Source organism: Nelumbo nucifera, chromosome 1 (genome assembly GCF_055504915.1).
Source record: "Nelumbo nucifera cultivar China Antique chromosome 1, China Antique-T2T, whole genome shotgun sequence".
Taxonomy (NCBI): Eukaryota; Viridiplantae; Streptophyta; class Magnoliopsida; order Proteales; family Nelumbonaceae; genus Nelumbo; species Nelumbo nucifera.
Window position 1 is genome coordinate 181,823,363 of NC_142649.1, and position 143,786 is coordinate 181,967,148.

At 40.5% G+C, this 143,786-nt stretch overlaps 8 protein-coding genes and 1 pseudogene across 9 annotated transcripts; 3 read left to right on the top strand and 6 right to left on the bottom strand.

Moving 5' to 3' along the window:
- Positions 1-613: 613 nt before the first annotated feature.
- LOC104600239 (serine/threonine-protein phosphatase PP1) lies at positions 614-12,527 on the top strand. The gene is made up of 4 exons (XM_010263093.3): positions 614-1,462; positions 9,743-10,302; positions 11,245-11,451; positions 12,225-12,527. The coding sequence occupies exons 1-4, from the start codon at positions 1,279-1,281 to the stop codon at positions 12,234-12,236; spliced, it is 963 nt and encodes a 320-aa protein (XP_010261395.1). The 5' UTR covers positions 614-1,278; the 3' UTR covers positions 12,237-12,527.
- Positions 12,528-14,614: 2,087 nt separating this feature from the next.
- On the bottom strand, positions 14,615-15,432 carry LEA14 (Late embryogenesis abundant protein). Its single transcript, XM_010263091.3, has 2 exons — positions 15,090-15,432; positions 14,615-15,001 (listed from the first exon to the last, which is right to left on the bottom strand). The coding sequence occupies exons 1-2, from the start codon at positions 15,293-15,295 to the stop codon at positions 14,752-14,754; spliced, it is 456 nt and encodes a 151-aa protein (XP_010261393.1). The 5' UTR covers positions 15,296-15,432; the 3' UTR covers positions 14,615-14,751.
- A 3,399-nt stretch (positions 15,433-18,831) lies between these two features.
- Positions 18,832-36,079, bottom strand: LOC104600236 (protein SGT1 homolog). The gene is made up of 10 exons (XM_010263089.3): positions 35,693-36,079; positions 34,639-34,708; positions 34,117-34,241; positions 21,424-21,562; positions 21,013-21,109; positions 20,812-20,877; positions 20,263-20,401; positions 19,849-19,928; positions 19,604-19,708; positions 18,832-19,169 (listed from the first exon to the last, which is right to left on the bottom strand). Exons 1-10 carry the CDS (start codon positions 35,850-35,852, stop codon positions 19,062-19,064), a joined length of 1,089 nt encoding a protein of 362 aa, XP_010261391.1. The 5' UTR covers positions 35,853-36,079; the 3' UTR covers positions 18,832-19,061.
- Positions 36,080-55,331: 19,252 nt separating this feature from the next.
- LOC104600235 (putative WRKY transcription factor 43) lies at positions 55,332-61,823 on the bottom strand. The gene is made up of 2 exons (XM_010263088.3): positions 61,165-61,823; positions 55,332-55,640 (listed from the first exon to the last, which is right to left on the bottom strand). The coding sequence occupies exons 1-2, from the start codon at positions 61,581-61,583 to the stop codon at positions 55,463-55,465; spliced, it is 597 nt and encodes a 198-aa protein (XP_010261390.1). The 5' UTR covers positions 61,584-61,823; the 3' UTR covers positions 55,332-55,462.
- A 23,953-nt stretch (positions 61,824-85,776) lies between these two features.
- Positions 85,777-90,383, bottom strand: LOC104600234 (pentatricopeptide repeat-containing protein At2g27610-like). Its single transcript, XM_010263087.3, has 3 exons — positions 90,244-90,383; positions 88,736-88,902; positions 85,777-88,542 (listed from the first exon to the last, which is right to left on the bottom strand). The coding sequence occupies exons 2-3, from the start codon at positions 88,817-88,819 to the stop codon at positions 86,317-86,319; spliced, it is 2,310 nt and encodes a 769-aa protein (XP_010261389.1). The 5' UTR covers positions 88,820-88,902; positions 90,244-90,383; the 3' UTR covers positions 85,777-86,316.
- Positions 90,001-102,841, bottom strand: LOC104600232 (alpha/beta-Hydrolases superfamily protein). Of its 2 annotated transcripts, XM_088895497.1 has the most exons (12): positions 102,371-102,726; positions 101,945-102,194; positions 101,741-101,825; positions 98,846-98,982; positions 98,576-98,749; positions 97,975-98,211; positions 97,792-97,892; positions 97,606-97,678; positions 96,416-96,490; positions 96,165-96,272; positions 90,633-90,758; positions 90,001-90,488 (listed from the first exon to the last, which is right to left on the bottom strand). In XM_088895497.1, the coding sequence occupies exons 3-12, from the start codon at positions 101,790-101,792 to the stop codon at positions 90,294-90,296; spliced, it is 1,278 nt and encodes a 425-aa protein (XP_088751623.1). In that variant the 5' UTR covers positions 101,793-101,825; positions 101,945-102,194; positions 102,371-102,726; the 3' UTR covers positions 90,001-90,293. The 2 variants fall into 2 exon arrangements, with proteins under 2 accessions (XP_088751623.1, XP_010261387.1); XM_010263085.3 differs by lacking the exons at positions 101,741-101,825; positions 101,945-102,194 and having other exon boundaries at positions 90,095-90,488; positions 102,371-102,841.
- A 10,227-nt stretch (positions 102,842-113,068) lies between these two features.
- Positions 113,069-135,715, top strand: LOC104600231 (3-methyl-2-oxobutanoate hydroxymethyltransferase 1, mitochondrial). The gene is made up of 5 exons (XM_010263084.3): positions 113,069-113,852; positions 114,004-114,210; positions 114,295-114,441; positions 135,279-135,332; positions 135,423-135,715. The coding sequence occupies exons 1-5, from the start codon at positions 113,421-113,423 to the stop codon at positions 135,681-135,683; spliced, it is 1,101 nt and encodes a 366-aa protein (XP_010261386.1). The 5' UTR covers positions 113,069-113,420; the 3' UTR covers positions 135,684-135,715.
- LOC148804221 (putative serine/threonine-protein phosphatase 2A regulatory subunit B'' subunit TON2 pseudogene) lies at positions 128,531-129,379 on the bottom strand (annotated as a pseudogene).
- Positions 135,716-140,460: 4,745 nt separating the features above from the next.
- LOC104600230 (Pentatricopeptide repeat (PPR) superfamily protein) lies at positions 140,461-143,268 on the top strand. Its single transcript, XM_010263083.3, has one exon. The coding sequence runs from the start codon at positions 140,695-140,697 to the stop codon at positions 143,092-143,094; it is 2,400 nt and encodes a 799-aa protein (XP_010261385.1). The 5' UTR covers positions 140,461-140,694; the 3' UTR covers positions 143,095-143,268.
- Positions 143,269-143,786: the final 518 nt, after the last annotated feature.

Sequence of the window (143,786 nt, forward strand, 5' to 3'; positions counted from 1 at the left end):
TGTTCACCAGAGCTGTTGTCCGCCTCTGGCAACATTGCCGGAGGTGGCGGCGGCAGGCGGCAGCGGACGGCGGTGGCGGGTAGTGGTGAGCGACGGTGAACGGCGACTCTAGTGAACAAATAGCAAGAAAGAAGAAAATGATGAACAATGTTTTTGCTATATTATTTTTAAAAAGTTAAGTTAGTTTTAAAATTTTTTTAAATATATTACTTTTATTGATATTAAACCCGTTTTGTTGCCCTTGTATGCTATTAGCGCTAAGTTTTTCCGGCATCATAGTCAACCCATTCTACTTAGACTTGGATCCCACACGTCTTAATGCTAACCAGTAGTCTACATGTTTAGGGTTCTACGTTTTGCACACGTCTAATTTGCGGTAGCATATACTAAGTGAAAAAATCCATTAGATTGGAATGATATATTTAGTTAAGAGAAGACTTGATGCTCAGACTTCACGCAAATAGCATGCGATTGGAATCTTTCATGCATCACATCACACTCGACAGACGATTCTACCAATGAGAAGCATTTTAGCGATTGCGTAACCTGCGTTCACGGACAGATAGGGTTGGACTTAAGTTTTACTGGTCGTTCACCCAAAAAACCAAAAGTTCTACTGGTCTAGGGCTCTCTCCACTGCCTCGTCGTCCCGTCGTCCATCTGATCTCTATCCCTAATAAAAAGAAAAAGAGGTCCCCACAAGAAAGAAGAAAGGTGCTCCATCCCCCCTCCGCTCATTTTAGAGAGGGAGAATGCCAGAGTGACACGGGAAGGCGGCCACATACCCCCAAAAAGCATCATTGACCTAATACTGGAACTGTGAGTTGATTCTTACAACGCAGAGGCAGAGCGAGGGAGAGACTCAGAGAAGAGTGAGTGACGGAATCCTCTTGAGTCTTACCAGGTCTTTGTGAAATCCTGTCAAAGTACATACACTACTATCTGACGGAATCTATCACATTAGACCAGAGAAGAAAAGGGATAAAAGGATTAGAGAGTCGGAGATAGAGAAAGAAGGGAGATGAGGGAGGTTCTTTCTTCCTCTGTTGGCTGAAATATTTGTCATTTTCTTTTCATTTTGAAGCTTTTTCTGAAGTCTACTTCTCCACCCGTATCGATGCTCTCCGTCTTTTAACTTCCCAAGGATACGATATAAGTATTTCCCTCCTTTTTATCTTTGTCTGGTTTCTGAAAACCATTTTGATTTGGCTTCAAGGAGATAACAACAGCAACTGAAGAAGAAACTAGGTTTTTTTTCTTAATCTTTGAATTTATGCGATGCCAATAGACGAGAATTTGTTGGACGATATCATTAGGCGTCTTCTCGACGCAAAGACTGCCCGGGCGTCGAAGCAGGTCCAACTCACCGAGGCCGAAATCCGGCAGCTTTGCACCTCGTCCAAGGAGATTTTTGTCAACCAACCCAATCTCCTCGAGCTCGAAGCCCCCATAAAGATATGTGGTAATGTAACATGAGAAATGATTATTGTTTTGTCTCACTATCTGCTGTGTTTGGTTTCTGTCTGAAGTTCAACGATTGATGGCTGCTCTTGCCTCTCTTGATTAAGCTCTGATTTTCTTTGCTAATGTTTGGTAATTGATCGTTCTTTGATGTATTTAAAGTTGTACTATGTGTAATTCTCTTTTTCTTCGACCAATATAGAGATTTTTATTGTGTGGAAGAGCAGAGCCGATTGCGTATACTCGTTCAGGTATGTAAAGTAAGGACTGTCACCAACTGTTCCTGAGGAATGGTAAAACATGATGTCAAATGTTGGTTATAACGTACATGGTTTAACAAAAAAAAAAAAAAAGGGATCTTCATAGTACCGTTGGAAGAGGTAACAAGCTGTTTCATTCATTAAGATATATGTTCATAATTAATTGGAGCATGCAACGAATCCTCCCTTTTGTAATATTGATCAAAGACTCAAAATTGCTTGAAGGGATTAACGATTCACATAAAAAGGTCCTATATGTATAGTCTTTCATTGTGTTGGAGCCACTTCTAATTGTATGGTCTTTCACATAAAAAGTTTATTCTTTTTTCCTCCTCTAATGACCGGAAATGACTCCATTTTAGATGAGGCATTGTGTTTGTTCAAATGCTATTCAAAACTAAAGTGAAATGGTCATTTTATGTAGCAATAATTAAAGAATTTTGTTGAGACCAAGAAAGTGCAAAGAGTTCAATACATAGAGAAATAGTAAGAAACAAAAGATAAACTTACAACAAATCCCTAACTTAGTCAAAGATAATGGAACTCCAACCATTAAATAATGAATTGGATCGGTCAAATCCTTTCAGAATGAAAGTGCCTTTGGTTGAGATGTTGATCTTGAGATGGATGAATGGCAAGCAAGACTAGAAATATCTAACTTTTTTCATAAAAAAAGACTAGAGAAATACAATATTTGAAATGAGCGCAGTGGTGGAAATCTATGAGTAAGATTTTATTATTTTTTTTGAGAGGAGGACAAAATAAGGAAAGGTATACCATGTGGTTTGTGGGGCCTTTGGCCATACAACACCACTGAGGATTGATTTGATTATAGTTCACGGCTCTTGAAGAAGTAGGCGAAGGATGAAAATGACACTATTAAAGTTGTGAGAAGTGATTAAAGGAGACAACAGTTGGACAGGGGACATGGCTTTTTATGGAGTAGAACGGTGAAAGAGGACTTTGCAGCCAACTCAATATGGCAATGAGGCTTTGTTGAGTTCACTTTTTAGAGGATATGGCCTTTTTTATGTATAACTGTTTTTTATTGGTAGCTCTAATTTTTATGTCTAACCATTTGTATTCATTTCTTTTAGATTTTATCAATTAGGATCAGAAAATTATATTGGTTGGCCCAATGGTAAAATCTCTAACTTACACTTTCTGCAAAAAAAAAGTCAAAGATCAGGTTCATATTCAGCCCAGCCCTCTCAAGATTTGGATATCTGGGAACAACATTAGGTAATGACCCTTTTTAGAGAGAAACCTCTATTATAAGAATATTAAAAGTAGTAGGAGAACAAACATGTACATTGTGTGCAGAACAACAATACAATGGTCATAAACATGAAAAATCTGTATGAAAAACTCAATCCTATTACTCTATCTGTGACCTTTTGCCCCATGCAAGTTCTGCTCTTTTTACCTCTCTCCTAGCCAGTGAATGAATATTCTAAGGCACTAGCTGATCTAGAATCCACTTATCCACTTGAAAAAAAAACCTTAGCCTCTTTGAGAATCAACCTGAGGAGCTGAGAACCCTCTTGTACATTAAACATCTAATCAGTTAAGCATGCCTGAAAGTTTTCTTCCACCAACAGTTCCTTCCAGCCAGATGAGAAGGCTAATTTAAGGCCTTTTAGGAGACCCACAAACTCTTCTCTTAGAAAGTTTCTGTAGTGAGAATGGGCCGAATGGGCTTTAGTGTTCTTTATTTCTTTTAAGTAGTGTTTAAAAGTTATGTTTGTTAGTTAGGTCCTTTTCTTTTCTTTAATTATTTCTTTAGTGTTGGCCACCCCATTAAGGGCATCCAAGTAATTGTACTTAGTCTTAGAATTAAGTTAATAAAAGTGATAAAAGGGGGTTAGAGAGAGGTTTGAATTCTTCTTTTCTCACTTCCCTTCTTTTTTTCTTCCACAATCTATTGCTGAAACTTCTTTTTTCTTCTTCCTCTTCCTCTCTTTCTTATTTTCTTGCATTATCTGAATTACTGCATGTGTAATTTTCAACTTGGTATCAAAGCGGATTCTCACTTCCGACCTTTTTCTCCTTTCTTTGCCCATACATAGTGTGTATGGAGGACCGGTTGATCAATCAGCTACTTATGCAGCCCAATAAAGAAGGCTTTTGGAGAGTTTTGTGGAGGTTTTTCATCCTTAGTTGAAGCCCAAGGCGGGCTCTTGGAAAATTTTCCCGGAAACCCTCGATAACCAGAGAAATCTATGGTCCTACCTATGAAAGGTGGATGCAGGAAAACTACACAGTGTGACCCTTTTTCCTTCATTTTGTGTGTTTTAGGACATGAAATCTCAGAAGGTGATTGGGAGTGGCCATGAGGCGAATGGGATCTATCTGTTAGACATGCTTGAGCAAAGCCAAGTACAACCTAAGAGAATTGCATTTGTTTCAGAGTCCACTAGTCGTATTATGTTATGTCATAGTTGTTTGCGCCATTTGTCTTTTTTTTCTCATTGAGTCGGTTGTTTCTAGAATTATTTAAAGGAATTAGTCTATTGAGTCTTCATTTGAGTCTTGTGTGTTCTCAAAGCATTGTAAGAATACTTATCCTTAAAGTAATAAAATATCAACTATTCCTTTTAATATTGTTCACTCTAATGTGTGGGGGCCTTACCATTTACCATGTATGGGTGGCTATAGATATTTCGTCTTATTTATTGATGATTTTTCACGATATACTTGGATTTACCTTATGCGTTCTTGGGTTGAAGTGCCTAAACTTGTGCAACGGTTCCGTGAACACATACTCAGTTTAATACCCACATCAAAATATTCCGGTCAGACAATGCTAAGGAATATTTTGAGGACATTTCCTCTTATCTTGACAGGTTTGGGGTTGTTCATCAGAGTTCTTGTGCTCGCACTCCACAACAAAATGGAGTAGTGAAATTTATCAAAAAAAAAAAACAAAATGGAGTGGTGAAGAGGAAAAACAAACACATTGTGGAAGTTGCAAGGAGCATTCTTTTTGCTACCCATGTTCCTGTGAAGTTTTGGGGTGATGCAATTTTAACAACTACCTTCCTTATTAACCGCATGCCTTATCGAGTCTTGCAGTCAAAATCTCCTTTTGGAGTCCTCTTTCTTGGTGTTGAGATTTTCTCTATTCCTTTGCGGGTTTTTGGTTGCACTTGTTATGTCCACATTCCTGGTTCCAAAAGACAAAAGATTGATCCCAACGCTCATTAAGTGTATCTTCCTTGGTTATGTCTTCACACAAAAAGGGTATTGTTGTTTTGATTCCATTAGTGGCACCCAGTTTGTTTCCATGGATTCACCTTTGCATAGTCAGTTCCTTTTGATAGTCGTCCTTCTGAGGGTGAGAGATATCTTGAATTGTTTTCTTCATCCCTTTGCCAATTCTAGTTGAGTCTTGTGTCAAGCTCTCCACAGTTACCCCCATTCCCGTGGAGGGATCTTCTCCTTTGAGGTCTTCCATTCTTGTTCCTCCCCCTCTTCCTACTAGTCTTCCAATTGTTTCCACTCATCCTATTCTTCAGAGGTGGTACCAACGGCAAAGGCTAAGGCAAACGCAGGTTGATCCCACACCTCCAGTTGAGTCTCAAGCGCTTCCAATTACTAAAGAGAGGACATGTCCATCACCTTTTCCACCAGCACCCTCGTTTCCAAACCTTGACCTACCCATTGCTTTGAGAAAAAAATGTAAGAGGAAATGCACAACTCATTGTATTTCCAAACACCTTTCCTATAGCTTTTTGTCCCCATCCCACTATGTCTTTCTAGCCTCAATTTCCTTTCAATCCATCCCACAGTCTATCTCAGAAGCCTTAGCCACACCAGAATGGAGGGATGCTATGAGTACTGAAATAGAAGCCCTTCATAAAAACAATACCTAGGATATTGTTGACTTGCTAGTTGGGAAGGGACCTGTTGGGCGCAAGTGAGTTTCACTATCAAGTATTGTGCAGATGGGTCAATTGAGAGGTATAAGGTTCGTCTTGTTGCCAAGGGATATACTCATGTATATGGGATAGGTTACACTAAGACCTTTTCCTCAGTTGCTAAGATGACTTCGGTTTGAATTCTTTTATCCTTAGCAGTGAGCTATGATTGGCCTCTATATCAGTTTGATGTTAAGAATGCATTCCTGAATGGTGATCTCACTGAAGAGGTTTATATGTCCCTTCTTCTTGGTATATATGGCAAGGAAATGCAGGGTAAGGTGTATAGATTGAAGAAATCACTTTACTGAAACAATCTCCATGTGCTTGGTTTGACATGTTTAGGGCTGCTCTTGTTTAGTTCGGCTACTCTCAGACTCAATCAGATCATACCCTCTTTGTTAAGAGAAAAGACACTCTGGTGACATTTTTTATAGTTTATGTGAATGATATTGTGGTTACTGGTAGTGATATAGAAGAAGTTAGTGCTCTCAAGAAGTTTCTCAGTTCTGAATTTGAAATTAAAGATTTAGGGGAGTTGCGGCATTTTCTTGGTATTGAGGTTGCTAGGTCCAAGGAAGGTATCTTTATTTCTCAGTAGAAGTATGTGCTAGATCTTCTTACTTACATTGGAAAATTTGGTGCTAAACTTTCCTCTACCCCTATTGATGTGAATCATAAACTCTCAACTAATGATGGTGAACTTTTAGCTAACAAGGGAGTGTTTTAGATATTACTAGGGAAACTTCTTTATATATACGACTCGTCTAGACATTTCATATGCTATCAGTGCCATTAGCCAGTTCATGCATTCTCCCAGAGACACACATATGGATGCTATAGAAAGGGTGTTATGCTATCTTAAGGGAACCCCTAGGAAGGGTATATTATTTGCTAAACATGAACACATGAAGGTAGAAGCATATACATATGCTAATTGGGCAAGAAATGTTGATGATAGGAGGTCCACATCAGGATATTGTGCTATGGTAGCCAAAAATATTGTTTCCTAGAGAAACAAAAAGTAGTCAGTGGTTGCTAGATCTTCAGTTGAGGTAGAGTATAGAGCTATGGCCCATGGTGTTTCTGAGTTGTTATGGCTTAGATCTCTCCTTGATGAGATGGGTGTTTCATGTGACGAGCCACTGATGTTTATTGTGATAACCAAGCTGCTATTCACATTGCTCACAACTCGGTTCAGCATGGTAGAACTAAGCACGTTGAGGTAGATAGACACTTCATACAGGAGATAGTGGCTTCAGGAGAGGTGCGTCTACCTTTCATTGCATCAAAAGAGTAGCTAGTAGGTTTTCTAACTAAGGGAGTCCCAAAGGCAAAGCTTCAGCATTATGTAAGCAAGCTGGACATGTTTGACATCTATGCTCAGCTTGAGGGGGAGTGTAGTGAGAATGGGCCCGAATGGGCTTTAGTTGTTCTTTATTTCTTTCAAGTAGTGTTTAAAAGTTATGTTTGTTAGTTATGGGCCTTAGTCATGGGCCTTCTTTTATTTTCTTTAATTATTTCTTTAGTGTTGGCCGTCCCCTTAAGGGCATCCAAGTAATTGTACTTAGTCTTAGAATTAAGTTAATAAGAGTGATGAAAGGGGGCTAGAGAGAAAAGTTCGAATTCTTCTTTTCTTCTTCCACAACCTATTGCTGAAACTTCTTTCTTCTTTCTCTTCCTCTTTTTCTTCTTTTCTTGCATTATCTGAATTACTGCAGGTGTCACTTTCAAGTGTTACTTTTCTCTACAAGACTTGGGAAGCTTAGCAATATAGTGTCATCATGATGTCAAAAAACCCATTAATGCTTGAAGTCCTTGCATTACCTAGATCACATTCATCAAAATTGAATTTGTTTAATTCACTATCTAGTGGAATCTAATCCTGCAACAGTGCCCTTGTTATACATGACTTGTAGCTGCCTACCAATTCCAGAGGATAGATTCCATAGTGAAACCTTTTTACTAATCTCTTGTAGTAATCCAGTGGGCAACCTTGTTAGCAATAACATCAGTGATGATGTCGATCTCTTGGTTATTGTTGCCGAAGATTCTATCATTTCTTTTATTCCATAAACTCCGAAGCAGTGCCACCCTTGTATGTAGAACAAATTTGGATGATCATTCATTCAATATTTTATACTTGCATGTAAGGTTTAAGATGTCAGTCTTGATTGAAGTGTCAACCACTTAAAAAGAAATATGTCAGAAATGCTGAAATTTTCAGTAGGTTTACCACAAAAATTTTATAACATTCTAAATGTTAATCTATGAAAGTACTTGTTAGTATTTTTTAAAATTATAAAAGGACATATTCTTTTAAACAATTACTTTTCTGTAAAGTGATAATGATGCTTTTAAAATGATTACATTGTTTAAGGATGACCTTTTCCACTTAGAATAAATTTTTGGTTTTAGAATTTATTATATATTACCTGTCTGATAATTATTTTTGTTTAATATAGAAGTTATGATTTTACAATGTGTTTGAAGAGAAGAATCATATTAAAACAATTTTGGATGATTTCTAGTTACATGTAAATTGAAAATCTTGCTTTGATATAATTATCAAAATAAAACTTTTTTGATCATTGTTAACAAAGTAAAATTTAATAAGATCAATACAGAAGATTTTAACTCACTGGTGAATATGTCAAGATATATTCTGGTGATATTTCTTGTTGGTACTCATGGCAATGGAGATATTTCATTTTGAAAACCCCCAGAGGTAGGTTTCCTGAAATTAAATTTCGATGGAAGTAATTTTGGGAACCCAGGGCCCTCTGGAATTGGAGGGGTTCTAAGGAATGAAAGCGGAGTGATTTTGGAAATGTACTCAGGTCCCATTGGGGTGTGTGACTCTGTAACAGCAGAATTGAAGGCAGTACTTTATGGGATGCAGAAATCTTTGGAAATGGGGTTCCGGAAGCTAATAGTTGAAGGCGACTCCAAAATAGTAATAAGTTGGTTTAAGCAGAACGAGATGATTCCTTGGTTTTTCAGAAACAATTTCAAACAGTTCAAGAGGTTCTCAAGGGATATGCAGCTGATATTTCAATGGGCTCCTAGGTCAGCAAATGGCTTAGCTGACCATCTAGCAAAGTAAGGGGCAAACAGAGCAGAGTGCTTCTGGGCTCAATTGTGAGACATCATCAATTTGTCTATGTTTTCTATTGTTGGTAGCCGAGGCTGCCCATGTTTCTGTATTATCTTTTTTCTCTAAGTAATGAAATCTTTGATTACTGATAAAAAAAAAGAATTATTTTGGACCTTTTAAACCATGCTTTACATGAACAAATTATTTTACGTTGAAACAATGCACTGTATTTGTTATTTGGTTCAGCTCTTGTTCCTTGGGTGGTTTACATTGGTTTTTCTCCCTTGTTTTAGGGAGTACAAACAACCCCACCCCTCCTCTTATGTACTGACAAAAATGATTAAGAAAACTATGGGCATCATGAGTTATCCAGTTTATTGGAGTTGGTTGGTATGTATACTATTGAAACATATTTTGTGTGTTAAGTAGCACAGATGCGCATATTACTAGCATCTGTTATTGAAAAATTACAGGAATAATATGTTTAAGTTGGGTTGATATTTTCAGTTTTTCCTCTCTTTAGCAGTGAACATATGGAGTTTGAAAAATTACAGGAATAATATAATGTCAGGAATAGCAAATTCTTAACTTATTGAACATATGGAATTGAAAATAGAAATTCAAAATGTTGCATTTAGAATAGTATCTTCTTGAGGGGGGAAGCTTGATAGAAGACAGTAGGTTGTTTAAGGGGGAAACATGGGGTTTTATTTTGAGGTCCATGGTTTCCATTGGTAAGGCTATTCTAATCATAGAATCTTGTGGCACGTTAGTGGAGAATAACTAAAATACTTCAACAAAAACACTTACAGTAGTGTTTTGAATGCTCTTTAATCACATAATACAGATGTTACAAAAAGAAGAGCCCCCTCTGTTATGCCAGTGTCCACGCGTCTAACATGGAAACCCCCTCAATAAGATAGCTGCTTCCATCAAGTCACAAAATTTTCTCTTTTCTTTGATAACAATATCACTGTTACTGAACTGCATTGTTCTTTTGGCAGGAGATATTCATGGCCAGTATTCTGATCTCCTCAGGCTTTTCGAGTATGGTGGGAGCCCACCAGCTGCAAACTATTTGTTCCTGGGAGACTATGTTGACCGTGGTAAGCAGAGCATAGAGACCATTTGCCTTCTCCTTGCATACAAAATCAAATATCCAGAGAACTTTTTTCTTCTTCGGGGCAACCATGAATGTGCTTCCATCAACCGTATTTATGGGTTCTATGATGAATGCAAGAGAAGGTATAATGTCCGCCTCTGGAAGACTTTTACAGATTGCTTCAACTGCCTGCCAGTGGCTGCTCTTATTGATGAGAAGATCCTGTGCATGCATGGAGGATTATCTCCTGATTTGAAAAACTTGGATCATATCAGGAATATTGCTCGCCCTGCTGATGTGCCTGATCAGGGACTTCTCTGTGATTTGCTATGGTCTGATCCTGATAAGGATATCCAAGGATGGGGTGAAAATGATAGAGGTGTATCTTATACGTTTGGACCTGATAAGGTCAGCGAATTCCTTCAAAAACATGACCTTGATCTCATTTGCCGTGCCCATCAGGTAAATGCAATTTGAATCCATATTATGATTCTTGTGCCTTGCTTCATTAGCTTTGTATTATTTTTGAATACCTGCATATGTTGAATAGATGTTTATATAGGGTTAGGGATGGCAATGGGTCGTATCAGGTTGTTTTTTTTAATCATGGTTCAGGCTGGTTTTGGCTAGGGCTGCAAGCAGATGTGAATCGAATTGAATATGGGTAGATCAAAATTTGATTCATTTATATTTGAATTCAAATCAGATCTTATCCATTGGATATATCATATTCAAATTTGGATTGATTGAATAGTAAATAATATTAAAAAATTAAACTAAAGATGATCAAGATATTACATATTATTTAATAAAATGAACTAAAATTAACTTTGATATTGTATTTTATGAACAAAATAAATTGAAAATTATTCGCATGAAACTTGAACCCATGACCATTTAATAAAATACACACATTCAAACCAACTTTATTGATAGATGCAATATAAATTTTAAGCTTATTTAAATCGAACTAAATTAGATTTTATCAGATTGGATAGGAGTGGATCCATATTTGATCCAATTATGAACAGGATCGAAATCAAATCACCCTTAATGGCATTGAATTCAAATTTGAACAAATGGATACTGTTTGCAGTGCTAGTTTTGGCATGAAGACACTGTATATTTCCTGCTTTTTTTGTGTATGACATGCCAAGTATATCTGATTTCTGATGTAGCACCAGAATATTTTTTTATTTCTATTGATGGAGGGACGATCACCAACTTTTGTGGTCTTTGTAAGTTTTGGTAAATGCTGGTCGAACAATTTGACCTTTGACCGCATGGTTCAAACACCATAGCTCAATGAATCACGATATTCCAACCTATTTGATCATGTTATGCAGTGGTTTGTTTTGATTAATGTTTTTTAATATTTTGATCGTCTTTATAATATGCCATCAGGTTGTAGAAGATGGTTATGAGTTCTTTGCAAGAAGACAATTGGTGACAATATTCTCAGCTCCAAACTATTGTGGGGAGTTTGATAATGCCGGTGCCATGATGAGTGTGGATGACTCATTGACATGTTCTTTTCAGATACTTAAACCCGCTGATAAGAAAGGAAAATTTGGCAGCAACATGTTGAGACCTGGAACACCACTACACAAGGTACCGGAGCATTCATTACCTTCGTTTCGAAATAAATATTATTGGTGATTTTTTAACCTAGTTGCTGTCATTACGTTCGGTTGGATGTTTTATTATCTGAAATTCTGTATGTCTGAATTATATTTATAAAAATCTATACATATTAAAAAATAATTAAAATTAACAAGATATAAATCTTAAGAAATAACACCCAACTTGGAACACTATCGTAAAAACAATATTTTATTTTTTGATAATAGTAAAAACAATATTTTATTGGACACCTATAACCGGATACGTTTCTGGGATTTTAGAAAATAGACTCGTAAATTCATCTTGTGTCTGTTAGTATCTTTTGTTTGTTTTTGTTTTTGGTAAAAGGTATCTGTATCGTGTGAAAGCATTTACAAAAGCTTTCTTGTTACTGTTTTTCTGAATGAACCATTTGAAAACATTGTGTGCTTGAACCAATAAATGATTTGTGCCCGATTGCACGGGCCAGTAGATCAAGGGTATTCTACCAAGTTTTGGCGACCGCCTGGTCCAGTACGAGAAAAATATTAAAAATGAATGGTTAGTCTTTCATTGGGCAAATGACCAAATGTTTCATATAATTGTTTGAAAAGTGGAAGCATCGATACTCAGGCTGACTGAGTTGGACGATAGGGTGCTACGCTGTAACTGCAGATTCTTGATAAGTTTGATGCTTATGATTGTCGATGGATACTGCTGGAATGTTTTCTTTTTCTTTTTATTTGTTTATCTAATCTTTATTTTTCTCGTTGCGCTCTCAGGGTAAGGGTTGATTGATCAGTTGTACTGTTGAGGCACGATACTTGTCGGAGCGCGTACACAATAATGCTTCGCTGTTTACCATATTCCCTTACTTTGTTTTTCCGCTAAGCACAGAGTTAATCTGTTTATCATTTCTCCCATTAATGGAAGAACAAGATGGATAGGTGTGTACAAGGCTGATGAGCATCATATCGTGTTATTTTTCTTTCCTTGTTGGTTTCCCGTATGTATGTTAGAATTTAATATGACACTTTATTAACACAGTAATTGGGAAAGTGCACTGTGCACCATCTTACATAAAACTGCTCCAAGCTTCTTTTTAAGTTTTAATGAAAACATGAATACTAATCGGCATCCAAAATCCTATTATATAATTCATATTGAGCTTTCCGACATCCTTCTACCACTCTGCACCTTTCATGATGGTCCCTGCTTACTTTGTCAACGAAATAACCTGTTCCTGCTGCTTTGGTTCTACAACTTGATCGTTGTCGTTCTTTGTGTGTGAAGGGTAACTAGTTATCGCAGTTATGTCTGTTAGACTGTTACTATTAATTATTCTCTATCAGCCAAAGCTGTTTTGTTTTTTCGCTGCGTTTGTCTCCGTAAAATAGACGTGAATTTTTTTCCACCTGAATATTTACTGATTATTATCTTTGCCTCTTTAGATTGTCTTTGCAAAGCTTTTTTTTTATTATAAAAATAGCAAAAATATTTTTCAGATAGTTTGTCCTAAAATATTTTCGGCCCTTTTTGCGATCAAACAAGATCGATTGAAAAAACCTTCACTCAGTCAAATTTATTAATGGATGGAGAGTTGTCTTTCATGCTCTATGTGAGGGTTTTTCTTTCACATCTATGGATGAATTTTTTCTCACTCTGCGTGAGAGTTTTTCTCTCACATTTATAGACGCTAGTTTTCATTTATTTCTCTTATTATTGGTGTTTGTTGGAGAGGTTCATTTGTCCAGACCTATGGAGAAGGTTTCTGATATATGGTTCTAATCATTCTAATGTTTGTTTATTTTTTAATATTTTTCTTATTTCTGTTGGGCCTTGGTTGAATTTGTATGTGGTGTTGTGGGATTTCATTTGTTTTCCCTTTAAACATGCAAGATGTCGAATTGGGAGAGGATTAATACTTTTTAATTGGTTTTGCTACGAATGCGTTTCCATATGATTCTCGTTGCTGGTGCCAGTGCCAATTCAAACCTGCTTTGGCTCGTTAGGCGATGCTCTAACTGTTTCGATTTCTATAATGATATGAATGAATGGTTTTTTTACACATTTTATAGTTATAACTAGAGATACAAATGAATTGAATCAGATTCTAATCATGTCGGATCAGTTCCGATTTAAAAATCCAATCAAATTTGGTAATATTCGATTTGAATTCGAATTCTATCAATAAATCAAATCTCATATATACATATTTTTAATAATTAATAAATTATTAAAAAAATAAAATATATTAATTTAAATAAAATAAAAACAAAAAACACAACTATTTTTTAATTACATGAGCATTTATGAACGGACATGCCTTTAGGCGTAAAAAAAAGGATCGATTGAAAAGAGCAAATGTTTACCCAACGGCAAGATCGATGGCCACTTCCTCATGCAATGCATTTCAGCTACGAGGGTGTTTTCTTTTCCTCAACAGTCTATAGTAATTAGGGTATCCATGCACCTGGGGGCTGATGTCCCTGGTCTGCGAGTGATGTCGAGTGACCACTGACCAAAAACCCTAGAGCCCTTGGTCAGTGAAAAAAAAAACCCTAAAACCTAAAATATATTTGTACTTGTGCTCAGGCTCTTAGAATGCTATAGAGTGCAAACCCTCAAAAATCTAAATTACAGCCCCTCATAACCCCTTTATCCCCTTGTAAATACTGTGGATTGAGTCCACTGAATCCATTAGGGGTAGATTGAACGGTTTTCTAGGGTAAGACTGAACGGTTAAAACCCTAAACCCATTTGGGCAACTTTCACTGCGTTTGTATTGAAAACGTCTCCGTTCTAATTTATGAGATTAAAAAAAAAAAAAAGGGTAGTTGCAGATTAATATCCAGTAATTTTAGGGATAATCTTACTTTAATATCCGAACTTAAACTTTAAAACGTGTCTGTAGTGTTAATGTAAAACTCACTTTGGGCTCCGTCCAATGTTATAGGAATACCTAAAGCTGTCACTTTAGGCTCCGTCATTAGCAGTCCGTATTATCTTACACGTGTGTGATTTAAAACTTTCAAAATCTTAAAGACACCAAGCAAATTGTCGACAACCTAGACTAATTGGTAAAAAAAAGGGCTATTTGTTTGACATTAACGATATTTGTCCAAATATTACCAACACACAATTAATATTATCCAAATTAAGTACAAGATACTAATTTAAAATTGACCCCTTTTAGTTATATTTATTACACTCCTGTATCTTTAAAAACATGGGTAGGGAAAGGGAAACACTGACAGATAAAAGATAATTAACAAACAAGTAGAAAGTGCACAAGTGGTGTTGTATAACTTAGAAGACGTCAGCGAGGGTAGGGAGCTTGACCTCTCCCTTGCGAGGCAGTGGCAACGTAAAGTTTCCAACGATGGGCAAGTCGACGGTGAAACCCAACTCCAATACATAATCGATGTCCCAGTCCGATCCTATGTCCCTTGCCAAACTCACCAATATGCTGTATGGCACCTTCACCGGCACATCTACCTTTGTCGTCTCGTTTGCAGTTAGCGACCCCGGATCCGGAATGGTTCCCGACGCTATCACTCTGCTTCATTCATTCATTCAGATGATAGATAATATAATTATATAGCAAAAAGCCAAAAAGGAAAATTAATTAGAAAGATACAACTTGCCTATTAGCGCTCTTGAGGGTGTAGGAGATCTCGCAGATGGGGATAGCGTGTCCATAGGGATTGGTAACAGAGACCTGAGCGTTGAAGGTGGCAGAATCACGACTGACCTTCTTAAAATCGACGTCGGTGATGTTGGCTTCCGGTTTCTTTACGTTGGCAACCTTTTCTGCTATGAAGTTCTTCGTCTTATCCACCAGCTGAGACATATCTTGCTCTATGCTCGCTGCTCAGGTTTAATTTGCAGACTCTTTGCACTGCAACTGCACTGTGAATTATATTGAATTATCAGAGTGGAGAGCAACGGATTGACTAATTACATGAGATTAATAACCGACAGCCGTAAGCGTGATAATGCTGTTGTTTATGTAGGGGTTGCAAGTTTTGACACCAATCATCCTCCATACCGTCCACTGCGACACGTGGAGACTGACGTGTTTACGTTGCATACCTTGCATTTGTTTGTTTGTATTTAGGGAAAGGGAAAACTTAAACTTGTTTGTCTCGCTCTCTCTCTGATAGAGATAGTGGGTTTTTTCTTGGTAGCTTGCAAGTTGCAACACATCTGGGCATCGAGTAGGTTCCGTTCTTGTTTTTGAAATTTTATTTTTATACGAAGTCCCGATTAAGATGGGCAGTGAGTGATGATTGCCGTCCATACTCCATATTAATATCTACCTCATCGATCGTCATCTGATGCATATCAAATGAGCCAATGTGCCGAGTATGGACTCGACTGGAGTGCCACAGACTTTGTCAGAAATAATTATTACTAAACAAGTAAACCGGACTCTTAATACTTACTAAATAGTGCTGAAAACAGGAGTTGAAAACCGAATGCTATTATGGTTTCAGATTCAAAATAAAACTACAAATTGGCAAATTGCATCATGTAACGCATGGACTGCTCTGCCCATGTGATTTGATTCATTTTTTTTTTTCTGTCTGTGTCAGAAGAGGTCCTATTCAATCCTATTCAATTGCGATTATTTCTAGCTCGGCCCGGCCCATAAATTTCTGAGGCTGGGCCTGGATTTGTGTTCAGGCTCTTCAGGGCCTTCGCATATTTCTGGGCTGGAGTGTTGGGACCAGTCCCCTGTGCGTGTAATATCATGTAAGCTTAGATGGTCTGATCTAGACCTGTTCATGGGCCGGGCCGGGTTTTTACTCTGTATTAAAAGGTTTTTTTAAGGCCCGAACCCGAGCTTGGCCCAACCATCGGGCCTACAATTTGGGCCCAAGCCCGAAATTTAGCCAATGTTACTACTACTGAAGCGGCTGAATAGAGAGAGAGTGAGAAATTATAAAGAAAAAAATAAAAAAAATGTATATATTAAATTATAAATATATATATATATATATATATTTCAATAAATATTATATTATTTATATATTTTATATAATATATAAAATACATATTATGTATTTTATAAAATATATAATGCTGAGTCGGGCCAGGCCGGGCTTTTTTGACAAATCCCGAGCCCGGCCCGTAACACAGTCAAGCTTACTGTGTTAGGCCCGAGGTCAGGCCCGCGGGCCGGGCCGGGCATGAACAGGTCTAGTCTGATCCAGGAACTCCCAAATGAGAGAGCTTTCATAGGAAAAGATGTGAATGAGCATGTAGGAAATGAGTGGGGTATGATAGGTGCATAATAGTAGGGGTGTTGGGATTTGGTCCAATCCAATCCAGTCCAAACGTGAGTCCATTATAAATGGACTAGGTCCAATCCAATCCAATGAATGTTTTGGACTAATTTGGACCGGTCCAATTCAATGTCTGGACCGTCAATCTGTTTAAATTCATTTTGATTTAGATTGGTTTCAACCCAAACCCGATCTATTGATACATATATTCTTATCTTATATCAATGGACCAGATATTGGCTTAATCCAACTTAATACAATATACATTTGTTATGGACGGACCAAGTCCAATCCAATCTAATAAATATTTTGGACCGATTGGTCCAATCTAATGTCTTGTTGATCCATCCAATCCATCCAAATTGATTTTGGACCAACCAAAACCAGTCCATTGACACCCTTACATAATAGGGGGTTTGGATTTGGAGAGAGAGAGAGAAAGAGTACTGCATGGTGGTTGGTTGACCATCTTTGTGGACGTTTAAAATCTGACTGGTATTATAATGCCTTTATTATTTCTTCCCTCAACAGAAGGAAAATCCTTGACTCCCGCATTCAACTCAACCCAACCCACCCATTTGCAACTCCTATTACCCATTAACTCTCATTAATTATGCACTTATTCACCTTTTATGCCCCCATTAATTATAAGTTTGGTTATTTTATTATTGGGTGGAAAGTTTTAGTTGATTATAAGAACATCCACCTGTAACTCCACGTAGACCAGACCCTATGGAAGAGCCTGCTAAATCGAAGGTAAATGGATTGAAGCTCTCCTCTTACAATGGGCACCATTACAAGAAACAAACAGAAAAATGTGACCCGTCGTTGAATCGAAAACAGACAATTAGACAAACATTTAAAATGCATTAGTTTCAACATTGAAATGAGACAAACATTTAAACTTCAGTAGTGTACATCATAGTGTTGTAGAAATCTAGAGTTGCAGCTGTAAAACACTACTCTCTGTTAGTTAAACCTTTTGCGTTCTCTGAAAATGGTGGAGATGAAGGAGAGAGATAAGTGGATAATATCCAAATCCTAACCTAATGGATACCGTCAAGGGTCAACCCAACCCATCCTAACCCTACTTATGCCACCCAAATAGATACCGTCAAGACATCGATGCTTATATTGCAAGCAAAGAAAAAAAAAAGGAACGATTTAACTCGCCAATACACCAGATACAGGCATTAATATCCTTCCTAGGCTTATCTGGTTCATATCTTGAATTCTGAAAATGATTCCATATACAAGTATACTATCACACCTTTGAATTGTGGATATGGCATATTGCGTGTATCATCAATACTTTGAACCCATGCCACGTATCGATCCTTTTGAAACAGATGACACATCCTATGGACATATGGTTTTGATACTTGTCGAAACATATTTATCGCACTTCAGTTTAAATCGAAAAAACATAGGAAGTCACATAGGCAGTCGAGATGAAATAATTCAATATAGAGCTATTAATGACTGCTCGACAAAGAAAGAGATCTGATTCGAAATCGCCCAAGCATTGACTCTTCATTAGTTTGCTGAAAATTATGGATGAGTAGGAGGTGATACAGTTCCATAAACTTACAGATCAAATGAGTGATGAGATATAAATATAGAATGTCCAAAAGGCTCTTTAAACAAAACAGAAAACATAAAGAAAGTGTCAAAGGGGCTAAGGCCTATGATGTACATTTCAATTTTCAAAATATGCCGACTGAAACTTTGCTTCCAAAATTCCCGAGATCTTGGCCTAAACATGGCTGCAGCATTCAATTTAATGTTTTTGTGGTGCTTACCTAAAGACAAACAGGGAAAGACTATATTCTGCCGCAAACTCCTGCGGATTTCAGATGAACAAAACCAGACTGCATCCTCTTCACAACCCCAAGAAGAAAATATAAAAGGGCAAAGGAGCTCTAGAGACTTTAAGAAAACAGAATCGAAGGCTTGGAATTTGCCAGCTACTGAATTTCAATTCAATCATTTCTTCCATTACGTCACCTAACCCTCAAACAAAGTCGGGACTCAGGACGGGAGACGATTCATGGACAAGAGTGACAACCAACTTGAAAAGTTCCAAGACTCATGTCTATGAACAATTTAAGATTCTACATTTTTTTTGAAAGAAAATGTTAAGTACTACATGGGATTGCTAAATCATGACCAACATCAATCCATATTGTACTGTTCAAAAAACTGAAACAGTGACCATGGCAAAGCAGTCAAAGCAATAGCACCAAAAGAATGACCTTGAGAAACGAAAATACCACCCAAGAAAAATCACAAAAGTAGAATTACAGTATTAGCAAATCAGAGCACACACTACAATTCCCATTTCCTCAGCTCCATACCATCTGGAGGGGTGCTCTCTACTTTCTTAGAACCCACTTCTTTCCAGTTTGTAGATAGCACGGTCCCATTTGATTCCACCTGCAAAACACCATACCGAAGAAAGAATTAATAGTGGTGCAATTCATATAATTACCAGTTTGAGCACCCATAATCACAACAAATGATAAAATGACAGTTTACGAGAGGTATATGCTAGAACTGGAGCTACTGTCCCCCCGGTTATAATCAGAAAAAACAAGATGAACATTCCGGTAGAAGTTTTGATGTTCCAGAGAGCAGAAAGTAATTTTTCTGTTCTCGGTTCACCAAGGGCATTCCACTGGAATGTCAACGAACGCCAAAGTAGGATCCATGGATGCTGGGATATAGCTTTGTACTAGTAAAATCCTCGTTTTCAAATCCACCAGGGACTACCAAAAGAAGATATAACAAAGCAAAAAAAAAAAAAAAATGGATGCTATGCACTAATAATTGCATATTCTAGTAGTCTCTAATGAAGCAGAAAGCCTTACAAAAGATTTTTTCATGGCCCTCCTTGTGTCCTCGTCAGCATCTTGGTATATGTCCCTGAATAGTTTGTTCAAAGCTGCATCTCCATCAAGCTTTTCCTCTTTTTCCTAATAGTCAAAACACGTTAAAATAACATCTCAAATTAGTCTACTGTTCAAGATTCAATTGCAAACCCATCACTCCTGGGAAATAGACTAAAAGATCATCAAAACATCTCAACATAGAAATAACATGACTGCTAACAAACCTCCTTCTTCACTTGGGCTTCCAACTTATCCCAGTCAACAGCTCTTGATTTTGATGATGGGTATGTAGGTCTTGCCATACCTACAAATTTAAAACAGAAATGGAACTTACAATCCAAATAGATAATACAGACTCATATGAAAGATGAATTGTATTTTCTATAAATGCAGTTAAAACTGTCACATCTCAGCAATAAGGTTATGTTTGATTCTTAAATTTATAAAGTAATGATAGCTCATCCATGTTCTATATCTTCGAAAATTGAAAAGAAAAATGGCAGGGAGAAACAAGCAGATCCATTCATTTCCAATAAAATGGCAAACATTAAAGTGCAAAAACGAAAACGTAGATAAGCCTCCACAATACCGCCATCATCACACTAATCACTATCACATATAAAAGTCACAGGGTCTACCTGATGACACATTGATCTTTTGTGGAACTTTATTTTCCCTAGTAAACTCCAACGATGCCCAGTTTATTGTCTCAGCTTTTGCAAGACGGATTTCAACTTTTGCAGACATAACTACATATCTGCACTTCTCGGGTAATATCTGTTTATTCCAGACAACAAAACACCAAAACACAATAATTCAGCAATGAAACTACAACCAAGATAAACTAGAGTACAATAAGTTAGCACTTAGCAGGTAGTGTTGACAAGATGAGATTAAAGAAAGTTGACAATAAAAATTACACATTACACGATACACTCCAATTTGGGATTGATAGGATATGACACTGAAGATGGGATATAATAGTAATGATGGCTTTGAATATAACTAAGCCAATACTACTACAGGTCATTTGAAGACAATGAGCTAGAAATGTCAGAGAATAAAGTAGAGAAAACCATGACTTGTAGGTAATTTCAATTTAAGAGTTATATTCAAGTGTCCATCAGCATTTGAGAACATAAGAATTGGAGAAAGAATTATACTAAAAAAAGACCCAAAAGAATTACCTTTCCAAATAAGCGGGGTTGAAAATGAAATGGATCTTCCCTAGGGATAGAAATGGTAACACTCAACTGCATGAGAACAGAACAAATTTTCAGCCACAATTTTTTTTCTTAATAGATTAGGGGCCAAGCTTTGAAATAAACAAGTGCAGAAAAGAAACAAAATAGCAGTAGAGCAAGGCAAGCAGTGACAGAGAAACATACTATCTGTTCACCAAACTCAACAGCCACGTTTTCAGCTGGTATGCCCTTTGCAAATATGGTCACAACTACTTCGTCCGGCTTCTGGTAGTATTCATGCCTGTACAACCTTTTGCTTTTAGATAAACCAAATAGCTGAAACACTAATATAAGTAATATAGCCAACATTCAATTCTCTCTTTTAAGATAAAGGGTAATGTGCTTCATGGCGGTGGCTTGGTGCTAATACACCACGGCCATTAAAATATAATGGCTAAAACAAACCAATATCAGCAACTAAATAACCATGCAAGACATCATATACTTCTAAGTCTGTCTTGGGAGGGGTATAGACTGGAAACGGTCCTAATCTTTGGCATGAAATACATATATATGCTACAGATAAAGAAAGTAAGCATGAAATCTGAAAAATACCTGTATTTTGGTTTAACCAATGGCATCACTGCTGGTTCATGGGAATTATCTTGCATTGGCACATCTTTTGCTGTTCCCAGAGATGCATCAGGAGATAAAGAACTTTGTGCTGGTTGTTTTGGTAGAAGACCAGTTTCCTCTGAAAAAAGTGTATAAAACATTCATCATGATAGGAGAAATAACACTCACAAACATGTCAGCATGAAAGTTTTTAACAAAGAATTCATTTTTCCTTAAATACTTCAGTTTCCCTTAATGATTTCCTACCATGAAGTAGAAACCAAAACATACAAGGATTCTAATGGAGAAGAGTAAAGATGTTCAGGATTCCTTCTTTTTTTTTTGTGAAAAGACTAAGTAAAGTTGTATTAATAAAAGATATAAAGATGTACAAGTATACCAGGCACACTGTACAAAAAGATTCTGTAACGTGAACACTCTAAGGACCCCCAAAATTTCAACCGCCAATAAAAAGAAGACATAAAGGTGTAGGACTTCTTTGATCAAAATTTTTCTTACCATGCAACAGTAAAAGATGTTTTATTACTGAAAAGGGAAATATGCATCCTATCCAGAATTTTTGATAGCCAGATAAAACAGAAAATGCGCTGATCACCCCTTTTTAGAAACTAAGATTTTATAACTTAGTTTTAAGTGTCCAAGCCCCGTCTTTAACCAGTTTATGACTACAGAAAATCTATATTGTCTGGATCCAGCAATAACAAGGCTGAGTATGGTATTGTATACAAAGTTTACACTAAAAGTTGGAAGTACCCAACAGATATCTTGGTATCATCGCTGACAATCCCCTTCAACAAGTAGATCCATGCATTCAGTTGATAAAACATTTTCTTTTAGGCTTTGTTTGGTAAAAGTACAAATGCAGAACCAGAGAACTTGCACTCCAGTTCAGTTTTGCACTCAAAGTTGGTCAATGTAAACAGCCTTGAGATTCGTATTTGGACCCATTACAACCAAACAAAACACTGTAAATTTATGAGTGCAAAACTGAACTGGGTTTGCATCCTTCTATTTGAACAAATTTGCATTCACACCAGTGCATTCACTTTTTGCACTCTTTACCAAATGCAGCCTTAAGGAGTTTTAAGACCAGAAAGCCTGAAAAGCTTGATAGGATGTTTTCCTTGCTAACTCTAAGACTAACAACTCCCCTGATGCCTGAATCTTTAGAGCTGCCTAAAGTGCACTGTCAAAGTTCAACCATTTTCTGCCTACCTCTGATCTTCTTGATCCTATATTTCTTTGCTGTCTCCTATTGGAAAAGCTTGCTACAAGTCTGCCACCCTCTCAAAAGGTCATCAGTAGTGATCCCTTTGAATTCACAACAGGTCAAGACCCAAATAATGATTCGTGCCATAACGAGTATGTTTTGCTCCTTGCTGTCAACAATTGAGAGTTTTTGGACTATGTGCTTGAGAGAATGAATTCCAGGGTTAGGTGGAGAAATTGGGTCAAAGGTGTGCATTCCTGCTCCTTATTGCATTCTTTTAATGGCACTCCTTATGGAAGATTGAAGAGCTCTAACAGAATCCATCAAGCTGACCATTCTCACCTTTTCTTTTTTTCTTTTTTCTTTTTTTTTTTTGGTATGGCTGAAGTTTTGAGTAAGCTTACAGAGAAGAAGGGGGTTTATAAGGGTTTCCAATTCCAGGTAGAGATGGGAGAAGAGGATATTGCTCTCTTGCAGTTTGCAGATATACTGCTTTTGTGTGATACTTCCAGTAAACAATAGGGGTTATCTTAGCTTTACCCTTTGGTGGTTTGAGGTGATTCCAGGGCTGAGAATTAACTTGCAAAGGAGTGAGGTTTTGGCTGTGGAAAATGTGCCTGAGATAGGTACCCTGGGTGAGATTCTTGGTTTTGGAATTGGGAAGCTGTTTCCCAAATATTTGAGACTTCCTCTAGGCTAGATGCCCATCCAACAGTTTATGGAACCCTATAATTCTCCCCAAGGACAGAATTATTAGCCTTAATGCAAGCCCTTAAACTGATATTGCAGCAAGGATTAAGAAATATAGTAGTTAAGAGGGATTGTCAAACAATCATATCATGGATGAAACCTCAGGACTGGATTCCTTGGCAGTTCAGGCATGTGGCGAGATTGGCTCACTTCTTAGGTACCAGTTTGAACATCTCATTCATCTGAGTGCCTAGGAGTGCTAATATGCCAACTGACTCATTGGCAAGAAATGGGAATGGAAAGAACACTGCAAGCCCAAGCCGGGCTTGTGAGCTTTCCGGGCCTAACGAGTAATGACTTTAGGCCCATGACATCAAATAATAAAATTTAATTATTTACAATTTTAAATTAAATAATATGTAAATGTAATACATACAAAAAAATTACACAAGCCAAAGTTAAATTGGGCCTGGCTAGGCTTTAGGCCTATGGCACAAAAAACAAGGCATGAGCATCATTTAATTGTTAGACTTGATTTGGCTTGGATTACCTATTCTTTATAGATGAAGGCAAGGCCTTCATTCCCATTCTTGAGCAATGTAGGATTTGGAACAATACAAAATAATTAATGCAACCATTATTGTTTTTCCAAGTCCCACATTGCTTTGGGGATGAGAGTAAATGCTTTGCCTTCATCTATATAAGGCCTTGCTTAGGACAATTCTCATACTTGAATTGGCTCAGGTGTTGACACATTTCAACTTTCAATTCATAAATACTTATTTATATGTTAAAAAACTTACAACTTTTATATTTAATATAAAATAATAGACATGTAAGAGCTTTCTATTTTATTTTTTCGTTGTCCTCTGTGGAGAAACTGTTGTATTTGCAGGCCAGCTGCTTTTGTTATGAACAGTGTGGCATTATTTTTTAATGAAAGAATTCCTGTTGCTTATAAAAAAATGATTGAAAGGCTACAACTTACCAGAAATTGACCTCATGGGAGTCTAGTATTTGACCACAGAGGGTAAGTTGAAACTTTGGGCTTGCCTTGAGGGGTGTGGCACGGGGTCCATGGGCTCCTGCCTAGGGGTGGCAATTTTTCACCCAACCTGCTGAACACACCCAACCCGGCCATTTACTTGGCGGGTTGGAAATGGGTTGATCATCCTTTGGGTCAATTTAAATGGGTTAGGTTGTGGATAACCATTGGGTTAACCACTACAGATATAAATATACATTTCTTAGACATTTTTTTAAGTTTTCTTCATTTGAATAAAATAATTTATAATTAGTGCATTAATTTTCTATTAATTATTGACTAAAATTAGTTTTGTCTCGAATCAACCCACTTCACCCAAATCAACTTGACTTGAGTCCGGACCAGCTCAACTTGGTCTAAATATGAACAAACCCGATCACCTCGGTTTGGTTCGTTTTGGTCGGTCAACCCAACCGACCCAAGACAGACCGATTCGTATCAACCCAAATCCGGAACGAATACGGGTGAGATGAATCTGTCTTGCTTGCTTTGTCCTATTTGGATTGTACAGTCTGTATCCGCACAACTCGACCAGAATCCGAACTGATCCAATTTACTTCTCTTGACCCGCTTCGGGTCATTTGGTTCGGTCCCAAACCCATGCACAAACCTAATATGGGCCGGTCCAAGTCAATCCGCCATTGATTGAACCGGTCTGGTCTGGTCCGACTGGACTGATCCAGATCTAAATAGTTCAACCACCCTTGATGTGATTAGCTCGAAGACAATCCAATTGGATAGTTCAAGTTGGTATGACTGGTTTGAACCTAAGTGGTTCGATCAAACCCGAAACTTGAACATAGTCAAATGGCTTCGCTGCTTGTGTAAAAATAACATGCATGTAATGTGATTTGAACCTTCACCACTTGTGTAAATAGCAACTACTATTACAATCAAGCTATGACCAACTTATTTGTCAAGAGAGTTTTATTGTTTTAAGTACATAAATATAAGATTAACGGGTTTGGGCGGGTTGGATTGGGTTAAAGCGAGTTTGGGTTGAACCCAACCCATTTAATTTTATATAACTGGGTCATTAATGGGTTGGCGGGTTAGATGGGTTGGGTTGAAGCTCAACCAAACCAAACCAAACCCAACCTGCCCAATTGCCACCACTACTCCTGCCCTCGGACCAGCCACTAGACACAAAAAAAGTGCCAAAGTTTCAAAAGGCGCATGCCTAGGTTGAGGCGCAAGGCGCACCAGGCACACACCTAGGCACACTAGGCGTGCGCCTTTTGAAAGGGCTGCGCCAAGGACCTGGGTAAGGCGCCTTGCCTATGCGCCTAGGCGTGCTTGAGGCGCACCTTTTAAATCACTACTTCGAGAACCCCCTATTTGGTAATGTTGTTCATTCATTCATCCTAATAAAATGTCTTCTTAAAAAGCAATAAAAACTATAAAATCATTATTTTTTGTGTGGGAACTAAGAATTTAAGACCTAAGGTGGACTTGTTTGGGCTTGCCTCGAGGGGCGTGGTACAAAGGTGGCTCCTAGAATCAGGAATGTAATATGTTTTACATCACATTAGCTACTTGAAGTAATCAAATTGAGAAGAAAAGAGCTTATGGGTTTTATATGCTTGAAAATGTTTTATATATTTGATTTTATTTTTAAATTCTCATTTGAATATGCTTTACATGTAATATTTATGTATTTTAATATTAGACAATAGGCTTTTTATAACATTCATTTTAAAATTAAAGTTTATATTTCTATTAATATTTATGTTTAATAATTTTTTGATTTTTTGAATTTTTTGGCATTTTTATTTTTTTAATTTTTTTTTACTTTTAGCCTTTTTTTTTTAATTTTTTGCGCCTTGCACCTCAGGTGCAAATTGACCCCTGCGCATGTTTTGCGCTATGCGCTTTTAAAACACTGATCAAGAGTGTGCTAGCCTCCCCAATCTATTATTTGTCGTTCTTTCCCTTCCTACATGTGTGACCATTCAACTAGAGGAAGATAGGAGACTTTTTATGGAGGGGTTAGAGAGAAGATTTTAAATTTCATATTTTCAATGGGTTAAGTTAAACGGTAAACTTAGCTTGGCCAAGATTGAGTTTGGGAAGCTATTTATGGGTATAGGATTGATTTAGGGTCTTGGTGTCTCAACCTGAGTCGAGTTCGGGTCGGTCGGTATTGGGTTTCATTGGTCCAACCTGTCAAGTCATGATGCCCTTACAAATAGAGGGTATACTGCTAATTTGATATAGGTTTTAAAACTAACCGCAACCCTAAAGATGGGATGAGTGGGACGAGAAAGACAAGAGGGTTCTCAAATCTAGTAAGTTTTCTTCTCCGCCTCCTCCTAAACTATTTGTAGCAATCTTAAACAACAAAAAATAATGAAATTGATCAAAAAAGAAATAACAACAATGAAGGACCTTTAAAAGGATGCCATTATTGCAGTCATTGTGAAGAACCCTTCCAATGCTTCTTTTGGTACAGAGATCTTGTGTCTTTTTTTTTACAAATGGTTTCAAATAGTTGAGTTTCTTGGCATAAAAAAGGCCACCAAATCTGGTCTCCACATGCTTGATATTTAGATAGTCATCAAACAAAGTGACAAGTATGATGCAACCAAATCTAAGGCCCACAAGGTTCTTTCTGGTTCTTCTACAGTTATACCTAGTGTTTTAAAAGCGCAAGGGCCAATTTGCGCTTGAGGCGCAAGGCGAGGCACGCACCTTTTTAAGAAAGGTGCAAAATTACAAAAAAAAGGGTAAAAAAAAAAGTCGGAAATTCCAAAAAAATTTAAAAAAAATGCAAAAAAATTAAAAAATATTAAACATAATGTTAATAAAAATATAAACTTAAATTTTAAAATAAATGATTTAAAAAACCTATTATCTAAAATTAAAATACATAAACATAACATGTAAAGTGTATTTAAATGAAAATTTAAAAATAAAAGCAAACATATAAAGCATTTTCAAGCATGTAAAACCCACAATCTCTTATTTTCCTTAATTGCATTGCTTCAAGTAGTTAATGTGATGTAAAACATATTGCATTCTTGATTCTGAGTCACCTTTGTAGCACGCCCCTTGAGGCAAGCCCGAACAAGTCTATGTTAAGTTCTGAAATTCTTATTTCGCAAAAAAAAAAAGCAAAAAGCGCAAAATTTTAAAAAGGTGCATGCCTGGGCTGAGGCGCAAGGCGCATCAGGCGCACCAAGCGCACACCTTTTGAAAGAGGTGCGCCTAGGACCCGGGCGAGGTGCATAACCCCAAAATGTGCCTTGCCTGTGCGCCTAGGCATGCCTTTTAAAACACTGGTTAAACCTACTCTCTCCATCTCTTTCTTTGACCAGCCTTGTGTCCATTGGTTCTATTCATCAAAAGATTGAAGGTGACCTTTGACTCTGTTTTTACAAGAAACTGTAAATGCTTGCTTATTTTATTTCTTTTATGGGTTAGTCACCCTCTTCTTTTACCTCCTAAAAGGGATCTTTTAGATGTAATTTCACTATTAGATGAATAGAGACCAAATGGATATTGTTGATCTATGGTGATGAATAGACCTGCCCATAGACCAGGCTTAGGCTGGGCTTGGGCTCAGGCCTGGACAACTTCTGTTAATAAGTGGCAAAGTATAATTATATTAATGAAAAGGTCCTTTGGACAATGAGAAGCTGTACAAAAAGCCAGCAGGACCTCAAAAGAAGGTCATTCTCAAAAAATTACAGTCAGAAGTAACCTCTTTAAAGTCAGCAAGAATAGACAACCAATTTCTAACAAAGCCTAAAGCCGAATTGATGACTTCTTCTTCCGAAGAGGATTTGAGTTCAAAAACCCTGCTATTCCTTTCTGTCCAAACCACCCACAAAATTGCTAGGGGAATAACAGACCAGCACCTCTTTCCTTTTTTTGTCATCCCTTGGGTCTGCCACCCCTCCAGGCATGCTTTAACTGAGGCCGGCATACACCAACTTAACCCCAAACTTCTTAAGAAGTGGTTCCAGATATTACCTAATATCTATTACGAATATATATTTTTATTATTTATAATATTATCGGGCATGGGCTTACTTAAAAAGTCTAAGACTGGCCCAAAAAAAAATTGAGCCTAATACTTACAACCTGAGTCCGAACCTGTGGGCCCCAAAGTGGGCCTAAAATGGGTTGGGAAGGGCAAGCCTGCTGGGCTACCCAGCACATGAACAGGTCTAATGATGAATGGTTACTTATAGAGTAATAATTGATAGTATGCGTGTTTAGTTAATTTTGGTTTTTTTTTAACTTACCAAACCTGACCTGTTGACATCCCTAGATTGAGCCCAAGTATGGCAGATCAGCAATGGAATGGGATCCAGGTAATAACATTCAGACATTGTATGGTATTTGGAAAGGGATTGACAAGGTGCATAGAGAATTCTAGCTAAATATGGTATGGAGAAGGATAATTCTAGCTAAATATGGTGCGGGTGATTCAAACTGGGAGCCAGCAGAGACAATGTCTAATGGGTGTGCCGTGTGGAGAGGAATTCAAAAAACTCTTGTGGAATTCAGAAAAGGAATCAGGTACAGTGGGAGATCAGAGAAGGTACAAGAATCAAACTCTGGACAGATGCTTGGTGTGGAGATCATCCTCTTAATCAGAGCTATCCAACCTCTCGCTCATATCAAAGACTGCTTGGTTGCTGAGGCTTTCTCTTGGGTAGGAGATACAGCAGTTTGGTGTCTGGTGTTTAGAAGGAATCTAAATGACTGGGAGGTTGGACAGTGGATGGAGCTGATGCAGCAGTTATCTGGCATAACTCCTGGCATCATGAGTAGGGATAAGAGATTTTGGAAGTGGGATAAAGCAGGAATTTTCTCAGTGAGATCTTTCTATAATAAACTCATGGAGGATTTCCCAGAAGCTATAGTGTGGAATACTGCAGCCCCTCCAAAAGATGCTTTTTTTTTTTTTATTATGGGTGACAGTATTGGGTAAATGTTTGACAGTGGATGTTTTGGCTAGGAGAGGGCTGAGTGTCCTGCCTAGCAAGTGCATATTGTGCGAGGAAGCTTCTGAAGATTCAGACCACCTATTGATCCACCGTAGAGTTGCTCGAAACCTATGGGCAAAGTTTTTGGGACTCTTTGAAGCTCAGTTCTGTTTCCCAGAAAATCTACTAGCAGTACTACAGAGTTGGCAGCTGAAAGGTCTCTCTAAAGAAGGCAAGGTTATTTGGGGTGTAGGTCCAGCTTTAGTGGTTTGGACAATATGTGAAAGAAACAAAAGACTATTTGAAAATAAGCTTGTTACAAAGGAAAATTTATGTAAAGGATTTTGGGGTAGGATGTACTCATGGGTAGGAACACATAGACTATTCAGGAATAGATCATATAGCTCTTTTTGTATCTATGCACACAGAGCATACACTTTAGAAGATGTACAGTTTTTGGTTGGGCACTGTACAGCTCCTTGTTGTGCAGATCTGGATTGATTTTTGTCTAATATAATACATTACCTTTCTCTCAGAAAAAAAGGCGCATAGAGAATTCTTAATGGGCAGTTGTTATAAGGTTGGTAAAGGTAAACATATCAGATTTTGATTTAGGGTTGATAATTGATGCGGGGATAATCCATTAATGGAAACTTTTCGCTCTCTATTTATGGTGACTTAAAAACAAGGGAGCCTTTGTTAGAGATTACCATGAAACCACCCATGGTAATGTCATTTGGAATCCATGTTTCAGAAAGAACCTGGATGATCAGGAGGGAGGTGGAGTTCTTGGTGGATTTGCTGCAAAGATTCCTCACAGGCCTCAGGAGGGGCTAGCCAATTGCAGAAGATGGTTATGCAGTTGGGATGGTATTTTCTCTATTAAGTATTTCATCAGGAGACTTGAGCATTCCCCTTGGCTTGAGTTCCCTTGTTTAAGCATTTAGCAATCTATGACATCTTCCAAGGTCAAGTTCTTAGCATCGACAGCAGCAGTGGAGAAGTGTCTCCCATATGATAAGCTCCTGAGCTGGGGGTATGGTAATGGATAATATGTGCTGTTGTCTATGTTCTAGTGCTAAGGAGACTACAAATCATATTTTTCTCCAATATCCTTTCTTTTGTTGGACAAAAAGAGAGAGTAACATAATTGTCAAGACAACACTTAGGCGACAAGGAACCCATGAAGGGTTGCCTTGCTTTTATATATTTTTATTTTCTCAATTTTTTGAGATTATAATAATAGAATAGATATTATTAAACTAAATCATTCATTTTGTGAGTTAAAACACTAGTTTCTTTCTATTAATTTATTATTTGTTAGGGTTAAGGTTCGGACTGTATCCAGTCTACCCCTCCCAACCTTAGATAGCTTAGACTAACATCTGTAATGGCCTTTTTTTTTATTTGTTAGGGTTCAATGCTTTTTTTTTGATAAATAATATCACACTTCATTAAGATCAAGAGGAAGATACAGTCCCTTGGAGAGGCATGAGATGCTGCCTCTCCAACAAAGGAAACCCAAAAGCAAAACTATAACAAGGAGCACATGAGTGCTACTACAAGATTACAATGTAGCCCAGAACAGTGTTTCCCTAATTGTCCCTTGTTTAAACAAAGTATCAACAAGGGCGTTTGCTGATCTTCCCACCCACTGTACTGAAACAGACGTTTTTTGTTGGCCATTTATACTTCTTTAACTCATTCTTGTAAATCCTTGCAACCTTCTCTGAATTATTTAACCACCCCACTACTATCTTAGAGTCCCCCTCAATCAGCACCTGCTCCACTCCCAATTCTTTTGCGAGGACACCTTGTATGGCGGCTAACAATTCTGGGCTAACAGAATTCCCAACTTCCAAAGGGCCAGAGTAGAGAAGGATAACCTCTCTAGCCTCATTTTTCAAAACTCCTCCCATCCCAGAGGGCCCTGGGTTGCCCTGGCTGCTCCCATCAAAATTCAGTTTCAGAAAACATTGTGGAGGGGGGCCCAGTTTGTAGAAACCCTGTCCTTTATGGAAGAGCAGCTTGCTACTGCTGTCCAGTTCCTCCATGGGTCATTAAAGGAGAAGGGATGAAACAGTTCGAAAGATTTAACCAACATATTTCCCTATTTAAGATGCAATCCTTCAATGCCTGGTTGCTCCTTTCCTTCTCTTGGAATAATCTTGAATTCCTTTCTTCCCAAACTGTCTAGATCAAAGCTGCCCTTGCACACCTCCACATGCTTCTTCCTCTTTTATGGGGCCATGAAAAAGTAGATGAATTGAACAACAAACTTAAATCTATTGGCACCTCCCACCTACACCCAAATAAAGATAAAAGCCAACCCCAAAGCTCTATAGTGACACCACAGGATAGAAATAAATGATAACAGTCCTCGTCATGAGATCTGCAAAGGGTACACCAGTTAGGAGAGATACAAAGAAAGGGTCTTCTCTTTTGTAGGTTATCCGTGGTGTTGACTTTCCCATGGCACACTTCCCAAGAAAAGTCATTACCTTAGGGGGGACCGGCCTACACCATACTTCTTTGGAAGTGACTTAAAAAAGGAACCACAGGAAAATAACCCTTAACCCTTGATGAAAACTAAAATCCAAAGACAAGACCGATGGATTTAATGCCGAAGGAACTTTGAAATCACCTCATTTTTAAACCAAGAAACATGAGACAAGGAAGGAAAAAGATCTTTAAGAGGGAGATCCCTAGCCCAAGTGTCTTCCCAAAAACGAACAAAAGTCCCAGAACAAGTTTCATACCTGACACAGTTGAGAAACTTTAGGAGAATTTTGTGGATTGCCTTCCAAGGTGTTGCCATGTTAGCCCTTCTTGATCCACTAGCATCCTTTCCATTCTTTGAGCATCCATGAATACTCTTCACCACTTCATACCAAAGCCTCTCTCGCTCCAAAGGCCATATCCATAACTACTTCCTTAGTAGATCCAAATTCCTTTTGATCAAATTTCCTAAACCTAATCCACCTTCCTCTTTGCTTCTACCCACAACCTCCCATCTGATCAAATGATCTTTTTTCCCCTCTCCTGGTTCCCAAAGGAAGTCTTTCATCAATTTTTCTAATTTCTTCGCCTCCCTAGGCGGTATCCTAAAGACAAAGAGGTAATAAGTAGGTAGGTTTGTAAGGGTAGCTCTTATCAATGTGATCCTTACACCCAACGAGATGTAATTTTTCTTCCACACTGCTAACCTCTTCTCAAACTTCTCTATGATTGGAGTCCAAAACCTACTCTCCCTAGGATTTGCCCCTAAAGGAAGCCCTAAGTAAGACATAGGCCAAGAGGAAGTAGAGCATTCAAGGCAATGTGCAATAGCCTCAATCTCCTCATTCTCCAAATTAATCCCTACTATGCAACTCTTTTCTAAGTTGATTTTCAAATTGGAAATTTCTTCAAAGGCCTTAATCAACTCCTTTAAGTTTCCCACCTTCTCACTAAAGCTTCCATCACAAAATATCATTAAATCATCTGCAAACTGAAGATGGGTAACTGGAACTTGGTTTCTGCCTATTCTCCAACCATTTATGACCTCTTCCCTATCAGCCCTAGTGATAATTCGACTAAAAGCATCAACTACCAAGGTAAAGAGAAAAGGTGGTATATGCTGTCTTAAACCTTCAAAGACTTCAAAACCTAAACTGGTAAAACAAGGAAGAACTTAAAACTTTGTCCAACCAACAACTTTTCCTAGGACAAAAACAGGGGCTCAGTCTATCTATTTTCTGAATTTTCTTTTCTTTTTTCTTTTCCAACCCGTGAATATGTTGATTTTCTATGTTTTCATATTAAGTTTATACTGTCTGTGTGAAGATAATAGATAATTACTAGTGAAAGATGGTTTATGGTTGCTATGGAACCAAGAGAACTAGCCTAGGATTCATGTTTTCTATTAAAAACAAACCTCAGTCTCTGAAGCTAAAGTCCAGGCCCTTCTTGCAGGTCTCAGATTTTCCAAATTGATCTAAGTTGTTTTTGATAGTGGAGGATGATTCTGGGAATGTGGTTGGCTGGGCAAAAAGATATGGGGCTGCTCCTCGGAGGCTATCTCATCTTCTTCACAAAATTCTTGAGTTATCTGCTTCCCTTGGCTGCAGTTACAGATGGATTCCAAGAGAGATAACAAAATGGTTTATTCTTCAACTAAATCTGGATCATAGAGGATGTTTCTGTATAGTACAAATATTTTACCTCATTCTTCTGCCTAGGAGCATCTCAAAAGTGTTGATAATCTAACTTCTTCAATTAAAATTTAGATTCCCTTGGCTGCAGTTACAGATGGATTCCAGGAGAGATAACAAAATGACTTATTCTTTAGCTAAATCTGGATCATAGAGGACGTTTTTGTATGGTACAAATATTTTACCTCATTCTTCTGCCTAGGAGCATCTCAAAAGTGTTGATAATCTAACTTCTTCGATTAAAATTTAGATAGCAAGTAAAAATAGAACTAAATTTCATTTTAGAAAAGCAGAGATAACTAGTTTGATTCTCTATAGTTTGGTCCAAATAACTTTTGATAACTCAGGAAAATACTCAGTTACTCACCTATTATTAATTATATTACATATGGAAATTATAGTATTATTAATTTTTAAATATTACTTGTAAACTCAGTTGAATCACCAATAGCTCGGCCAAGATGCAATCTAGATCAGATCATCAACTTGGTGAGTTCTCCGGGTTTGATGGTTTTAAAACACCAACTGAGATTTATATTTGATACTCAATCTAACTAAAGACAGGCAATATAAATTATGCCAGAAGTGTGTACACACCTGCAATGAGATCATCACATTCCTTGATCAAATTGATGAATCTTGAATCTCCTGGTGACAAAGCAGCACCTGCCTCAAGTGCTGCCTTTGCAGTCTGGAATTCCTCGAGCTTAATACATGCAGTACTACATACAAGAAAAGCCATAAAATTAACAACACTTAATGGATTTGATAGTATGAAATGAGTGTAATAGTAAGCACCAGACGATGACAATTGACAACTACCATATATGAAGGCAAGCAACACAATAAAAAATAGAGTCCATTCCTCATGTACAATTAATTAATGTCCCTTCTATCCAATATGTTGAAAAGATCATCGTAGTGAACCACTTAAAGGCATTATGAAGTGTCACACTTTTTTTTAAGAAAAGAAAGAAAAAACAGAAAAACAAATAAGAAAAAATATCAACTGCAACACTTATATAGTAAACATGTTTGGTCGCATGGAGAATAAATGGAATCCAACAATTTTTTTATCCATAACAAAACTCATCAATTTCAAAAGCATGATCCACTCACCCTTTACGCAAGTATGCCTTGGTCATGGAAGGATCCAACTCAATTGCTTTGTTTGCATCAGCAATAGCCTCTGCTCACAAAATGTGTTTGGATAAGAACCACTTTTTCAACTAAAGCTACAATTACTATTATAATAATACATTGCAATAAAGGAGTTCCATTCGACATCCCAAGTATATCATAGTTAACAACATCCAAAAAAAGGAATTCCAGGATATCTATGAAAATCAATCATGAAACAAAAAACAAAAAAAAAAGTGAATAAAAGAAACAATATAGAAGAACACTGGATTTGAATTTCCTATATTTCCTATACTTGTTTACTTTATTCAACTTTTGCTTTTTTTTCTTTCTATTATAATTGTTTGATTCCACAAGTAAGAAACACATTACATTTTAATTTCCAGAGTGTGGATTTGAATTTATTTCAACCTCTATCTGATGTCATTTCAACCTAAACAGTAATGCTGTTAATTAGTCAATACCAATAAAAATGCTATTAATTAGTCAATAAAGGTAGGACGCCGTAAGCAAATGCCACTCACCAATAACTTAAAATCACCTTCCCAAATCAAGAAGCTAATTATCGATGGATTGACAAATGCAAAAGATAGAAAGCAATGTGAAACATAAATTAGGCCTATTATGAATTTTCAACCGAGTTCCTTTCATACAACTTGGCTTGTGAACTAAGCTTACTTGCCTACGTCCAACTTCTAGATAAGAAAATTTCTTTAAAGAGACACTGAAATAACATATTCAACCAAAAGAACACATTCTGGCCCATTAATTCCAATTACACACGCATAATCTTCAGATTTTGTTGCAGAGTACAACAAGAATAACCACACTATGATTTTTAATCCAGTGAGCATGGAGCTCTACCTCATATTAAAGGAAAAACAAATCCGACGACATACAAATCAACAAGTTAAATAGACATAATCATCCAGAGAGACATTAGGAAAACAACAAACAACTCAAAACAAACTAAAGTTTATGAAAGTAAAACGAAAAACCTTCATATCTCAAAAACTTCAAAGTAGATGAATACCAGTGTAGCTCTTGAGCTTGATATTGGCCTGTGCGCGGTCGGCGTAGAGATCTGCGTTGTTAGGGTCCATATCTATAGCCTGAGTGTAAAGATCAACAGCTAATTCGAAGTTATCGTCGACGAATGCCTCCTTCGCCTTCTTTTCAAGATCAGTCGCCATTAGAGAGCTTTGGGGAGGAGAGCGAACGATTGATTGCGAGATGCAGATGACAATGGAATGAGCTTCACTTGCTACTGATTTTGCATTAAAAACAGCGGGGTGGACTCGGAGAAGACTCAAAGAATTGAGAAGATTCCACCTTCTGGAGAATTCTAAAGTCTAAGCGACAGCCGACAGCTACGCTATGACCCGGTGAAGTCGTCGGGAGAATCTGGTGACCCCAGTACAATACATCTATTTGTATTTTATAGTTCTCTCTTTTTTCTATTAATTTAATGGTAAAATTGTTAATAATTTGCGTTCCAACCGTATTCAATTGATCCCGCCTTCTCGTGCAAATCGGAGCGGCTTTTTGTTTTTTATGAAAAAATAATACAATGAGCTAAACAAGACTGGCGTATCTCTTCCATGGTTTTTAAAACCGACCCGGAGACCGAACCGGTTAGGTCTGATTACCTACCGAGTTGACAAAAAATAAAAAATTAAAAAATAAAAAAAAAGATCAAAACCGTTCTAACGATTAACCGCCCGGATCAATGATTTATTGACCAAAATCAAAGATTTTGGAGAAAATCTAGTTTTGAGGAAAAATGAAACAAGTCCTGACTGGTTCTTGGTTTTCCAATCCGATCATCCGGTCCGTGTTTGAAAACCATGATTTCTTCCCTGCGAATCAGCAAATAGCCCTAAGATTACTAGGGATGAAAAAAACATGACCATTTAATGCATTACGAGCCAACTAATCCATTGCCTGATTAGCTTCTTGATAAGGTCGATCCAGTTAGATCGATTGAGGTCAACCCTAATTCAACCTGAGTTGTTGAACTCCCAACCTTCACTCAACTTTATATCTCAGCCTGCATTGAAAACATTTTCTGTATTTGTTATTAGAAGATATTTTAAACATACAATTGATATGTGCTTTGGGGTATCAATGATATTAAACCCACGTCCTCCCCCTAATGTCACCAAATTATGGTCATCATGTTCATATCTGTCCCTATAGATCACGCCTAAAAAATGTCACAGAGCACATCCTAACGGAACATCTCACAATGATAAATATGAGAGATGTTCTCAATACACGCTGAGATAAGGTATATGTTTGGCATTGATGATGCGGATATGATAGATGTTCTTAGAAAATAGTGCTGCTGATGTGTGGATTGGAAGCATCATTTTTTGAGAAAAAGCAGTGTTTTTTTTATTTAAAGACGTTGCTGCCAGGTATGACGTTTTTTGGAGCAATAGTAGCACTTTCTATTTGGTACCAGTGCTCCATATCTGTTTTCAGCACTGGTACCTGATGTAGCGCGATCCGGACACTCCTAGCTGACTGTTGATTAGCTCCTTGTTGGCAACGAACGGCACCTGAGAAGATGAAAGGAAGAATTCCCGGGGGTTTACCCGATGGGAATACTCCGAAACTTAAGTTAGTATTGTGTCTAGGAAATAAAGAGAAAACGAAGGCTAAGAGTGGAGGTCACGCTTATCACTATATTCGAGCGAGTAGAGGTTTTTTTCCAGAAGACCTTCCTCCTCTGCCCTGAGGGCTTTTATAGAGGCGCTTTGTGAGATCGGGCATAACCGCCACTGGGCCCCTGCCAGGGTTGCGCAGGTGGCCGTTGTGACGTGCTCCTTGCCCGGGTAAGTGACACGTCCCCAAAGTGACAGGCATGCCTCCGCCTGCTGAGAGACGTGAGTGCAGACTGCCGAAAGGACAGGGACTGCGCCGTCAGTAAGGGACTTGGCGCAGTCTGATTGGTACGGCCTGTTGGATAGAAGCTTCCTGAGGAATGCTCGTGTGGCTCATTCGTGAGCTACTCTTCAGCGAGCTCGGAGTACTTCAGGAGTGCCCTTAGTAGAACTGATCCTCGGGATGACTTGTCTGCTTGGGAGCTCGGGTGAGTTGGTTTCCTTAGCTTGCGAGCTAAGGTTGCCTCGGAATATCCCTTTGGAGGCAGCTTGGGGAACTCGGAGCTCACGTCGTGGTGAGCTCCTCTTTTTGCGTGCTACGATGTAGCGAGTTGCTTTATGGGCCCATTACTTAGCCGTACTGGACCGCAATGCTGAGTTGTTGCCTACGTCGAGTCAGTGTCCACGTGTCGCCGTTTCATAGATCGGGTCAAATCATCCTTCATCAATTTCCCCCCACTCCTCAGGCTAAGAGTATCGCCTTAGCCTGGGGAGTTTATGAAGCGCGATGGACTGATTTGACCGAAATTCAAACTTGATTGACTACCCCCATTAAATGCATTTGCGGGAATCAAGAGATCTTCTGACTTCCTTGACTTTTTGGATTCTGAAAACGTGCTGAGGTGGCCTTTAATTTCGAACGTCGTGCGGCTGCGACTACCTTAATTGTGGAAGATGTGCCGCCAACCGCCTTCGGTTTTCAGAAGGCGTGCGGTTAGGGTGTCTGCGGACCGTTGGATCTGCTTTGATTCGGGCCGTCAGTTTGAAAGGACGAGGGCTATGAATAGGGGGGCCCCTCGGGCCCTATCTTCTTCCATGCCATCTTTTGGATTCTGAGGTCGTGTACTTCGCCTAGCCTACTCGAGTTCCTCAGTCTGCTCCGTTTCGTTTACTCTGGTGAGTCCTAATCGCCGTCAGCCATGTTTGGGTACCCACGCCATACCTATCACAGGGGTGATAGCCAGGATGATGATGCTCCCTCGAGCTCGGGAGGAGCCTGGGAGCATGTTCCGGAGGCTCGGGAGGCCTCTGGCGACATGGCGTCTACTTCTAGGGGGAGGGAGACTGATACCTTTGGCCCTTCCTTAATGACAACGGAGAGACTCAGGTCCCTGATCCGCTACTTTCGCCTCCCTGGGGACTTGGTTTACAGCCTCCCTACTGGCAACTTCCCTTGGGAGCATAGTCCTAATGATATAGTAATCTTTCAAGAACAGCTCGAGGCTGGCTTGCGCCTCCCCCTGCACCCCTTGATAGTGGAGGTGCTGAATCACTTCAACGTCACTATTGACCAGCTTCATCCCAACGCTGTTCGAAATATGGTTGGGACCATATCCCAGTGTCACGAGTACTGTCGTCCTTTGGACCTTGACATTTTCGTCTCTATCCTTTGTATAAAGAACACTACTCCTGGGGTTCCTCCGAAGAGGCACTTTTATTACCTCTCTCCCCGCCGCGGCTATAAGCTCTTGTATGAGTTGCCGAATAAGATTCCCGCCTGGAAGCGTGACTACTTTGTGATCCGTAACCCCGAGGGGTGGCCCTTTCCCACTGCTTGGAGGGGCACCATCCAGGACCCCGGGGCCGAGCTGGACCCTGATATTCGGAAAATGATGCTGTCCTGGGCATCGGTAGGCTTCCTTTGCTCGGACTACTTGGCCGAGGAGAAGCTCGTGCAGGCAGGCTTGAGCCCGGGTAGGTTGGTTTCTTAGGTCGTGTAGTGCCTTGTGACTATTGCGTATGCGTATTTTGTTTCTTGTTGGACTAATACCTTGTGGTCTTGTGGCAGCCATCATTTCTAGTGTCGATTTGCGCCGCCTTCTCTCGGGCAGCCAGAGACGCCAGGTAAAGAAGACGCGCCCCGGCCGGACCCCTCCTTCAGGAAGCACTGAGTTCGGGTCTGCCGAGCCGGTCCTGCCCTCTCCTCCCCCTGAGGTTTCGACGCCCCCTCCTGAGGGGACTAGTGGGATTAACCCTGGGGGAAGCGATCTCCCTCGGCCGGGGGAGGTACCCTGTAACCCCCTTTAGCCCCATCCTTACCCCCGATTCCCAGTGGGAAACTGGGAAGGGGTAAATGATTATCTGGTAGCTCGCCAGAGGAGTCAGAAGGCAATCAACAACGATGAGATCGCTCAGTGGGGAAACATGGAGCCCGAGGATCTCTCCGTGTTCGCCTCTGCCCACTGCATGGCGGTAAGTGGCCTTTTTCCCTTTTTCTCTCTTGTTCTGCCCTTTTCTACTGTCTTCTGATCTTCTTTTTCGCCGGTAGGTAAATTCCACCATCCATGCCATGGCTCTCCAGATGTGCATCCATCGCATCGACTTCCTCGACTAGTAGGCTGCCAACTAGAAGCTCCAGGTTGAGCTCGACCGGATCCGAGGCAAGCTCCATCACACCCGCAAGGGGAGCGAGTCTAAGGAGCTGCTCGTCCATGACCAGGAAGCTCAAATCGCTCGACTTACTGAAGAGAGCGCCCGTTATAGGGAGGAATCGTCGAGGATGGCGGGGGAGAGGGAGCTCCTTAGGCAGCAGGTGTGGGATTTGGAGTCCACTCTTCTGAATCAGACCTAAAACTTTGATCAGATGGTGGAGGCTGAGCAAGAGAAAGCGGTCTGGGATTTCAAAGACTCCCAGGAATTTCATGACCTCCAAGCGGAGTATAGTTCGGGTTCGTACCGCTCAGGGTTTAAGCTCTACCGGTGGCTGGTTCGGAAGAAGTTCTCCGGGTTCAACCTTGATGGCATTACTATGAAGGGTCTGTCCCCTGAGACAGCAGACCAAGCGGATGAAGAGGAGCCTGACTCTCCGGAGGATGAGGAGGCGGATCCTTGAGGTGGCGTTTCTCTGGGCTTCTGTGGCTTCCGGGTGCCGTAAACCCGGTCTTTCACAAGTTTTCGGTTGGGCGGTTGTGCCCTATGATGATCAAACCTTTCCTGAGTTGTTTAGCTCGGTTACTGCACTTGTTATTTTATTTATTGTTTTTTCTTCACCATTTTTTTTTGACAATAAAAGTCTCTTCCTTCTGAGTATGATGAACATCCTTTATTTTTGCTAAAGCGACCTCATCATTTGAGCCATTAAAGTTACATACCCGAAGTAGGGCTCTTCGATAGGCGTTATCTCGATTTGTCACGTTTAATACTTGTGGTATACTGCAAAGTGACTACTACGTATGTCCGAACTAAGCATTGATTGGTTATTCCTCAGTTCGACCAATGTATCGAGACGAGCTATGCTTCGTAGGGTTTGAACCCGAGCTGCTTACGCCTTTGATATTCCATACCTTGCCTTCGCCACTGAAGTGGCTGTCTTTCTTCATGCCGAGGTCTTTGTTAACTCGGTGTTTTGGCCCATTGGGCTAAAGGAGTGGCTCGTGGCCCACTTGCAGAGTTTGTCCATGCCATAGAGGCGGCTGGGTCCTATTGTGCCGAGGTCATATTAGCTCGGTATTCTGGCCCTTAGGCTTTGGGAGGGACCCATAGTCCGCTCCTGGATTTCTCCCAGGCCGAAGTGGCAACTGGGGCCTTCTTATGCCGAGGTCATGTTAGCTCGGTCTTCTGCCCCTTAGGCTTTGGGAGGGACCCGTAGTCCGCTCGATTTTTATAGATAATATTCCATGCTCGAGGTACTTGTTTCCCTTCGAGGGTCTCGAGCTCGTATGTTCCTTCCCCGAGCACTCGTTTCACTCGGTAAGGACCTTCCCAATTGGACCCGAGCTTGCCAACGCCGGGCTCAGGCACCATAACTTTACGAAGGGCCAGGTCGCTAACACGGAGGTTTCGCCTCTTGACCCTGGCGTTATAGTATCGAGCTACTCTCTGCTGGTAGGCTGCAGTCCTAATGTACGCGAGGTCCCTTACTTCGTCGAGTAGGTCGAGGTTGGTACGTAGCTCATCTTCATTTGTTTGATCACTGTATGCTTCTAGGCGCAACGTAGGTACTTCGATCTCTGCGGGGATCACTGTTTCGGTGCCATAGGTGAGATTGAAGGGTGTTTCTCCCGTGGCGGTCTTCTCCGTGGTTCGGTAGGCCCATAGAACACTGGGTAGTTCATCTGCCCACAATCCTTTAGCTCGGTCCAGCCGTGCCTTTAGTCCGTGAAGGATGGCTTTGTTCATGACTTCTGCCTGACCGTTTGCTTGAGGGTGCGCGACTGAAGTAAAGTTCTGTTGGATCCCCATGTCTCCGCACCAATCTTGAAATTTGATGTCCTTGAATTGTTTGCCGTTGTCGGAAATCAATACCCGAGGTAGTCCGAAGCGGCATACGATGTTCTTCCAAAAGAAGTTTTGGACATTTCGGGCTGTGATCGTCACGAGGGGCTCGACTTCTACCCACTTGGTGAAATAGTCCACCGCCACTACTAAGAACTTTCTTCCACCCGTTGCTGGCGGGAATGGCCCGAGTAGATCGATGCCCCACTGCGCAAAGGGCCACGGGCTGGTGAGATACTTGAGGTCGGCAGCGGGTTGGTGGTAAATATTGGCATGTCTCTGACATTTGTCACATTTTCTAATGAGTTCAATGGCGTCTGCCTTCATTGTTGGCCAATAATACCCTTGTTGAAGCGCTTTCTGGGCAAGGGTCTTGCCCCCCAAGTGTCCGCCGCATAGACCCTCATTAGTGTCGCGGAGTACAAGCTCGGCTTTGGTCGGTCGCAAGCAACGTAGGTAGGGGAGCGTGTAGGATCTCCTGTATAGCCGCTCGTCTATCATGACGTATTTAGCTGCCTGGCGTTGCACCCTTCTGGCTGCATTGTGATCTGCGGGGAGGGTCCCGTGTAACAAGAAGCTCATGAGTGGGTCAATCCAGCTTGGCTCTGCTCGAACGACGGAAGCGACCTCCTCTGCCCCCCCGAGAATGCTCGGCCGAGACGGGTCTTCTATGTATAGGGTTCTCATGGTAATGTCGCTAGTGCTAGCTAACTTGGACAGGGCATCGGCCTCAGTGTTCTCCGACCTAGGAATCTTTCTGATGAAGTGTGACTGGAAGTTGAGCAGGGCCTCTCTGACCTTGGCTAAGTAGGCGACCATGGTTGGCTCGCGAGCTTCATATTCGCCCGTGACCTGGTTGACCACGAGCTGGGAGTTGCTGCAGATAACGATGTGCTTGGCTTTTACTTCTCTGGCTAAGGCTAGTCCGGCTATCAACGAGGTATTCTGCTTCATTGTTAGATGCCTCGAACTTGAAGCGTAGCGCGTACTCCAGTTTCAGGCCGCTTCGGCCGTGCAGAACTATTCCGGCACCGCTGCCCTATTGGTTCGAGGAGCCATCTACGCTAGTAAGGTATTCTTTGAGCTCGTTGAACGCGTGCTGGCAATCTTGGGTCCATTCAAACTCTTTGCTCTTTATTGCCTTAAAGAAAGGCAGACAGCGGTCCGCCGATTTAGACATGAAACGGCTTAGGGCGGCTATGCGGCCGTTTAGCCTTTGAACCTCCTTCAGCTTCCGGGGTGGTCTCGTGTCTAAGATGGCCTTAACCTTGTCCGGGTTGGCTTCAATGCCGCGCCAGTTAACGATGTATCCCAGGAACTTACCCAAGGTTACACCGAACACACACTTGTATTAATTAATGTTAGAATTGGGTTTTGACGACCATGTCGTCCACATAGCATTCTACTTTTCTGCCGATTAACGGCGCAAACAACTTATTTACAAGCCTCTGAAAGGTTGCCCCTGCGTTTTTCAATCCGAAGGGCATAGCCTTGTAACAGTATAGGGCAAACTCCGTGATGAAGGTAGTCTTTTCTTCGTCTGCCGGGTTCATCTTGATCTGGTTATAGCCCGAATAGGCGTCCAAGAAACTTAGCAACTCATGCCCTGAGGTCGCGTCCACCAGGTGATCGATTCGAGGTAGCGGGAAGCAGTCTTTCGAGCAAGCCCGGTTCAGGTCGGTGTAGTCGACGCACATGCGCCACTTGCCGTTGGCCTTCTTTACCAGGACGGGGTTGGCTACCCAGCTCGGGTATTGGACTTCTCTTATGAAGTCCGCTACGAGGAGCTTCTCGACTTCCTCGTCGACCGCTTTCCACCGTTCCGGGCTAGGTTGCGTTTCTTCTGTCTAATGGGCCTAACTACAGGATCAGTGTTCAACTTGTGAGTTATGAGTCTGGGGTCTATATCGGGTATTTCTGCCGCGGACCATGCAAAAATATCTAAACTTTGAAGTAAAAAACTTACCATTTCGGATCGTAGGGGCTCCTGGACGGAAGCGCCGATCTGAAGCGTCCGAGCTGGGTCTGCTGTCGAGGTCGGGACCGTGACTATTTCTTTCGTGGGCGCGGCTCGCTCTTCGCCTTGCTCCGTGGGTCGTTCCAGTTCAAGGTCATCGGCCACCTTGGTTTTCCCCTTTAGGGCGGCAACGTAGCACTTGCGGGACTCAAGCTGGTCACCCTGCGCTACTCCCACACCGAAGTCTGTTGGGAACTTCATAGCCAAGTGGTAAGTGAAGACCACCGCCCGTAGGACATGGGTGATCGGTTGGCCTACTATGGCATTGTAGGGAGAGGAGGTCGCTACCACCAGGAAGTTGTGTTCGAATCTGACCACACAAGGCCACGTGCCGATCTCTACAGGTACTGTTATTTTCCCAAGGGCCGGACTTCTTCTCCGCTGAAGCCTACCAAAGAAGTGTCTGCGGGCTTCAGGTCGCTTCTCTACAACTGGAGCTGGTCAAACGCAGCTTTGAAGAGTATGTCGGCCGAGCTGCCTGAGTCGACGAGTATGCGCCTGATCTCGAAGTCGTTGATTCTCAGCTTTATTACGAGCGTGTCGTCGTGGGGGTAATGGACCCCTCACGCATCGTCTTCTGTGAAGAAAATTGGCTCTTTCGTTCTCGGCCGCTTTGGGGGGTTCTGCTCCTCCCGGGTGACCTCACGAACCGACGTTCGAGCTGCCGCTGAAGTGCAACCCACAATGATTGAACCTCCCACTATCATGTGGATGGTCCCCCGAACTGGCCTCTCCTTTGGAGGCTGCCTCTGCGGTTGTTCGGCCGGCCTACCGCTGGACTCGGGGGCGTCTTTACCGTGCTCCCCTTGCCGACCTGTTCTATTATTATTATTATTATTATTATTATTATTATTATTATTATTATTATTATTTTGTACAAAGTTTCTCAAATATCTGCGACGGATGAGCTCGTCTATCTCGTCGCGGGGGTTTTTACAACTCTCGGTACTGTGATCGTGGTCTTTGCGAAAGCTGCAATACAGACTCTTATTTCTCTCATTAGGATTTCCCCTCAGACGGGGTGGCCACTTCACGTACGGGGCATCCTTGATCGCCATCAGAATTTCGGCCCGCTTCGCGTTTAGTGGAGTGTAATCAGCTTGGTCCGGAGCAGGAGCTCGGAACAACTGACCCGGCTTTGCACCCCGAGCTGTTTCCTTTTTTCTTTGGGTGTCCTCTTGACTGGAAGGCTCTCCTTCTCTCTTTCTTTTTTCGGGTGCGCCCTCGCCCTTCTGGTTGATCTCCTTTTCGGTGGCTATGAACTTATCCGCAAGTTTCATAAACTTGGTTATGGTCGCGGGTTGGTTGACGACCATGTGCCACTTGAACTCTTTGTGCTTCACGCCCTTCTTGGCTATTGCAGGGTGTACGGCGGGATCCAGGCGTGGTATCTGCATACAAGCGTCGTTGAACCGCTTGATATAGCTCCTGATGGACTCTTCCTCTCTTTGTGCTATGTTGAAGATGCTTTCTTCAGTTCGCGGGCACCGCTTGCTGGTGACAAAGTGGGACGTGAAGGCTTGTGCGAATTACGCCCAACTTCTTATCGACCCGGGTGCCAAGTTCCGGTACCATGTGCGGGCTGCTCCCCTGAACGTAGTGGAGAAGGCCACGCACATACACGACTCACTGGCTTGCACCAGGTGCATCTGTGACTGAAAGACACCTACATGATCATTTGGGTCGAATGACCCGTCATACTTGTCAAGAGGGAGGAGCTTGAAATCCTTGGGCATCGAGACCACCAGGAGTTTGGAAGATAGGGGGGACGGAACCGAGAGGAGGGGAGCTTTGGCTACGGCCGAGCCTACCTCTTCTTTGCCCACGAGCTCGGGCAAATCACAGGTGACAGATCGGCGAGCTCGGCGGCGGTGTCTCTACTTCTTGACGGGCTTGACGTTTGTGCTACTCACCTCCGCGCTATCTAGAACGGTTTGCGCCGGGGGTAGCCCGGTCTGCTGGTGATGGCTGCGGACAGAAGGGGCCTGCTTGGAGTCTGTTGCCAGGATCTCGAACCGGTTCTCAAGGATCGGGGTTCCAAACTTTGACTGTCGAGGCAACGTTGACCTGCCGAGCCGGGGTCCTCCCAACCTGTCCGCCCGCGGTGAGATCGGGGTAGCCGGTCTCTCCCGTCTGCCGTGGGGGGAGGCTTGGTTTTTTGGGAGATTTTGGGGGGCCTCTCCTCGGTCGGAGTGTTCGCTCTGGCGGTGAAACTTGGCTTGTTGCGAGGCCAGGTACTGAGGCTGGAGCCGAGGCTGTTGAAGCTGAGGTTGGGGCAGTTGGGGGAACTGCTGTTGATACTGGTACTGGGAAACCTGGTGCAGCATGTGCTGTTGATAGAGCTGAAGTTGTTGGAACTGTTGCATGTGGGCCTGCATGGCTCTCATGCACTGCATCAGGTCCTCCAGCTAGTTCGAGCTGGCCACTAGGGGCATGATTGAAGGTTCGGTGAACGTCCTTCCGACCGTAGTAGGGAGTGGGGCGATGACAGGTGCCATTGTGAGAGGCACGTTCAAGCTGGGGATTCCGTCCGCTGAGAGGGGGACGGTGAACTGTTCGATACAGACAGTAGGAAGCTGGGGTTGTTCCCTGGAGTTATCCATTTTCGCGCTTCGTCCGACGTTGCTAGAGGAAGCCATGAGCGTTGGACTGTTTCAAGGAAGAAGAAGGAACTGGAAGAGTTTAGGGAGAAAGGCCTTTTTAAGCGTTTTCCCACAGACGGTGCCAAATGATGTAGCGCGATCCGGACACTCATAGCTGACTGCTGACTGGCTCCTTGTTGGCAACGAACGACACCTGAGAAGATGAAAGGAAGAATTCCCGGGGGTTTACCTGGTGGGAATACTCCGAAGCTTAAGTTAGTTTTGTGTCTGGGAAGTAAAGAGAAAACGAAGGATAAGAGTGGAGGTCACGTTTATCACTATATTCGAGGGAGTAGAGGTTTTTTTTTCCAGAAGACCTTCCTCCTCTGCCCTGAGGGCTTTTATAGAGGCGCTTTGTGAGATCGGGCATAACCGCCACTGGGCCCCTGCCACAATCGTTACCTGCCAGGGCTGCGCAGGTGGCCGTTGTGATGTGCTCCTTGCTCGGGTAAGTGACACGTCCCCAAAGTGACAGGCACGCCTCCGCCTGCTACGAAAGGACAGGGACTGCACCGTCAGTAAGGGACTTGGTGCAGTCTAATTGGTACGACTTGTTGGATAGAAGCTTCCTGAGGAATGCTCGTGTGGCTCATTCGTGAGCTACTCTTCAACGAGCTCGGAGTACTTCAGGAGCTCGGGCGAGCTGGTTTCCTTAGCTTGCGAGCTAAGGTTGCCTCGGAATATCCCTTTGGAGGCAGCTCGGAGAACCCGGAGCTCGCATCGTGGTAGGCTCCTCTTTTTGCATGCTACGATGTAGCGAGTTGCTTTATGGGCCCGTTACTTAGCCGTACTGGACCGCAATGCTGAGCTGTTGCCTACGTCGAGTCAGTGTCCACGTGTCGTCGTTTCATAGATTGGGTCAAATCATCCATCATCAATACCCATTATAGGAAGTCCATGTCACTGCCACATCATGTTCTCGTTGGCAACAATGAGCTCCAATCTGAGAAAACGTCAAATTTGACATTGCTCCAAACCACACCTTCTCGATTTTCAAGATATGGCTTAAAACACCATTTTTTTGAAAGAACAGTTCCAAACATATTGACATTTCTTGGAGCACCGTTTTTTTCCGACATAATACTAATGTATCACTATTTTCTAGAGCAACGACATCGATACGAAAGAGATGCATAGATGTGAAGCGTTTTTGGGGCACGTTCTGTGTAGGGCAGATGTGAACTCTGATAAAGCATTCATATATATGCAAAAATACATGTGTAACACATGCATACATAAAAATTTAGATTTTGGCATCTTAATGCCTTTGAATCATATTTAGGTACAACAGTTGCCATGTATGGATCCTTTTTAAGGTTATTGAGTGGGACCCGTTCATTTAATAATGACCTTTTAAATATAAAAAGTCACATTATACAGGCCACAAAACTCGCTTGCAGGTTGAAGTAAAGAATGAATGGTCCATCAAAATGAAGGGTAAAGAATGACGAATAAATCAATATTCTGCTTTTGCATGCATCTATTCCCTTATGTGAACAGATGAGATTATGTTTCTCCAAATTATTATTTTAATTTAGAAATCTTTAGCCTTTTGTTTTTCCAAATTTAAATTTCTAGTTCTAACTTTTCTATTCGTATGAAATAAATAAGTGGGAATTTTGAAAAAAAAATGAAAAACTAACAAATTTCAAAATTACAAAATATAATGGATTTTATTTTAATTACCTAAATGACTTGAAACCAAAATGAATTATGAACTTGGTTTCTTTTTGTAATGTTTATGAAAAATTATCATGCCAACAAACCATCTTTACAAAAAAATTGAATGAATAGCTATTCTAAACTTTCATTCTTTTTTGCTTCATTACTATTTTATATTTATTTCAACCAATGAAAAAGAAATCCATTAATTATTGTTATTTCAAAATAAATAATAAAACAATCTAACCTAGTTAGATATAACAACGTTTCTAATATTGGACGAAGATAAGAAGACTCGCGAGAGTCTCAGCTTGAAAGTCTTTATCCAAATTTGTACCTATATTAATCTGTATAGAAAGTCTCTTTTCTTTTTGGATTAGGAACTTTGTTTTAGAAAGTCTTGGGGAGCAAGGAACTCCTTCAGAGCCAGGTTGCTTCGGGAAGAAAAAGAGGAGGGTCTGTCGTTGTTCCTCTGTTGTGTCGGCAAGCGGAAACGGTGCAGTAGCCAACGTAACTTTGTGACAGCCTGCTGCACCCGGAGCTGTCGTGGCACTGCACCCGTAACTTTGCACTGCACTCCTCCTGGGCGAAGCAAACCCACATCGGACGTAGTCTTTATGGCCTTGATAGTTAATTAGTTCGGTCTCTGAAGCGACTTCCCAGTACTTGACGAGAGCATTGTCGCCACCTGAGAACAGGTAGAGTTTATCCAGTCCTGGGTACTGAACGAGTCGAACCGAGCGAGAGTGGCCGCGCAGCTAACGCAGGGGAATCCGTTTCTTGAGATCGAAGACTTGGACGAGTCCAGACTCGCCTCCCGCGGCCAGGAGCTTTCCGTCATAACGATAAGTAGTAGAGTAAGCGGCACTGGTGAAATCGGAGATTTTCGCTTTCGGTTTGAAGGTTTGGGAATCATAGATGGTTACGGAGGAAGAATAGGTAGCGGCGAAGTCGTGTGGGGGTTCCGGGGAGAAATCGATGGAGGTGATAGCCGAGATGAGGCCGAAAATTTGCCGAGTCTTGAATGATCTCCAGTATTTGGATTCAGGAGATGACGAGGGATTTTTTTTGAGTAGATTTCAGCCGTGGTTTTACAGGGAAAGCCTTCCTACCTGGACCTGCTCCTCCGGGGTCGATTGGGCTGACGGTGTACTTGGCTGGCGGTCAAGGGAAAGTGGTGGGTGGCAGCGTGGTTGGCACACTTATGGCAGCGGGGCCGGTCATGGTGATTGCGACAACATTTGCCACCGCAACATTCGAGCGGCTGCCACTTAACGAAGAGGAAGAAGCAGGTAGCGGAGGTCAGGGGCAGCTCCCCTGAAAAATTTCGGGTACTTGGAAATCCTAGTGACCAAGTAGTGACCGTAGGGACGATCTTGGGTGCCCTCGTCGAAGGATCGGATGATGACGACTTTCCTTCCGGTGTAACACCCCTGCAAGATTATTAGCAGGGACTTTACCCTTCTTTTCTCGGTCCTTCCGCTTCGCCTAGTTCTCGTTCGGCGTTGCGGGATCGGAGGAAACCAGGCAGGAGCTCGAGTTTGACTCAGAATCGGCGGGCTCGCTTGTTCTGATTTCTTCATGAGCCTCGTCCATCTTCCTCTTAGAATCAAACTCGACGTGTTTTAATCAGCTCAGACGAATCTTGCTGATCGGTCATCATGGCTGTCAACAATGACAAGAACGGTAAGAGCTCGAATAAGTCTATTGGACCCTCTGACGAACGTGGCCAAGGTACGACAAAGGTTCATACTGCTCAGTCATCAGCGGGGCATGAGGTGGCTGCTAATGCAGTTGTGGCTGACGAAGACAGGGTCGAACTGAACGGGCTTAATGACGAGCAATGGCAAACTTTTGTAAGCATGCTTAATGCTTACAAAACTAGGACTAATGAAAAACTCCCTGGCAAGAATTACTCCACTAAATGGATTGTTGACTCTAGGGCGTCACATCACATGACAAGGAATTTGAATGTGCTCGTCAACACCTATGATGTTGCACTTTGTCCTGTTAGCTTACCCAATGGTGCGCACACTGAGGCCGTGAAAGAAGGCACTATTGAACTTGGAAATAATTTTAAATTGCTGCACGTATTATATGTCCCAAAACTCAATTGTAATTTATTGTCAGTAGGCCGGTTACTTCATGAAACAGATTGTATTGTGACATTTACTAATAAGTTGTGTGTGATACAGGACCGCATCTCAAGGACTCTGATTGGTGCAAGTGAACAACTTGATGGGGTCTATGTCTTCAAGGGTGTGGCGCCGGTTCGTGCTTACAAGACAGATGGAATTGGATCATGTGATTTGTGATCGGAGATTGGGACACCCTTTTTATCAAACAATTAGTTTGCTTCTTAATATCAGTAATAGTAAGAACAAAACTTGTGATGTTTGTTTGAAGGCGAAGCAAACTAGAGATGTTTTTATTCAAAGCGGCAATAAAGTAACTGATTGTTTTGCATTGATTCATTGTGACTTATGGGGTGCTTATAGAGTACTTGCATCTTGCGGTGTTGTATATTTTTTGACAATTGTTGATGATTATTCTCGAGCGGTTTGGATTTATTTGCTGGCTGAAAAAAGTGAAGTTGGTAGAACACTCAAAAATTTCTATGTCATGATTGAATGACAATTTAATAAGAAGGTTAAGGTGGTAAGAAGTGATAATGGAATAGAGTTTAAATCCTTGAAGCCATATTTTGACGAGCAAGGAATTTTATTTCAAACTTCCTGCGTTGGGACATCACAACAAAATGGTCGTGTGGAGAGAAAGCATCGTCACATTTTGAATGTAGGTAGAGCACTCAAGTTTCAAGCACATCTTCCGATCGATTTCTGGGGTGAATGTGTTTTGACCGCAGGATACTTGATTAACCGGACACCTTCGACCCTTCTTGGTGGTAAAACACTTTACGAGATGCTATTTGGACAAAGTCCTTCTTATAAACATCTCAGAGTTTTTGGTTGCTTATGTTTCTCGCATACTAGGGACCGTGACAAGTTTGCCACTAGGTGTAGGAAATGTGTCTTTGTTGGGTACCCTTTTGGGAAAAAGGGGTGGAAATTGTACGACCTTGAGTCTGGTGATTACTTCGTCTCACGAGACGTGGTATTTAGTGAGGCTGAATTTCCCTTTGCCACTCTAGAACATCAACCATCTGTAACCAATCCTCCCGTAGTCAAAGAAAATATTGGGTTGCCTTGGGCCACTCCTCTTGACAAGGTATCTAAGTCACCTCATATAGAAGTCAGGGGGAGCGACATGATCAACGAAGAAGGACATCCGAACATGGGCAATGATGAGGAGGTAGGTCCCCTTGATGAGATAGGGAGCCATACATATTACAGAGATAATGAAACTCCAGATGCTCCTCAGCCCACCACGGAGTTATTAGGCCACGAACATCGAGAAAAGCGGCCCCCAGCTATTTACAAGACTTTGTCACACACTCTGCTCGTCGTTTAGACCCCTCCACTGTTTCTCCTACATCATCCTAGTCCTCAGGTACTCCTTATCCCATAACTAATTATGTGATGTATGATAATTTTTTTGTGAAACACAAATATTTCTTGGTAGTTGTTACTGTAGGGCGATAACCTACTCGTTTCTCTGAAGCAATGACTGATGCTCAGTGGCGCGAGGCTATGCACTAAGAGATACAGGCTTTGGAAGACAATGGGACATGGACCTTGGAAGACCTCCTACTTGGAAAAAAGGCAATCGGGTGTAAATGGGTCTACAAAATCAAGTACAACTCTGATGGATCCATTGAAAGATTTAAAGCACGGTTGGTAGTCCTGGGCAATACTTAAGTTGAAGGTCTTGATTACAACGAGACCTTTGCCCCTGTGGCTAAAATGGTCGCAGATCGAACCTTCCTAGCAGTTACTGCAGCCCAACATTGGGAATTGCATCAGATGGATGTCCACAATGCTTTTCTGCACGATGATCTCCATGAGGAGGTCTATATGAAACCTCCTCTAGGTTTTTTGGCCTCCGGGACTGGAAATGTATGCAAACTCCGGAAATCTTTGTATGGTTTGCGGCAAGCCCCCCGAAATTAGTTCTCTAAGTTAGGTGCTGCTTTGAAAACTTTTGGGTTTGAACAGTCCTGTTCCGATTATTCCTTATCTACATATCGCAAGAATGGGCTTGTCTTGCACGTCTTGTTTTATGTTGATGACTTAATCATTGGTGGGAATGACCTGGCATTCATCCACAAATTTAATCAATATATGAACCGGTGCTTTTACATGAAGGACTTGGGTGCTCTTAAATATTTCCTGGCATTCATCCACAAATTTAATCAATATATGAACCGGTGCTTTTACATGAAGGACTTGGGTGCTCTTAAATACTTTCTGGATTAGGAACTTTGTTTTAAAAAGTCTTGGGAAGCAAGGAACTCCTCCACCCTATGTATATAAATACCATAAGGATCAATGCAACGGGCATCGTTTTTTTGGGGCTTCCGAAATTTTTCATCTAATTCTAATCACCTCTGCTCGATGTGATTAGGTATCCCAATGTCTTCAACCTCTTCTTGACAAAAATAGTCAAATCATTCAAACTATCACCTAGTCCAATTTTTCTTAAAACCTACTAATCGACCAAAAATCTAATTTGGACCATCCAACTTAGGCATTTAAATCATTATCCTGCTTGACTAGGTATATAGATGTATTGAAAGCTTTTGGAGAATATAATTTTGTGCTTGGTTATTCAATTGGGGTGATCTTTCTTTTTTCAATTTTTAGTAGCTTTACAAGATGTATGCATTGACACTTGACCAGCTATTTTTGCCCAAGAAAAAGACTTTTTTGGCCTCCAATTTCAATTTTATCTATTTTTTTTTTTACTTTTAAAAATAAAATATAAATTAGACCTAATATAAATCATATATACATATATTACATGTAGAATGCAATTATATGCATTTCAATTGATATAATACATGTTAGCATGCCACGGTCTAACCTATCCAACCCAGATGATGAAACCACTAACCTGCAACATAGAGGCAAAAATGGTTTAGCCTCTAGGTCAGTTTTTAAAACATTGAAGCGTTCATGATTTCTTGAAATATCAATTTTGATTATTCTTTTCTTATTTTTTTATAAAATATGAGGATGTAGCTACAAAAAACCTCATGAAAGCATTATAGTTGCACACAAGAACGATATTACACGAGCCTAAGAGAGCTCCATGTGGTTTGATTAACTACAGAGTTAGCAATAGATATGAACACTCGACTTCTATTTAGAGGGTGTTGTTCGTCGATTGTTTTTCATGTAAGTTCCAAAACGAAACTAAAATCATCTGTTTTGAAAACAAATTGATTCTCGAAACAAAAATATTTCATATTGCACACCAGCCCCTTGGTGGTCTTTTCAACATTGATACAAGATAGGTTTAGCTTAACACAGTTGCAATTCGGTGGGTTGTGAAACCAATACTAATGCTCCACACCAGTCATAAAAAGCACATAAAACTCACCAACATCCAATCCCTCACCATGGGCCTATGTATTTTATTATTGGCATGGAGCATAATCATTGGTTCCATAGCCTGCTACACCTAAAGCATTCATCTAATCGAACTGTTGATACTATCTAAAGTTCTAAACAGTTGTCAATGGATCGGGGGTTGGTTCAGGACAGGTTCACTAGTCTCGAAGAACCTACGAGTCTATAACTAGAATCAATTATTAATAGGGATAATTGTGGTCTTTGAACCTAATTATACTTGACATCTACAGTTACCTATGATCATAACAACTTAAAACTTTATATTTTATAATATAACCTTAATAAAAATGGTTGTGAAATGGTAAATTATTTATATGTCGTTAAAACAAGTATTTTTAACCAAAATTATCATATATACTATCTATAAATTTTATCCTTTTAGACATCAAATATAACAAAAATTATAAGAATATCAATAGGCTTTTATATTAATAACAATATAACCGGTTTGGTGTGTTCGATTCTATAGGGTAGATCCGGCCCATTGGCAGCTTTGATATAGATGTAACATTAATGGAGGGTTAATCCCAGTATGCTTAGCCGACCTCTGACAATTCTCGACAGGGGTTTGCATGCAAATAGAACGAAGATGGTTAATAAGCTAACGAGTAAAAGATTTAAAAGTTAAAACACCCTAAGTTTTCATAAATTGACTTAAACGTACCATATTTTTTTTTTCCAAAAGACTTAAATATACCTCATGGGCTGACCCACTGGACTTAAAAAAACCCTCCATCAATGAAACATCACATGTGAATTTATTTAAAATTCCTAAAATCTAATTTTGCCCTTCTAAGAAGAAGAAGAAGAAGAAGATGATGAAAAAAGATGAGAGGAGAAAAGATAAAAAAGGAATATTAAACACTGGTGAAAAAATAGGAGAGAGAGGGGGAGGAGGGAGGGAAATTGAAAAGTGAATTATTCGATCCAGTTGATATTCTGGATTTGATGGGTTGAAAGAGAGAAGGGATTGTTTCAACTTTCAAGTTCCGTCCCTCTTGCCCCAAAGAAATGTGTTTTATAATGTAATAGATTAACACTAGCACATTTCTTCTACCCCCCCACCCCCCTCTGTTCAATATAAACTCTGGAGTTGGAGATAGGATGGGATCATAGAAATGAACAAAATTTCAGCCAGCATTTCCACATTTCTTTCTTTATTTCTGTGTTTTTTTCATCCTATTATTGGGGGTTGGAGACCTATTATTCTTTGGTGTTTTCTATTGATACGCCCACCACTTGAGTTTGAAAAATTCAGAATATATTTTGAAAACTTGAAAGAAAGTGAAGGATAAAAAAGTCACAAGGTATATTTAAGCCTTTTTGAAAAACATAGGCCATGCCTAAGTCAATTTATGAAAACTCATCTTATGCTTAGTGTTTTACGTACCCTAAGCTAATTAATATGTAAAAAGGACTATCACATTAATATTTTTTCTTTTACGTACCCTAAAAGGGTTTAGGGGCGGAGATAGGATTTTTTATTGAGGGGGTCAAAAGCTAGCAAGCATGGATTTGGGGGGTGGGGGAAGCTAGTAAACATAGGTAGGGGGCCAAAATCTAAATGGGTATTATGGGAATTTTCAAGGCATAAAGGGGTCATGGCTCCCCTCTACCACCCCTAATTCCACCCCTGAAAAGGTCCAGATCTCCTAACACCAAATTTATCTGTTAACATGAGAAATAAAGAAGGAATTGAAAGTTTGAAGGAATCCCCAACATCAACATTGATATTTCAAATACAGATTTTTCTGTTTCATGTATAATTTATACATGATTTCATAATTCACACGTGAAGATGGTTTTAGTTGCATATGTTAAGGCCATAAAATGGAAGGTGTAGGCTTAAAACCTAGAGAGGAACTGTATTTGCTTCAGAAGAGGACTCAAACTCTCCATTAGTTTCTCACATGGATGGTTGTGTATGCCTTCATATGTTGTCACGACGATGCTTGTGTCCTTTGACAGTCGTTGAACCTGCTTCTTCACATTGCATGTATGATGCGTGCAGCGATAATAACTCCTTCGTTTGTATTAGAGAATGAAAAGATGATAAGAAGGCAATCGTTTGAAATAAAGAGCATGCAAATACAATGAAATAGAATACATCAATACATCATCCAATACGTAAACACAACATTAATTGTCTAAAGTTGGCTCCTTTAGTTATAGTCAAACATATTCAGAGAATCTGAGTTCTTATAGAGAATTGGACTTATGAGATCATTGCCACTTGGTTTTTAAACTCCATGTTTGAGTTTCTTAACCCTTTGATCTAGTTCTACAAATTAATTAAAAACTTCAATAGCAAGTTCATAAAACTTAACTGATTCTCACCGTTTTTGAGATCCTTTTTGTTAGGTTGTATTTGTCTCAAAGAACTGTTTAACTTAAGGTTATGTTTGGTTTGAAGGAAAATGAAGGAAAAGGAAAGGAAAAGTAAGAAGACCTTTACAAATCTTGTATTGGTTTCCCTGTTTTTTCCTTGCTTTCCCTACCTTTTCCTTCAAACCAAATATACCTAAAAGCTTAAGCTATTAAGTGAGGTGAAGTATTTATTCTCTAACATGCCCCTTTACATGAAAGTAGCTCATTGGGATTAAAGCATGGGCAAACATAGGCTCCACCTGGCCACCCATACCTTATGTTGAAATTAAATTAATTATAATGTAGACGACGAGGAGTGAACACTAGGCTACTTGGTTAGGCTCTGATAACACCTCAAAGAACTGATCAACGTAAAAGCTTAAGCTATTAGATGGGGCATTTGAAATAAGTATATATAATCTAAAAGTTTGATACCATTCCATCTGAAGCCTTTTGAGTTGTTCAATACAAATTGGTGAGAGATGTGTATTATCACATCATATATGAAAATAAGCTCAGTTAGAATGATTTTTTTTTTTTTTGAACCAAGCGAAAATTTTATGGCTGTTAATGGGTTAGATCCAACCTGACGGATCCTATGGACTTGAACTGGTTGGGTTAGTTATGATTTAAAAAATCGGAACCGATGGATTGGTTCAAACCTAAATTACAGACCCAATTGGGTCGGGTCTAATTCGACTCCGAATTCTTAACATTTAATTCCTGTCAGATAGGCTTCAATTCCACCTGGACTCAGCTCAGACCCGACCCATTTTTTAGGGTATAAGTAGCCTGAAGTCTTAGCACAGTCTTCCTGAAGATCAGAGACTATGAAATTAGGTGCGCCCACTGCTGAGATGGAGAGGCCCATGTTTAGAGTATAAATAGATACTTCGTGGGCAGGTATGTTCCCCGATTTAGAAACATAAATCATGGTTTTTAAAAACGATCCAGTGAGCAAATCGGTTAGGGGTCTAGTTATCGGTTCGAATAGTCTGATCATTCGATCTGAACGATCAACTCGTTCTAACAAAAAAATAAAAAAACCGTTAAAACCGTTTGAATGATTAACTGGCCGGTTTAGCAATTTACTGACTAAAATCAACGATTTAAAAAAAAAAACAGAACTGGTCAAGCTCGATTTTCTGGTCCGATCTGGTTTTGAAAACCATGACATGAACAATGCTGATCTTATGTAACTAAGACAACCTTCCAGGCATGCAATTTTATAGGTATGCCTATTTTCAACTATAAACGGCATCCACCTAACTTTTCTCCTAGCTTAAAGTGGATATTCTTCTAATGGTTTTAAAGATCTCAATTGTATTAAATGATTTGCTTAAAGTGGATATTCTTCCAATACAGATGTGGCCCAAGGGGGGGGGGGGCTGTGTGTCATTGTTATGTATTGCAGTATTATACTGTATCATGTCTCTTAATGAAATCTGACTTTTCCGCCCATCTAATATCCAAAGAGTGTGTTGTAACAAATATATTTTTTAATCCAAAAGCGTTATTGTGCCCAAATGCTCTTTGCAATAAAACTCTTTCCTTTTTCTTCCTTTAGGGAAAATGACCAATCAGCTCAGATTAGAATTTTATAACCCTATAATGTATTCTGACTGTAAATTAATACCAAATTTACGAGTAGGATGTAATTTATAGAAGGAGAAAGTTAGTAGTAGGGGAGGCTGGAATTCAGAATTCTATGTTTCCGTACTTCTCCGTTTTTTTATCCATTTCAAAAACATGATTTATTCTCATGATTTGATGTTTTAATTAGTTCATCTTTCTTGCTAAAAAAAAGTTCATCTTTCATATTTTATTTGTATTAGGAAATTGTGAAACGCCCTAGGGTATCTGACAATCTTATATACTTCCCTTGACTTTTTGAAAAAAAACAAGTGCATTAATTTTCTAAGTGGGAAACAGAGACTAATGCAATAGTTTTTCTTTTTTTTTTTTTAAATACCATATTTATCCTTGGCCAATTTTGTTTAAATGTACAACTACCAAAATACCCTAAAAGAATAATATTCCAATGTAAAAAACCCAATAAGAGAGATGTTCCAAAGCTTCTAAATATCATCAACAACAATAAGATGAGAATCGAACTAGATGACATGATCGACACAGGGCTTGAATATATCAGCTTTCTATTCTCCTCCTGTGATGCCTTAATGGTAATAAGGGCATTTTTATAACTTTAACACCTTTATTAATGAAAGGCTAACGGAAGTGAGATATTTGGGCTTTTTTTTTCTTTTTTTTTTTTCGAAATGCTAGGAAAGGTTTTTGTTAAGGTCAAAACATACGAGAGGTTTATAGGATTGTCAAAAAACCTAGGGGAGGTTTATTTAATTTTCCCTTATTTTTCTTTACTGTGTACACAATCCATTTAAATTCATAACTGCATTTAAAGTATGCTGAGTCTAATTTAGTAATAACTTGTTTTCTATTATTGTCTTCATGAATCTATTCATGGAGCAAATGGAACCTCCCCTGAACTTTATGATATAGTTGCAAGTAGACCCTTTTGGGTAGAATTTTTTAAAAGGGTAAATTGCTGAAACCTCCTCTAAAGTTTGGTAATTAAAATCACCTCCTATAAACTTTCTCACATAGTTACAGGTAGGCCTCTTCAGTTAGAATCTTCTAAAGGTAATTGAATTATGAACAACAAAAACAAAGAGAATTCAATATGCAGTTTTACCTTTGAGTGATTGATATGAAGGGCAAATTTAAAAATCAAATAAATTTCAGAAAAGAGATTGGAAGGGGGGTAGTGATTCACATGACTAGAGAATTTGAAAAGCAAACATTTTTGTTAAAAATAACTGCATGGGTATTTTGGACACTTTCATGCCTCTTTTTAGAAGACTATTAGAGCAGATCTAATTGCATCTATGTCAAAAAGTTTAGAGGAGGTGATAGCATTTACTAAAATTCAGGGGAGGTTTCAACAATCAAAAACTTCAGTTTCAACAATTTACCCTTTTTATATATACAAGCTTTTAAAAAAATTGTATATATACCTTCTAAACTAAAAAGATTATTATTTTTTCAATGGTTAATGCTTTAGAAGAGAAAAAGTTGTAAGAGAGAAGAGGTAGGGCATAGGAATGACATATGGGCAATAGCAAAGATCACAATAGCCACTTAGAGGGTCCCCCATTTGATAGCTGCTTTGTACTATTATCACCAATAATCCCTTTGCATGGCAGAAATAAGTGGTTTGAACTGTCTACAATTCTATTAGGGATTGCAACGAGGCATGTTTTGTAAATTTTAGACTTTATCCAAAACCCATAGTGAGTTGGATTTTATGAATCCAAACCCTCCTCGACCCTACCCTCTCCGCATTTAAGGGTAGGGTGGGTTGGGTTTATAATAATCTAATTTCTCATTATTTCTTGTTATATATAAGTAATAAATAAATAAACAAATAATAAGTTTTTTAATTACAAAAAACACATAAAGTACCAATTATCATTCACATAAAACTCAAAATATTATTAAATTCAACACCTAATACATAAAGTTAATTTATATGCTTTCTAACCATATGCCGATTTAAGAGGGTCGGATTTAGCTTAATGCATACCCTATCTGTACCTGTAGGGATTGTAGAATCCCAAAACCTGCCCCCGCTCTTCAAGCAAAGAAAAAAAAAACACTCCATTCGGGGCAGGTAGGTAGGGTAGAAATGATCTCCCTAAATTCTACATTGATAGTGGGCTAATCAATGTGATACAATCACGTATAACTGTAAAAGATTTGGAGTCGAAACAAGTAAGGTTGTCCGGGAATGAGTGTAAGTGACCTGATCATGGTTGTAAAACTCAATGAGTCAGTTGAAAACTCGTCCGACTATTGACTCAGATGGCTAGGAACCGTAGCTTGAGTCAAATATTCCGTTGGGAGACTTCAGCAGTTCAGCTTTGGATTTAGCTCTTACCCACTTTTGAATAAGTTACTAGAACCCAACTTTATCAGAAAGTCAATTTATTGGTTGAGTGCCTTTTGGCTTTGGGAGAGCTTTTACGCAGAAGCTTCCAACGTTGCAAGATAAAGCTCCACAGGGAAAAACATGAAACCATATCTAAATAAAAACCCAAAAGTTTGCATAAATTGAAAATTTGACTTTCTGTAAAGTTATGTTTGGTAACTTTTCCGAATCAGATCAGTCAAGGCAGCTCAATTCGACACTCCCAAATTTTACCTTCCACGTATTGCTAGGTTCCACCTTAACGTTACTCATCCAAGACTAAAAGTCTAAAACCAACATGGCATAGCGGATTCTTCTTCGAACTTCTGCTGTTTCTAATTATTTTTCTGAATTTATGATCTGGTTGGACTAGATGGTCGGACCTCAAACCGGAATTACAACTTCAATTCTAAGAAATGTTGATTTGGTTAAATTTATCCCGGTTATGTGTTAATAAGTGTCGTATCCTTTTATATATTCATTGTTTCCGACTTATTTTGATACAATAGGTTTAAGAAGATAATTTAGGACCTTTTTTTTATATTTTATATGGGTTTTGTGGATTTATTTTGCGATCCATATCAAACAAATGGTAATGTTTATGGGGGAATTCTAAGGCGATGTGTAAATGATTAGTAGGGATGGCAAGGAGACTGTTTTAGCCAGGGATGAGGATTAATCAGATGCCTAATCAAGGACAGAGACAAGGACAGGGAGTGAAAAACAAACACACCACCGTTTGCAATTAATTCAATACATTATCAGTTGATTTATTTCAAACGGTGGCGTGTTTACAATTCACTGGGAGTCGTTGAATTGTTCTGCGAGACTTCGACCAGGTAAAGGTTTATTCACCCTAGCATGAGCATTGATTTCCCAGTTCAGGGCATTTTAACACACGGAAGGAATTCCACACAGAGCAGAGCAGGGTTCCTGAAGAAACCTCTCTAGAATGCATGGTTCCTGAAGAAACAGCTTTTATTCCACCAACAAGCTAATGAATCGAAGAATATATTAATGTAATGAGGAGATGAGTTACCTCCTCATGTTTAGAGACTGATCAGAATTATATCTTAAGGCATGATTTAATATGTTGCATTCATAGAGAGGATGATGGTGCAACAGAAGCCAGCAGTAGTAGGTCGTAAGAAACTAGCTAGAGGCATATATGCATGATATCATATGGACACACCTGGGAAAGTTGCTGTTCTTCACAGCTTTCTGCCCGTATTTCCTCCAGCGGTAACCATCATCGAGAATATCTTCTGTGCTCCGCGTCTGGAACGCAAACCTCGGCCGACTTGCCTTCTTCATCCTGCTCGATTTTACCTTATCTTTACCACTCTTTTCATCTTCGGCTTTATTTCCAGTTCTAGTTGTCACATCTGCATTCGACAAGAGTGGCTTCTGCAGATCGCCAAATCCAAATGGCGAAGAGAGGAGGCTAACCCAGTCGATGTCTGGTAGGATATTGGAACCTTGCAGCAGGTTATAAGGTTGATAAAGAAGAGGAGGGTGCAATGACGTGGATGCAAGTGAGGGTGTCAAGATGTAAGATGGGTTATTGTGGGACGACAATGGTGGCAGTAGTGGTGGGGCTTCTCCTTCCATGGGCAGGGCTCCACCGTGAAAAGATGCACAAAGAGTTCTGGTCGTGAAGAAGTACTAAAGGATCCCTTTAAGCTCTGAATTGGTGAAGGTTAGAGGAGGTTGGACAGACCCTAAAGAGACGAGTCGAGAGAGAGAGAGAAATTCTGTCATCTCTCTTATCACAACACCCCTAGCCAACTAAATACTACCTACTGTACGTTTATTTTTTCTGTTCAACTGTCTCAGACCGATGAACCAAATTGTTGTAGGACTACAGTTATAAAAATAAGAACTTAGCACTCCACCGCTCCATTCCATGCCTTCGAGTGACTTCTCTCGTGCACTCGTGCCCAAAGGCCAAAACGAATGTTCTAGGTATAAAAATTTGGTTGACCAACCCGTTGGGTCACCATCTTTTGACTAGTCACTGCTGGTCGATGCATGGTTTTCTTTCCTTTCGTTTCCTTTTCTTCTGGTTAAACACAAAATACTATCAGCTATACCTCTTCCCTCAATCTCTACGTTTCCCGGCGATCCGGCAACAGCATGACGGCCCGGCAATCGAATTTTCATCTTCTTTTTAAACCTAAATTGTGTCATTATAATCACTCAAAAGTCGAGAGATTTTTCGGGCCGATTATGCTACCTCTGCAGTTCTCCGGCGGTACTCTCGTCAGAGTATTGAAATGAATGATGGGGATTTTCGTAGCTCGCATGGATTACGAAACATGATGTTTTTTCCTCTGTTTTTTAGGGTTAGCGAGCATTTTTAATGCTTACAAGTTTAAGGATGGAAGGGGAAACGCTGCGCGCAGGAAAATCAATGGAAATTAATGAGAGAGAGAGAGAGAGAGAGAGGATATCAGTCTCATCTGATTCGATTGTTGCTTTGCCTTAATTACTTGCTGCAAAGCAGAATGGACATGAGTGGAGATGGACCATCCCCTGGTTTCCAGTTTGATGGATTAGAATGAATAAAATTAATAATTAAATATTTAAATGCAACGTACTCAACCGACTTCAGTTTCAGACTTTCAACCACGGGTATTAGGCAATCGTCTAGCTAGTGAGCCCTAAATATTTATTATCTATTTGCAGCTGTTGGGGAGGGTGACCTACCTACAAGGAGACCGGATCTGCTCCTCGCACCAACCTCAACCTCACGCGCGCACGACTTGAAATGTGATATAAGGTTGGTGTAAAAAGTTCTAAGACTCAGATTGGAAAGAATATAAATGCAAATATGTATAATACAAATATATAAAATAATACAAAATGTAAGATTTTGCACTCCGCATATTTGTATATTTGAATATCTGTTATACGATCAAGGTTTACCCAAACGATTTAGCTGTTCAGCAAGAATCAATGATAAGGTTTAATGCCAGTACTAAATATATAGGGCTTGCATTATTTTTTACGGTGAGCCCATGAATTTATTACTTGCGTGGAACCTCATCATTGGTTCCACAACACGTGGAACAGGTAATCTGAATTCTTGTTAGATGTTTATAATAGGATATATAACTGATGAAGGGTGATTTGGTCCGACCTCGTAGCCCAGGGACACGTGTATATGACCTGGCCTAGTGAACAGCTCAGCCTGACAGCATGACCGCAACTCGATGGGTGAGACACGCCGAGTCCAACGCTGGTCACAAGGCGAGTTAAGCAACTCGTCGGGGACCAACGCCTGGTCAATTTTGACTCCCACCAAGTGTGGAAGGTCCCAAACTATCCCAGAGGCCCGAGCTCCCCCTAAGGGGTCCGAAGCTCTCCCTTCTCAAGGAGGAAGCACCCCGGCTCTTGGCTAAGTGTCCTGAGCACCTCGGGGCAGCACCGTCCCCCCCCCCCCCCAGTGCAGGCACCTCGGCACCTCGGCACCTCGGTACCGGGACAAACCTACCCCAGGCAGTCTGGTGTGCGGTATCTCGGTAGACTATGGGGAGCCCTGTCTGACATCTGTACCTATCGGACCTGGTGGCAGGGCTCTGATCCCTCGCCAGGCGGCGTTCCGTTTGCCTCCTCTAGAAAGCATGACATCTGTACCTGCCACACCTGCCCTGGCAGTAACGGCAAGGGCGGTGGCGGTTATGCCAGGTATGACCAAGCTCCAACATAAAAGAACTCCAACTCTCACAAAGAAAATGTATTGAAGCTTAAGCACTTTGAGCACTCTTACCCTTTACTCTCTCTTTGAGATTTTCTCAAGTTCTAACTTAGCCATCAAAGTGTTCCCACCAGGATAACTCCCTAGGAATCCTTCACTTCCTCCTTCCTCTCAAGTGTCGTTCGTTCCAGTCAGAAGATGGGTCACAGCCAGCTAGGAGTGCCTAGATCGTGCAGCATCATTTGGCATCGTCTGTGGGAAACGCTTCGAAAAACCTCCCTTTAATCTCTACGAAACTTCCCTCTTTTACTCACCAGCACCATTGACACCCATGGCTTCTTCTAGCAACTCCGAACGCCGGAGCACCCCAGAGGAGCAACTCCAATTACCCTCCGTTTGCATCGGGCAGTTCACCGTCCCCCTCTTTGCGGATGGGATTCGTAGCCTGAACGTGCCCGTAACGGTGGCACCCGTAACTGTCCTGCTGCCCCCTGCAGTCGGGACGACCTCCGCTGAACCCACCGTTCTCCCTCCGATGGCCGGCCTAGGCCAGCTTGAAGACTTGATACAGTGCATGCAAGCCATGCAGGCCCAGATGCAGCAGTTTCAACAACTCCAGTTTCACCAGTAGCAAGTGTTGCACCAAGTATCTCAGTACCAATACCAACAACAGTTCCCTTCACTCCCTCCCCGACATCCGACGACGCAGCCAGCCAAGCCTTAGCGCCGCAGTCAACTCCCTTCCCGCTGGGGAGAGACTTCGGCATCATCTCACGGAAGGAAGGGAAGACTCCCTACCCCCGCCACGCGGCCCACGGTCAGGTCGGGGGCTTCCTAGTCGGTTAGGCCAGCGTCACCCCAACACTCGCAGTTCGAGCCTCTGCTCGCGGAGAACAGGTTCGAGGTGCTAGCCGACGACCTGGAATAAGGTCCTTCTGTCTACAGCTACCGGCAGCCATCCCTACCTCCCCCTGGGCCCATCGAGCTCAGCAATATAGAAGCCAGCAGCACCAACGTCGAGCCGGCCAAGAAGCAGCAAAGACGTTGCTGGGCTTGCCGAACTACCACCGTCCACAACCTGTCTGAGCTCAAGGGAAAAATAGAAATAAGCTCGGGAGAGGTAAGAGCTGCACCACTTCTCTCTGTCCCCTCTCCTCTGTCCCCGGAGCTCCTTGCGATCCCCATGTCCAAGGACTTCAAGCTCCCACTGTTGGACAAATACGATGGGTCCTTTGACCCCAACGACCACGTTGATGCCTTCTAGTCTCATATGCATCTGGCCAAGGCGAGTGAATCTTGCATGTGCGTGGCCTTCTCCACTACGTTCAAAGGAGTGGCCCGCACCTGGTACCAAAACCTCTCGCCGGGCTCAATAAGGAGCTGGGTGCAGTTCGTGAAGGTCTTCACCTCCCACTTCGTCACTAGCAAGAGATGCTCGAGGACCCAAGAAAGCCTCCTCAGCATAGTCCAGAGAGATGGGGAGTCCATCCAAAACTATATCCAGAGGTTTAATGACGCTTGCCTACAGATACTCGACCTGGACCCTGCAATTCAGCTTACAACGGCCAAATGAGGTATCACCCACAAAGAATTCAGATGGCATGTGGTCGTCAACCAGCCCAAAACCGTGACCGAGTTCCTCGAGCTCGCAGATCGGTTCATAGGAACAAAGGAGGAGATCAACTAGAAGGGCGAGCACGCCCCCGAAAAAATAAAGAGGGAACCGGAACCCCCGGCTCCTAATGACTACAAGAAGAAGAAGGATCAAGCTCGAGGGGGAGACCCAGTTCAGCCTTTCCGAGCTCCAGCTGCAGAAAGGGTGTTTACACCCCTCAACACGAAGCGGGCCGAGATCCTCATGGCGATCAAGGATGCCCCGTATGTAAAGTGGCCACCTCGACTCAAGGCCGATCCTAATGTTAGTAACAAGAACTTGTATTGTAGTTGTTGGACAGTTTTGTATGCCCTTAGCTTCAATCAGAATTATGTACTTTATGAGTTTATTATAAATGAATAAAAGTGCATATTTGATTCATGTTCCCTTGGTATGTTTCTGTGTAATACCCTTAAACTGGACACTTAATGAGACTCGTGTTAGTTTAAAATGTTCACAGCCAGTGGGTTGGTCTGGGGAGGCCTATCCTGATAAGGCTGACACTGTTGTGCCACCAAGTCGGTTGGGGTGGCCTGTCTTAGCTGCCAGGGTGAGACCCTAGGCACATACAGTGTAGGATTAATTGAATCTTTGAACTGGACCAGATTTCAAGTATTGCCCTGGACCTTGGAGATTGATGGGCAAAACTGTAAAGTTACACCCGACCCCTATACTCGATTATGATACTGCACTAGGTGTCGGATTGGGCTGTCTTTGATGTACCAATCAGTGAGATCCTTAGCGGGGGTCAAAACCTGGGTATGTTGGGACAGTCTGAGAATTCATCTGAGTGGGTGATCATAGTGACATAATCAGCCCCTTTTTCGGACAAAGGTAATGATCGGGGATGCACTCTCATTGATGGAAACCAAGACTGCCGGCAGCCATTTTCAATCGTTGAGATTTGTTTTGCAAAGTATATTTTATATGAGATGTAAAAGTATATATATTATGGTTTCTAAAACGTTTGCAAAAAGGTTTTAATTCCCGAGATCCATATAAGTAGAGAGTGCAACACTGTTCCTTGCAGCCGAGGGAGAGGTCCTCTCTTGTCGGGCAGTGTATGATCATTATAGGCTGAGAGGTTAAGTGTAAGACCATTGAGGATAATACCTGATGGGCTAATCTTGCATTTGCCCACAGTCCCTGGGTGTTACAAGGTGGCTTGGCCCAGGGACCAGTTAGGGTAACACTGTTCCTTGCAGCCGAGGGAGAGGTCCTCTCTTGTCGGGCAGTGTATGATCATTATAGGCTGAGAGATTAAGTGTAAGACCATTGAGGATAATACCTGATGGGCTAATCTTGCATTTGCCCACAGTCCCTGGGTGTTACAAGGTGGCTTGGCCCAGGGACCAGTTAGGGTAAGTGTTGGGCCCATAGAGCCCATTTGATGGGTTTTAGGGGGTGCACTGTCCATAACAGTGTATTCGGCCAGGCCTTGTAACAAAGACTGGGCCGAACCCATGTGGCTGATGTGTAGATCAATGCTTGGGTCCCATGCCATACAAGGAAGCCCAACTGGGCAACAGTTAGGAAGGTTAAGTGAGCACATAAGCTTAATGGGCCTAAAGCCCATTTTGAATTGGACTTATTTAATAAGTTAAATATGGGCGAATTCTGAGATGGATCAGCAGATAGGATAGAGTCTTAACCCTATCCACTCAGAGAGTCCAGATCTGAATATGATTCAGATCTAGAAACCTCCTAATGAGATTAGGAGAAGGCTGATCTAATCTGCAGATAAGATAAGGGTTTATCCTTATCACCTAAAGAGAGGTCTGATCCAAATATGATTTGGATCAGCAGCTCCTAATTGGATTAGGAGCTGATCTTTTAGGGTTACAAAAGCAGGAGGGGGTGGCAGCCTTTAGTAGAATCACATAATCAGATCCTCTTCAGAGTTGAAATCACAGAAGAAAGATTTCTGCAATTCTTGCAAAGATCTTTCTTGCCGCCTCCTTCCTGCAACCGCCAGACATCCAGTTCGATCTCCAGTTGTGGGAGAAGTCAAGATTCGATCTTGACATCAGTTCTTTGAGAAAGAATTGATAGGAAGTTGTGCTCACGTGCCATCCTGCTGTTTCTTGCGAAGGACAGAATTCTTGGAGAAGAATACTGCTGATTCTGCTCCATCCTGCACTGCGCCATCTTTAGTGGGAGCTCTTTGGATCCTTCCTTGGGCTTGAACACCTTCGTTGGGAGATACTTTTTCTCCGTATCAGGATTGATCCTTGAAAATATGATTTTCTAAATAGGGAATGCGATTCCCAGTTGAAAGGGAGAGAAAAATTTTTGAAATTCGCCCCTTTATTCCGCAAGATTTGGGCATCTATACGATGGATCTCTCATCCCTTCAGTAGTTTCCATAGAGATCACGGTCATAGCACCGAAAATTGTAATAACCTCCGCGATGAGATAGAAGAGCTCATTCATCGCGGATATTTGAGAAATTTTGTACATCATGGCAATAATAACAATAAAGCAGGTCGGCACGGGGAACAAAAAAAAGAAACCCCCGAGTCCAGCAGACAGGCGGAGCAACCGCAGAGACAACCTCCAGACGAGAGACCAGTCTGAGGGACCATCCACGTAATCGTTGGAGGATCGATTGTCGCGGACTGCACCTCGGCAGTAGCTCAGTCATCAGCTCGCGAAGCCGCCAGAGAAGAGCTAAACTCCCTGAAGCGGCTAAGGGTGGAGGAGCCGATCTTCTTCACTGAAGACGATGCGCGAGGAGTCCACCACCCCCACGACGATGCACTCGTCATCAAGATCAAGATCAACGACTTCGAAATCAAGCGTGTCCTGGTATATTCGGGCTGTTCGACAGATATCCTTTTCAAGGCAGCCTTCGATCAGCTTCATATCCCAGAGGATGACCTGAAGCCCGCAAGCACTCCATTGGTGGGGTTCAGCGGCGAGGAGGTCAGGCCTTTGGGAAAGGTCACTATGCTGGTGGAGGTCGGTACCTGGCCCAGTGTGGTAAGGCTCAGTCATGAGTTCCTGGTGGTCGCGACCCCCTCTCCATACAACGCGATAGTAGTCCGGCCCATCACCCACATCCTGCGAGCAGTAGTCTCCACCTACCACCTAGCGATGAAGTTCCCTATAGACTTCGGAGTCAGAGTGGCGCGAGGCGATCAGCTCGAGTCCCGCAAATGCTACGTAGCCGCCCTCAAAGGAAAAGCCAAGGAGGCTGACGGCCTTGAGCTGGGACGACTCGTAGATCAGTTCGCAAAGTGGGCCACACCTACTGAGGAGACCATCCCTGTCCCGACCTCGGCGGGCAACCCAGCGCGGGTACTTCTGATCGACGCTTCTATTGAGGAGCCCCTGCGGTCTCAACTGGTAAGCTTCTTACTTGAAAATTTAAACGCTTTTGCATGGTTGGCGGTAGAAATGCCCGGCATAGACCCCAATAGTATCACTCACAGACTTAATATTGATCCTTCAATTAGGCCCGTTAGACAAAAGAAGCACAACCTAGCCTCGGAACGATGGAGGGCAGTCGACGAGTAGGTCGGGAAACTCCTTGCAGCCGATTTTATTAGGGAAGTTCATTACCCGAGCCGGGTAGCCAACCCTGTTCTGGTAAAAAAGGCAAATGGAATGTGGTGCATGTGCGTCGACTACACCGACCTGAACCGGGCTTGCCCAAAGGACTGCTTCCCACTTCCCAGGATCGACCACCTAGTGGACGCGACCTCGGGGCACGAGTTGCTGAGCTTCTTGGACGCCTATTTTGGCTATAACCAAATAAAAATGGACCTAGCTGACGAGGAGAAGACCGCCTTCATAACCGAATTTGGCCTGTACTGCTACAAGGCCATGCCCTTTGGGCTGAAGAATGCTGGGGCTACTTTTCAAAGACTTGTAAATAAGCTGTTTGAGCCACTTGTTGGCACAAAAGTAGAGTGTTATGTAAACGACATGGTCGTCAAAACCCAATTTTCACATGAATTAGTACAAAATTTACACTCAGTCTTTGAAATCTTGCGTAGATTTAATATGAAGTTAAATCCGAATAAGTGCGTCATCGGTGTCACCTCGGGTAAATTCCTGGGGTTCATCGTCAACCGGAAAGGCATTGAGGCCAATCTGGACAAAATCAAGGCCATCCTAGAAATGAGACCACCTCGAAAGTTAAAAGAGGTCCAGAAGATGAGTTGGCCGCCCTAAGTTGGTTTTTGTCCAAGTCCGTAGATCGATGTCTGCCTTTCTTTAAAGCCATAAAAGGCAAAGGCTTTGAATGGACTGAAGAGTGCCAGCTTGCGTTCGATGAGCTTAAAAGGCACCTCGCCAGCATCCCAGTCTTGACCCGACCCAAAGTGGGTGATGTTTTAGAGCTATACCTCTCGGCGAGTGACGAGGTGGTCAGCTTGGTACTAATAAGAGAAGTAGATCGGGTCCAACGACCCGTCTATTATGTTAGTAAAATGTTGTAGGGAGCAGAGACGAGGTACCCAGAGATAGAAAAATTAGCCTATGCGCTTGTTATAACAGCCCAAAAGCTCCGCCCATACTTCCAAGCTCACACCATCGTTGTCCTTACCAATAAACCTCTGAGGCAAGTTTTACTCAAGCCCGAGGTCTCGGGAAGGTTGACAAAGTGGGCCATTGAGCTCAGCGAGTACGAGCTTCAGTACAAACCGCGAACCACTATCAAGGCCTAAGCCTTGGCAGATTTCGTCGCAGAATGCACCTTTAGCTCCGAAGTCCCCAGGCCGGTAGAACACGAGGCCCCCAGTACGGGAGAGCTCAGAGTTCCTGGACTGGTTGAACTCGAGCACCGTGAAGTAGCAACCAGTGCGGCATCTCTCTTGGTTAGGCCAAGCCCGAACTGGAATGATGAACCTTGGATCCTTCACATAGATGGCTCATCAAATCGGCAGGGCAGTAGAGCTGGGATCGTTCTGTACGAACCAAGCGGTGTGAAATTGGAGTACGCGCTACGCTTTGAGTTCGTGGCATCCAATAACGAAGCAGAATACGAGGCATTGCTAGCGGGGCTGGACCTTGCACAAGAAGTGAAAGCCAAACACATCGTCGTCTGCAATGACTCCCAGCTCATGGTGAATCAAGTCCTGGGTGAGTACGAAGTTTGCGAACCAACTATGGTAGCATACTTAGCCAAAGTGAGAGAGACTCTGCTCAACTTCTGGTCACACTTCATCCGGCGAATCCCGAGATCAGAGAACGCTGAGGCCGATGCCCTGTCACAGTTAGCCAGCACGAGAGACAACACTGTGAGGACTGTGTTTATAGAAAACTTACCTCGGCCTAGCATTCTCAGGGGGGCAGAGGAGGCCGCTCCCGTCGTTCAAGCAGAGCCGAGCTGGATTGATCCACTCACGAGATTTCTGCTACACGGGGCCCTCCCCACAGACCGTAATGCCGCCAAGAGGGTAGAGCGCCAGATAGCCAAATACATCATGATAGACGGACGGCTGTACCGAGGGTCCTACATGCTCTCCTACCTGCGCTGCCTGCAACCCTTGGAAGCCGAGCTCGTCCTCCACGACACTCATGAAGGCCTGTGCGGTGGACACTTGGGGGGCAGGGCCCTCGCTCAGAAAGCACTACGACAGGGGTACTACAGGCCAACCATGAAGACAGATGCGACCGAGCTTGTCAAAAAATACGACAAGTGCTAGAAGCACGATAACATCCACCACCGTCCTACCGCCGACCTAAAATACTTCACTAGCCCATGGCCATTTGCATAATGGGGAATTGACCTACTCGGGCCATTCTCGCCTTCAACAGGGCAAAGAAGGTTCCTAGTGGTGGCAGTGGACTATTTCACAAAGTGGGTCGAAGGCGAACCTCTCACGACAATCACAGCTTGGAACGTGCAGAACTTCTTTTGGAAGAACATAGTGTGTCGTTTTGGATTACCTCGGGTACTGATCTCCGATAATGGCAAGCAGTTCGAAGACATCAAGTTCCAAAACTGGTGCCGAGATATGGGAATTCAGCAGAACTTCACCTCCGTGGCGCACCCTCAGGCGAATGGCCAAACGAAAGTTATGAACAGGGCTATCCTTCGAGGTCTGAAAGCACGCTTGGACCAAGCTAAGGGACTGTGGACGGACGAGCTGCCCAGTGTACTTTGAGCCTACCGTACCACGGAAAGGACTGCCACGGGAGAAACTCCCTTTAACCTTACATACGACACTAAAGCAGTCATCCCAGTTGAGATTGAAGTCCTCTCCCTGAGACTAGAAGCATATGAAGACAGAGCAAACGAAGATGAGCTACGTACCAACCTCGACCTGCTAGATGAAGTACGGGACCTCGTGTACATCAGGACCGCGGTTGGCAACCTGGTTCTCCGCAAGGTTATGGTGCCTGAGCCCGGCTTTGGCAAGCTCGGTCCGAACTGGGAAGGACCCTACCGAGTAAAGCGAGTACTCGGGGAAGGAACATACGAACTCGAAACCCTAGAAGGGAAACAAGTACCTCGGGGGTGGAATATCGTCAACCTAAGACTATATTACCTGTGAACCACCGCACTGAGTGAACCACGAGTCACTCCCTTCTAGCCTTATGGCCAATCTGTCGAACTAGCGACAACCTCGGCAACATGAGGTCCAGTCACCCCCCTCAGCAGGGGCAGACTCTAGGAAAACAGTTTGGAGTGCCCACGAGTCACTCCCTCCCGCCTAAGGGTCAATGCGCTAGGTTAACTGAAGACCTCGGCGCTATGCATGACTCTACCGCCTCGCCAGCATAGGCTTAGCATGCCAAAGACCAAAGGCGTCTCAAGAACAGACTTTCCGACTCCTAGCCTACCTCGGTATACGCTACTAGAGGTAAACGCCAACCTAAATAGCCAAGCAGGCATGTCGGGCATGCGCCTTACTATGCCTACCTCCGCGTACGTCGCTAAAACCTGATGATCACCCCTACTAAGTGCAGGAAGACAGTTCTGGGTGACAGCGGTAAAGGGTCACTCACCTCAGGAACTGAATTTACTAACTCAACAGCTCGGATAAGGCAAACACTCCGGTAGAAGTGAATCACACAAGCGCTTAACAGAATATACATATATACTCTCATTGCATAAGTGTAATTTTATTACAGAATCCCAAGTACAAAGAAACAAGAAAAGAAAATACAAGTAACACACAACTACATGGAAGGCCTATCAGCCTTACTTGGGGCCTCCTCGGGGGCGTCAGATGGGTCGGTAGTATCGGCCTCCTCGTTGCCGCCCTCATCGTCGGAGTCTGGGTCCTCCGTGGCCTGACAGGCCATGTCGTCTGTAATTTTATAAGTGGTGAAGGTGCTTACGTCAAGGTCAGGGTATGTGCGCCTCATCCACCACCTGCCGAGCTTGAACCCCCTATGGTAGGCTTGCGACATTACGTCGTCAAACCTAGACGACTTGACATAGTTGATGATGGCCTGGGCATTCGCCTCCCCGAGAGCTTTGTCAAAGATCTCGGTCTTCTCCTTGATGTCGGCTTTGAGGTACTCCACCTCGTGCTCCAAGGCCCCCTTGGCTTCCTTAAGCCCTTGCACCTCAAGCTGCGAAGCCCTCTGACACGCCTTGAGACTCTCCATCTCGAGCTTCAAGGCTTCCTGACCTGCTTTGAGCTCGTTCACCTCGGCCTTCAGCCTATCCCTCTCGCGGGCCAGCTCCTCCTTCTCCAACAGTAGGGCCTCGATAAAGCTCATCTGGGCGGTAGCGTCACTCTCCAGCTGGTGAATCTTGCCCTGAGCTGCCCTTAGCACAGTGTGAGCCGCGCGAGATGACTCCTCAGTAGCCAAAGCACGCCTCAGGTGTTTGTCGGACTGGAATGTCAGCGCGTGCACAGCAGTGTTCACCTAGCAAAAGGGGGTTGGTCAGTACTAAAGAAAGAAGAAAGAAAGGAAAAGAGGTGGCTCTTAGGGTGTGAACTCACCACCATGTCGTGGGTCGCAGCGCAGGCCCCAAGCTGACCAGGGGAGAGTTCGACCCAATCTACAACCTCCGCAGTAATAGCAGCCCTCCTACTCCTATCAAGCCCGATGTCGGGGTTCATGATGCTCTCTTCCTCCTCCAGAGTGCCCGAGCTGGATGCCGTCGTGTCTGCGGCACGATGAGCCGATCCTTCGAAGGCCTCGGCAACAGCCCCAACAGGATTTGGGACTTCAGCGGCAGCCCCAACTGGCTCAACGATCGACTCTACCACTGTTCCAGGCCCCCAAGGTGGTAAGTCCCCCTCCAAGTCTATCACAGGAGGGGAATCAGGGAGCTCAGGCCCCGAAACGGGAGCCTGTGGGGGGGCTCGGGCCCCAAAGAGGGGACTTGCGGAAGATCAGGTTCAGAGGTAGGGGTCCTTGAGGGCTCCACGCACGCCTTCTTGGTAGCCCGCTTCTTCCTCTTCTTCATCTGACGGAGGAGCCTTGGACCGGTAATCCTCTCTTCCTCCATGGGACCTGCAACAGAGCTCGTCGTTAGTAAAATTCAAAGACACTAGGCTGATTGAGCAAAACACTAAAGTGGAAATCAACCTAACCGGGCTCAAACCGGCCTGAATGAGCTTTTCTTCGGCAATGTAGTCCCTATGATCGAACCTGGCCTGAGCCCCTGAGTGAAAGGTCTCCCACGTCTTCCGGTTAAGGGCAATGCTGGGAGCTTGAGTGGCCACCCTTCAGTTGGTAAGGAATGACCACTCCGTGCTGCTCCAGACTACAAAGTAGTCCCGCTTCCAGGCCGGGACCTTGCTTGGGAATTTGTGTAGCATTTTGAAACTTGGGCGAGGGGATAGATAGTAGGTCTGCCCATGCTTGGGGGGAGCGCTAGAGGCACTCTTTTTTATTAACAGGATGGAACAAAGGATATCTGCATCTCAAGGGAAGTTATGTTCGGAACAGAGGGAGATGGTCTCGACCAAGTTCCGAATAGAATTGGGGTGGAGTTGGTCTAGCGTGATGCTGAAGCGCCTGAACACCTCAGGAATAAGGTGGTGGAGCGGGAGACGAAGCCCGCCAACAAGTTGTTCCCGGAAGATCACGATCTCTTCTGGATGAGGTGTTGAAGCCTCTCCTGCGTCATGACAGATGGACCGAACTGTTCCGACACCCGACCGCGACGAGAGGTAGACGCCAGTTTGCCCGAGCCCACCCGAGCCTCGTGGGAAGGACGGGCAACAGCAGGGTCACCCTGACCTGAGGTACCCACCTTGGGTTCGTCTAAAAGACTGTCCCCGCTAGACATAGAAGGGAATGAACTGGAAAAAAGGAGAAAGGGAAGCTCGGGAACTCACCAGGAAAAAGACGCAACCGGACTAGGAGACCCGAGCTGAAGACTCCAGACGCGAACAATCAGGATCGAAGTGATCTGACGGTCCTCAAGAAAACCAGCTGCGAGACTCTCAAGGCGAAATCAGTTTAGTGCGTTTTTTGGCATCCGCAAAGTCCAGATCGCGTGACGTCCGCGCGTAAGCTGTACGCGACCCAGGTTTTCTTTCCGAACGACCCGAACGCCAGATCGGTCCGGCCAACAAGTTGCCTAACAGGGTGGCACGAGTACCGAGTCAAATCCACCCGGCGCATCATGAACTCCCCGCGCTGGGTCACCAACCCCAGCACGGGGAGTGGGGGGCAATTGATCAAGGGTGATTTGGCCCGACCTCGTAGCCCGGGGACACGTGTATATGACTTGGCCTAGTGAACAACTCAGTATGACAGCATGACCACAACTCGACGGGAGAGACACGCCGAGTCCAACGCTGGCCACTCGGCGAGTTAAGCAACTCGCCGGGGACTGACGCCTGGCCAATTTTGACTCCCACCAAGTGTGGAAGGTCCCAAGCTCTCCTAGAGGCCCGAGCTCCCCCTAAGGGGCCCAAAGCTCTCCCTTCCCAAGGAGGAAGCACCCCGGCTCTTGGCTAAGTGTCCCGAGCACCTCAGGGCAGCACCGTCCCCCCCAGTGCAGGCACCTTGGCACATCGGTACCGGGACAAACCTACCCCAGGCAGTCCGGTGCGCGGTAGCTCGGTAGGCTGTGGGGAGCCCTGTCTGACATCCGTACCCACCGGACCCGGTGGCAGGGCTCTGATCCCTCGCCAGGCGGCGTTCTGTTTGCCTCCTCTGGAAAACATGACACGTTTGTTAAGCCCGTACCTGGCGATGGCAGTTTGTGACGGCAACCTGCGCCTACCACACCTGCCCTGGCAGTAACGGCAAGGGCGGTGGCGGTTATGCCAAGTATGACCAGGCTCCAACATAAAAGAACTCTAACTCTCACAAAGAAAAGGTATTGAAGTTTAAGCACTTTGAACACTCTTACCCTTTACTCCCTCTTTGAGATTTTCTCCAGTTCAAACTTAGCCATCGGAGTGTTCGCACCGGGATAACTCCCCGGGAATCCTTCACTTCCTCCTTCCTCTCAGGTGCCGTTCGTTCCAGTCAAAAGCCAGGTCATAGCCAACTAGGAGTGCCCAGATCATGTAGCATCAATAACCCAACTTCAAACTTGTACCCATCATATGGATATGGTGTTGCATCATTTGGCTGCATTTGGTAAGAATGTAAAATGCACTGACCGAGAAAATGCTTTATTTGGTTGTAATGGGTGCAAATAAGGGTGGATTCGAGCCAAGCCGAGCTGAGCCAAATAGTATGAGGCTCGAGTTCGGTTTGAGCTAGAACCTTGAGCTTGAGCTCGGCTCGAATAAAAAACTCGTAAGCTTGAGCTCGACTTAAGAAAAAATGTTTTATAATATATATATTATTTGATATTTAAAAAATTAAGAACTATAATAATTAGTTATTATTGTATATAAAAATAAAATAATATATATTATTTTCTATAAATGTATTATTATTATTATATGTAGCTATTCGAGTTCGGCTCGATTATTAAATGAGCCTGTAAATTGGGCTTAAATTTGGCTTGAAACTGAGCCGAGTCAAGCTCGAATAACTCGTAAAGAGCTCGGCTCGTGGCCACCCCTAGGTGCAAATATGAATTTTAAGGCCGAAAATAACTTATTTTGCATTGACGATCTTTGAATGTATTTCTATTTTGAACTCAAAACTGGTTGAAAAAACAAATTTACTTTCATTTCTTAATACAAAGATACATCATTACCAAACATTTACAAAACTAAACTGGAGTGCAAATTTACTTTGCTTCTACACTTGAAATCTTTACCAAATTCAACTCGGAAAATTGCATTGATTATTTCATGATGTCTTTTTTTTTCGGGGGTTGGGGACTTGGGGGTGGTTTGTCCATACATGGCGTCTTATGATTGAAATAAATTATTGAGCTCCAAAATTTCAACAATAACTTTCAAACCTTTATGAAGGTTCATATATTACAACCAAAGTATCAATGATTTTTTGAAGGGATACAAATTACCGATAATTACATATACAAAATATGAGTACATGTCCACACATGTACTTTTTGTAATTATAAACAATGGTATTCATCGTATTAGGGGTGCAAGTCCAGTGAGGTTAGGTCGAGGTTAGGTCAACCCTAACGGAATTTTAATTTTTCGGTTGGCCTTACTTTTCGATTTCCTTTTGTCAAATTTTCATATTTATTTGATTCAAGGTTGCTAAATAAGGGTGTAAACAGATTGAATTTGAATTGGATCAGTTAATATCTGAATTCGAATCCGATTAAAAAATTCGATATTTGATGAATATTAAAAATTAATATTCGAATTCAAACTTGATTAAATATTTAAATATCCGTTTTTATTTGAATTCGGTTAATTAATTATATTAGGTAATTAATAAATATATAAAATAAATATTTTATTTATATAAAGTATATAAATTATGTATATAATTTAATTATTATGTATATAAATTATATAAAACATTTTAAAATTTTATATAATACATAAGAATTAAATAATCGGTCGAATTTGGATATTTATCGAAGCGAATCAGGTCATATCTGAATTCGAATCCGATTAGCTATTCGGTATAAATAGGATATCGAATTTGACCGGTTAGATTTTCAAATTATCTGAATTCAATTCAATTATATCGAATCTCGAATTTGAAATTGGATTTTTGAATACCATTGACACCCCTATTGCCAAATGTTATCATACTTTAGAAAAAAACTTGAAAAATAAAATTGTTGACATACATACATGTTGATAAAAACACAGATACATATGTACCTATGTATGCATATTTGTATAAATAAATATGGATGCATAGTTTCATATATGCATATTTGCATACGCACATGCCTAAATATATAAGTACATACATACATACATGTTTATATAATATTTATACAAATAAATATGAAGTTAAGTTGGGCTTGGATCAGGTTGGCCAAGGTCCTAACCCTAATCCAACCTTAAATTAAGTCGGATTCATACTTTTTAACCCTAACCACAACTTTAACCTAACCCAACCCAATTGGACTTTTACAAGCTAGGTTTAGACTAACACAACCCAACTTGTAGCCCTACTCAAAGTGTGATAATATGTAGGGGTGAGCAAATGGGTGGGTTCTACCCAAAACCAAATGGAATCAACCTCAAATTGGTTTGACCCTACCCTATGTGCTATCAGGTAGGGTTTGGTTCCAAATTCTTCTAACTAAATCCTCCCAAGCTGGTTCCAGTGTCTAAGGGTTTACTCTACCCCAACCGGCCCAAAGAACTAGCCTTGGTGGAACCACTTTGATTGTCCTTGATGGAACTAGCCTTGGAACCGAACATGACTTGAAATAAATCCCAAAATATTTTAAGGATGTAAAGATTTTATTAGGTAGTATTAATGATAGGGAAAATTCATGATAGGTACCTTCTACTTTATGTTGAGTGCCAATTTAGTACCCGAACTTTAAAATGCGACAATCTAATACCTAAACTTTCAAAATGCGACAACCTAGTACCTACCGTTAATGGACCGTCAGTTATGTATATCATGTGACCTCATGTGCGATTTAAGACTTTTGAAAATGTCAAAATTACCCTTGAAAATAAAACACACTGTTCATCATCTTCTTTCTCAAGAAAATGAAATAGAACCCAAGCTCCCAACAGTCCAGACCATCATTTCATGACAAAAACCCAAGAGCCCAAAATAAAGGGCTCACTACTCGCTATCCTCCAAGAGCCCAAAATAAAGGAAGCGATAAACCCATGTTTTTAAAACCCAAACTTTAGAAGCTTATGTGACAATCCTCCACTCCTCAGAAGCTTACGTCTATGGTGCCATAGTCTTGGCCCAAAGCATAATTCAATCCAAACTCCACCAAAGATTTGGTCCTACTTGATGACGAATCCATAACCAAGACAAGCTGGCGAGACCTCCAGGCTACCGGATGAAAGACCAAGCAAATCAAGCGCATATGAAGCCCCAACACCAGGAGAAACGCCTACAACGTGTGGATTTGGCATGTCAATACAGATGAGCATTCTGAGAAATCAGATATTTCTAATTTTTCAGAGAAATCTAGAAGTAATGATCGAGTGATGAGATTCTTTTCAGATTCAAGAGTCTCTTCTTTTGTTTCAACCATGTCAGTGTTCGACAGAATTAATGTATTGAAGATAAAATTATGGGGGTCTGTGTTCAAAGTCTTTCGACTTCTAAACTTTGTCATTCCATCCTATCGGCCTTCCGCTTCTCTCCCTTTGGCCCCTATGATTACGACCGCTTCTCCATCAAGTAGTGCCTCAAGCTAGCCAAGAAGACCTCCTATCTGATCGGCTAGTACTCCGCAATCAACGCTCCACTCTAAGCCACATAGAGGCTGGTGCGCTAGACGATTATCGACAATTGTCTGATCTCAATGTGGATTAATTGGGGACTATCACCACAGAACTGAACTTTGTCGAGTCATTGACAAGGCCCAGACCCTGTTGAGTGCCATAGTGATGAACTAACAAACGTACTTTGATGGGCTTCTGGCTTCTCAGAGTGTCATATGGATGTTTTTTATGTACCCTTTAGTAATGTCACTTAGTTGTATAGCGTTTTTCTTGGGTTGGTGGCTCAGGCTCAGATTTGGCAAAAACACCGGGGAAGGAAACAAAAGAAAAGTGAGGTGGAGCGGTTTCTGTCTGAAAAATAACTCCCATTGTCCAGAAAAATTTGACGGTCCTATTTTAGCAGATGGTTGATAAAGAAAATTAGATGACACTTGAAGAGTATTTGTGTCTTTTTAGATGTCACTTAATGGCTGGTTAACGACAGGTACTAAATTGTTGTACTTCGAAAGTTTGAGTACTCGATTGTCGCATTTTAAAGTTCGTGAACCAAATTTCCACTCGAGGCAAAGTATAGGATATTGATTGGGAATTTTCCCTTAATGATAATATCAAGTTAAAAGATTGTTATGACAAGGGTGAGAGAATAGTGAGTAGATGATAGAGTCTGAATTAAATTAGTATCTCTCACTTTATATATTGATGTAAGTCTCATGCTGATCAATTCTCTGAAATTTAATACGGTATGATAGCCGAAGGTGGTTGCAACCACCAATGACAAAATACCGTGTCACTCAATGTCATGGAGCGGTCTATTTGAGAAGCTCTCTAGTCTCCACTGGACTGCTCCCCTCTCTTTCTTTCTTTCCCATGCTCTCCTTGCCTCCTCCGATCTACTGTCCATCAACAACGGTGGCGTGCACACATTCTCCGCTTCTCTCTCTCTCTCTCTCTCTTCTATTTCTTCTTCTCTTCTCTTCCTCTGAATCGGCAACCCAACCCTCCAACCAGCACTGTTGTTGCAACCTCCAACCTACCCTGGATTGAGCTCAAAATCAAACTAGTAAAGCAATATAGAGATTCGTAAGATTCACAAACAGGTAGGGGTGCAACTTGGGTGGGCCCAGCCCGAGTTCGAATCGGCCCAACCCGGAATTTTACACGGTCTAGGCACAGGCCCAAGAAGTCAGGCTTTTTTATTTTTCAGGCTAGGCTTGGGCCTAGCCCTTAGGTAGCCCAAACCCGACCCAATTATATACATTTATATATATATATATATGTGTATAGATGTAAATGTTGCATATATATTTACATACATATTTGTATATATAACATTTGTATAGATATTTTGCATACATATTTACATACATACATAACTATATGTATACATATTTGTATAAATACATTTATATATGTATAATTTTAGAGTGAGTTCATTGACCAACTTGAGCTCGGCCCGAATGCATCAAATCACAAGATGGGCTGGGCTTGGGTTGGGAAATCAGGTTTGACCTCGGGCTCGGGCCTTAAACCCAAATTTTAGGGCCAGGCCTGGGTTGACCATAAACCCAGCCCAACCCGCTCGACTTGCACCCCTACAAACAAACCCTTTTTTACAAGCATACGAGTAAAGCAATTTAACTCTTTGCGAGGAGTTTTCCACTGATTTTACTGACATGAGTAGGCGCAAGTTAATGGCCGCTCAGTTCAAGTTCTTCCCTTGGGTCTTTGCATTTTAACATTTCTGTACAATGTTTAATTCATGCTTGCTGTTGGAGAGAGAGAATAGTCTGCATATTTTAAATATTATCATGAATGCTCTCTAATCTAATAAGATCTGTAAAATATCAATCTCCATAACCAAAGGTCCTAGGGGTTCAGACAAATTGTTTGTTATTTATCAAATGGCTTCTGGGTGAATGTTTCCCTTGCCAAGAATCCCATGTTCTTTTTTCAGATTTATGTGAGGAATAAGGAAAGTTTATTTTCCTGGGTATGGTAAATAACTTTCCCACCTAGGGGGAAAGTTGTCAACACTTGAATGAGACAAAAATACCCTTTTTAATAATAGATTTTTATGGCTAAAATGGTCATTGTCTTATTTATGTGAGAAATAAAAGAACATTGATAAATGAAATTACCTGGTAAGTGTTTCCGAGAAAAAACTTTCTCAGATAACTACATTTATCCGGATAAATAACTTACCGAAAAACGAATGGAGCCTTAGTTGCATTCTCAAATGAGAAGAAAGCATAATAAAAGAAAGATTCCTTTTTCAAGATAATACAATGGACACAGACACACAACCACCAAATTTTCTCAGAAAATGACAAGCGGGCTTCGAACAATCCAACTACAATAACGAAATGAATCTGAAGTGGATGGTCTAAACCTTACAACAGGTTATGTGTTTTTTAAGCCTAAAACATTTTTAAGCTTGCATTCACGGGTAGGGTTCTTGTCTTGTGCTTTGAGAATGAACGATGACCTATGGAAGAAACAATGTAATTTGAATTTCAGTTGCAGGGGCGGTGGACCTTGCAGTGGCAACGCCAGTTGGAGGGTTGGGTTTTAACAAGAAGAGCAAAGGCAAGGAATGAGTAAGAGAAAGAGAGGGGAACAAGCCATGGATTGGGCGAGTTTTAACAAAATAACAAAATTTTAAAAGCGGGTGGTTAGAATCTTAGCCACCCATCGGGTTTGCTATCTCGTTTAGTTCAATTTTATAATTTCAAAATTCTTATTTGTTTCCTTGTAGTTTTTGGAATCATCTCAAAAGATCCCACCGGCTCTAGATTTTCAACCCTATCGTCCACCTTCAATTTATCTGTCACCTCCTCCACTTAACCTCCATCCCCCATTGTCTTCATCATTATCATGGTCCATGTTCGCCACTCGCCACCCGTCGATGAAAATCATCATTGGACCCAAGAATCCAAGAAGGCGATGCATTCGTTATTCTAATCTTAGTTGAATTAGAACGAGCATCAGAAGCAAAGACCATCAACCCTAAAGGTCATTATCGTCATCACCAATTTACCATTGCTTTTCCATTCATATGCCTTGTTTTTATGCCACCTGACGCAAAGCTGATGATCGTATTGTTGTTCTTCTGCTCCAACTTTTTTCTTCTAAAATTTTGTGGGTTGTTCCACGCTGCTCCTGGAAGAGGCGGATAGTCCCACCATTCCTCTGCCCTATTACTTATCTACCAGTATGGTCAATATTCTCAATCAGTAGCCCTAACAAATAGGGTCTTGAGTCCAAATGTTTGATCTAGACTTAGAAGGCACTTGCTGGATTTAGAATGGTGATTGACCATTTGGTTGATTGCTAGCTAAGGCAGTTGTTTTGATGTATTAGACATTGGGATTGATTTCTGATGAGGGGTGATTTGGCCCTCCAGTAATTAATATCATGCCATGTGGCAAGTTCAAACCGTTTTTGACACCTCGGCACCATGTGGTTAGACCTCATCTGATTAGGCTGGCCTAGACTAGCCTTTATTAACCGAATATTGACCAAATGGAGACTTACAGACCATTTGACGACAACCCGAAGCACACCACCTCGAAGGCTTCTTGAGTTAACAACTCAAGCCGTTGACATGTCTCTCCAACTTGGGCAACTGATGACCTGCGTGGTTAGCCGACCTCTGGGGTATCAACCTATGTGACACGTCCAACCTTATCCGCTCACATCACCTATTAGTTCCGGAACACATGACGACACGTCGCCTACTCGGCAGTGATGACCCAGTTCCATCTGCTTCAGGAGGAACCAAATGAGGATCATCACAACACCAGTGCAACGTGCTCCGAAGATATCTTGAACACACCATTCGGGCCCCGATGTCTATATAAGGAAACGTCCAAACCTTTACAAGGTATGCACAATCTCGTGCAAAACAAGCTATCTCTTTCTTTCTCTATTATCTACTCTCTTAGCAATCTCATTCAACTCGACTAACTTAAGCACCGGAGTGTTTAGCCCATATTAACCATCCTGGACACTCTGATTGTTTATTGTTTCACAGATCCAATCTACCGACCTTATCACTCTCTCCTCCCAGCTACTTTCTAGCAGGGATTCTGGGCAGGATCGTGCTCCAACAGTTTCAACAACATCAACTTCAGTCCTACTCGCTAGAAACAGTCTATTCAATGATCACTACCTAACTCTGTAAGATTGAAACCAACTTTAATGCTGGGGTAAACACTTTTTTTTCTCTTCTCCACTATTGGTCAGTGTTGACCAAATGCTCCGAAAGTACTCTAGGGAGTTCAGACTTTGGCAATTGAGATACTTGTTCTAATGAGTTAAACTAAGCATTGATTATCAATGATTTCTGATTGCTTGGCATGGCTCGCTAGGGGTGTCAATGGACCGGTTTTGGGTTTAATTTTGTTCAAATCAAAATCCATTTGGATGGATTGGACAAACCAATAAAGCATATTGAGTTTGGACGGCCTGGACAGACCAATATGACATATTGGATTGGACCTGGTCTGTCCATAATGAATTTATATTGGATTGAGCCAATATCTGGCCAATTGATAGAAGATAAAAAACATAGGTGTCAATGGACCAGGTTTGAGTTGAAACAAATCTAAATTAATAGGAACTTGAACAGATTGGACAGTCTCTGGTCCAAAATATTCATTGGACTCGATTGGACCAGGTCCATTTGTAATGGGCTCACATTAGACTGGACCGGATTGGACCAAATCCAGTCCAATTGACACCCCTAGGCTCACTGGACTGCATCTCCATCTCAGACAATTTCGGTTCCCTACCTGTTGTTTCAACCATTCCATTATGTGATCAACCCTCTTCACTGCTATTAATTCCACCTACCCTACCCAGTGGGGAGTTTGCAGTCTATTAGCGAGCTTCACAGTTGGATGGTAGAGCCCATCTTCCCAATGTAACTTGCTGCCTTTCGAAGTTCTGGATGGAGTGGGTGTCTCACACTGGACCTTGCATTGTGATCGTCAAAATGTTTGTGGTCATAGAAACCGACTCCGTCATTGGTGATTTGGTTTTGTACTTTTGTATTGAAGAAGAACACATAGTTGCAACTTGCAACTATTGATGAAAGTGGGTCACCCAGTTGACTCAGTTTAGACAGGTCAAACCGATTTAACTCAATTTGCTCTCCAAATTCGGCCCACCGAAGCCCATTTCGTTATAATTTCAGTCGATAATGGCTAATGATGTCTCTCACTCTCAAGACTTATTGTGGCCATTTCAGCAAAAGAGAAAAAGAAGAAAGAAGAAGAAAGAAAAGAAAAGCCCATTGAGACACTATTATTTTGGCCCATAGAGGCCTTGCCTATGAGGCATTTTTGCTTGACCCAATGAGGTTCCTTAGGCCTATTTTGGCCTATGTTAAGTCTGGCCTCTGGCCCATGTTGGCCTGTTGTTGAATCGGCTCTAGAAGCCAGCCAATAATGGCATTTTTGTTGATCCAATGTGGTCTTTTGTTGGCTCATTGTGTTGTGGCCCACTTCGGTTAACCTATAATGGTTAAATTTTAATTACAATACGAGCCTATGTAGGCTCCTTTGTCTTGAAGTAGCAGCAGGGCTACTTACCACATCATCATCACCATAGGTTTAGAGATTTTCAGTCATCATAAAATTGCCATGTCATCTCAATAGACTACCACATCATCATCCCAACAAGCATGGAACTATCTGCACGGTGGACTAGACTAATCTTTGCCACATATCATCATCTTTTGGCCACATCAGGATTGTAAGTTTCGGGGATGTCATCACATTTTTTTACATGAGGGATATCATCATATTGCAACATATTTGTCAAACCCATGAGTTTGAGGGGGTGTATAGGGATATATTAATTATAAGATCAAACTGAGATTATTATGATAAGACAAGGCTAGGAGAATAGTGATTAAATGATAGAGTTTGAATGAAATTAGGATTTCTCATTTTATATATTGATGTAAGTCTCATGTTGATCAATGCATAACTAAGTCTTTTTCTGAAATTTAATGACCTCAAGCATTCATTGGTTTGACCATTGAGTAACTTGAGTGATTTGATCTTTTTTCTTTAATTTAATATTTGAATGTGTATAATAAGTAATGTAGAAGGTTATATTTACAAAAATTACGATGGTAACTTGATAAATTTTGAACCATAAATTAATATATTATGATAATTTATAAATTAAATTATTCAATTTAATCAATACAGGTGATATAAGTTTTAAACATTATTATTATTATTATTATTGAAAATCAGATTTTTAAAGAGCATGTTCCATTTTTTAGGGGGGGGGGGGTGTAAACAAAGAAACAGGTTCAACAATTAGATTCTAGAACCACCAAGGACAGAACCAACCCTAGAACTGATCTTGACAGGATAGGTTCTGGTTCCATAAACCTGCCTTGGAACTAATCTGAACTAATATGGTATTGGTATCCTGTATCTGTGGTGAACTATAGTGGAAATTTATATTATTCTTCGGGATATTATCTAAAATTCACCATGACTTTTTGTGCATTTCTCTTGAATTCATCATGACTTTTGAAAATCTCTAAAAAGCCACCTATCAATTTGTTTTATTGTCCAAAAGGACCAAAACTCACTTTCCGTTAGATCATTGTTAGTGATGGTTAATGGAAATTGTTCATGTAAGCTTTGAAGTATTAATGATCCGCAGATTGGTTTTCCTCTTCTATATGCTTCAATTTCACGTGTCAAATTATGCTTAACAAGTTCGATTATCTTCGATTAGGAAGTTGTGTTTTCGCATTTGTGTAGTTGAATAACTTGGAATCCCAAATTCCCAATCAAAGATCAGTTTCCTTCCTAGCATTACAGCTAAATGGCAAGCTTCCACTGGCAGGTTGAGAAAAATCTTTCCTTTTATAAGCCCCCGGACTTGAAAAGCTGTAAACAATCGACAACTCGTGTAAGTGGTCCTTGCAGGGCCCGTTTAGGAGGGCTAAGCGTTGGTTGAGAAATACGTTGGCTGAGCTGCTTTGGAGAAACCACTAAAACAAGCTTCAGTGGAAATCCACCATGTTTTTGGCTTTCAGACAGTTATTTTGGCTTTTGGGTTCAGCCGGTTTTTCGCCAAACATGGCGAATAGGCTGTCTGTATGGGGCCCACCTCGCAAAGCCAGAAGCAGCTGCGTCAAAGCCCTCTAGCCTTCCCAAGTCCCAAACGGGCTCAAATTTGAGAATTGAGTATCATATTCCACGACATGCCAAATCACCATTAGAAACTAAATAAATAGGTTCAAGGGAAACTGCTTTCTGCCTCTCAGTCCAGGTCTTGCAGTACGTATCTGAAGTCTGGTACATAGCCCATGGTTTTCATCTTGCCCCTCAATTCTTCCAACTTGGCATATATATCCTCTTTCTGAGGGTGTTGCTGATCTCCTGCAAAGAATTTATGGACTCTGCCTTTCACAGAAATCCAGCTAAATCCCGGTTCTTTCCTCACCCCTCTCTCTTTCATTGCATTTCTCAGGCTAACTCCATCTTCTAAACTACCGTTCTCAATGTAAGTGTTCGACAAAAGTACGTAAGTTGCTGAAAATTCCGGCCTAACTGAGATGATTTTCTTGGCTGCTATTTCACCCAATTCAACATTTCCATGAACCCTGCAGGCTCCTAACAATGTCTGCCAAACCATGTCCGTTGGCTTAATTGGCATATTATTGATGAACTCCATTGCCTTGTCAAGGTTGCCTACACGGCCCAAGAGATCGACTACACAGGCATAATGTTCCATCTCTGGCACCAAACCATATCTCTTCTCCATTAACTGAAAATAATGCAGCCCTTTCTCTACCATGCCTCCATGACTACAAGCAAACAGAACACATAAAAGGGTAACGGAATTAACCTCGATGCCCATTTCTTCCATCCTCTGGAAGAGTTGAATGGCTTTGTTTGTGGAACCATGTTGAGCATAGCCCGATATCATTGCAGTGCATGAAACAACATCGGGGTTAATGATTTTCTCAAAAACTTTCTCTGCCTCTATTATACTACCACATTTTGCATACATGTCGATCAGAGCGCTCTCAATGCATTCATGATCATCCAAACCTGACTTACAAAGAAGGCAATGAACTTGTCGACCATATTCAAGCAAACAAAGGCTAGCACATCCCACAAGGACACTAGCAAATGTGAACTCATTGGGCTTGAAGCCTTCATCTCTCATCTGCGAGAAGATGTCTAATGCTTCCTTCCCTTCTGAACATTGGGCATAAGCAGTCAACATGGTTGTCCAAGACACCAGATCTCTCTCTTCCATTCCCTCGAACACTTTTCTTGCATCCTCAAGCGAACCACACTTGGAATATGCATCTACAATTGCATTGTTCACACTTAAAACACTTGAACAGTACCCAGACTTCAGTACCATTCCATGAACTTCCTTCCCAAGCTGCAGACACTTCAAGGTGGAGATTGCATTGAAAACACTACCATAAGTAAAAGGGTCCGGTTCCACACCATTCAGGCACATTCTAATAAAGAGTTGCAAAGCCTCTTCGCTACACCCACCTTGTGAATAGCCTGAAATCATGGCATTCCATGGTGTATTCACTCCACAGTTTGAGAAATTCTTTCCAAAAATAGATGTTGCATCAGATAGACAACCACATTTTGAGTACATATCAATGAGTGCAGTTCCCACAAGAATATTGAACTCCATACTCAATTCAGTAACGTAGTTGTGTACTTCTCTACCCTTGTCAACATCGCCCAGCTTTGCAATTGCTTTCAAAACACTAGCAAACGTGTATGTAGTCGGTTTAAATCCTTCCCTTCTCATTCTGAGAAACTGACTGAAGGCTTCCATGTGAAGATCATTTGACACTAATCCCGATATCATTGCATTCCATGAGACTTCATTATGGTCGGTCATGGTATTGAATACCCTAACTGAGTCGTCAATTTTTCCCAACTTCGCATACATGTTAAGAAGAGAAGTACTGACAACAACGTATGCAGAAAAGCCTCTCTTAGCAATTTGAGCATGCACCATTTCACCAAATTCAACGCATCCTAGCCCAATACATGCGTGGATGACAGCGGAATAAGCAAATTTGTCCGGTAGGATTCCATTCTGCAGCATCTCACAGAAAAATCCAATTCCATCAAAGAAAAGACCATTCTCTGACGAACCCACAATCATGACTGTCCACGAAAATACGTTTCTTTCAGGCATTTCATCAAATAACCTTCGAGCGGCGTCAAAATTAGAACATTTTGAATACATATGAACCACGTGATTAAATAGTAGTACTGATTTTTCGACATCAAAGCCGGACTTCAACAGCAAGGCATGGATTGCTTTTCCTTCTCGGAGCGACCCCTTTATTGCGCAATCGCGTAAGAGATCAACCAATTCTTGGGTGTGATGTTCTTGGTTGGTTTGAGGGATGGTAGCAGCTTCGGAAAATTTTCCTCTGAGCACTCCGTAAGAATTTTGAGTAATTGGAGATGGTATACTTACAATCGAGTGCGTAACCTGCAAGATAATTCAGTATAAATGACTGAAACGAAAAATGAAAACCACTTGAATTTATATTTCGGGGAACTCATGGTCAACAACAATGGAAAGCAGAGAACTAGCAAGGGGAAAACATTGTTTCTGAAAAAAAAAATTGGAAGATGTGGGCGTGTAAGAGAGAGAGAGAGAGAGAGAGAGAGAGAGAGATTACTCTGTTTTCCGATATAGGTGCTGGGGGTCGGCATTGCCGAGAAGGGTGGGAAATACCGAGTTTGAGAGGGAAGCTAGCTGCCATGACCGTAAATAAAATGAATTCGTATCTTTAGGAGTTAAGACCTCATCAGATCCGCTCCGGCGTACGATCACCTGTGAGTCATGCTGCATGCAAGAAAACGAATGCCTATGTTTAGCATTGCCCAACAAAGTAAATAATCTCCCTAAGACTTGGGCTGGGCCGGGCTTTTCAAGACTTAAAAGTTTACATCACAATTCACGACAAGAGTGTCAACAAGGGATTTGTGCAAATATATCCAAGGGGAATTGGAGAGGAGAGAGGATATACCTATATTTTATTATATATTGTCTTTTTAGGCTGTATTTGGTTTGAAGGAAAGAGTTGGGAAAGGAAGCGAAAGTTAAGAAACCCTTTACAAATCTTGTATAAATTTCCCTTTTTTTCCCTACTTTTTTTTTTTCAAACCAAACATAACCTTAGTGATTTCAAGTCTTTCAGCAAATTTCATCCTCACAAAATCCGTCCTCATAGCCTTTACAGCCATGAGGGGGAATATTTCCTCATAAATAAAAATATACTAGATTTTATGACAACAAAATCTAAATTCTCAAGCCAAGACTGTGCTCCTCTTTGAGCTAAAACCATCACCTCAGCTACCATTGATTCCAAGTCCTGATTGACTGGAGACAAAATCATGCACACCGGTCTATGCTACTTATCAGGAGGGTATGAATACTACAACTGGTGTGTTCACTCGTGATAGGTAACCCAGCTTGGTGTACATGTGCCAGTTGTGCATGATTTTGTCTCCAGCTCATCTGGTTGCCATTCTTCCAGCCCTGTTGCAGTACTCAAACCCTCGTCATACTTTACAGGTTACGGCCGATAAAATAAAACCCAGAGTTAAGAGTTGGAGACTCTTGATGTTCTATCCCTGAGCGGAGAATAGCCACAAGTGGTTCCATTTTAGAAACCAAGAGAAACGAAAAAGATGACTCCAACCTTAGCAATTCTTATCAACACCCGAATCAAAACGCCAATATGCTGTATGAGAAGTTCTTTTAAGCTGTCTGAGACGGGAATATAGAATCCACTACATTCTAGATGTTGTCAGTGAAAAGGTGGAAATCTTGGCTCCTGGTCAATTGAAATTGGAAATTTGGAGAGAAGGGGATGGTGCAGGGCAGTTCTACCACAATCAAGTTCTTCTCTATTATACAGTTACAAATCACATATTCACATTTCAGAACGCCTCAACCATCGAACTCCATGGCTAAGCTTTTTTACCTCAGACGCTAGACATTGTCTGCGCCCATAACAGAAATTACCAAGAAATATCTTCAACAAACAAGATAAAAATTAAGATGTTAATCAAGACTACAAACATTTTTTTTTTGGTAAATATCAAGACTACCAACTGAAAACAACTTTAGTGCACCTTCAAGGAAAAAAAAAGTGAAAGAAAGAAAGAAAAAGAAAACAACCTTGCGCAGCCAGAAAAACTAAAAGCAAAAAAATGGTAGGCAACTTTCTGTCAAAACAATGGCTTCTTTCCATTTAGCATTCCCATCAAATGTTCTAAAACTTGTCCCCCTGCATCTCTCAGACCAGAATGCATGAATTCATTGGTTATCCATAATCTAATCCCAGCAATCTCAGAAGCAGTTGCCATAGCCAGCTTTAAGTTAACAAACATATCTTCGTAATAAACAGCGGCTGCAACAGGCACCTGTGACCAATTTGAGAAACATTAATTTTCCAAGAAAGCTATGCTCCTTGAGAAAAATGACTGGACAAAATAATCGACAATCAGACATCAAATTTCAGCTAGAAATTCTTTTGGCCAGAGTATACAAAAGATAAATTAACCCACCTTGTTATTATTCAAGGAAGTAATGTCATATAGTGGAGGCCAATCATTCTTCTCAGCCAATAAATGAGCAGCATCTTTGAAAGGTTTCAAGGCATGAATTTCATCAAACATCCATGGGAATATCATCTATAGCATAAAGCAATGATAAAATATCAGCTAAACAGAAAAATCATAGTTGACAAGGCGGGCGCCTAGGCGGCAAGGCGCCTTTTGAGGCTCGCCTCACCTAATCGCCAAGCAGTTTTGTACTATGCATTGTAAAACATTTTTTTATTCTTTATTTTTTGACATTATAATTATAAAATAGGCACTATTAAACTAAAATATTCATTTTTTGTGTTTATATACTAATTTGTTTTTATTATTTTCTTATTTGTTAGGATTTAATCAATACAAACATTGCTAAATGCTGTATTGAACCCTCAAAGACTTTAAAACCTGAACCAATAAGTAAGGAAGAACTTAAAATTTTGTCTAATCAACACATTTTCTTCTTCTACTACTACTACTGCAGTACTACAGTACTACTACTACTACTACTTTTTCTTTTATTCTTTTCCTATAACAAAAATAATGGTTCAGCCCCTATATTTTTTGAATTTTCTTTTCCTTCTTTTTTTCTTCTCATGAATATGTTGATTTTCTATACTTTAACATGAACTCTATACTTTTCTTATGAAAATTATGAATAATTATTAAGGAAAATATGGCTATGGTACCTAGGGAACTACCCTAGGATCTATGTTTTCTATATAAAAAAATCCGTCGCCTAGGCGACTAGGTGACAAGGCGCCCCCCAGACGCCCAACCTCGCTTTGGCGCCTTTAAAACTACGGGAAAAATCATCATCTTTGGAGATTTCTTTTGAATAAAAAGCCTAATATGACAGCGATACTATGGCAGAATGTGTAATTACATTTGAGTAAAGCAGAGGAGGAAGCAAAGATATGGATAAGAATCCATTTAGCATCTATGTGGATGTCCACGCTGATCCCAAAAGTCAGTACCTAGCCCTAGCCCTTATGTTTCAGTATTAGCTATAGAAAAACTTTGCTTTACATAGGGTCCCATGCTATGTCACCCATATACAGTAAGGGCAGCTGGATCTGGATATAAAATTTACACTAAAAACTTAAGTATCTGACATGATACAGCACCCTTGTACAGGTATCCGGGCATCACAAGTCCTATGGTGGATGCTGTTTTCTGATGATAAAAAGTTGGACCTGAGAATTGCTAAATGCAAAGCTATAACTAAATGGCATGGAGAACAATGGAGAGAATGCACAAACTGTGGCCAAGCCCTGATATTAAAAATTGGTTCAAGGATTTGTAAATTGTGTGAAGGTTCTTGCCTCTGAGAGAGCAGGGGATGGTTCCCTCACCGATATGCCTAATTGGGGAAATGGTAGGGGACTAGATTGAGAAGAGAGGGAGGTTGATCGAATAGGTGTGAAGAGGTCAGTGAGAGGTTTGGTGAAAATAGGGAGCCCCTCAAATTTTAGATAGGATCTTGTATTCCTTGTGGATGAAACTGTGTGAACCATCAGCAACACACCTACTAGACCTAAAAGAACAGAGGTGGAACAGTTGGCATCTTCAAGGTTCAAACAGACCAGACTTATTCAAGTGTGGACAAAAGGAGGTACTCTTCAGAGTGAGAGGATAATAATGGGGTAGAAGGATCCAAGTGATGATTTTTAAGTTGGAATTTTAGAGGTCTAGGCAGAGCAAGGAAACATAGCCAGACATAATAATGATTTATGAAACAAAAGTGGAGGCTATAGATAGTAAATGGATGAGAAATAAGTTTTTCACCTTCAAAATGAGCCTCGGGGAGTATGGGGTAGTATTTTCAGGATGTGAGATGGTGGATCTTTGAATGAGTGGAGTTCATAGGAGCCCTCTCAGGCTAAATAGGTACATGGTGACAAGTGAGTGGGAGGAGCATTGGGGAGGTGTCTACCTCAATATATTGACAAGATGGATTTTGGATCATTGTCCAATTTCATGTAGGTTGGTAGATTGTAAATTTATGCCAAATCTGAAGATGATCAGAAACCAATTAAAAGCTTGGAACAAACCTGTATTTGGAACCGTTGAAAAACTAAAAAAAAAACTAAAACTAGAGCTCCTAATAGATAAAATTAAGTTGGAAGGTGTGGTGGGCGGGGGAGAATCCACTTGAACAATGCGAGCAGTAGAAAAGAATGGAAGAAGGAATTGGGTCACAATGCGGAAAGAGATCTACTAGAGAAAAAAGTCCAGATGTCAATTGCTTAAAGAAGATGATAAGAATAAAAGCTTTTCCACACTCTGGAAAATGAGACAAATTTCTTTCTTTTTTTCTTAATTTTTGTTGGATCTTTGGCAAATGAGACTAAGAAGAAAATTTTGTTCCTAAAGATGGTGTAAGATGGGGAATGAAATGAGGGAGAAGGTTGAGATTGAAGCTTTACCAAGATCTCATTTTTGGCACTATATGGTCTGGTAGTAAGACTCGAATTCATCATTGAGGGTTTAGCACGGAATTTATCAGCTTTAAATTGAGACAAAGGTTGGAAAGGCCTTTTATGGTAGATGGGTAAAGATGGCTATTTTTTGTATGAATAGAGACAAGGTTCCAAGTCTAGAGGGTTCTACCATGGCCTTTTTTTCCAGAAAAGTTGACCTTTAAAAAGGACCTCATGAGGGTATTCTTGGAGTTTTTCAAATAGATGGATGATTGGCAAAGGAATGAAAACACGTGCCAAAGAACCTAGAGGGTCTCATGAGGGTATCCTTTGACACGTGTGGATCAGAGCTCACTCCTAAAAAGAACAACGTTTATCTATCTCTTTCTGAAAAGAACCTAGAGCTATCTCTTCAAATGAGGTTTTTCTCCAGATCAATACTTCACATGAGTTACTTTTTCATCCTTACAGCAGAAATCTTGAGTTGTCTTCTCCAAAGAGAAGAGGATAGAGGGCTAACTAGAGGCTTTAAGGTGGGCAAAGAAGGCAAGGTAGTTTCTCATTTACAGTTTTCTAATAATACCATTCTTAGGTGAGTTTAGGAAGTTGAAGGACATGAGGAATCTCAAATCTATCTTGGAAACAGTGGAAAGAATGTCAAGTCTAAAGATCAATTTCAGGCTCTATGTTGGGAAGGTTTCCTCAAGAAGTTAAACACCTGTGACATGCTACAGAAAAAAGGCCAAATAATTGCCTCTCTCCTCATGTGTGTCTCCTTTGCAAGGCCAGTGGTGAGACCCTTCCTCATTTACTACTTTCCTGTTCATTTGTAACTTGTAAGTTGTATTTGGGACTACTGCTCTCTTTTTGGTTGCAGATGGGTACCTCCTCAGGATGTGGCTAGCCTATTTAACTCCAATTTCTTAAGGCAATAGAAGAAAAGGGGAAGATCTCTATGGAAAATCACAAGAGCAGCCTTGGTATGGACCATTTGGGGGGAGAGAAACCAAAAAATCTTCCAAGAAAAGAGTAGGTCAATGGAGGAAGTGATTGAACCCATAAGGATCGGATCTGCACATTGGGCTAAAACTTTGGAGCTGTTTAGAGATGTTTCCACAAATGACTTATTATGGAAATGGTCTGAAGTGGTACAAACAGATACGCACAAAGAAGTAGTGATAATGGAATAGAAACCTCCAAGGCCAAACAAATTGAAATTAAATTTTGATAGGAGCTTCCTTGGTAATCCGGGGAGGGCGGGCATAGGGGGTGTTTTCAGGAACCATCTAGGTGCAGTTGTGGCTTTATTCTCTGGAGTCTGGACCAACTGGATTTGGCGACTTGATTAAGGCTGAGACAATGGCTCTCTTACAAGGATTAAAATTGAAATTAACACAGATGGGTGTTAGAGAGCTTGACGTGGAAGGAGATTCTTTATTGGTTATTTCTTGGGCAAAACAAACTAGTTCAACTCCTTGGAAATATCAATTTGCTTTCAGGGAAATTGACCACCTTGCAAAAAGTTGTAACACTAGCTTTTGATGGGTAAAAAGAACAGTAAATGGACTGTCAGATGTTCTTGCAAAACAGGGAGTGGACAGGTCCAGTCTATTTTGGGCAATGTTGTAATCTGTATTAATAAAAGGGGGGCATGGTAATCAGGGTGGCCATTCTGGTTTCCGATGTATTTGGGCTACTGTGTAGCAAGGATCTGTAAATTTTTCAAGCATTAATAAATTACTCTTTGTGCTGATCAAAAAAAAAAAAATTACTAGTATTCTTTTGCATGTAGCACCTTGATCAAGTAGACTTAGAGATGTGTGTACGGGTGCTAGGTTGTGACTTGTGAGGTTGTACATTGGCCATTGTCTTGCTTAGGCTTGCCTCTAAGAAGGAATTCTAGGATCACTTCCTATTCGGATAGAGTCCTAGAGATTTTCTGTAAGAGATGAATCCCCTTCAGAAAAGCAACTACATTTCTTTCGGAAAGCAGTGATCTCTAATCGAGTACATCTTTGTGAACCTACTGCTTTACCACTTGTCCAGTTTTAGAGACCCTTTTAAAATGGTAAATAGAAACAAGAAAATCATGATGGACTTTTTGTGAGAACTAAATGAGAGTAAAAAGGACTTGGAAAAATCAGTGACAAAGATGGATGGGACAAACACTGCCCTCCTAGGAAATTGGCTTCAGCATTTCCCGGTTGAAACCAATTTCTTTTAGCATCCAGTTACAGAAGTATGGCTTACATATCAATGAATGGGACTTGAGTCCTGCTAATAAAGTCATTCATTGTTTCTCATGGAAAGCAATTCAGGCTATTAACCCCATATTTCTGAGATATCAGCTATGATGTAGTTTCTAGTAATGGTGCTAGATTTTTTTTTTTTTTGAAGCCAATAAATGAGAGTAAAAAGAACTAGGAAGAATCAGTGACAAAGATGGATGGGACAAACACTGCCCTCCTAGGAAATTGGCTTCAGTATTTTCCGGTTGAAACCAATTTCTTTTAGCATCCAGTTATAGAAGTATGGCTTACATATCAATGAATGGGACTTGAGTCCTGCTAATAAAGTCATTAATTGTTGCTCATGGAAAGCAATTGAGGCTATTAACCCCATTTTTCTGAGATATCAGCTATGTAGTTTCTAGTAATGGTGTTAGATTTTTTTTTTTTTGAAGCCAAAAATAAGAGTTAGATTTTGGAAAATACTTGGGCGGGTGCCCCTTTATGCTACTTTTCTTGAACATTATTCCATTACCTTGCATAAGAATAGGCCTTTATCAACCATTGCCTCCTTGTCCACATTGGGGGTTTCTTTGGATCTAAGCCTAAGGAGAGGTTTAGAAAATGTCAATGTCATCTTTCTCCTCATAGATCTTTTACCAAAGAATTTGGACCCTTAACACCTGTGGTTTGTTTTCTTTTTTTTTTTTTTCTTTGTCGATGAATAACAAAAAAACTCTTTTAAATTACAAGAAAACATCCACCCCAGTGGTTTGTTTCCTGATCTTTCTATAAAGCTCTTGATGTGTCTTAAACCAGTTGATGACTTAAAAAAATCTTATTACACCTACCTCTCCTGTGAAAAGTACAGAGCCACCTTCTTTTGTTGTCTTGATTGCATCAAATCTGTTCTCATGTTCACTCCTTATTCTATGAGCAGACCACTGTGATGAAGCTCCCTTCATTTCAATTTAATGAATTAATAAAGATACTTTAAACATCATGAAATAACTCATTAATAAGCTTTATTCCCATGCAATTATACAGAAGAACTGTTTTTGAGCGGTATGGTAGTAAATATAGCTCAAAGAAAGAAAATTACTTGGCCATTGCAATAAATGGACTCATGAAGAAGAGCATAGAGTGGATTTGTATCAAATGCCAGCCAATTCTCAAACTGTAGAAACAAAATGACATGCAGTTAGCAATGGGTGCATCCAGCTGCCTAATGCACCTAGAACATAAAAATGCAATCCAAAATATCTCAACTTCAAGTAACATCTCATAGTATGGAGCTGTCAACAATAATTCTGATATTCAGAATTCCTCTAGTTACTAATAAACTTAATGAAACTTGATAGGAACTTAAATTTTTACTTAATAGGAACATCAATACTCATGATAAACAAGATATCCTTCGTCTATCCAAAAAAAAAAAAGAAAAAGAATAAAAAAGAGATAAACAAGATGTAAATATAGATGTATGTAACAGGTCAGTGGTGAAACCCAAAATTTAATAATCTAAATACAGATATATCTTTTATTGGATATTTTTCTTGGTTGATAAGGGCACATAGTGAAGCTCTGTGAATCAAATAATAAAAATATGCCTTGGCATCTAGAAATCATTGAACAACACTTCTCATTCTATGATTGTAGGTACCCTGTTCCCTACCCAACCACATGAACACAATGTGAGTGTACCTTGAGTCCTGCATGTGAGACATATGACATGATGATAGCCCTCTCCTTGGGGGATGGCAATGCATACATGGTTTGTGGAGGGGAAGCACATTCTCCTGGCAAACCCTATGACCTTTTAACCCTGTTGACACTACCAATAGCCTTTTCCAGGTGCACAGAGAGTAAAGGAACCAAGAAAAATGAGGTTCCTGAACATAGGATACAATTGAATTCCACATTGAAAGTGCCATGTCAGCATGGACCTTTATATAAAAAGACTCTTTAAATATAAGCTCTATCCAGTTTGGGACATTCTTGGACCTGTTCTGTAAAAAATCTAAAAACACCATGACCTACACAAGGTGATTGTTGTTGTAGATTCTAAATTGATATTCTTACTTTCCCAAGGAAATAAAGAAGAATGAAAATGTCCTTGTGAAATTGCTAAGAAAGATAATTATCCTGAAACAGACCCTCAGGGTTATTTTAAATGCATTATCATCTTAACCTAAACTATTCGGGGGAAAGGCATATTTTTTTACTGATAAAAAACAAGGGCATATTAGCAAGGAATGCAATGTAAAATCAAATCAAAAGAAGTTTCCTTACAGCCCTCAAGAAAAAGTAACTGATACGTTTTGGCGCTCCTGGAACTAGAATAGGATCCCAAACCCTCTCTAACCTACAGCAAGCAGTAAAAACTGGATCAATAGAAAGAATGTCAAAATACACGCACGTGCGCGCACACACGCACAAAAAAATAAAAGATAGAAAGATAGAAAAATTACGCCTTACATGTAGTGCAAGCGCTCAAAACCACTACTAGATCCTAATGCTGAAAGACCAAGAGTTTGCAATCCCCGTGGGGTTAACTTGCCCCCAGAAGGAAGAAGTACCTGTAAAGCAGGAGATTGTCAAGATACAACTAAAGTTCTCCGCACTAGGAAACTACAGCATGAAGATATAATAGGCCATTACCCCTCCACCTTCAGATTCTACCAAGAACTTTACAAGTTCACGAACAACTTCAACATCCTGAGGAAATCTCTTGTAGTACTTATCATTCTGATGAAGTATCTGTTCAATGCATGCTCTATATACAGCATCTGAGCTGCAATCTTTTCCAATCGGTGGGATACCACCAGTAATGAGGACTTGTTTCAGTCCTTGTGGTGCAAAACTCAAGTAAGTAACTGCACAAAAACCACCATAGCTCTACAAGAGAAAAAGAAAGAAATGAGTTGCTTCGTGAATTTAAAAAATTGATGTATCAAAGCTGCAACATAATACACAAATAAGTGTAGGAAAAGAGTCGAAAGACAGTCTAGTGCCTTTGTTTCTTTAAGAAAAGCTACATGAAGTGGCAACAGCTATAAAAGGAATGTGCACTGTGGTGTAGATAATTCTAGGGTACCATCTCCAATAAATTCTAAAATTATCTGCCAGAGCCCAGAGGCATAGCTGTCAAAAATAAACTTTCTGGGGGAATAGAAACAGAATTCTGCAAAACAAAGATCTAGTGACACATAAAACATGCAGAATTTGAAATATAATGTTAGTGATTCAACGGTCTTAGTACCTGCCCTAGAATTGTCCAAGGTCCAGCATCAGGTACAAGATGTACACGAATAAACTCAGCATCATTAACTATATTGTCAGCTCGAAAATGTTTCAAATAGTCAACCTGCTTCTCTGCAGATGTAAATTGTGAGAGCGATGATACAGTCAGGGGAGTTGACAAGCCTGTACCTCTCTGCAAGATACAAACTCCTTAGAGGGTCCAAAAGGAAAGTATACGTAACTACATCTTGGTCTAGGACCATATGAAGGGATTATCAAAAAAACCTACCTGATCCAGCAAAATAACACGATATTCTTCACATGCTTTTCTTATCCATCCACTGCCTTCGGTTGGTCGTGGACTCTCAAAACCAGGTCCTCCTTGTAAGTACAACAAATATGGCAGAGGTTGTTCTTCCTTCCCAACTGCAACACCTTTTAGTTAGCAAAGAAAGAAGTCGTAGATATACTGCAAATATTTCAACTTTAAAGCTATGTTACACAGATACAGAAAGGACATATCTGAGCAAGATGTTGGTTATGGATGTTTTTTTTTTTTTTTTTGATCAATAACAGAGTTTCATTAGAAATATTAAAAATTACAAACAGAAAAAAAAACTGTTACATCTGAGCCCAAAACAACTGGTTCCTCCCCACCCCTTGTTTTGCTAAAATATCAGCAAAACCATTTGCTGCCCTTTTAACATAGCTGAACTGCACTTTCATATCTTGAATCATCCACTTGAATCTCTTTTTTTCATCCGCTTGTTGGATATGGAATTTAAACTGAAAATTGAAGTATCTTACATGATATGACACCCTTGTATGGGTATCCAGGTATCATAAATCTCCTATTTTTGACAGAAAAGAAAAATATAATATGGACACAGATGATCAAATATTAAAAGTTGCACACTGGGGGAGAATGATGTGGGATGCAAAAGATCAAATATTCAAAGTTGTAAGTGAACTACTTAGGATTCGAGTCACAATACCAAAGAGAAAATATGTCAAGTTGGTCACTCGACTTGCAGCCAAAATTTGAATTAGGTACAGCAAAAAAAATGGAAGAAAATAAGAGAAAAACATATGTGCACAATAATTTCATGGTGGAAACTAAAAGGAGAAATTTTATTAAATTCTTAAAAACAAGCTAAGAATAGAAGGAAAATTGAATTTACATGAGAGAGAGAGAGGGTAAGGTAATCTTTGTGTTAATTTGTCAAAAAAGGGGGAGACCCCTATACAATAAGGTGCCATACAGGTAGGAGATATGTAACTTGGAACGACCAACTAAAAAAAGCAGCAAATGAAGTTTTAGGAGAATCTAAAGGGAAATGCCAAGCTAATAAAAAAGCCTCAGTGGTTTAATTATGAGGTTCAAAATGCAATCAAAGCAAAATAATCGTTATAAAGATTGGTAATTACTAAAATGTACGCAAGTGAAGCTAACTTTAAGATGCACGGTGGACATTATCATAAGCCAAGTGCCAAAAAGGGAGGAAATGGAATTTATAAACATACAAAGATGAGTAAAAGAAAATGAAGACTTAGATCTTGTTAATTTGAATAATTTTCATAAACAATGAGGAAATCAAGAAAAGTAGAGAAGTTAATTTTAAAGTTTTATTAATATAAGAATATATAGTGGATCAGGGCTAGGGAGGGATTAGTGGTTCTGATATAACTGGAAACTATATTTGATTTCACAAAATTAGAGTTTTTAAGGTGAAGGAAGTTTTAAATAAGATGAAAGCCTCATGATTAAACATTTAAACTATTTAATAAGATAATGAAAACAAAGAAAATGCTAGGTGAATGGAGAAAACTTACCATGATGGCTATATTTAAAAACAAAAGATGGCATATAAAGTCATAATACATATGAGCAATGCTATGAAACTTTAGGAGAGAGTGATCAAACAAGGGTCTTGACACAAAACAATTAAAAAAGGCCATTACTCGACCTGGGGTCTTGACCAAGGTTCAAAATATCAATACACCTCAATACGCCAGAAGGGGTATATTGATACTTTGAACCTTTTATTTATTTATTTTTTTCAAAATTTGAATTTGGGCCTATTTTTATGTGTTCTAATTATTAAAAAGGTTTCTCCAAAACACCTTTAATTAGGTGTACCAACACCTAAAAGATACGATTTTGAACCTTGGTCTTGGAAGGGATGGACTGGATGCAAACATAACCTTTAGGCTTTAGCCTTTTTTCACAAAGTGACAGCTCTCAGACTTAAACCCATTTTCTCATTCTTGTCAGCCTGATATTTTACCACTACAACAAGCAATGGCTCCTTATGTCACAATACAAATATATCAGAAAATTAGTCTGGTTTCATGCCAAGGAGATGAACAATATGAGCTATCTTTTTGTTGAGGTGATTGACAGAAGCTTTGGGACAAGATGAGAAATCTAAACATGATATTCGTTGATCTGGATAGTGATTATGATGTGTGGGTTTTGGAAAAGAAAGGAATGCATATTAGGTAAGAGGACCTAATTAAGGACATGTATAGTGGTGAAATGATCAATGTTACCAATCTATGGAGAGACATCAGACTCTTCAATTGCAATGGGACTTCATTGAGGCTCAATACTTGGTTCTCATTTGTTTACATCAATAACAGATGAACTAACTAAGCATATACAAGAGGAGGTCCCATGGTGTTGTTGTTTGTTGACGACACTATTAATTGATGGAAGTAGAATGGAATTAAATGCAAAGTCAGAATCAGATCTATGAAAAGATGCTCTAAAAACAAAAAAATTCAAGAAAAGTATAACAAAATCAAATATATGCAATGTAAATTTAATACTTGCAGAAGTGGGAATTACGGTACAATTAGGATTGGGGACCAAGAGATATCTCAATATAACTTCTTTCATTTCCTTGATTTGATAACTCATAACAAGAGAGAAATCAAAGACTTCACCCATAGAATTAAAGCAGGATGGACAAATTCGTTCCGAAGTCCTGTGTGATAGGGGAATACCACTCCGGCTTAAAGGGAAGATTTTATAAAACAGCTATAAGACTAATAAGGAGGGTGTTGGATAGTCAAGAAACAATATGTCCAAAAATGGGTGTAGCGCAGTAGCAGAGATACAAATGCTTAGATGAATGAGTTGAAATCCGAAATGAACATATCCATGGGATCAAGTGGTAACCCTGAAGGTAATAAGACGAAGAAGTACACTCAGATGATTTAGTCATGTGCATGGAAGACCATCCACGGCATTAGTAAGAAGCGACCTGGCAGGCCAAAAAGTACGTTGGTTAAAGTAGTGTAAAATGATTCAAAGTTCTCAACAAATCATCATTTAACAACGGACATGGCGTGGAATGGCAGAACAGGATTCACGTAGATTTACCCCATAAAGTTGGCTTAAGGCTTTATTGAGTTGGAGTTGAGTATGTATATTCGGTTAGGTTCTGCTTTAACGCCTTGTTGCCTTTTTCTCCCCTACCGACAAGAAAAAAGATACCCTTATCCACATTGACTCCAAGTCCATAACTTTCCTGGGATTTCTTCCATAATAAAGAATTCGACGACAAGTCCCGCACAGAGCTGGTGAGCCTCAAACACCGTGGGAACTACTCCATTGTAAACTCTAATAAAAACTGAAATCAGAGATCGAAATTTGAATCGGCATCGAATAAGTCAAACGTTCCAAAGACAGCAATTAACAGAGACGGAAGTTATGTTTTCTTTCTTAGACACAAGACGACTTGGTAACTAAAACCTAAGAGAGCAAGCGGTGGAAGTGTTAGCGCAAGAAAACTCGATGGAAGAGTACCTGCAACGACCTCGCGAGCGAAGACGGAGATCCTCTGGTGGGCAGTGGAGTAATCAAGAGGGACGGTGAAGCGGTGGTCGCGGAGTCGAAGGTCCGGGACAGAGTACCAGCTTCCGACAATGTGCTCCGGCGAATCTTCAGCAGCGCTGAGATTGTTCTCATCCATGGCGCGGACTCCTCCTATTCTCCTTCTCCAGGAGCAAAGACAGAACAGACGATTGCTGGCTGCGTATAGTGATAATAACCGTCTATTATCGCCGTTACTCTTTGTGCTATCAACGACGAAATCGGAAGACAAAGGCAGACTCCGGCGAAGAAGAGGGACTCCCACCGACGATAGTATCCGAGTCTGACACGTTTGCATCATGACAGGGATGAATTTTATAGATTGCCAATTGCAGGCCCGAAATGAAGATGAGACCGAAATTTCGGTCTTGTCAAATGATTAAACCGAAAAAAGAAATTCTGCGCAATGACAAATGGCAAATGTTATATCCAGATTATTTTATGGAGATTGGAATAGGAATCACCACATAAGGCATAAAAAACAATGTGGATCGTGTAAGCTTGTGTTGGAGTGGGGGTGGGCAGGTGGCAACGAGGGTGGATTGAATTGGAAATCGAATTGGGATTTGTTCTACTTTTAACAGAATGCTCCTCACACCCATCTGAAAGTCACATCGCACCGTGTATTATATAAGTACGGAAGATGTTATTAATGTATGGTAGGATGTGCGTGTGAGGTTAATGTGAGGCGCCTGTGGTTTCAAAACGGAATGGGATTTATTCCTCACGCATGAGCGCTCACAGGCACATCCACCATCCATTGAGAATATCTCTCGTGAATAATAATTTATAAATATGGGAAATATTCTCAATGCATGGTAAGATGTGCAGTATGAAATCGATATGAGGCACCCTGTAGGAGATGCTGCTGGGACATGAGATCATTGTTTGGAGCGCTTTCTGATGATTCAAATTGAGAAATCAGCACTTGAAGTAGTGCTGACCCCACTTTATGTTATTTTATCCAATTAAGCTGAGTTTATTTGTCCTATGACCTCGTTGCAGTGCAGAAAATTATTCCCTTGCATCTATTGCAGTGGTCCCACCAATAAATCATTTCATCTAATTCAAGATGGGTCATGACAGAAAATCAAATCAAAGGCTTTATTCTTGTTTCAACGCAGGGCTACGATACTGTCTTAACAATGCGGGTAAATTCAAGCTGGCCATAAAGTAATGTGATTCACAGTTTTAGCCCGATGCTACACTAGAGAGAGAAGAGTTGATTTTTATGGTGGTGTTTGCTTTCGATGTGGTTGCTCCGATAATATGTTTGGAATTGTTTTTTCATATAAAACGACGTCCTAAATTATGCATCGGAAATTCAGAAGGCATGGTTTGGGAAAACATCGAATTCAATGTTTTTTCAGTTTGGAGTTCATTGCTGTCAATGGAAACATGACGTGGCAGTGACATGGACTCCCTATAATAGATACTAGCGCTGAAAATAGATATGGAGCACTGGTACCAAATAAAAGGTGTTGTTATTGTCCCAAGAAACGCTTTACCTGATGATACCGTTTCCAAACAGAAAAAAAAAAAAAAAAAAAAAACACCATTTTTCTCAGAAAACCGTATTTCCTACCCACACATATACAACACTGTTTTATGTATATGCAGCATCAATGCCAAACACATATTATAATTTGGAGGGCTCGTGATGCCACATACTAATTGGGATCTCCTATCAACAAAACATGTTCCAACACCCATACAACATAATTAGAAACCACACATCCATCTGTTAGGAGGGTGTTGTATCGTATTTTGGGAACGTTCTAACACCCTCCAAGTCATGTCAAGTCCAAATCATCTGCCAACAAAAAAAGCGTCCCAATGCCCTCCCAACATCATTTGACACCACATATCTCATACATGGTGGGTCCTAGTCTCAAGTGAGATGTGGGGTACCCTATCATATTGATAAATTGTTGGAATGTACTCCTAACTCATTATGCCAATCATACATTGTGAACATCTCCCATTAACAACTCATCATATGCATTTGTTACCCACAAATTGTTCCCTCAAGCACCACCACCATGTATTGAGAACATCTCTCCGTGAATGACAAGGGAGATATTTCCAATGCATAGGTTAGAGACAAGGTTTTTAAAATTGAACCGGACAACAAATCATTTAGGGGTCTAGTTTTTGGGTCAAATGGTTAGATCATTTGAACTGAATAGACTGTTCATTCTGACAAAAAAAATTAAAAAAAATAAAAACAAAAGCCAAAACCATTGAATACTTTAAATGCAAAGGTCGACGGTTTATTGATCAAATCAATAGTTTTTGGCCAAAAGATGATTATGAAATAAAACGGAACCAATCAAACCAGTTTTTCTGGTCCGATTATCCAGTCCGGTCCATTTTAAAAACCATGATTAGAGATGTGGAAAAAGTTGATGGGGTACGGATACAAAGGTCAGGGAGATCTTATCGGAGCACATCGAGATGTGCGTGTTGGAGGCGTGAGAAGTGCATTCTATGGGGAGTTAATCTTATTGTGATTTTTAAACGGTAATGTCACATGGGAGGTCCAAACTCTACATATTTTTTCTATTTGTTCTAAAACAGAGTCTGGCTTCGGTCGAGGCACCTTCGGTCCAAGCACCACTCGCGCAATTGGAGGATGCGCTACGCGTCCTTCAATTCATGTAAACGTGTGAAGCATGCGGGATGCTTCACGCCGTTAGCTTGCGAGTTGCAAACAATACCCATTTTTTCAAGTCTCCTCTCCTCTCATTCACCCGGTGGCGACTTAACAACTATTACCGCCGGCGACAAACAATTATCACTGGCGGCAGAATCAACCTCAGGTATTGGTTGTTAGTGTCTCAAGGTGATGATGATTCTACATCCATCACAATCTCTACGATCACTGCTTTTCCTCCAATATGGCCTCCTTGGATATCTTCAAAATCTTCAAGCAGCCTTCGTCTCCACAGTCGTGTAGGACTGACTGATCAAGCAACCATTATACAAATTAATAACAAAATAGAGACTTAATTAATTTGCAACTGCACTATCCATCTCTCTGCAGACTTCACGAACACCCCCCGTTCCTCTCCTCTCAACTGACAAATCAGAACATCCATCACCTATTGACAGTGACAAGGTCATCAAACACCAACCCCCTCACCCTCCAATTTATGAATGGTTTTGGTCTCCGGGTGGGGGCCGGATTAAGAGAGAGAAAGTAGAGATGGACTGGTGGCAGGCTCCAATCTAATGGCAGAGTTGCTTTCTTCATTGTTGCCTAGTCAATATTCTTTTCTTTCCTACAAATATAAACCTGGGTTAGTGCTATTTAGAATCATTTTTACTGTGTCTAAGTAAACTTCATTTCTCCATTTCTCAAGTGCTCTGCTTTGTGCCACTGCTTGCTCTCTCTCTCTTCTCTCTCTCTTGTTCAATCGATGTCAACCCTTTTGAGATCTTATTGCCCATGAAAGAAAAGTTGAAACATTTTTTTTATCAAAACCAAGAGTTTTAATTTGATATATATTAGGACTAGAGTGTAATAATCGTTTGCTGAATGGATTTCTGCTAATCTTTACCTCATCAATGCAACTTGTTTGTATGAGGCATCGGTTTATGTTCATAGCTTTGAGTTTAATCTTATTTTCTCAATTTTACATCTCAACTCAAAAATTATATAAAAGGAGATAGTGGCATGGACAACAATGTTGTTTAACGCTTTTCCACATGTGAAATCCGGGTTTATGAATGATTGAAGTGTCAAATCAAATGCACCCAGCTCAGGTGAGTGCAGGAAATCCAGACTCAAGTATTAAGGAATGGTCAATCTTGCAATCTGCAACCTAGATCTACTCAACCAATGTGTTTATTAATCCTCGTCAAAACCCAAAGTCATCGGCAACTTTTAATCTCAAGAGATCTATTCAACTATATTTGATTTGCGTAATACGACGCTTCTCATCTTTCTCTATTTTAGATATATGTGTCATAGATGTTGTTTTGTTTTTATTTTTTATTTTTTGTTTACAGGTCACATACCTTGTCAGAAGCAATTAAGGGCCCTGCATTTTGTCATTTCATTTGTTAACCATTATATCTATCTGTTCAATTTGAATTTATGTCATTCAGTTTCCAAATGCCAGGAAAAGTGCATGCATGTATTCACTCTCTTGTGCCAAACGAGATGAGAACAAACCATAAATGTAAAAAGCAAACCGGTTTGCACTTTACACCTTGCAATTTTGTATTTACGTGACTTTCAAACGAAGCCTTTGGCTTAATTTGGAAAGAGTCCATGAAAATCATGGATTTCCTATAGTTCTTACACAAACAGATACTGAATTGTTGTTGTGCAAACTACCTGAGGCCTTAGAAATCAAGAATGTTTTATTTAGTATGGGTGCTCATAAAGCGCCGGGACCAGATGGTATTCCTACAGCGATCTTTCAAAGGTGTTGGGATATAGTAGGAAGTGATATTGTGAAGTTGGTTCAGCATTGTTTCTCCAGTCCAGAGGCGATTTCTTCTATAAATCAAACACTCATATGTCTGATTCCTAAATCTGACCATGTAGAGTTTCCCTCAGTTTTTCGCCCCATTGGGCTAAGTAATGTGTCGTACAAGTTCATTGCCAAAATCATGGTAAATAGACTGAAACCTCTTTTACAGAAAATTATTGGCCCATACCAAAATTCCTTCTCTCCAGGAAGGCAAACTAAGAAGCAGTTCATACAATGAGGAAGCAAAGAGGTAAGACTTCTTTGTGCTGAAATTAGACCTTTCCTTGAATGGTCATTTTTATTGAAAATACTATCTTCTTTGGGGTTTCTTACTAAGTTTTGTGACATTATATTTCAATGCATTTCATCGACGAATCTGGCTGTTTTGGTAGATGGTGTTCCTGGAACTTATTTTCAACCATCTAGAGAGATTCACCAAGGATGTTCATTATCTCCGTACCTCTATATTTTATGCACTGAAGTCCTATCTCGTATGCTTACTATGAAGATGCAAGAAGGAGGTTTACAGGAAATTCATTTGGGGAGGACAAGGTACGATTAAATCATTTATTTTTTGCAGATGATATGCTACTGTTTGGTAGGTGCTGTTTGAAGGAAATTGATTGTCTCAAACAGCAATTAGACATTTTCTGTCAATGGTCGGGACAAGTCATAAATTTTCAGAAATCAGCAATCTACTTCAGTTCCAATACAGAACGCCGAGTTAGAAATCTTATTTCAAATGCTTTGAATGTACAACACATGAATAATGATGATATGTACTTAGGGGTTCCCCTTCTGAAAGGTGGGAGGAATATTGGTGGATGGTCTTATGTTTTAGAACGGATGAAAGGTAGATTGGCAGGATGGAAGATCCCTTTATTATCTCAGGCAGGAAGGACTGTTTTAATCAAATCTACTTTTGAGGCTATCCCTTTATACCAGATGCAATCTCAGCTCATGCTTAAAGAAATTTGCCATCATCTTGATGTTTATGTAGAAATTTCTAGTGGGGTGATTTGGAAGAAAAAAATAAAAACTCGTGTATCCAAATGGGAGCACATGTTGAAACCTAAATCTGAAGGTGGATTGGGTTTAGTTGTAGCGGAGCATAGAAAAAAAGCTTTGCTATCTAAACTGGGCTGGCGTTTTTTAACGCACCAATTTTCTTTGTGGGCCCAGATTTTGAGGGCAAAATACTTACATGGTAAACATTTCTGGAAAGAGAAGGTTTCTCACACATGGCGAAGCTTGAACTCTATAAAAGATATTCTTAAACAAGGGGTTTTATGGGTAATTGGAGATGGCTAGTCAGTTGATTTTTTCCATGATCCTTGGTGTGGGCCAAATATCTTTCTTCATGATTATGCAAACACGCTACCTGAAGCTCCAAAAGTTGCAGCTTTCATTAATCAGTTTTCGAAACAATGGGATGTTAACAGGTTGCATCATCATCATCATCTCTCAGCAGAGATTGTAACATTAATTCAATCAGTTCCCCTCCCATTGATACACTCACAGATGGGTAGTAATCAAACTGTTTTTATGGTGTTGTGCCCACAACTGAGATATTACGGAAGTACAATATCCGTATTGATACAAGTTGTCCGTTCTGTAATCATTCACAAGACACTATTGTACACTCCTTATTGTCATGTTCAGCGGTTCAAACAATTTGGCTTGGGTCATGCTTGAATTTCATAATTGAGGATTTGCAAATTATAGATATACCGGCACTTCTCTATTGTTGGTGGTAAAGAGATTGTCAACTCAATTCTTTGATGGATGGCAATCGATTTCGAGGTGGAATTATTATGAAAGAAATCTGGTATGCCCGAAATGCTCATTTATTTGATGGTGTTCAATTCGATCCTACTGTGTTATGCACAACGCTCACGCTGAAATTGATTGGTGCTCAAGTCTTTCGGATCCCATGCCATCTGCAACTTCGACACTCTTGGCCCCTGGATTGGTGGAAGTGTGGTCTAAACCTGCTGTAAATTTTTTAAAAGTGAACGTTGATGCTGCTTTTGAACATGGTGTGGGTTCTGTTGGACTAGTCATTCGGGATCATAATGGTAATTTTCTTCTTGCAAGAGCTAATGCAATGGACTCTTCATCGAGCTAATGGAATTCTGCCTACGGGCTTCTTTCAAAAAAAAAAATAAATAATAATTTGGAAAGAGTGTAAATACAAATATGTATAGTGCAATACATACAAAATAATATAAAATACAAGAATTTTTCACTCTATATATTTGTATTTATACTCCTTCCAAACTAAGCCTTAGAAACCCAGTAATTATATTTTCTGAATGATTACATCAGCTGCCACCACTTCCTCATGGAAGACCACCTGATTCCGAACATTCTTCCACAGAGTCGCACACTATGCATGAAAGAGAAACTAGTACTTGTACCTCCAAAATTCTATTTTTGAACCCAAACCTTGAATTTGGACCTGGTCCTCCACCAAGTAGGGGGCCACAAATAGGGGTGGAAATTGGGCGGGTTTGGGTCACCGCAAACCTGTTAATCACCCATTTATGAAAAATTAAATGGGTCAGGTTCAAACCAAATCCCACCATAACCCAATCCCATTAAATTTTCATTCATTAAATGAGATAAAAAATTAGAAAATGCAAAGAATAACATAAAATACAGAAACACTAGAAATTGTAAAAAAGAAATATAGAAAAAACACAGAAAATTGCAAAAAAACAAAGAAATACACATAATAATAACAAAATTTACAAAAAATATAAAAACAACAAATTACAGAAAAAAAAAACAGAAATTGCATAATGAGATAATAAAAATTATAGAAAAACATAAAAATTAAGAAAATAATAGAAATTACAAAAAATAAAGAAAAACTAGAAACTGCATAAAAAAGAATAAAAATTGTTGATTAATATAAAAAATTATAGAAAAACATAGAAAATGAAGAAATATAATAGAAATTACAGAAATATAAAAAGCCACCAGAAAAATTACAAAAAAAAATTGTAACGTGGGCAAAATACCTCTCATCGTATTTAAGGATACTTGCCATTTAGATATCAAGCAAACAAGAATAATAGCCCCATTGCACACTAGGGGTGGAATCGAGCCGAGCCGAATACTTGGCTATTCGAGCTTGGCTCGTTGGAACTGTGTTAGGCTTGAGCTCGATTCGAGCTAGAGACGACTTGAGCTCAAGCTCAACTACAAGCCAAGTTTTTTTTCTAAAAAATAAATATTTTTTTATTTTACATACAAAAATTAAGAATTATAAAAGTTATTTATTATTATACATATAAAAAATAAAAAAAATATATACATATAAAAATGTTTTATTTTACATACAAAAAATAAGAATTATCAAAATTATTTACTATTATATATATGCATGCATGTAAAAAATTATTTATTTATTATACTAGGCTTGCAAGCCTCACGAGTCGAGCTTCACTTGGCTCGAGCTCAGCTCGAAGCTCAGTTTAAACCGAGCCGAGCTTGAATAACTCGTGAGAAGCTTGGCTCGTGGCCACCCCTATTGCACACACACCTTGATTCACGATTCCAATGAACCTCGCCCTTGTTAGATCTCACCATTGTAAAGGAGGTTTTTTGCCCTCGATCTTAAGAGTTGTAGAGGAGGAGGAGACTTGCTGCCTTATAGATATGAAAGTCGTAGAGGAGGAGAAAATTAGTCAAACAATATCTCTGGACCTAATTGTAGCAATATATATCGTGTTATTCCTGTCGTGAGTTCAAGTTTCATACCAAAGCCACTTTAAATTAAAAAAATGGTTGCAACCTTTATTTTATTCGAGTCCTATTGGAATTCAAATAATATTAATCAATTTCGGATTTAGTTCATTCCAATTTCATCTGTGTGTAGCCCTATTTCCAAGAAAAAGTCTCAAACAATGGATCCCATATTTTGAAAATGAGTCTAGATATGCTTTTCACATAGTACTCCTCACACCAACCTTACAGTGCATCTTATTTGCACATAAACATCTCTTGTATTTTATATTGTTATTCATGGGGAGATGTTCCCAATACACGGTGGGATGGGGTTGTGACATTGGTGCGAGGTGCGCTTTGTGAGGAGTAAATCTCAATTCTTTGAAAGTCTAGGATTCATTCGATGTTCAATTGGATTAAAATTTGTGTTCAATTATTTTATAATATATATTGATTTAATATATAAATAATACATACTCATTTTTATATTAATTTATTAGGTTTGACTGTGGTGTTAGAAAGACATGATACCAAATGAACTTACAACCAATCAATTGGCATTACAAAAGTAGGAACAAATCAGGTGGGTTTTTACCAAAATTCATGGGGGTTGTGATTGGTCAAACCCTTTCCAGTATGATGTCTTTCTGGCATCATGGATTTTCTCTAATTTATTATTTATGCTAAAAAAGTATTTATTTTTAATTTTATTTATTTAAAAAATATGAATCATAGTTGGATTAAATATGATTCCAATTAGGGATGCAAATAGATTGGATCGGATTTGAATCTGGGTATATTCAAATCCGATCCGACATTTTTCATGCTAGATCTGAAGATCCGATTAGATATGATAAGACTCGATTTGAATTCGAATCCTGTCGATAAGTCAGATCTTCGGATCTGATCTGGTCTGACTTGTTTTCTTTCAAAATTAATAAATTATTAAAAGAAAAATAAAATATACTAATTTAAGTAAAGTAAAAACAAAAAATACAAATATTTTTTAATTATTTTCATTATATATACATGTTTTTTATAAAAATAAATAATATAATAAATTTATAAATAAATAAATAAATAATATATATATTATATAAAAATATAAATATATAATATATATTGGATTGGATAGAGGTGATCCGAATCCAATCCGATCAAGAGATCCAAATTCGACAAATATGATCGGATCGCCCTAAATCCAATCTAATATCCACAAATCTAATCAGATCCTGGATTTGATTTGGATTCTGATTTCCACTAGTTGGATTGGATGCAGATGTCATTGAATCCGATCTAAATCCGACCCGGCTACAACCCCAATTGAAACTTGAAATAGATAACCCGACCATTCCGTAGGGTTGCAAGTGGTAGTCGATTGCAAGGTTTTAAAAAAGGAAGCGTAATGGTCCAAAAAGGTTTTAAAAAAGGAAGCGTAATTTTTCTTAAAAATTAAGAAAAACGAATTAATTAAAGTTTATAAATGATAAAAATAACGTATAATATATTAAATTAAAATGACAAAAGGTACAGATATCCATACAATAAAAGATTATAAGTAATAAGTTCTAACTTTTAAGCATTAAATCAAATAATAATCAATCATCTAACAATTATAAACATTTGAAACCATTCAAATGATCAAATTAAAGAAAGGAAACATATGTAGAATCATCCATATGATAGATATTAGATTTATGATCATCTAACAATTAAGAAAGTAATTCCATTAGCAAAATAAGTGAGAAAAACAACAAATTTGGAATATTAGATTTAAAATAATGTGAAAATAATTTTACCTAATTTATTCAAGAAAGAAATTGATTGAACTTTTTTTTTGCATTGAGCTCTCCTAAAACACTAAGATAAACTAAATGGAACTTGATTTATTCTATTGTGCCTCATTCTAATAAATAGGCAAAATTTATGCACCTCACCTCACGGTGTGGGTCTCATGCTTCGAAACTGAAAGTCTTTTGAAGCACGGCGAATTATCTATTCGATCCATTTATAATTCGGTCGAATATAGATCTACCCCTACCCAATCCTATATAATCCGATTCAACATAATATAAATATATACTTGAAATTTATTGGATCTATTAATAAAGTTGATTTGAATGCTGCGTTTTTACTATATTTTGATAGGTTCGTATAAGTAATTTACAATTACTTTTATTCATAAAATGCAATATCAAATTCATTTTATTAATGCTAGAGAAAACTTTATCATTTTATACTATATTCAATGTCGGATAGCAATCTGAATTCGATATAAATCCCGATGTATAGATCCGATTCGAATTCGAATATAAACGAATCAAAATTGGATCTACATATATCCGATCCGTTTCGGCTGCGGATCACATCGTATTCAAGACTCAACTGAAACATGATCGCATTCATTGTTTGCGCAGTTGCGCTCAACAATCCACTAAAAGTTGACAACTGAAACATAGTTTTCCCTTCCATTTCCATAGCGCACTCTGTTTGACAAATGTCAACTGAAACATTATCTCATTCATTGCTTGCGCTCAAACAACCCAATTCAACCAACTTGCAGTTGCAGGTGTCACAGACTCACAGCCCAGACGTCCTTCTCTCAATAAATAAATGGAGCTAAAACAAAATGAAAGAAAGCTGAGAAGAGAAGTAGAGAACCAACAAACTTAACAGACCATTGCCATCTTCAGTTCACAAACTGAACAGCGGCCTTCTTTGTTGTTTTCAATCTACCTCTTATCAGGTTCCTGTGTTCAAAGAAGATGGTGGTGCCCACCTTCCTCCTACCCAAAGCCGCTGCTGCTGCTTCTTCCATAATCTCCAGAGTTGCTTCTCTTTCCCAGCTGAGATGTATGAGCAATGTCCCCGAGAACTCAGTCTACGGTGGACCCAAGCCTCAGAACCCCAACAACCGAATCACCCTATCCCACCTGAAACAGAAGCACCGTAGGGGCGAACCCATAACCGTCGTAACTGCTTATGACTATCCATCAGCCGTTCACCTTGACGAGGTCGGCATAGATGTCTGTCTCGTGGGCGACTCTGCTTCCATGGTCGTTCATGGCCACGATACCACCCTCCCCATCACCCTCGACGAGATGCTCGTCCACTGTCGTGCCGTTTCTCGCGGTGCCAAACGTCCCCTCCTCGTCGGCGACCTCCCCTTCGGCACCTACGAATCCAGTCCTCAGCAGGTAAATCTAATCCAAATAATTAGATGACGCTAGCGCAAGAATACAGCATTTCTTCTCTTCTGTATATATTCTCTCTATGAATTAAAGTTTTTTTTCTTTTAAAATCTTAATTTCGTAGGGTTTTCGTTTTATGGTTTGGTGATATGTCCAGGCAGTAAACACGGCTGTTAGAGTGCTCAAGGAAGGCGGCATGGATGCAATTAAATTGGAAGGAGGAGCCCCTTCCAGAATTACGGCGGCGAAGGCCATTGTCGAAGCCGGGATTGCTGTTATGGGCCACGTCGGGCTCACCCCACAAGCAATTAGTGTTCTTGGGGGATTTAGGCCTCAAGGGAAAAATGTTGCCAGCGCTGTCAAGGTCTCTTTGTTCGCTCTGGTCTAGTGGTTTGCCTCCTTTTTCCATGATTTCCCAGAACGATAACAAGCTAGTATCTCTATTCAGGTTGTGGAAACGGCACTTGCTTTGCAGGAGGCCGGGTGCTTCTCGGTTGTTCTGGAATGTGTTCCTGCACCTGTTGCCGCGGCGACAACATCTGCCCTCCGAATTCCCACGATTGGCATTGGGGCTGGACCATTCTGCAGTGGGCAGGTCAGTTGGTTCTCTAGTTAATTCTTTTCCTTCCAGTTGGTACTTCCAGCCATAAACCATAAAGGAGAAATGTTTTTATGACTGCGCTTCTTTGCTGTTGGTCTGTTTGTAAAAAGATACTAGAACCATTGTATCGTCGTATATAAAGTTATAAACTGGGATTGGCTGTAAAAACTGATGGGTTTCTGTAGTTGATTAACTAGGGACCAGCATACAGACAAGTATTTCATCTAATGCTTAAGCACTCTTACTTGTCTGATCTCGTAAAATCTATAAACTAAAACAAGGACAAGCATAATTGGTAGAAGTATGGTTCTTGGTCCACAGACATGGGATTGACTTCTATCCCTACCTTCGTGTGTGCTATTTTGAGGGTGTGGACGGGGGGGTATCCCCTCTATAGCATTTCTGTTAGCACCGGTCCCTCGCCAGCTAAAGCCATATTGTATAACTATAACCCAGAGAAAGGCATAAACATAAACAATTAAAAGGGACAGTGATTTGGGTACACCAGTTTTTGAAACAGAGGGTCCTTGTTAATGGTTAAAACCTTCTCTCTCTCTCTCTCTCTCTAAGTTCAGCATAGCCCTATAAATAATTTTCTATTATTATAAATAAAATGATAAAGTTCACTCAGGATTCCTTGTTCATCAGAAATGGGATATGCTGAAAGCACCATTCAAAAAAAATGGAAGCCTTTAACTAGATCTTAATTATAATATAAAACTTGTGTATATCTTATCCAACACCAAGATGCTTAAGATATTCTTTCTATGCCAGTATGTCCAATAGCCATTGGTTGGTGCAATGACCTCTGATGCCTTAGAGAAACAAAATCTCAATAGCTATGGATTAATGATTGCTACTACTGGGGTAAACTACTATAATGATTTTTCAGTCACATTCTGAATTTTGCAGCCACAAAATCTCAATAGACATTGCTATGGGTATATGTTATTTTATTTTATTTTTATTTCTTTTGAAGGGCTACACAACGGGGGGTAGCCCATCCCCCAACCCATAACCCCCAACCTAGGTGCAAGCGGGATTCAACCCCAAGTCTCCACTACGACCAGCAGGAGACCTTACCAACCAGCTGATTTGCACCTTGCAGTATATATGTTATTTTATTTGTTCAGTTAAAATATTTTGAGATGGAAAGAAGAAGGAAAAAAGGTTTTGTCGAGAGTAATCGATGTGTTACTGTTCACACCAAGAAACCTTTCATTTAACATATTGAACAGGTGCCCAAATACAAAAGAACATAAAAGGACATAAATGCCCTTACACTCTCAACACTCCCCTCCAAGCTAAGCATAGACATTTGTCATGCTAGTTTATTCAAATTGTTGTCAAGCTTTGATTTAGGGACACCTTTAGTAAGACAATCAGCCAACTGATCTTCAGATCATACAAAAGGAAAACAAATCTCTCCACTGACAACTCTTTCTCTGACGAAATGTCGATCAACCTCTATATGCTTTGTACGATCATGTTGAGCAGGATTGTGGGTTATGTTTATGGTAGTTTGGTTGTCACAATATAATATCATTGGAGTAGTATCAATCTGCACTTCAGGCACAACAATTCAGACACTCCATGAGGCATAGCTTTGTACTTGCCTCTACACTAGATCGAGCCATGATTGATTGTTTCTTACTTCTCCAAGATACAACATTACCACCCACCAAGGTACAAATAGCCAGAAGTAGACTCCTATCACCAATAGAACCTGCCTAATCAGTGTCAGAATAGGCCTCTACCTTTAGATGCCCATGATTAGAATACAACATCCCTTTTCATGGACACCCCTTCAAATAGGCAAGTATTCTATTCACTGCTTGCGTATGAGATGATCTAGGCTTATGCATATATTGGCTCCACACTCACAGTATATGATATATCAGATCTAGTGATAAGACCCGCTTCTATTCTGTCACCGGTGAGCTTGTTCGAGGGAGCTTGCCCTCCTGAAATGAATGAGAGGTAGAAGACAAGAGAGAGAGAGAGAGAAATTTCAATGATTCATTCACTACCCTTCAAGCATTCGTTCATTGGCCTATATAATAAATGGCCAGCTACAACTGTAACCACTTCTGAGAATTTTCACAGTCTATGATTACTTTTCAATACGTGGGTGTCGGTTATATACGAACGTAATGGGTGGTGCCACCTACGTGATTCGTGTGGTGTTCTGGATTGATGCATGGGCCTTCTGGGCCTGACTTGCTGTGTGTCTTGGGCCTGGGTCTCCTGTTGTTGTCCCGAGTGGGTAGTTGAGAGCCTATCAGTCCCACCTTCTTCAAGAAACACCTTGTCCTCAAGGTTGATGTGGGGATACTGATCTTGTAGTTTGTCATAGTCCTCCCGAGTGGCATTTTCTGGTGGCAAGTTTTTCCAGATGACTAAAGGCTTGCTTGTGTAACTTCTTGCCTATCTTGACCCCTCTTACATTTTTTATTTGTCATGGTTCAATCAGTATATCCCCGTCTTCTGTGAATTGCAGAAGGGTCGGGCTGGCCTTAGTTGTAGGGCTTAGGCAAGGCTTCAGCATACTAACATGGAAAATCGGGTGTAATTTTGAGCAAGTAGGAAGCTCCAATTTGTAAGCCACCTGCCCCACTTGTTCAATGACTTCAATCACCATGAATGGGCCAAAATACTTAGGATATGCTTCTGCCAAACTCGTCGGGCTACTGAAGCTTGCCGGTAAGGCTGGAGCTTCAAATAGACCCAATCCCCAACTACCAATTCAAGCTCCCGGTGATTGCGGTCGTAGGCCAACTCCATGTGCTGTTGTGCTCTCTGCAAATGCAATTTAAGGAATCTCAATATCTCATCTCTTACGTCCTCAATGTGCAGCTCGTAGTTCCCTCCCTCGATCCATTTTTTGTGTACATCTCTGAAAAGTGTGTGGATATCAGCTGTTGTAAGGTACCCTCTTCCATGGAGATCAAGACACCGAAAGAAATATGTCAATCCTCCCGGTGTATCTTTGTTTTCTAGGGCCAAAACAAAGTCAAGAAAACTTTCAAAATCCATCTCCCGTGCATTATCACCACCACCACCATTTTTGCCACACTGAGCATGTTTATCAAATGCCTGCTCTGTTGAAGATTAATCAGTTTTATGATGTTTTTCTGAGTAGATGTTTTATGTTAATTGTTAGATAGGAGGTGGGGACCACAATAGTTATGTGAGTCCAAATTTTATTATGTTTTTGAGTGTTATATATGCTGTTTTATGTTTTGCTGCCCTATAAGGGCATAGTTGTCTTTGTACTGTTCTATTATTTTTAGTATAAATAATAAGTGAAGGGGGCGGCCAGTTTTTTGCTCTCTTTTCTTTTCAAATTCTCTTATTCTCTTATTCTCCTTTTTTCTTCCTTCTCTCTTCAAGAAAATACTTTTCTTTCATATTTTTTAGTTCAGCAGATTTCTTGAAGTATTCTCATGCAGCCCTGGATCAGCTGACTGCATGAAGCAATAAAGGGCTGATCGATCTTCTATAGATTGCCCAGTTCTTGGATTTTTTGGTGGGATCTAGTCATCAAGAAGGTAATCTACTGTTCGGCATCAAAATCAGGAAGAACTGGAGTACGGGGAAGAGTCCCAAAAAAGTTGGACTCTTTGTTTATGACCTGATCTTGGGTGCCCAGGTATTGTTAGTTTTCTTTTGATTTTCTGAAGAGGGCGGTTTGATTTCTGGAATTTTCTAAGCCTCCTGGAATGATCGATTCATTCTTCTCTTTGTTGGGAAGCATGGGGAGGAGAGAGATTTCTCTCCAAATAAGATTTTCTTCTTCCGAAAGGATTGGTTTCTGTGTGTGTGATATTAAATTAGTGTTAGAAGGTCTCCAATCTATTTTTTCTTACTGTTGAACTGTTTGAAGTAAGATGGAGAGTTGGAATACCGAGATAAAATCTATTGGTACTGTGAGGCTGGGTGTTGGAGGTAGTAGTGATATTTTTGGGTCTGGGATCATTACTACAGTAAAACTCGATGGTACAAATTATTTGGAGTGGGCACAATTAGCTAAGATGGCTATTGATGCCCGTGGAAAGTTAGGGTATCTCACTGGGGAGGAGAAGAAACCTGATACAGACTCGTCTCGATGGGTGTAGGAGAATTACATGGTAATGTCCTGGCTATGTAATTCTATGTTACCTCATATTGCAAAAAATTTCCTATGGGCTAATACTGCTAAGGAGATTTGGGATGGAGTGACTGAAACCTACTCTCATAAGCAAAATGAAGCCAGAGCCTATCAGTTAAGAAATTAGGTGATAAGTATGAAACAGGGAGAAAAACCTCTTGCTGTGTATTTCTCCATGCTGAAAACCCTATTGCAGGAAACTGATCACTTAGAAACTGTGGTATGGGAAAGTGTAAATGATGCAACAACCTATCACAGACTAGTAGAGAGGAATAGGTTTTTTGAGTTCTTGGCAAGGTTGAACCCTGAATTTGACATTGCTAGGCAGCATATTCTTTCTAGGGAGGGTGTGACACTCTCTCAAGCCTATGCCTTTGTCTCTGGAGAGGAGAGTAGGAGGAATGTAATGCTGAGATAGCCTGGGATTGACCAATCGGCTATGGTTGGTATAACAAAACTTAAGCCGAATGGAGACAGGGGAGTAGTGAAACTAGAAGGGAAGTAAGAAGAACTTGGTGTGATTATTGCAAGAAGCCTAAGCATACCAGGGACACTTGTTGGAAGCTTCATCCAAATCTTATGCCTGGCCGGATAAGGAACAAGAAGGGAAATGCAAATGTAGGCACTACAGGAAACACTTCAGCCCCTCTTTCCCAAACATTGGGAATCCATTGCAGTAGCAGTAGTGAGAACAGAATTAGAGAGGTTTGGACAGCATATAAGTAAGAAAAATTCACCTAGCTCTAGCCTTCCAGATGGACACCAGAATGCAGGAGCCAACTACACCACTTCCTTTGCACATACAGGTAGTTCATATGCAACTGCAAATCTTGCATCCACTTCAGGTAAGGAGGAACCTCCCTGGATTATAGACTCAGGAGCATTTGAGCACATGATTAATACCCCTACCCTTTTCAGTTCCTATCAATTGTGCTCTGGTAGAGGCAATCTCTACAACAGATGGTTTACATATTCCCATTGTTGGGAAGGGGACAGTTAGAGTGACCAATGATATAACTCTGTCTTCTGTTTTAAATGTCCCTAGACTTCATACTAACCTACTGTCTGTTAGTTCTTTGACAAAAAAATTGTATTGTCTCATGACTTTTCTTCTTGGTAATTGTGTTTTGCAGGATCTGGAGTCAAAGAAGATGATTGGGAGTGGTCGTGAGGTGAATGGAGTCTACCTTCTAGATGAGATTCCGAGACATTAGGGCCATCATGTTAGCAACAATAGTAGTAGTGGGTCAGAGTTAGTGAACTAGATTATTCTTTAGAATAACCACTTGGGACATCTTTCTTTTAGTTCTTTGAAATGTCTTTTCCCAAAGTTGTTTGAGTCTGTTCAGTTATCTACTTTGGAGTGTGAGAGTTGTCAGTTAGGAAAGCATTGTAGACAGTCTTTTAAACCATGTAATAAAAGAAGTACTTTTGCCTTTAATATTGTTCACACTGATGTATGGGGGCCATATCATATCCCGTCCATGGGAGGATTCCGTTACTTTCTCTTGTTTGTGGATGATTATACATGATATTCTTGGATATATTTGATGAGATCACGTGATGAGGTTCCTAACTTGGTATAACAGTTCCACCAGATGGTTCTCACACAATTTGGAGTGAGAATTAAGGCTTTTAGATCAGATAATGCTAGAGAGTACTTTGAGAAGGATCTGACCACATATCTCTTAGAACATGGTGTAATTCATCAGAGCAGTTGTGCATATACACTGCAACAGAATGGAGTTACTGAGAGGAAAAACAGACACATTGTGGAGGTGGCAAGGAGTCTTATGGTGTGTGCTTCAGTTTCTGTGCAGTTCTGGGGAGATGCAGTTCGTACCGCCGTGCATTTGATTAATCGTGTTCCTTCACGGACTTTGGGGTTTAAGGTGCCATTTAGTCTTCTTTTTCCAGATGGGGAGATATTTCATATACCTCTGAGGGTTTCTGGTTGTGTTTCCTTTGTTCACATTCTTGACCCTCATCGCAAGAAATTAGATCATAAGGCCAAGAAATGTGTTTTTCTTGGGTATGCTCAGAACCAAAAGGGGTATTGCTGTTATGACCCAGTGTCGAGGAGCAGATTTGTCACTATGGATGTTACCTTCTTTAAATCCACCTTCTTCTTCTTGAGTGGTTCTCCTTAGGGGGAAGAGTTTTGGGGAGGAGAACTCACAATCTGTTCCTCTTCCTGTTTCTTTGGTGCCTCCATCAGTTCAGCCAGCACCTGCATTAGTTCAACCAACACCTGCACCTCCAGTTTCATTACCTGAGCCACTACAGGCAGCCTCACAGAAATATCAGCGCTGGCAAATGATGGTTGACTCCACACATCCTCAACCCACACCATTTTCTATCAGTCCTTCTGAAACTCCAGATTCGGCAGATACAGTTCCAGATATTCCTCTTGAGCCTGAGCTTGTTATGTTTTTTGATGATAATGTTCCTGTCCCTAACACCATTATTGCAGCTGATCCCACTGACCTTGATCTTCCCATTGCACTTCGTAAGGGGAAGAGAAAGTGTATAGCTCATTGCATTTCACATCATCTTTCCTACAGTGCTTTATCACCCTCTTACCGTGCTTTTATTTCTTCCCTAGATTTTGTGTCTATACTCAGGAATGTTATTGAGGCTCTCTCCAAACCTGAGTGGAAAACAACCATGCAAGATGAGATGGATGCTTTGGTCAAAAACCAAACTTGGGAAATAGTTGATCTCTCACCAAACAAGGAGACAGTCGGATGTAGATGGGTATTCACAGTGAAGTATAAGGCCGATGGCAAGATAGAGAGGTATAAGGAAAGGTTGGTAGCAAAAGGGTATACTTAGACCTATGGTGTTCATTATCTAGAAACCTTTGCACCAGTAGCTAAGATGAGTTAGTTCATATCTTTTTATCTCTAGCAGCCACCTATTCATGGCCCTTGTTCCAGCTTGATGTAAAAAATGCCTTCCTCAATGGTGATTTACTTGAGGAGGTATATATGGACGTTCCAGTAGGCTTTTATGAAAATGTTGGTAAAGGAAAGGTGTGCAGACTCAGAAAATCTCTGTATGGACTGAAACAGTCACCTAGGGCTTGGTTTGACAGGTTCGGAGGGGCACTCATCCGTTTTGGATACACACAGACACAGTCTAATCACACCCTCTTTGTGAAGAGGAGAGGTGCTCTGGTGTCAATTTTGATTATGTATGTGGATGGTATAGTGGTGCAGGAAATGATTTGGAGGAGATTGATGATCTCAAAAAATCATTGCAGCAAGAATTTGATATCAAAGATCTTGGTGAGCTCAAATACTTCTTGGGGATTGAAGTTGCAAGATCTAAGCATGGGATTTTCATTTCATAGAGAAAGTATGTACTTGACCTACTGTGGGAGACTGGAAAGCTGGGGACCAAACCAGTAGACACTCATATTAATCCAAATCACAGAATTAATGGTGTGGATGGTGAGTTGGTAAAGGATGTGGGGAGATACCAAAGAATGGTAGGCCGATTGTTGTATTTGTGTATGACACGACTAGATATTTCTTATGCTGTTAGTGTTGTGAGTTAGTACATGCATTCACCTCGAGTTCAGCACTGGGAAGCTATTGAGAGAATACTTGCATATCTAAAAAAGCACCTTGGCAGAGGCATTATTTTCTCAAATCATGAGAATCTAAAGCTAGAACCCTATACAGATGCAGGTTAGGCAGGATGCTTAGATGACAAGAGGTCTACATCAGGAGTTTGTACTTTTGTAGGTGGAAACTTGATCTCCTGGAAGAGTAAGAAGCAAGCGGTTGTAGCAAGGTCAAGTGCAGAGGTTGAGTATAGATCCATGGCTCATGGTGTCTCAGAACTTCTTTGGATTAGATTTCTTTTGAGTGAGATTGGGGTGAAAGCAAAGGAACTTATGATGGTATACTGTGACAATCAGGTTGCAATCAATATTGCCCACAATCCAATTCAGCATGATAGGACAAAACACATTGAAGTTGATAGACACTTTATAAGAGAAAGGGTAACAACTGGAGAAGTTTGTTTGCCTTATGTCTATTCAGAGTTGCAGCTGGCAGATGTTCTCACTAAAGGGGTGGCAAAGAACAAGCTTGATCTACGCAAGTTGGGAATGTGTGACATTTACTCCCAACTTGAGGGGGAGTGTTGAAGGTTAATCAATTTTATGATGTTTTTCTGAGTAGATGTTTTATGTTAGTTGTTAGATAGGAGGTGGGGACCACAGTAGTTATGTGAGTCCAAATTTTATTATGTTTTTGAGTGTTATATATACTGTTTTATGTTTTGCCGCCCTATAAGGGCATAGTTGTTGTTAGAGTGAGCCGAATAGGGGTAGTTTAGTAATCTCATGTCAGTTAAGTACTTTGCTTATGTGGCTGTTTTATTAGAGCACTCTGCCCCACACTTAAGTGTGGGCAGTTTAGTCTTTGTAAGTGTAATTAGAACCTAATAAACATAAGGGGGTCGACTGAATAGGCGACTAATCAGTTTCGACTAAATCCTCTTGTTTTCTCTTTCTCTTGTCTTCTTCCTCATCTTCTTCTTCCTTCTTCACTGGTTCGGATTACTGTAGCTGCTCCAAAACATGGTATCAGAGCCAGGTTTCTGACCTTCTTCCGCTTGCAAAGCATCTCAGCTGTGTTCGTGACACCCTCTTTTTCGTTTTTGGTTAGTTAATGGAGAGAGCTGGTTCGCCCTAGGTCTGAGACATCACAGTTCGTTGTTCTCTGCTGCGCACAATTTTCTTCATCAAGGAAGGTGATTTCAATAGTGAATGGTTGGTTGATACTCTCAAAGGAAGGTTGGTTATTTAGTCCTTTTGTGTTGCTGGTATTTCTGGGTAGGAACCCTTCAAGAATCAATTAGTACTGATTAGAACCTAGAGAACTAGGTTCATTGTTGCCCTAAGAAGGGCTGTGTGTGCAGTAGCCGAATGGTGTAGGGCTGCTGTGAGTTGTTGAGTGGTGTTAGGGCTGCTGTAGGTGGCCGAGTGGTGTAAGGTGGAATGCAGTGACCTTGCCAAGCTCCTTGTGGTCGTGTAATGCCCTCTTAAGTGTGTTAAACAAATCTGAACTGGGTGTAGCAGTTTGACTGTGTTGTGGTGCTTGTGATGCACAATTTTTTTTTTTATTGTGTGGTTGTAAGAGGGCCTACTATTGTGTTGTGGTGCTTGTGATGCTTATGTGGGTCGTAGGTGTGTGAAGTCAGCAGTAGTGTGAAGAAGAACAAGTGTGTGCTCCCACTGTTGTGTTTAGGGGCTGCAATAGGTGCTGAAGTATCAAACTGTGAACAACATCAATCAGCTTGTAGCTGAGAAGTAAGGTTAGAGGCAACTGTGAAAGAGTACAATGGCAGCAATAGGAGATGGCTACAATGATCAGAAACCTAATGTGGTAATTTCCTCCGACTACCTAGGGGTACAAATGACCTCAATTAAGCTGAATGGGGAGAACTATGTTCCATGGGCTAAATCAGTGGAAGTGTTTCTCAAGGCAAAGAAGAAAGTAAAGCATGTAAGAGATGAAAAGCCATCGGAGGACTCTCCAGAGCAAGAAGATGCTCAAATCATGACTTGGCTGTGGAATAGTATGGAACCCAAAATTAGTGCCAACTTCATGTTCCTTGATATGGCTAAGGATATATGGGAGCATGCTAAGAAGCTATATTCTGGACAAGATAACACAACAAGAGTGTATCAGCTTTATCAGGAGTATTTTGATTTACAACAAGGAACCAAAACTCTAGAAGAGTACTATGCCAGCATGAAGAATATAAAGGAATGAACTCAATGTCTATCACCCCCTTACTCCAGATATTAAAGTTCAACAACAGCAAAGGGAGCAACTAGATGTTACAAGATTTTTAGTGGGGCTGAAGTCAGAATATGAACCAGTTAGAGCCCAAATATTGGGGGGCTCTACTCTTCCTACACTTGAGGAAGTATTCTCAAGGCTTCGTAGAATTTCTTTGGGACAGACAGAGAACTCCACACAGTCTGATAGATCAGCACTTGTGACAGCTCGAGGGGTTGGACATAGTACAAGAGGGGGAGGTCATGCTCTCCGAGGGGGCCGTGGCAGTTCCATGATTAGTCGGGGTGGTCGTGACTCAGGGGGAGGCCGTGGCAGAGGGAAGAATAACTCTACAAGGAAATGTACTCATTGTGGTAGAGAGGGACACACAGTAAATTTCTGTTATGATCTACATGGCCCTCCCTCTAAATGGGCTAATCATGCTGTAGCAGGTGAGGTTGATATCAGTGACAGTAAACCGGCAGACCGAACTCCTCCCACATCTACATCTACCTCTGGGAGGGAAATGGTGAGCGTGCATGATGAGTATGAACGGTTCCTTCAAACTACTTCACAGCATACTACTGCCACACTTGCCCAATCAGGTATTGCTTGCATGTCATCTAAAACCTCTCCCTGGATTATTGACTCTGGAGCCTCAGATCATATGACCGGGACTCCAGGTGTGTTCTCTTCTCTTTCTGAAACCCCCACATCACAAACTGTTACACTTGCCAATGGGTCCTCATCTCCCATATGTGGTGTTGGTAATGTTGACATGGCTTCTGTGCCCTTATCATCTGTTTTATATGTCCCTAAGTTTCCATTCAATCTTATGTCTGTTAGTAAAATAACCAAAGATCTTAACTGCTCTATTACCTTCTTTCCTTCCACTTGTGTTTTTCAGGATCTCAAGACGGGGAAGAAGATTGGTGGGGGGCATGAAGCTGGTGGACTGTATTATCTTGACGGTGGTGGATCTTCAATTGCTCTTTAGACTTCACTTACTCCTCTACAATGGCATTGCCGACTGGGACATCCATCTCTCAAGGCTCTCAAGATTTTGGTCCCGTCATTGAGTCATTTGTCAGTTTTGCAATGTGAGTCATGTCAGTTTGGGAAACATCGTCGTGTGTCCTTCAGTCCAAGAGTTGAGAGTCGTATGTTGAGTCATTTTTCTTTGGTTCATTCAGATGTTTGGGGTCCAATCAAAATAGAGTCTTATAATGGGTACAAGTATTTTGTCGATGATTGTTCAAGAATGACATGGATTTACTTAATGAAAGAAAGAAGTGAATTGTTTTTCATTTTTCAAAAATTCCATGCTGAAATACGCACGCAATTTGGTATTCCAAACAAAATTCTTCATTCAGATAATGGTCGTGAATACTTTCTTACTTCATTTCAACAGTATTTAGAACAGCATGGCATTATTCATCAGACATCATGTGCATACACCCCTCAACAAAATGGGGTAGCTGAACGGAAGAACCGTCAGCTTCTTGAAACTGCTCGGTCTATTCTTCACCACATGAATGTTCCTAAACGTTTTTGGAGTGATGCTGTACTCACTGCATGTTTTCTCATTAATCGGATGCCCTCCTTCATCCTTCATGGTCGGTCTCCCTTCTCTATCTTGTTTCCCACTTTATCTTCCTTCCCATTAATTCCTCGTGTCTTTGGTTGTGTGTGCTTTGTCCACAATCTGAGCCTTGGAATAGACAAACTAGATGCACGCTCAATTAAATGTGTCTTCCTTGGCTACTCACGGACTCAAAAAGGGTACAAGTGTTATAATCCCATTACCCGGAAGTGCTATGTCTGCCCTGATGTCACCTTTTTTGAGTCAGTCCCCTTCTTCTCAAGTTCTGAAGCGCCTTCGTCTCCACCCGCACTTCCTCTTCCTCTCCCTGTCAGTGATCTAGTTCCAGATGTTGTTGTTGGAGTAGACTCATCACCTCATCCCGTGCAGATCACCATCGAACATCCACCAATCCGGCAAGTGTATACACGTCGAACGACACCGGCCCCTCCTCCAGCTTCTACCTCATCTACGGATCCTCTCATGGCTCCTATTGTTGAACCTTCAGACCTTGACCTACCCATTGCCTTACGGAAAGGTAAACGCAGTTCTACCCTTCATCCCATTTCCAATTTTGTTTCATTATCTCGTCTTTCTACATCACATCGCCAGTTTGTTTCCCTTTTATCCTCTATTTCCATACCTAACAATGTTCAAGAAGCTCTCAGTTCACCTGATTGGCAGCGGGCAATGAAGGAGGAACTTTCTGCTCTTCAACATACTCAAACGTGGGAACTTACTACTCTCCCACCTGGTAAGCATGCTGTGGGATGTAAATGGGTGTATACTGTGAAATACTTGCCAGATGGTAGTGTGGAGCGTCTGAAGGCCAGACTTGTTGCTAAAGGTTACTCACAATTGTATGGAGTGGATTACATGGAGACATTCTCTCCGGTGGCTAAGATTGGTTCTGTTCGTGTACTAATTTCCTTGGCAGTTATGTATGATTGGCCTCTATTTCAGCTTGATATAAAGAATGTCTTTCTCCATGGTGATCTTGTGGAGGAGGTATATATGGAGCAACCACCTGGGTTTGTTGCTCAGGGGGAGGATGGTAAGGTATGCAGATTGAAGAAGGCAATTTATGGGCTGAAACAATCGCTGCGTGCTTGGTTTGGGAAGTTCAGTGAAGTGGTGAAGAGTTTTGGAATGAAGCAGTGCCAGGTAGATCACTCAGTGTTCAACTATGACTCAGAAGCTGGGAAGATTCTATTAGTGGTCTATGTGGATGATATTGTCATTACTAGCAGTGATAAATTGGGGATTGGCAAATTAAAGGTATTTCTGCAAAATCATTTCCAAACAAAAGATCTTGGAACATTGAAATATTTCTTGGGAATAGAGGTTGTCAGGTCAAAACAAGGTGTAAATCTATGCCAAAGAAAATATGTTCTTGATCTATTGGAAGAAACAGGATTGTTAGGTGCAAAATCGGTTGAGACCCCTATGGAACCAAATGTTAAGTTGAGCAGTGATACAGGAGAAGTATTTGAAGATCCTGGAAGGTATAGACAACTAGTGGGGAAGCTGAACTATCTGACTATCACGAGACCCGACATATCCTTTGCAGTCAGTGTGGTGAGCCAATTCATGCAGGACCCTCGTATACCTCACTGGGATGCAATTCTTAGAATTGTGAGGTATCTGAAAGGAGCTCCAGGCCGTGGACTATTGTATAAACCAGGAGGAAAACTTGAAGTAGTGGGGTATACAAATGCAGACTGGGCAGGCTCAGTGAATGATAGAAGATCTACTACGGGCTATTGCACATTTCTTGGAGGAAATCTTGTGACGTGGAAGAGTAAAAAGCAGACGGTTGTGGCCAGAAGTAGTGCTGAAGCTGAGTATAGGGCCATGGCACATACTACCTGTGAGTTAGTGTGGTTGAGGAATCTTCTACAAGAAATTGGGTTTCACATGGATAAACCTATGAGACTGTATTGTGACAACCAAGCTGCACTCCATATCTCATCCAATCCTGTATTTCATGAGAGAACAAAGCACATAGAGGTTGATTGCCACTTTGTGAGGGAGAAGGTCCTTGCTGGAGAGATAAACACAGAACATGTGGGCTCGAATGATCAATGGGCAGATTTGTTTACAAAAGCTCTAAACTCAGGGAAAGTGAACCATCTATGTAACAAGCTGGGATTATATGACATATATTCTCCAGCTTATGTGGCTGTTTTATTAGAGCACTCTGCCCCACACTTAAGTGTGGGCAGTTTAGTCTTTGTAAGTGTAATTAGAACCTAATAAACATAAGGGGGTCGACTGAATAGGCGACTAATCAGTTTCGACTAAACCCTCCTGTTCTCTCTTTCTCTTGTCTTCTTCCTCATCTTCTTCTTCCTTCTTCACTAGTTCGGATTACTGTAGCTGCTCCAAAACAGTTGTCTTTGTACTGTTCTATTATTTTTAGTATAAATAATAAGTGAAGGGGGCGGCCAGTTTTTTGCTCTCTTTTCTTTTCAAATTCTCTTCTTCTCTTCTTCTCCTTCTCTCTTCCTTCTCTCTTTAAGAAACTACTTTTCTTTCATATTTTTTAATTCAGCAGATTTCTACTTGCTCCATGAATATTTTTGTCAATGTACCATCTACGTATTCTCAAAGCTCCTGCTTGCTCAATGTCCCATTCATCACTTTATCTAGAGCAAGAAACATATCACATATCCTTTGTGCGGATGTCAATGAGAACCAGTTTTCAGCTTGTTCAGTATCAGTGACTTCTTCCTCACTTTCCTGGTGCAGTTCCATGAGTTCCTGGAGGCAGTTACTAAGTAGTACCTTCTTTATGCATGCTTTACCTCGCCTGTGAGGATCACAAAAGAAGAAAATTTTGCGTGCAGCTATGTGGCAGTTCACTTGAATCAAAGCTGCAGACCTACCTCGTAGTTGTGCCAGATTAGGAATAAGACCTCTAATATAGGCCTCCATTTCATGAGAGTGAAGGAAACCATCAGAATCCTCATAAAGCTCGCTCATATCAATTCTTGCCTTAGTGAGGGAAACTGTGCGCATCACATAAAGGTAAAATGGTAGGATGGAAATTCTTCCAGACTCATCTTTCTCAAACTTCATAAAATTTGAAGGGCTGAAAAACTGTCGACACCTTGGACCTATTTGCTCCATACATACAGAAGCAATATGGCAAAAATCTTCATAATTCATCTTCTTTGGTGAGAGCGTAGCTGAGGCAGGGACAATGATGACAATGACAAATGTCTTCTTTGTAGCAACAAGACGAGCACTAATTAATCCAACTCTAAACTGCCTGAACATACTCACAACAATAACATCCACCCAGATATAGGATATGGCACTACTGGAGATGCTAGAATGGACAAGGTGAACAACGACTACGTTAAAGATGCTTGGATTGTCACCATTACCTATCATTTCACCCTTTCATTGTTGACCTGTGTCAAGAGGTCCTATTGGAACCAAAACCCAAATCATTGAGTCTGCCTTAGCTATTTTGGCATCACTGTCAATGATCGAAATAATCTGCCGACATCGTAACAATTTGGTGGAAACAAGCACATGTCCAATACGATCTTCGTGGTCGAAGGTTCTGTGACCACCGGGCCTAACTCCAACACTGAACCAGAACTCATGGTTGTCACTAGGGAGCCACGGAAGAAGAGAAAGAACAGGGATCAGTGAAACTAGAGGGTGGACAGAGACGGGTTTCAGGTGGCATGATGAGATGGGTTGGGTTATGGTTGCCACCAACAAAAATGATGACCAGAGGTTGAGCAACTGAGACAGACCTGGGCTGGGTATGGACAAGCTCGATTTAAGTGAGAGAGTGAGAGGGAAGAGAACAGGGACCAAGGGTCGAGCTACATGGATAACGATGGATGGGGTTATAGTCTTCACACTGCCCTTCTGTACCACCTCCCCTATTTTGTCACCTAACATCATTGAGCTTGTTGCTAGGGTTTAAGTCTCAACTCTTGATGATGATCTCGTTGTCGTCATTGGCTTTCCAATGCTATCTATCAGCTTCAATCCTCCATAGTTGAGGGCCTATCATCTAGTTAGACACAAGTAGAGAAGGCGACTGACAAGTCTTTGATACACACCTTTGTCAGGAAGGACATCTCCATCATTAACTCCCAACTTGTGATTGGGATCATTTGGAGTTTCAGCTGGTTTATAGTCCAATTTTCCTATCTCCTAAAGCAGATCAAGGACATATTTCATCTAAGAAATATAAATGCCCCTCTTTGACCTTGCAACCTCAATCCCTAGGAAATATCGAAGATTTCCAAAGTCCTTAATTTTGAATTCAATAGCAAGAAAAGACTTCAGATTAGCAATTCCAGAGATATCGCCCCCTGTGATAACAATATCATCAACATATACTATCAACATAGTCACTTTTCCATTTGCTCTCCTGATAAACAAGGTATGGTCAGCTTGAGATTGTGAGAAGCCAATTTTCAAGACAACTTTTCTGAATTTTTCAAACCAAGTTCTAGGGGACTATTTAAGGCCATAAAGGGATTTCTTCAAACAACAAACATTTCCTTCACTCTCAGGGATGTTCACTCTTAGAGGAAGTTCTATGTAAACTTCTTCTTGAAGGTCGCCATTAAAGAAGACATTCTTAACATCCATTTGATACAAGGGCCAAGAATAGTGGTAACAAGAGACAACGATAACTTTGACTGAATTCATCTTGGCTACTAGAGCAAAGGTTTCTTAGTAATCAATGTTGTAAGACTGAGTGTGCCCTTTTGCTACAAGTTCCACGTCTTCTTTTTAAGTGCCTCTATTTCTTAGTTCATAGCATCCTTCCAATGAGGGAACTGCACTGCCTCAGTAATAGTGTGAGGGATAAAAACAGGAGCAATGAAAGGGGTATAGGCACAATAAGAGGGAGATAAGGTATCATAAAAGACATAATTTGAGATAGGATATTTAGTAAATGTCCTTTTTTGCTTTATGAACTGCAATAGGAAGGTTAAGGTCATAATCCACACTAGGAAGCTCAGTAACAGATTCAACACAAGCATCAAAAACAGGAAGAGATTCAGAATCCAAATTACCTGAGTCTAGGAAGTCAGATTGTAATAATGGACATTCAATCTTTAGAGTCATCCTCTTTTTCTGTCTAACAAACCATTGGTGCCAAGGCCAAGGAATAGGAGGAACAAAGGAGGAGGCACAGGAGGAGTACTATTGCCACCACAGGGAGGAGGAGGAGAAGAAGGATTGACAACATTAGTTGCAAACGGAACAGGAATCGACATACAAAAAGGTTAAACACGGGCCTTTTAAATCACTGGTAAGGATAGGTGTTGGAAACTAAATCCCCACCCAAAGCCTAAGAAGTTAATATCCCAACACTATCTGAACACCCAAACACCTTTCCCACAAGGTTAAACACGGGCTACAACAATAAAACAAGGAAAAATAGGTACTTATAGAAAAACAGGGGAAGAAAAAGTTCCCAAAAAATGTTTTAGGCCTCCAAAAAATCTGGGACTACTCCTGTAGTCTCAAATATTTATCATGATTCAAACACAAGAGGTTTTAGCAGCAACCAACCCACCATGCGAGCATGCAAGCCCTAAACTCCAGATCTGAATTTTTTTACCAATTTTCATCCAAAAAATAAAAAAAGTCAAACTACCATGAAGGCTATATCAAAATCCCTCTAAAAATGAGGTGCATCAATGTGCATCAGAAACACATACGGACACCGTTGACTGTACAGACTGCTGATGTCAACTGATGGTGTGCTGGCTTCAGCAGTTTTGTCTGTGAGTCATGACCAGCAGCTGATGCTCCCCTTGATCTTACGATGCTTTGATACCAAGAAGGAAAAGAGGTTTTGTTGAGAGTAGTCAGTGTGTTACTGTTCACACCAAGAAACCTTTCATTTAATAAAGTGTGGAAATTCTCGATTCCTTCCTAAGATTGAGATTATGCAAAATATTGATGTATTCAATTACAATTAAATAATTTTACTCTTTCACCATTCATCCATGGTGGTGAAGTTCTCTGGAAACACTAAATAGATTACGCCAGCCACAGTTCATAAATAATGTGAATAGTATTTTCCACATTTTTATATATCAGCTCAGTTATATGGTATTATGGTTGTCATGGTGGCAATTCCACATTTATTAATACAAGGAGTAAGCTATTATATAACTATATTCTATAGAAGCATATGTGTTTGAAGCAATACAATCAAATACAAAAGTGTTGATAAAGATACTAAACTCGGTAGTTCCAACAATGCAAGTAACAGAACCGTCAAGGTCCTAACTATGATATGTTTGTTTGTTTTTTTTTTTTTTTTATCAATAACAGTAACTTTTATTAATAAAAGAAGATACAACAGGAGGGGGGTAATAACAGAAGCTATGATCTGTTTGTTACCAGAACATGTAATCTTTCAACCCGCGTTCTTTAATAAGATTAAAAAAAGGTTCTTTATTAAATTTCTTTGAATACAAGAGTTCTAAAACACTTTACCAATTGATAATAGAATTATTTCAATTCCATCACTTTTCATAGCCCAATTGGTTTCTAGATTATGGATGTCATTATCAAAGACATGGATTCAACTTGACTCAAAATAACAATTTATCTGGTTTCTACTTTACTAATCTCAACATAGTTATTGTAAATATTAATCATTATATATGCCAATCCATAGAAAATACCGATCATTATATTTGATGCAGCTGATAGGTCATTTTGATTCCCATAAGAATCAATATGCCTTATTCTGTAAGCCAATGATAAAGGATATCTTGAGGTTTCATGTTATTTAATAAACAGCTGAAAGGGGATAAAAAAGAAAGAAAATATGGTGCAGCAAAGTAGTAGAAGAACTGTGAAACAATGCCTTGAACATGACAAAGATGAAAGAACCTTGATTCACTGTTACATTAGGTAACAATTGCACATCTGTAAAACAGAAAAGCCTAGTCAGGATAAGGGATGAATCATGAATTTCAAATTTCAAAAGAAAAAAGAAAAAATAGAGTTGCATACCAAAAATAACAATTCCAAGCTATCCCTTAATATTTACTTGCAACAAAAAAAGTTTGGTCAATCTCAATGCCTTAGTTTTTGCTTTGATACTTTCTTATCGGCCCTTTTTCCAGAGATGGAAAACAGAGGAAATAGACCAATTCAATGAAATTCTTTGGTTCTAAAAATTGGATAGCTGTCCCCAATGCCATCAAATATCTACTTAGTAATGAGAGACAAAGTTGTCTCTCTTGTACAAAAATGTAATTAAATAGAAATGCTTTCTGTTATTTGGAGAGTTAAATTTTGGACTAAGAAGATGGAAGCTTTTAGATCAAGTTCTGAAGTAGAGTACAAGGCTATGGCTCATGGAGTTTCTGAGTTACCATGACTTCAGATCTTTTTAAATGAATTGCAAATGGATGTCATTGGACCTTTAAAGCTCTATTGTGACAATCAAGTATCAATTAACATTATGAATAACATATTGAGATTGACAGACACTTTGTAAGAGAGGATTGTCTCTTGAGATCCTTGCATTCCTCATATGCCTCCTACAAGAAAGGCAGCCGGTGTTTTCACCAAGGATCTCACTAAAGCAAGATTTTCCAAATTATTGTGCAAGCTAGGCATGATAGACATTTATGCTCAGCGTGAGGGGGAGTGTTGTGGGACTTAAATCTGTGGGCTTAAGTTATAATGTTTCTCTTTTTTCTCTTATTTAGTCTAAGTGGGCTTGGGCCTGAAAGTCTTTTTATGTTTTATTATTGCTGCCACCTAACTAGGGGCAGATATGTCATTTTATCTCTATTAGCTCTTCATATAAAAGATAAAATTAGGGCTGGGCAGAACACCAAGCTGCCACCCTTTCTTCCGGTTCTCTTCATCATCTTCTTCTTGCTTTTCTATTCTTCTCAAATCTGAATGTGAACACTTGTAATGTGTGTACATCAGTCAATTTGTTGTTCAAAGAAATTGAATTTGCAAAAAAACATTGCTTGTTTTTGTATATTGATTCTTAATCTTGGTAATGCCGGCATTGTTATGATCTTGAGATTCGAATTTAAATATGCTAGGTATTGGTTATCTTAAAGAGGCTAGAGCTTGTAATTTTTTTATTTAATGTTTCTAGGGGATCTTCGGCTTGAACAAGATCAAGTACTAAGCCTTTTAGCCAACCTTAAAGATATAAATTTTGTAGATTTTTTCCTAGTTTTTAAAATCTCGATTCTATCTAGTAGTTTCCCAGTTTTGAGATTCAAGTTTCGTTTTAGTATCTATTGCTTGTTACATAACAGGGCTGGCTGCAAACATACAGATTCCTTAATTGAATATTGTTACTTAAGTTGGAAAATTTTAGTTCAAATAAGAGCAAAAAAGAAAGTTTATTTAATACTACAATAGGTTCTCAAATATTTAAGTTTGAATTCTTACTGATATTCTTGAACTATAACCCCTTAACCATAAGGAATTTAGCAGAAAAGGAAACCAAGAAGTATTAATATTATAATTATGGGGTAACCTTTTCTTCAAGTACCCGTTGAAAGTGGTAACTTATTGCTCAGAACTTGCATGGTTAAAGTGCAGGGGTCATCTACCTATCAGATTAGTGCTAGGTATTGATTGTCTTGATTAGATAACCTTAAGTATGTTTTCTTATTTGAATTTGCATGGTTAACTCAAATCTAAATACATGCAAACATACAGATATTTTAGTTACCCTCCACTGCTTCAATCATTAGAATCCTTTTTCTTTCTGGATTTTGGCCTTCAAACATTATCTGTTTAGGCTAAAAACCATGTACCCAAGGAGGTAATTTCCTTGAGTTATATACAATAAAACAATGTTCTCTGCAAATTGTGCTGATTACATAATCCACATTTTACTCTATTAATCTTATTCCCAAAGATTTGTTCTTGGTAAAGGAGAAATTTGCAACTTGCAAAGCCTGATTTGGATGCTATTGGCACTGAAATTCCAATCTCAATCCCCAATTTGCCATGCCTGAGTGAAAGCTAAATAAGTTGTTATCTATGTATATGTATTAGTGAAGGCAGATGTCCAGTTTTGTGTTACTTGACATCTTGGGGATTGATAACAACTTACCAATGAGACGATAAATTAACTATGTGACATCTTTAATGTGATTGGTTGACATTAAGATTTAATGTGTCACAAATATTCATTTCTGCTCTGCAGCCTCTCCAACTTCTTTGGTATGTATAAAAAATAAATGATTTCTTTGGTCACACTAATGAGTTCCATTTCATTTAAAATGGGATGTAAATGTTGATGCAGGTGCTAGTTTATCATGATCTTCTGGGAATGCTACAGCACCCTCACCATGCCAAAGTCAGTAGATGGATTTGTCTTCTGGTTTGAATTCCTTTACTGATACCTTCACAGGCCATTTTCTCAAGGTAGTCACTCTGATCTTTGCAGGTCACCCCGAAGTTCTGTAAGCAGTATGGGCAGGTGGGTGCTGCTATCAACAAAGCTCTTTTGCAGTACAAGGAAGAAGTGACCAGTCGATCTTTCCCTGGTGCTGCCCACACCCCATATAAAATAAGTGCCACTGATATTAATGGATTCTTGAATGAATTACAAAAGATGGGGCTGGATGAGGCAGCATCTGCAGCAGCAGCGGTGGCAAAGAAGACTCAGACAGATGGAACATTGGAAGGGGTGAACCCAGCTGATTGAGCATAGCACATGTGGATTCATTACAACAGTCTTCAATTCACAGTTCCCCACCCTCCCCAACCCAATCTTTTTTTTTCTTTTATTTATTTATTTATTTCTGCTATTGAAATCATATCGTTGGGCTCTTGATCTGAATAACAGGGGAAGGCATCACAGCAGCATTTTCCGGCAAAATTACATTGTTTTTTATTTTAAATTGAAAAGAAAAAGTCTTCCCAATATGCGACTGTAGTGTCTTGTTGCTACTGGCTAGGATGTGGTCGGCAGTTCGGGCTCAAGCTGAATTGCCTGGACGTAAGGTGGTCACAAACCCAAACAAACACCGATTCCCATCAAATTCAAATCTCAGCAGAATTGGTGTTTTTTCTTCCTGTACTCTCTGGGTAAAGGGGCTACACAAACACAACGGAGGTAGTCCATCCCTCGAATTCCATAATCACAACAACTAGGGGTGAGTGGGGTGACCATTTTCAGCCCAACCAGAAAAAACCTGGCTCGGCCGTGGGAATTTTGGGTTTGGGCCTAGGTTTTGTTTTCAGGCCTGTTAAATATCAGAGATTTCTGGGCTGGGCCTGGAAAATTTTGCAACCGTGGTGATTATTCAAATACTTGGATTTTTTTAAATCTAATATTTCACTTTGAATAAAGGATTAAAAATAATATAATATTAAAAATCTAATTATCTTTTTATATTTTTATTTTTGTAAAATAACTGAAACCATAGCAGTCTTTTCACTGAACTAAAGCCCTTAACACAGGTTTGCTAAGGCCGGCCCTTGATCGCCCACAACCTCCCAAGTCTGGCAGTCCTTCAATTTGTTTTTGTTTTTTTTGTTTTTTTTGTTTTTCTGGTAAAAGACTTAAACTTTCCCTGAGTTTTTACCTAAATACTGAAACATCCCCTAATTTTTTAAGTTGGACTTAGCAAGGCCCAAAATACCGATACGTATTGGCTCATATCGGCCATTATGTATTGTGTTGGGAGCTTTCTAATACACCCTTAAAAGGATCAGGTCAGACCATGGTTCAGGGTAACTGGAAGTTAAACTAATCCTCTGAATCGATTTTGAAAAAATAAATAAAAATAAAACATTAAAGAAACTTTGAACCTTGGGACTTAAAATTCCCCTGTCAACCTCCCATCTGACATCTGTTAATTCTTCATCCATATCTATTTGTAGATATATATGTGTGGTTTAAGTTTTTCCAAAATCTCAATATTGCCCTTATTTATCTCTTTGACGAAACAGATTCTTCAAATTTTGTAAGAGAATAACAGGTTGTACACGAGCTCAGTCATAAGTTCATAACCCCTCTCTCTCTCTCTTCGTGCATATGAAGTCATCGTCTTCCTCTCTCATCTCCTAAACTAGCATGGCAAAGGCAAACCATGATACTTCATCAAAGGCAAAATTGCAAAAATAGTAGAGGGGATAATACCAATTCGCATTGGTCCCTGAACCACACAGACTCTCCATTCTAAAGAAACCCAATAGAAAATAAACTTTCAAGTACTAAAATTTTGAACTTTTGAGAACTTCCAAAATACTTGATTTTTCCAAAACCCCAAGACTATAGAGGAAGACACATTTTAACAATTTTGGAGCATGTACTTCTGACATGCAAGGTTCAAAGTATCGATATGTATTGGTTCATATCGATATGTATCGGTTCATATCGGCTGATACATATCATGTTGAGAGCTTCCCAATATGCCCTTACAGGGATTGTATCAGGTTAGACCATGGTTTAAATGGTATCTGAGACTTAAATTGACCCATCTAAAATGATTTAAAAAATAATAATAAAACATAAAAAAAGCACCAACACAGGCCGATACACCCTACCAGCGTATTGGCCTGTATGGATACTTTGAACCTTGCTGACATACAATCAAACCTAAAAACATCCATTCCATTTTTAAATTCACCATCCTCTCTTTCTGCCAAAAAAACAAAAAACCGTTTCTTAATCCAAAATATGATTTAAGAAAGAATGTTCAAGAGTTTGATGGGTTTGAAAATACATCTCAAGCATTTTTTTCCCTTACTGTCTATTAATTATTAAAGGGTAAGAGCAAAACTTAAAATGGAGAAAGAAATAAAAAAGGATTGACACAGAACAACGACCGCTCCAGATGCCATAATTGCTGAGACAGGAGGATCACCACGGTGTGTGGATTTGGGTGCTTCGAGAGAGATTTTTTTTGATAAAGGAGAGAGAATAGAAGTTAGTGAGAGTGGAAGGGAGACTAGACTCAAGCGGGTATAAGGAGAACACCTTTGGTGAGAATACGAAAAAATTCATTTGTTTATTTACAGTTGAAATCTCTCTCTCTCCTTTTTTTTTTTTCTCTCTTGTTTTTCCTCTTTGCAACAGAACCAAACTATAAAGCATTACCGCAAGAAAATAATCTAAAGTTATGCACCTGTATGGCGTTCCCAGAACTTGTCAGCAGCAACTAATTACAACGGTGATGTGTTGATCAAGGCGGTGTTTGATATCGGTGCTATTTTCTGAGAAAATGGAGCCATTAGCGTCATGTCAGAGAAAACGGTGTTGGGAATAAAAGATATGTTTGGTTCGGTTTTTCCAAAAAAAAGGGAATAAAGCGACTATCTTAGAAATCGGGAAGATGTAGTTGAAAGCAATAACGAAATTGATATTTTCCAAATTATTTATCATTGCTGCCAATAATATAATGATGTGGCAATTACGTGACATCCAATGTGCCACAACTTTGAACTGATATGGTGCATCTCAATGTACCACAAAATTTGTTTCTCACCCGTTAAACAAACCCTAACACGGTTTGTTTTCTTCCCACTGCTATTGTTCTCTCAGTCGGCAACAGACGTCAGATTCATTGTCGGAGGCCTGACTTTTTGTTGTTTTCAGCTGCTGGAGGTCAGACTTCTTCGTTTTCAGCTGCCAGAGGTCAGGCTGTTGTGTTCAGACTATTTGTATTCTCTCTGGAACCGCCAAGGTCAGACTGTTGTTATTGCTCTCCCAATCAGTAACAGACGTTGAGCCGCCGGAGGCCGGACTTCTTCCCACTACCGTTTTCAGCTGTCGGAGTTTCCGTTATAGTTATTTCTTTATCATCAATTAACATTGCTCCTGGTCATTATTAGAGAAGTAGGATAGCATATACGTAAGAGAAGCAATAAATAATGGGTACCAGTGCAGAAAACGGACATGAAATGTTGATACCAAACAGAAAGTGGTGCTGTTTTTTCAAAAAACGTCTTACCTGGTAACATCGTTTCCAAACAAAAAAGGTGATTACAAGTTACAACACAGCACCGCTCCCAGCAACGATGCCAAACACCTATCAAGTCTTCCCTGTTTCAAGGTTAAAGACGATGGGTTTCGTTTTTAAACCAATTACAACCCAATCTGATCCTAGATTTAACCCAAAGTTATTTTTTCCTTCCTCCGTTAAAATAAAGTTTAAAAATCTTAAAAGGGTGAATAGAAAATGTGAAGGGATATTTCAGTATTTAGATGAAATCTTAGGGGAAGTTTAAGCTTTTTACCTAGATAATATGGGAATAGGATTCGATAACAACTCCACAAGGTCCACAGCACAACCCAACTGTTCTGATAAGTGATAACGTGTGATTCAATCCCAGATCCACTAGAAGCAGGAAGCAGGAAACAGGAAACTTCACCAGACCACCCGGAACCTTTAGGATTTTTTAAACTATCCTTATGATTTAGCGAATTGACCAAGTATATCTTTGCTGTTTGAAAATTGATCAATGCTATTTCTATTATTTCTGACAATTGATTAATATTTTCCTTCAAATTTTCAAAATAAAACCTTCAAACCTATTTACAAGGGTTACCTCAAAATTTACAACAGTAACTAGAAAAACAAATACCATCTAAAGACGAATTCAGAGCCTCTCTCTCTTGTGCATTAAATTTTAAGTTAATCAAAAGAATGGTCTAAAGAGGGTTGCAAAATCGGAGCTTTCTCTTAGAAACCTGTAAACCTTATGGTATAGCTTTGGCTTCCCTCGCGTCCGCTTGAGGTGCTAAATCCAAATCACTATCATTACAGCAGCAAGTCGGCAACTCCCACTGTGTCTTCCTCGGTTCGTTTGAGTTTTAGAACAGAGAAGACCTCTCCTTTGTTTTCTTCGACATTACTGTCATTACAGCAGCAACTGACGTTAGCCGGACCTCACAGTAGCTTATTCCCATCGAACAATGGCACCCCTCTTGTTCTCTTCTCCGGAACCGCCGCAATTGCACAAGTCTATCTTGTGGCGATAGTTCCTAGGAACTGAATTCCAACTTTGTTTTTCCAGAAAGAGAGAGAGTGCTCTGAATTCTGTCTTTGTTTATTCCAGCTAAAGGTTTACAGGGTTCTGCGACTTACCTACTAACAACTTTTCGGTTTATCTCACCAAGCAAGAGGATTTAGAGTTGGGTTTTATTTTGAAAATATTTTTCAAACCCAGATGGTGTCGGGGTCGAAGATGTTGTTCCGAACCAGCAAATCAGCCGTTATGTGGATGTTCGTTTCAAGCCTCCGGAGACGCTGGCCATTCATTTCCAACTGCGAGTAATAGATGTTGGTGCCGGTGCGTCAGAGCCAGTGCCAGAGGCGACAATAAGATATTTTGTCAGAGCTGTGCCGGCGTTAGAAGTTATAATAAAGATAAATTAGGTATTTTAGAAGTTATAAGAGTCACCTAATATACATTTGAATGATTTATGAGAAAAGATTAAGGTAAAAAAGAATTAGTCAATTGACAACAGGATACACTTAATCTACAAACAGAATACACTTAATCAAATCATTTAACTTTTAAATCATAAGGATAGTTTAAGAAATTTACCCAAAATCAAACCATCACCCCGAACATAAAAGAATTTACTCATATGCTAACCTAACCCCAGCCAAGAGTAAACAGGAAAGAGGTTGTTCTGAGTTCTGACTGATTTTGGTTTGAGAGCTAAAACTAAAAGAGAAGCCAAGATCCTTTGCTCGTGGTAGATGCTTTCGTTTTTCCAGATGAGACCAACAAGGGTATTATCCAAACAAGCAAAGCTGCTTCTGCTGTCTAAACACGGAACGACGACGAGATTTCCTCCATTTTTTCGCTTTCTAACCGTTGAAGCTGACGCTTCACAACTACCACCACCGCCGACAACGACGACGACAGACGGTGCAGCAAATGTGAACCAGGTAGTGGAGCTGCTACGAAGTAAGGATGACAACTGGGACGACGAAGAACTCCGGCGACTTCTCTCCTCCGCCGCCTCAGTTTTCACCCCTCCTCGTCTACTCCAAGTCATTCGACGCCTAGGCGACAGTGCTAAAGCCCTCAAATTCTTCGAATGGTTACAAAAAGACCAATTGTCATCGTTGTTGTCTCTTCCATCGGCGTCGTACGCCTACGAGGCTATATTCGATCTCGCCAGCAAAGAACCCAACCATCTCCTGAAGCTCTCTGAGCTCCTAATTACATCCAATGCCCATGGCGTTCCTCTCACTTCTGGGTCCGCATCCATAGTGGTTTATCATTTCGGAAGAGCCCAGATGGTCACAGAATTGTTACGAGTCTACGACGTACTCGACCCCTCACTCCGCAAGACCCGTCTTTGCAATTCCATTGTCGATCCCCTCCTCAAATCTAATCGTATTGAAGATGCTCTGCGCATTCTTGATGATATGCTTAAACCGGATTCACAGTGCCCTCCCAATGACTTTACTGGTTCTATCGTTTTCATTACGTTCTTGAAGAGTCTCATACCTGGAAGGATTTTGAATGAAGAACAAGTAATTCGGTTAATCTCTAAATTAGGCGAACATGGGGTCTTCCCTGACGTAATGCGGCTCACCCAATTGATTACGAAGTTATGCAGAGGAGGTAACACCGATCTGGCTTGGGATTCTCTACACGCTGTGATGAAAATGGGCGGTCCCGTGGAGGCTCCTTCATGCAATGCCCTGTTGACTTGGTTGGGCCGGAGCCGGGATTTTGAGAGAATGAACTTGGTTTTGGCCGAGATGAAGGAGATGGGTATTCAACCCAATGTTGTAACTTTTGGAATTCTTATTAATTATCTATGCAAGTCTCGCAGGGTTGACGAGGCCTTGCAGGTGCTCGAGAAAATGTCTCGTGAAGATGGAAGCGGTGGTGTTGCTATTCAACCAGATGTAATCACTTTCAATACCCTGATAGATGGACTCTGCAAGGTTGGGAGGCAAGAAGAAGCGCTGGATTTGGCAAACAGGATGAAATTGCAACATGGATATTCTCCCAATACCGTTACCTACAACACCCTGATTGACGGATTCTGCAAGGCAGGAGAGATTGATAGATCCCGTGAGCTGTTTGATCAAATGCAAGAAGAGGGCGTTGCCCCCAACGTTATCACGCTTAACTCCCTGGTTGATGGGATGTGCAAGCATGGCAGGATTAGCAGCGCTCTTGAATTCTTCCATGACGTGCAAAGTAAGGGTCTGCAAGGGAACACCGTTACTTACACCTCCCTGATCAGTGCTTTCTGCAACGTGAATAACATTGTGAAGGCAATGGAGTTGTTCGATGAGATGATAAGCGTTGGGTGTTCCCCTGATTCAGTCGTTTACTACACATTGATTTCTGGCTTCAGCCGTGCCGGGAGGTTGGATGATGCCTACTCTGTCGCCTTGAAGATGCAAGAAGCTGGGTTCTGCCTTGACACGCTGAGCTACAATGCTCTGCTAAGTGGGTTATGCAAGAAAAAGAAATTGGATAAGGCCTATGAATTACTCAGAGAGATGGAGAAGAAGGGAATTAGGCCTGATGAAGTCACATACAACATACTCATCTCCACTTTGTCCACAGCTGAAGATTTCTCCAATGCTCGCATGCTATTGGAAAAAATGATTTCAGATGGATTTGTGCCTACTGTAGTTACATATGGAGCATTGATAAGAGGGTACTGCAGAGCTGGTAACCTAGATGAAGCTATGAACATTCTAAGAGACATGGATTCAATTTCAAAGGTCCCACCCAATACTGTGATATACAATACTCTGATCGACTCCTTGTGCAAGGAAAAAGAGATTGAAGCAGCCCTCTCTTTGATGGACGATATGCAAGCCAAGGGGGTGCTTCCAAACACCACTACCTACAATTCCATATTCAAGGGCCTTCAGGAGAAGAACTGGCTGGACAAGGCATTTGAACTTATGGATCGCATGAATGAACAGGCTTGTAATCCTGATTACATAACCATGGAGGTTCTCACTGAATGGCTGTCGGCCATTGGCGAGACAGCTAGGTTGAGAAACTTCGTTCATGGCTATGAGGTTTCTTCTTCTCCGAGCGTTAGACAACAAAAGGGAGATCCTTGGAATAACTCTTCCGCTTGTCACAATGCTCATAAAATTACCTCAATTTAAGCTATTAAAAGGGTTTTGGTAGACAAAATTTAGATGTTTTGCTTGTCAGTTGTCTCCTAGATTAATTTTTCCTTTATTGTTATTTGTTTTGTTTTTGGGCAGACGTAAGGTCTAGGGCTGCAAATGATATCCATTTATCTGAAGTTAATTATCAAGTCCGAACGCTATTCCATTCAACTAAAATCAGGCAAATCTTTGGTAATTACATTCAAGAGGAAATTAGGAAAATTTATATTCTATCAATTAGTAAAGTTGGTTTTAATTTTGTATTTTTACTAAAAAAATATTCTTCAAGGTTCAATATATCATGAAAATCCAATTTTAAGAGACATATTAAAATACGCATAAATATAGTAGGAATGTTTATATATGCATGAATACGCCAAGCAAATTCAAATAAAAACTATCAATAATGCTAAATTTGAATCTTATATGCACATAAGAAATACATAATTTAATAGTTCCTACCGAAAAAAAAAAAACATAATTTGATAGTTTATGTGAAATGTGCACAATCAAAACACACTCAAGAAACATTAGCATCTATGCTCCTTTACCACTTGGTATCCTATAACATTCCTGCCTCTATTTGTAAAGAGTTGAGTGCAGTTTGTAGGGATTTTTGGTGGGGTCAATCAGAGTAAAAGGCCTGTGTATCTTAAAGCGTGGAGTTATTGACCCCTTGATAAGGG

Bases quoted from the DNA above. Each gene is read 5' to 3' on its own strand.
- LOC104600239 (XM_010263093.3), top strand. From the start codon at position 1,279: ATGCCAATAGACGAGAATTTGTTGGACGATATCATTAGGCGTCTTCTC. The intron at 1,463-9,742 runs GTAATGTAACAT...TTCTTTTGGCAG, and splicing joins AGCCCCCATAAAGATATGTG to GAGATATTCATGGCCAGTAT. The intron at 10,303-11,244 runs GTAAATGCAATT...ATATGCCATCAG, and splicing joins TCATTTGCCGTGCCCATCAG to GTTGTAGAAGATGGTTATGA.
- LEA14 (XM_010263091.3), bottom strand. From the start codon at position 15,295: ATGTCTCAGCTGGTGGATAAGACGAAGAACTTCATAGCAGAAAAGGTT. The intron at 15,002-15,089 runs GCAAGTTGTATC...TGAATGAAGCAG, and splicing joins ACCCTCAAGAGCGCTAATAG to AGTGATAGCGTCGGGAACCA.
- LOC104600236 (XM_010263089.3), bottom strand. From the start codon at position 35,852: ATGGCGACTGATCTTGAAAAGAAGGCGAAGGAGGCATTCGTCGACGAT. The intron at 21,563-34,116 runs GTGTGTACACAC...CACTTTTTTCAG, and splicing joins ATGTGATGATCTCATTGCAG to AGGAAACTGGTCTTCTACCA. The intron at 19,170-19,603 runs GTAAGGCTTTCT...GGTGTTTTGCAG, and splicing joins GGGCCATGAAAAAATCTTTT to GTGGAATCAAATGGGACCGT.
- LOC104600235 (XM_010263088.3), bottom strand. From the start codon at position 61,583: ATGGAAGGAGAAGCCCCACCACTACTGCCACCATTGTCGTCCCACAAT. The intron at 55,641-61,164 runs GTGTGTCCATAT...ATACAAACGAAG, and splicing joins AAGAACAGCAACTTTCCCAG to GAGTTATTATCGCTGCACGC.
- LOC104600234 (XM_010263087.3), bottom strand. From the start codon at position 88,819: ATGGCAGCTAGCTTCCCTCTCAAACTCGGTATTTCCCACCCTTCTCGG. The intron at 88,543-88,735 runs GTAATCTCTCTC...ATTATCTTGCAG, and splicing joins CACCTATATCGGAAAACAGA to GTTACGCACTCGATTGTAAG.
- LOC104600232 (XM_010263085.3), bottom strand. From the start codon at position 102,737: ATGATGCAAACGTGTCAGACTCGGATACTATCGTCGGTGGGAGTCCCT. The intron at 96,273-96,415 runs GTAATTTTCTTT...ATTGAAATGAAG, and splicing joins CCATTTATTGCAATGGCCAA to GGAGCTTCATCACAGTGGTC. The intron at 90,759-96,164 runs GTAGGTGTAATA...TTTATGCTATAG, and splicing joins CTGTACTTTTCACAGGAGAG to ATGATATTCCCATGGATGTT.
- LOC104600231 (XM_010263084.3), top strand. From the start codon at position 113,421: ATGGTGGTGCCCACCTTCCTCCTACCCAAAGCCGCTGCTGCTGCTTCT. The intron at 113,853-114,003 runs GTAAATCTAATC...TGATATGTCCAG, and splicing joins ACGAATCCAGTCCTCAGCAG to GCAGTAAACACGGCTGTTAG. The intron at 114,442-135,278 runs GTCAGTTGGTTC...ATGTTGATGCAG, and splicing joins GACCATTCTGCAGTGGGCAG to GTGCTAGTTTATCATGATCT.
- LOC104600230 (XM_010263083.3), top strand. From the start codon at position 140,695: ATGCTTTCGTTTTTCCAGATGAGACCAACAAGGGTATTATCCAAACAA.